This window comes from Lagopus leucura, unplaced genomic scaffold, assembly GCF_019238085.1.
Source record: "Lagopus leucura isolate 7727_CA_CO unplaced genomic scaffold, USGS_WTPT01 Super-Scaffold_100009, whole genome shotgun sequence".
NCBI classification, from domain to species: Eukaryota; Metazoa; Chordata; class Aves; order Galliformes; family Phasianidae; genus Lagopus; species Lagopus leucura.
In genome coordinates, this window is record NW_024962266.1 from 8424743 (window position 1) to 8568921 (window position 144179).

Here is a 144179-nt window from a genome sequence, read left to right on the forward strand (position 1 = left end):
TGCCAGGTTCAGTCGTGCGGCTGATGCCAGTGCAGGCATGCCTGCTTGCACCTGGGGCTGCCCTTACATCTCGGCAGTGAATAAAAGGCGCTCCAAGATTAAAATCTTGTTCTGTGTACATTTGGAGAACTTCACGGCTCCTGCAGTGAGATAATATGCAACAAGCACGTGTGATGAATTCTGCTTTGCAACCTGGCATCTAAAAACCTTTTGATTTTGTTAATTTTTGTGCACCTAAGTCTCAGAATGTTAAATAATTGCCTGCTTTTGCATTGTCCATGGCAGCATGAAGTGTTTTAGTTTGTCAAAGCAGTCATACCTAGAATCCCATGTTTGTTGACTATTTAATCTAAAAAAAGCAAGCTACTCAAGGAATTGCATTAACAAAGTTCCAAATTCCACTTTGTGTGTCTGCTCACATTTTGTGCTTTTTATGTCTTTGACTGCTTTGTGCTTTTGTCATCTTCTGTACAGACTTCAGTTCTATGTTCCCACACTCTACCATTTGAGGGTTTCCATACAAAAAACAGGCAGAATATTAGATTGGATATTACGCATCAGGGAAAAAAACATTTTGCAGAAGCACTGATAAAAGAAGTACTACTAATCTCATTTCAGTTTCTATTTTTAGAGGAAGTGTAACATCTCTGGAATGAGACTGAATAGGATATTTTCATCCTTACAATGGGAAGAAAGCAGAGCATCCTGCCATGCTTTCAGTGTCTGAGAAATTACCTGGGTGGAACAAAGCAAATAGTGGGTCCTCTGAGCTAGAAGAATGGCTTATTTATCTGCAAATGATGCTTGTTAGTCTGTAATCGCTGCTCTATTACTTGGATTTTTCAATGGTGCCTGAGTTAGGAGTTAAAAGTGAGCATGTGATTTACGTAATTAAAACGTTCGTTTAAAAGCTAGTTGAACAAACTACTGGCAAGTCTTCCGTCTTGTGTTGATTACTGTGGTAGTTGAAATTATCTTGGAAAACGTTCCTCGATTTTTGTTTTTATTTTTTCCCCATCCTTTGTTATCATACCACTTGATTTCATTCTTTATCTGAAACTTTAAATGTGGAGTAGGTCTGTGGCTGTCTGCAGGTAGCCCTGTCAGGCACGTTTCCTTGCTGCTTCATGTCACTGATGGAAGCCTAGGTCACTCTTACAACAGCCTTTGAGATTGTGACTTTTTAAAACTAGCAAATATAGAAACCAAGTTAATTTTGGCCAAGCTGCCCTCACAGCCTTGAACTGTATTCAAAGTAAACTAAACTGAAGGAATTAAAAATGCTGCTCTGAATCACCTTGTGCTGTGCTGCTTCCCCTCCCCAGTCAGAATGCACACTAAGCTGGTGCTGCATGGCTTCCAACTGCTGCCTCAGATTTTGAAGAAAGATTTCTACAGGAAGAGATTGGAAATTTCTAGAAGAGAAAGTGGAAGAGTTCTTATGTCTTTCTGTTTTGGTTGGATCAGATGCAATAGTTTTTGCTACACAATGCTTAATTTCTCTGAAGGAAAACAGTTCTGCATTTTAATGTGGGTGTTGATTCTTGTGTATCCGGAGATCCTGCGTTTCTCTGTAGGAGGAAAGAGGCTGCTTTGGTCCTTGGATCTTCATGGTGACAGGAAGAGCCCTGCCTGACAGCAGCAGTAAGGACAGCTGAAGCAGGGATGTAAAGGGAGCAAGAAAGTAACTCAGCTTGCTCTAAATTTATTGTCCAGCAATAAAGTGGCAGTTTGTCTACTGCCAAATTTTCTTTTATTGGTGCCCAGAGAAAATTAATGTGGTTTCCGTTGCCATGCAATCAGTTTGGTGAATGGCCCCAGTGACATCTAATAAAAACAGAACAAATTTCAAAAAGTTCTTTGCAATATAATTAAATACTGCTCAGCATAAGGCTTTGCAATCTTCCAGTTATATATGTGCATCAAAGCACAGATGTCAAATAAAGCTGGATTTTTCAGCTCACTGATTGAATTAAAGCATTTGAAATGAGCAGGGAGAAAATGGTTTCAGGACAAACCAAACCAGATGGGTGAAGGTGGGGTTAGCTTTCCCATCAGCTTCTTTTGGGTAAATGTAAGTTCCTGGTCTGATGTAAATGTTTTAACTTAAACATTACTTTATACTGGTTTCATCAATATTAAAATGTAAACTTTTCTTTTGAGAGGAAAGGCAGTCAGTGTTTTTACTTGAAAATACTGAAACAAATGGCCAAACTTCCTTTTTTTCCCCTCAGTGTTTTGGTTCAAATTGATCATGCAGCTTGACAGCAAATCACAAGTCTTGGCATTCTGCAAAAACATTTATGATTAAAAACACTTATAGGTGGTTATTCATTATTTTATTAAGGGGACAGAGAATGAAGTTTGGTTGCTATACTAAATGCTTTAACTTGCTTATCGCATGTTTGACTTCTCTCATACATTCATCAAGACTGATCTGAGACAAATGTGATTTCTAAGTTTGTGAGTTGCTCTAAATGTCAGGTCTGTCCACATCAAATGATACAAAAAATGAACCGGTCATACGTCTCTATTTTAATTTTTGCTAATGTTTCATTGGTGGGAATTGAGATTTTTGCCTCAATATCTTTTAAAAGATTTATTGAGCTACCAAATCACTGTCTCTTCCTTATATTGTGTACAGCACAGTTAGATTTGGAAGTATTCATTTTTTATCTCAAATAGAATTTTTGATGAGAAGGGCTGCGTTCAATCTTTCAGATCAGCAGAAATAGCCACTGTAATTCTAATTATGGAGTCTCTTGGTTAGATGAGAAAGGCAGTATTCATGGAGCTATTTTGATCCCAGTCATAAGGCTTCACAGCCTGATGCTATATATTCTCCATTTACCTAGAGGATGATGTGTGTGGACACTTGGAAAGTTACTGCTGTGGTTACCGTACTGAATTTTGTAAGGGGCTCTGCAAATGGAGATGATGAAATGGTGAAAGAGCCACGCAGATTGTTTCTAACAGTGGTGAATGCTGTGGTTTTGGTGCACTGTGGAACACATTTTTGCCTTTCTAGATGAAAGTAGAACGTAAGATTGCTGGAAGGCAGAAGTTGTTTTTTATGAACTCTAACAGTTGGGAGCGGGGCTCAGCTGGGCAATTGGACAGGACAGTTGGCTCAAGAAATGAAAATTGAGATGGAAAAACATGAAATCCTCTGGAGAGCGTCTTTTGCCACTTGCAAGAATTAAGTGCTGTCATTGTTTGTGTTTTCATGCTCTTGTGAAGCTTTCATGTAGAAAGTAGTAGCATCCTGACTTATGGTGTCATCAGACAGGTAACTTTGACATAATACTTGAAGAGGCTGAAAGAATGTATCCAGGTACTGCTATAACCTGCTGTCTAAAGCCTGTGGGGTTTCACAGAGTATAATTTCTGAATGGGGATAAACCTTTAGTGCGCATAGAAACATGACAAAACAGAGAGTTGCTGTAAGAGGTCTAATTTGAAAACGTCAATAACAACTTAAAATATACTGACTTCTTAAAATTAGAGGAACAAAACCAGTAAGCAAAACTTTTTGGGTTATCTTGATGCAACAGTGTAGAAAACCTCACTCTGAGACTGGATGAATAGCTGTGTGTGGACATAGCTTTCTGAGCATGTTCCGATGCAGTGGGATGCTGGTCTTCACAAAATCCACACGGAAACAAAGCATTTCAATAAATAAGAGTGATGAAATGTGTAAAGATTTTATCCAGAGTTTGGCTACAAAATGACTAGTTGTTGTTTGCCAGGATTCACAATGCGTTTGAAACAATATTTTTCTTCAAAACAGCTAAACCCTTCAACTTGAAAAAGACCCACAAAGAGATGAAAACAGCAGTTACACAAGCAAGCTCTAATTGTGTTTTTGACACTTCTTAACAGTCAGCTCCCATTGCAGAATTAGAAATAAAACTCATTTTCAAAATGAGGTAGAAAAGATTATTTGTGCTACATAACCAAATATCTTGTCCAGGGGGTAGCGGGCTAGAAAGGCTTGTTTCCCTGTTTGTAAAGGTGTAAGTGCAGGGACAGGCAAGTTGGTGATAATGCGTAAGCTTCACAGTGGTTTAAAGAAAAGTGTAAAAGGTAGATACCTGGTTTCATAAAACTATCCATGCAGAGATGAGCCCAGCTGGATGTATTTAGTTTTTTAACTCTCACCTCTTCTTCCTGCATAATAGTTTGCTTTGTACTTCTGTCTTTTTTAATATTTCATTTTGCAGAGCCTTTCTACATTGTTCCTCACAGGAATTTGTCTAGCAAGCGCTCTTCTTTCTGAGCTGTCAATCTTCAGTGTGATATGCCGCCTTCTATCATTGCTACCTGATCTAATCCCCACTGTCATCCTCTCGTGTCAAGTCAGTGTCCACAATGCCCAACATACTTGATCAGCTCTATGTTGTCTCCATACAAGGCTGTCTAAGACCTAGCAACAATATCTTTCTCCAAACTTACACCATATTAAATGTCACTTATTCCATTTTACTATTGGCCTGCACTGAGAAACTGGGTCATATATTTTTGCCTACAAGATTTTCTTCATTTCTGTTATATTGCTGCTCAAGTAATTTGTCTCCTTTACTGCCAAGTATCCTGTGCTTACAGTGTCAATCATCTCTAAAACACTCAGGTTTTTCTCTCAAAATTCTTTCAAAAAATAAAAAATAAAAATAAAAAAAAAAAAAGCAGGAAATCTGTTCTTCCAAGGAAAGATGTACAAGTTGCAGCTTTGAGAAGAACAGATGATGGCTACAGATGAAAATAATCTTTCCCACCTTTAAGAACTATGAACACAGTGAGAGAAGTCACAGAAGTATAGGTTCTGGAGTTAAACTCCTTGAATATTGGAATGAAGAGCCCAAAGTTTTTTCTAAGCTCTTGAGGCATGAAAAGAGGAGGAGTCACCATGGACTTCTAAGGAGGAATCTGTCAAATTAATTTCCTTTACAGTGATATTCCCTAGGACTTATGGGAAGTAGAGAAGCAATAACTGCTATCCCAATATTAGTTAGCTTCAAGGTAGTTGCCAATTATTAATTGTCCAAATGGAAAGCTACTGAATGGTAGTCCGTGTGGTTTTGTCACAGGTTTGTCATCTTTTAACTTCAGTTAGAGTCTGCTCAAGCATCTTCACTTGCTTTACAAATAACAGTTGCATCAGGAAGGGATATTGGGAAGACCTATGAAGATCACAGAATGGTTTGGGTTGGAAGGGGCCTTTAAGATCACCTAGTTCCAACCCCCTGCTATAGGCAGGACACCTCCATGTAGACCAGGTTGCTCAAAGCCCCATCCAGCCTGGCCTCGAGTGTTGCCAGGGAGGGGGCAAGATAATGGGGAAGTTGTGGAAAGTATCTGAAAGATTCTATTGTAGTCAGCATTCCTAAAGCATCATCTGAATTATAAAATCTGAGATGTGGCACTTCCAGAAATGTGGTTCCATGCTATGTAAAGCCTAAAAAGGTTACTGAAAATCACCAGGGGTGTACATTGAAAGAATCAAAGTGCTTTGGCATAGCACAAGTAGGAAGGGGAAAACTTGTTTCCTCTGCTGGAGTGGACAAAAAATGTAATGGAATTACAGCATGAGAAATTGAGACATTGGGAGGGATAGATTGCCATAGATGTCTGTGTATGTTCAGCTCTGTAAGCTTTTAGGAAAAACATGGACAAATATCTGCCAGGCATAACTCGTGTATAGGTGCTTCTGTGTTGGCTTAGGTGGGCAGACTTGATGCAATGTTTCAAATTGCCTTATGATTTCAAAATTCTATATGCTGTTAAAATGTAGGTTAATGTAGAATTATTTCAGCTGAAAACAGTTATATACATTATACATGTGCAAAGGTAGAGGGGAAAAATATTATTAGCTCTTCTGTGGGCATGGCTTGTTTACTATATTATATTATCCCAAACTAATATTATTTGAGTAGTATTTTTCTCATCCAAACATAACACAAAAGAATCCTAAAGAATAGTGATGTAATAATTAAAGAGATAGTATAAGAAGAATTGATACTAGAGGCTGTCTCAATAGAAGTACATTTCACATCTGTTATTTATGATGTGGAGTGCCACTGGGGACAGATCCTGTAACTGTGTACATAGTAATACCTTTAATTAGAGTAATTGAATAAATATTGCACGCAGGCTTTAGGAATCTCATAAAAGTTTTACCCCCTGTTGAAGAGGAAATTGGTGCAACTAGAGAATGATAATTCCAACAGGAACCGTAAACTGGGAAGATACCTCCTAACTTCTTGTGCATTGATTCTTGCCATACTTATAGATAGAGTTATGACTGTTCTGTGAACTTTCTGAAAAAGTATTCCTGTGAACTTACGTATAAAAATTGCTAATCAAATGACAAATGTCAGATGACCTTCTGCTACTGCCATGCGTGTGCCAAGTGGATTTTTTGCTTTCTACATCTCAGTTCTTTCGTAAGCACCACAGAGACTAGGTTATTGGAGCAGAAAATATCTTTACCTGAGCCTATGCTGCCTGACTTCTGGACTGCACTGCCTGAGGTACAGAGCTGAAGCTTGGTAGTATGAAGGCTTTGAAGTTAAAGCATAACAGCCTCTTTGTTTTCTCTGTTTTCCTTGCCATAAAGAGTGCATAACTGCAGTGACAGAGTTCAGTGAATAGTTGCTTTACATGGCTGCCCATTGCAACACCTGCTGGCAGCTGAGGGTGACACTGCTGCAAATATCTACCCATGGCACGGGAGTGGACACAGACACCCTTTGTTCAGCCTCTCGCCTTACAATAGTCAGAAATACACATGTGGTAGGTTGCATTTTCCTCTTTCTTGAAGCCAGTTTTTCCACGCATTTCAGCCAAAGCAATACTTGCTGATGTTAAGACTGACTTTCCAGTTCAGTAGTTCAGAAGGGGGTATGTAAATGCATTACTGTGGTCTGTAGGCACAGTTAGGTGGACAGCGTATTTCAATAATCTACAGCAGTTGATTGTGCCTTGCAGCTTGTCTAGCTTAATGCCAACACATCAGGCTCCTAAAGATGAGACAAAATGAGATTTTAATGTTGGAGGGACATTTTGGTGTGGTTGTTGCCAATTAAGGACTTCCTCTTAAATGTTGAATTTGGGCAGGGTGATAGAAGTGTTAAAATGACCAAAAAAAAAAAAAAAAAACAAACAAACAAAAAAAAAAAAAAACAGACCAAACAACAAAGGCACCCTAAGTCTTAGTGTTGCTGGTGGGCAAAAGAAAGTATATCTTAAATAGTGGAACCTTGGGAAGCTCTGCTGTGAAACCACTTGCATGCCTCACACACTATGGCTCTATGAAATAGGATTAAGTTCTTCCTGTGCCTTGTTGTTTGCGTATCAGTTCATCACTATAATTCCTCAGATACACAAAAATGAAAACCAGGTGCTTCTTTAGAACACCTTTAAATTGCTGAGTCTTTTTTAACCTTTTTCTCCCTTGAAGAACCCATTACTCACCAGATTTTTTTAACACTAATTTCCAAATTGTAGACTTGGAGGAAAAAAACCTAAAACCTACTACATTGCTTACACTGCAGATGCCCTCTGAGTCATAATCTGAAACAAAATGCTAATTTAAAAATATTCTGTCTTATCTTAACACTTAATATTTTTGTTCATCCACAATATAAAGTGAAAATCTGTCTCCATTTTGCTCTTGAAAGCTTAATCTGAAGCAATACTAGTGTCTATTTACATGAAACGTAGGCCAAAATATCATTGAAAATAGAAGCTTAGCATTCGTTGCAGTATTTCGTTGTCTATTGTTTGGTTTTATTAATAGTTGTGGTAACTTTCTTGGTAAGAGAAGTTATTTTGGTAACAATAAGGAAAAAAAAATCTATACATGTATAAATAAAACTTGTAAATCGGGAAGAAGGGATGAAAAGTAGGTCAGTCCTTCCAACTGACTTTTAGGTACGTCTGAAAGATTTTCCTCTGCAGTGATTTGCTGTGATCCACTTATTCTTAATGTCATCATCCTTAAATTTATAATCCTCAATGATAGCTAATGATTGCTAACGTGTGTAATTTTTCTTCATCCAGTGTTTGCAGCACTGGTGATACACTTGGTCACGTGTTTGTAAATGGCTGTCTGTTTCAGAAATATTTAAAGTGTATCTAATTTAATTATCAAGCAGCAAATACACTGTGTGCAGAAGTCAGTGACCTAGAATATTGCCTCTAAGCTTTTGAGCATGGCTGGTAGTGCAGTGATGTAAAATGACATGAAAGCTGAAGACATAATTGCTCATTGCAAATCTTTTTTTCAGTAGCTAGCGTTCATCTGAAGATGAAAAGTGACAGTTATGTATTTTTGGCAATGTTTCCCTGTAGGAAAGGAACATGCAACCTACTTATTTTTGCTACTGTTAGGACTGACTCAAAATCATAGTCATAAAAAGTTTATTTACTAACATTATGGACTGAATTGGTGAAGTAGTCTCTACTTGACTAAGCAGAGACCCAAATCAGTACCCTAAGTATATAGCTATGCAGAATGAGCTGTTAGAGGTTTATCCACAAAATATCACAGGAGATATTCCCAGGAGCAGATGTTGATTTAGAATATCCACAATAAATCTTAAAACAAACAAACAAACAAAAAAAAACCCACAAAAACAACAGTGTAGCATCCAAAATTCAGATGCTGCTTTTGATTATGTGGCTGCACAAAACTCAGAAAGGCCATCTGGTGACAGCTTTACCTTCTATGCAGATTCCATCAGACAGTGCCTGTGCTCATGTTCCCATTGCTTGCAAATTTACACTTGTAGCTGATGGAAATCATACATATGTGAAAACTTGGAAAGCAGCTAGTGAGCAACCTTTAAAAAGAGATGACAAAATGTAGCAGCCAACAATTTAGAAGTGAGCATAAACCCTCTGTGCTTCTGAGCACATATTGTGGTGCTTTGTGCTTGGAAGTTACAGGCTCTGAGTTCACTTCTACATTGTTGGCTGTTCTATCTTCTGACAAGAATAAAGCTGTACAACCTGCCATCCGCCTAGCAACCTAGTGGTTTCTTTTGTTCACAATGCAGAGGTTCCAACTATATTGCTCAACAAATTAGGTGAGCCTGTAAAAACTGCATCTTGTTTGGAGAATAGTGAGCACCAATGCTCTGTGGGCTCCGGTGTGACAAGCTATTAATGTAGTCTTTTGATTTGGGGATCCGAGTCCCGCTTTAAGCTGGGACAGTGTTTATTTTCCTCATCTAAGTAGAGAAGAGCCACTAGTGCTAGATGGTAATGCAACTCGAATTCAGTTGCAAAGGTACGCACCTAGAATCTAGCTAAAAATACCCTTGTGGGTATGCATGCCACAGGCTTGGATTATTAGCAGTAGATGCATTAGCACTCCCCCAGAATCTCAGTGCAAGGTTTAAAGAAGTGAGGTTTCCACACAGATGAGTCTCTTTAAGGAGAAAGGAAACCTAATGTGTGTTTTTTTTTTTTTGTTTTAAGATATGGGGTGTCTTGGGTACCTATCTGCATCCACAAAGATGTTGTTAGGATGGGTGGTGTAGGGTCTAGTTGGAATAGCAGTACAGAGGAAGCAGAGAAAGGTTCATTATTTTTTTAAATTGACTCTTAACAGTCAGTTTGTGGTATTCATTTGAAACAGACCTGTGGTTTGCTTATCTTACTCTTGTGCCTTCTGGTTCTAGAAGGCACATCCAGACAGCAGATAAAAGACTTTGTACGCATACCTGCAGTGTCTGAAACTTCTGAAAATCTCTTGTGAAGGCTAAATCTGAAGTCAAAGCTTAGTTCTTAGTTCTAGGCCAGAGGAAGGTGCCTGAGAAGATGGTTCAGGATATTGTGACAGAAAATAATTTGAAGACTCAGGTGATTTATTTATTTATTTATTTATTTATTTATTTATTTATTTATTTTTGCTTTGGCTTTTTTCCCCTCTCCTCAGTGAATGATTTAGTTTTACTAGCTTGTATAGAAATAAAAAAACCTCAAGTTAAGAGCACAGTGTTAAGGGAGGAAGGGAACAAACTGCCGTTGCTTCCAGTATGTACACTTGCGCTGTGGGAGCCATCGTCAGACAAAAATATGCTGTCAGCTCTTTGCCACCCACGTACCTCAAGATTCATGAAGAGAAGGAGACTGTCATGTGGTGGCAAAGGCCAAATTATCATAATGTGGGTGTTAAATTTCTGCCCCAAAATACTCTATTCACGTTGTGTTTTGAAGTTCTGTATTTGTACCTGCAAAGCCGTAACCTGCAAGAATGGAGGAGTTAGGTGTCCGAGTGCTGCGTGTCCCTGACCACCCACAGTTTGTGGGCGGAAATGCTCTTTCTGTAGGTGGGGGGGGGGGGTGAGGTGTGTGCTTTTCAAGTATGTGTTCTTTTGTTTCCCGCTCTTCCTTCAAAGAGTGACATTTACCTCTGACTGCATTTCTAGTGTAGAATGTTCAGGACCGTGCTACATTTACATCTCTTGCATGTTGGTTTGCCAAACCCTCAGACTGTATGAAGTGGTTTAATTCCACTGAAATCAAAAGTATGCTGACCGGTGGGGAATCTGAATTCACTAGTTAGCAAACCACAATCCGTGTGAATTTCTGGAATATTCTAGAATTGTTCTGGAGATGTAAGGATATCTTCCTGCAGGGACTGTGCTTCGCTTACGATGTTCTGTAGACCACAGCTGGCTACTATCTTTGCAGCACTGCTTTTCCCCGTTGTCTACCACAATAACATCCTGAAGGTCTGTCTGAAAGTTCTTTTAGTTCTAGTATCTGTTTAGCTGTTTGTGCTTCCCTAGTCTGCAGGGCAGTAGAGGCAGAAATTTCATTTTTTGTCAGGGTGTTAACCAGGGGCATATTGATACAGGATGGTGAACTGCATGGCATCTAAATGTAAATAGATCATCTTGAACTCTAGGCTTGTTATGGCTCATTATTTGGAGGTGAACACAGTAATTAGTACAGGGTGTACTTCATGTTAATTAGGAATGTTTTACATATCAGATGGTGATGTTGACTTTAGAGGGCAACCACCTGGACTCAGCTCCTGCTAGCTAAAATTAATATTTGTGTATCTTTTTTTCTTCACTGTTTCAAAAAGCCTATGATAAAATATTTTAACTGTTTAATTACTAAATAGCATTTCCAGGCAAGCAAATTGCTTAATATTATGTGATTATTGGGATAGCTTGCCATTAACTACAGGTGATATCACAATTCAGATAGTGTATGCATATTGCAGTTTATTTTGAGTCCAAATGCCCCTATCTTAGTGTCCAAGAAAATGCTGTTTTCCAGGTACCTTGTCTTTTTGCCAGGCCTATTCTGAACTCTGGTATCATACAATTCTGGTATCTGGTCCGTTTTGGACTTGTCTTTCGTTGTCAAGATGTAGAGTGGCATTTCTAATAGAGATTAACAAAAACAAATGAACAATCACTGCATGATAAGTTACACTTTCAGGTCCCATTTTAACCTATTTGCAAACTGGAATGGTAATTCTTTTGTTAAAAGAAAGTAAAAAATAATAATAAAAAAAAAAAAAAAAAAAAAAAAAAAAGAGGGCTAACTTGGGTGCAACTGTATCTCCTGAAACAAAGCCAGGAAAGGTCAGTATATGCATTGTACATGCTTGTTCTGGCTGCAGAGCTAGGGGATTCAGTTCTGTTTTACTCGTCAAGTAGAGAATAAAATTTCTGTTGTAATTCATGGCTTCTGTGGATTGGAGCTCCTACCCCTGGATCTTTCCCTATATTTTTTCAGATGTAAACCTACAAGAAGTCTCTATTTAATTCTTGTGGAATTATGACCACAATGCTGTAATCCATGGATGTTGCAGAAATTACATAATTGATTAAAAAAAATAAAGGCAATTGTTGCATTTTGGGGGATGAAAGAACCTCCTTCAAATTAGGAAAAAACTTGTGGACACTAATGTATCTGTGGAATAAAGTTAGATAAATTTAAATGTGCTAACTGTGTGGTGCCATTACAAATGCTATTTTTGGCTGAAAATGATCAGCAGTTCCTTGTAAAATAGGGAGACATCAGACTATTTCAGCTAGCTTTGGCTGGGCTGTTTGGAACGCAGTCTGCATTTCTGGCACTTGTGCTGAAAGAGGAAGCTCAGGAAGACTAATTTTTTTTAAAGAAGTTGGGAGAAAATGATGCAGAGCTAAGTAGAAGAAAGAGGGGGAGATACAGATATTAATCTGGAGTGGATGATAGCCTTAGAAAAAATAAATATCGTTTATTTAGGAAAAGGGAGTGATCAGCAAGAAGGAAAATATGGTTTTCATGTCAAAATTACAGTATTGCTTCTTCCAGTGAAAGACACATGACTAGAATGTAAGATCAAGATACAACTTCCAGTTCAGATATAGATTATTTCTATATTTAACTTCTACTGTATTTCTTCACTTTACTATCTGTATAGCAAGAAACATTATTGTGATGGTTTTAGGCTGTGCTGGACAGTGTAATGTTTTCATTTTGCTGCTGTCCTGAATCACCTGTGGTTTTCATGGGTATTCATTGCGGTGTAATTTGAAAGGTGATATTGAGTGTCTTTCTGTGCTTGGTAAACAGGAGCTAGAGGCTTGATGCAGAGACTTGGATTAGATGCTTTCACTCATTTTGCTCCAGATGTTAGGAAAAATAGAAGAATGTCTGGAGTTAGCTAAAACCTCAGTGACCCAAACTTAACAGCAACCACTTGGTACTGCCTCTCCTGTTTCAAGCACAGTGCTGTGGACACTGGGAAATTGTGATTTATCTCTTATATGAAAAGTATGTTCCTTCTCCTCCTCCTTTGCTGCTTTGAAACTAGTGCTCCTATTATGTCAAGGTCCATTGCGTTTGCTGTAACTTTGATATGCTTGACCTAAAAATATTGCTGTGAGTGAGTTATTTACAGTGACATCAAGAAGCAATTTTCTAGAAGGTCTCTATAGCCTGCAGATACTGTACTGAGTATGGATGTATGATATTAATAAAAAAAAAAAAAAAAAAAACCAACAACCTTGCAAATGACCAAGGAACTTCCCACAGTATTTCACAGCTACTGTTGCTGAATGGGGATCACTTCTGCTTCATTATGTAAAGGAAGCATGTGAAAAGCAGTGTCTCTTGTCAGAGAGGTGTGGTACCAGGTGTGGTATTGCTTTGCCCATGAGCATCCTGTAAAGTAATGGAGTTACTAAATTATTGAATTGTACAAAATAATGTATATCTGTACACTAGGGAGGGTCTCGATATGTAAACATGATTAAAATCACTGACACAACTTACACAAGGCAACAATATTACTGTAGATATCTTGTAACAGGTAAAACATCTGTGCATTTTGAGAGAGTGCCGTCAACCACTCGCCTCCCCGGCTACCCTGTAACTAACCTTCTTTCTTTTGCACTGGATCCTGTGTCCCTGTAACAATTGTATTGTTCAACAATTCTCAGTTGCATAGGATTTATTTTTGTATTTTCTTCTTTTGTGCTTGAAGGTGATTATGTGCCAGGATGCTGGCTCCTTCCGCTGCTGTGAAATTCCACAAACTGCAATAACACCTTCACTGTTTATAAATGCATAACACAACTATTAGTCACACTAGTAAAAGTAATAAATGCAGAAATAAGACAAGAATGAAGTAGCTGCAACTTGACTTGAAATTTTGTTCTTCTAGATATAATATATAACTTGCTTTTAATGTGATATATATAATATATATGTAATTTGATAGTTATTCAAGTTCTCATTGCTGTGTAGAAATGAGTGAACTTCAAGATAGAACCTGGGGTTCTCTATGCAGTGTTGCTGAGAAGTCATGTATCCACAGACACCCCTTCTATTAGTACTTAACTGCTGCCCCTCACCTCAGGAGACTGGATTCTTTGCGAATAAATATCAGAATGAAAAAAATACTTTTCCCAACCATTGATTTTTAAGTACTGTCTTAACAATTCCAGGATTTTTTTTAAATTCATTTGTGTGCCTCTCTTTGAATAACAGAGTTTTTAAATAAAAATGGAGTCTTGCGTGTGATTTGAGGGCTGATCTCTTTCATTATTTAAGTAGTTATTATTTAGCTAGACTGTTCGTATGCAGTTCATGAAGCAGGTAGAAATGTTTCCTCCCATGATAGCTCTGATGGGTGCACTCTATTCCAGTGCTGCGTGGTGAAAACTGCATGTGACAAGCAAGGACAGTGAGCTAGAGCACTGCATAACTGCAGTGCTGAAGTTAATGTGTAAATAATGAAACTGAGTATTGTTAATAGACCCCAGCTTTTTTAAGAAGAAAATAGGAACGTTATGTGATTGCCTAAATGCTAGAAGCAATTCTCTTTATTAAAATGGTGCTGTGTGAAGGCTTGCACTTACCTTGGATGACTTCTGAAAAGTAGAAATGCAGGCTGGGCTCTATTTTTCCAACTTGATTATACAAAAGTTTTAAGGAAATAAGGACAGAGCAGTGAGCTTTAATTATACTTTTATTTTTTCATTAGTGATAGCAATACTGAGTGTGACACAAGCACCCAGAGTTTAGAGTAATTTTGCAATTTAACTAGTGTTAAATACCAGGAATACATCTATTTCTGTAATCTGACCATTAGAAAAGGCAAATGTAGTAATGCTTACTGTCTGGTACCATTTATTTAGGTACGTAAGATCACTGTCATGTAAAACTACTGAATCCTTTATTTGATATATTTTGTCCATGCCTCTGAATTCTGACTCCTGTTTCTGGTTTTGTCTTGACAATTATAGAAGAGACTTCTGTAAACTATTCCATAATACCTAGTTAAGATAAGATTTAAATACCCTTTCCTCTTATGCTCAGTCCTGAAGAATACATATATACAACTCTCTGTGTTATTACTCGTTTCCACATACAGACTGAACAAGATAGTTTGTTTTCAATGATGCCAAACCCTGTGGGGGTGATATTCCAGAAATGTGCAGTGGTTTTGTTTTTTAGTCAACATAGTTAAATACCCTTAAAAACAAACAAGTGAAAATAGAATATCCTCATTTATTTTTTGACCAGAAAAAATGTAACCTATAAGAAATGTCTGCTTCTCACTATTCCTTTCAGAGCTGACGTTCCTCCCAATTGCACCTGTAAAATGTGGGGCCACAGTTGCATTCATTGTTCAGTGAGCTTGTCCACATAGTTAAACCCACCGACAGCAATGAATGTTGATTGTGACCTTTTTTGTAAAGCATGGCAGAGTAGGGGAGAAACCTCATGTGCTGGTTAGGTTTCTATCTTCGGTGTGAAGGCCTGAAAGCATGAAGTAAGGAGGAGGATGGTTAGCTGGAGGGTACAATCAACGGTCGATGGTTTTCACTTAAATTCCAAACTCACCGACAGCGTTGAATGTTCACTGAAGCAACCACTACAAGAGAACTCCATTGACTTGACAGCATCCTTAAATGTCTGAAAGGAGGGGGGGAAATCAAAATTGACACAATTATTTTCATCAAACAGATGATGTAATTTCAGTCATTGTTCTCTTACCAATACCAGCACCCTTCTCTCTTTCCCATTTCCTTCTTCGTGCATGGAGCTGGCAGCTTCCCAGATGTCTTCCTATGAGAAGAAAAGGTATTTCATTTATTCAAGCTTTATGTAAGTAGTTGGTCATCCAGGCAGAAGTGGATTGGTTAATGTCCATGTTACAAAACTGAACTTCATAGCAAACCGAAACATAAGGTTTCACCTGTGTATTAACAGATCCTGCCAAGAATATTGTGAAGCAGTGTTACAGTTTATACTGTGCCCAATAGAGTAAAAATATAAAGTAAGCAGAGTAAAATCTGCCAATATTCACCTCTTGATGAGTTTACATCAAGGTTTGGTGACCTAAATTTCTTTTTATGTTTTTTTTATGTGGCTACACACTGTTTATGTCCAGAAGTTGCTCATTACAAATTGAAGTGCATAACAATTTCCACAGTAGCAGAAGCTTTTTTTTCCAGCATCTGAGCTTTCCGACTAAATTTTCCTCATATTTTTTTAACACTCTATATACACATATATATTTTTTACACACACAATATGTATAGATTACAATTTTAATGTTTTACAGGAAGAATTTCTGAGGCTATAGCAGAAGGCACAAAATGGTAACACAGGGATTTTACCTTCCTCATGCTTGTTAGCAGTTCTCCTGCAGAAGGTTGTTCTCTTGCAGCTTTGTTGGTCTGAGTTCCTTTAGTTGGGGCTGCTCTTAGATTACTGCACTGAAACTGTGAGTGATTCATTGGCTTCTAGGAGCTACTTGTTAAATCTTTTACCAGAGGACAAGCTAATCTTGTACTCTCTCATTGCTTTCTGCACTTAAAGAATATTTTATAAAGATTTTTATTTGTTAATTTTGTTTATAGTATCATAAAGAGAGGTAGGACCAAAAGACTTCCGGTCGTAAATATGATGCCTTGCATATTTTATTTTTTAAACAAATGCTGTGATAAGAATTTGGTTGCATCTGTTTTTTTTTTTTTCCAACAAATTGCTCTTGTACAGATAACTGTATTTCTGTCAAATACATCTGAAGTATCTCAAGAACAGAGGCATTAATATATTCTGCTGGAGAACTACAGAAGAATGGAATGTAAAGAATTTCTCCTTTCTGTAGATTTTTTTTATTTAGGAATTTCAATGTGATCATGAGTATCTGTGAGTTCTAGTTCCAACCAACTGTGGCAGAGAAGCCCTTTCCTCCCTTTTTTTGGAGCTGATTCAGCAAAAGATGTTTGCTCTTGATATTTTAGGTCTGAAGCTTGATTTTATATTTTTTTTTCCCCATTTATTTGTACTGTCCATATCACAATTCAACCCCATGGATGTAGAGAGAAAGGGAGTTCTTTATGACAGATCTTTATAAACTCTTCAACTGAACAGTCTTTTGCACATCTGCATCTGTTCAATGTTGTTCTAGCAAAAAATATATATATGGTCACTTGTGTTTCACATATTCCCTGTTATAAGCTTTCTTCCTCTATGCCATTTCTTTCAGTATTTATTCCTATGGTCTTGTTCCCTGCTTCCTTCTGTCACATCATATTTCAATATGAGGTCTGGCCAGACTGATACCTGGCAGTTAGGATGGGGTGTAAGGAAAAGAGAGGAGCTGTGTAGAGCTCGTGGCTGGATGGATTGCATCTTAAAAGGAATTGCTTTCATGGGTTGTTATTATTCCCTCCCAACCCTGTAATGGGAAAACCTCAGTATTTCCTTGGTTACCTAGCTGCTGTTGAAGTGGGCTGAAACTTGTAAGTACAAAAACACAAAAAAGTATTCCTGAGCTCCAGCCATCATTCATGATGTGTGCAGGTTATGCAGGGTAAAAATGCTTTCATCTTCTCTCATCTGGTTTTAATTTTAATTTTTTTCTAAATCCCTTACTGGGCTTAGCTAGCTATTACAAATGCCAGCTTTATTTTAAGTTTTATTTCAGATCTGCAGGCTTATGTGAACATTCAGATTGGATGTATGGTTTTTTTATTTAAGGTTAGTAGGTCATAAATAAACCAAAGCACTTTCCTTGCTGTGAGCAATAGGGTCATGGTGTACATGAAATATCGCTTTAAAAAAAATAGGAACCTAACGTGAGTTGACAGAGGTACATGAGGAAGTAGTTCGTTGTGTTGCTGTAAAGGCCATAGGGATTTGGACTGCGAGAGCTGCCTGTTTTAGGAATAGATTAGATATCCTGTCTGATGACCTGTACTTAATTTAAGTGACTGCCTTTGCCAGCCCTTCCAGAGGGCAACTGTGTGAAGTAGAGCATCTCATCTTCAGTTCTTTTCCTTTTCCTCTTCTTGATGGCCTGACCTAAATTGGAGATATGGGTGTTGTGCTGTACAAACAATTACTTCAGTTGGTACGTGAGCTGCATCTTCATTTTTCTTAGTTAGCTTTTCCATTTTGATCTTGTTATCTTGAATCAAAAGACAAATAATCATTGTACCAGTTAATAATGGTAATGAGATTTTTTTATGCAGTATCTTCATGTTTAACAGCTAGCTGCTTTATCTAAATTTATTATTTAGCTCCCACTCCCTACTAAGATGGCTGGAGCTATGAAGTACTGCTCTGCCTTGCTTATTGCTCCACCTCTTCCTTTCTGGTTTCTCCCTCCCTCACATTAACTGCTTGATGAAGTAGAGCTTCCAACAGCTGTTTCAGTATTTTTAACAATTTTACTGCTTGTCCAGCAATGCAGTCCCTTGGAACAAATGTTTAGTTGAACAAACAGATCCCAGTTTGGGAGTTTTCTTACAATTCTAGTTGATGACACCAGTTTTTTTTTTTTTTTTTTTTTTTTTTTTTTTTAAAACTTAGACACTTTATGTGGTCTTACAGCATGGTGGGTTTTTTTGTTTTTCCTTTGCAAGCATTGAATTACGACTGGAAGGTGGAGAGCCGAGACTTTTTCCATAGGCAAAGAGTCACAGTAAAAAAAAACAAAAAACAAAAAAAAGCTGAAATTCAGGGTTAATACTCATCTTAAAAAGTTATCTCATGGATATAATTCTTGGCTACTTCTACTTGCCCTCTCCCACAGCCCGTCAACAGGCTTCCAGTCATACACTTGGGAACAGGATGTAATGTGATGTATTTTTAATTGTCACTGAAGGGAGTTCCAATGCAAGTGCCTAAAAATAACTCTAATGCACATGGGGTCAGGCTCTCAGTTAATGTAAACTGGTGCAAGTCCATTGAAATCAGTGGCATCTGCCTTTCCACCAGCTGGCACCTGGATGCTCCTCTGGAAAAAAAAATGAAGTAGAATGATCACTCATCAGTTTCTATCATCTTTTCCTTTTTTATTTTTCCTGTTTATCTTAAGCTATTTTTAGATGCTAGATCCTCATGTTGCACCTACGTTTTACCTGCAGTAAATGAACAGTGGTACTAAATCTCACTGTGCATTGACAGTGCTGTGCTTCCATCAAGAGGAGAAGTTGAATCCAGCTGACTATTGTTATTAGAGATTCAATTTATTCGTGGATGTCTGAGTTTTATACCTTGGAAATAAAGACTGTACAGCCATCAAAAGGAAGGCCTTTACCTGACAGAATGAAAAGTGTTCATTTCTTCTTTGATCTTAAAACATGCGAGAAGAGAACTCAATAACCTTTCCTGTAATATAAGACTCTAATTGTATTATACAAACACTAACTGCAGTTGTTTCTGCAGTTGGTTGAAGCACGGCTCCTAATTATTTCTGCAGTAATGCTAAAGGCCAGCGTTTTTCAGCTAGATGATCAGATGGTTTTGTGTTGTGTCAACCTATGGAAACGTGGTAACATCTTTGTAAACCTCTGGGCAAAGATGTTTCAGGGAGCATTTACTGGAGTATAGCTGCTTCTGGAGGAGACGAGCAGCTGTATAATATTTCAAAGTACTCATGCTTGCCGCCCCAGTCAGGAGAGAATGCTGCAGTTGTACATAATGGTATGGAGAAATCTAAAGTTACGCAGAACTAGCCATATTCTTGACTAAAGGAAAAGAAGGGGAAAATCACGTGGCACGCAGGAAATGCTTTTCAGAGATCCAAAACTAATACCGAGGCGGCTCTTAAACCAAACCAAAACTTCTGCGATACGCATACGTGTCACAGGGTAGTATGCAAACTTTTGGGTTCTTCTGTAGTTCTGCTGGCCCAGAAACCAGTACATCTCTAAGCCTGCAAGCTCACGTGCTTGTAGCCTTTAACTAGGCTGCTGTCAAAAAAACTGACTGCTTTTGAGGTAAAAACTGTCAAGTAATACTGTGTGTACAGGACAGTTTGAGGTGAGATGCTCATTAGCCAGGCTAGTTTAGGAACAGAGCAAATGTGAGGAGCAGTCATAATATTTGTTCAAATACTTAACTGTACTTCCAAAAATAATGTATTTAGGGTTTGAAATTATTCTTTGCTCACCAAAATTTTTCCTGATTACTGTTTCATTAAACTTTGATTTTAAAACCCCCTCAAAATCAGAATTTAATGTGAAAATACTCAATGCAATATGATTTTGGTTGTTTTTGCTTACTGCATTATATAACTGAATGAAAATTAATTGCTATTTTTATTTATTAGATCACAATTGCATTCTTATGTTCTAAATGTACTTTTACATCTGAGCAATTGAACCAGACTGCAATTTGAGTGAGTATTCCTTCATGTTAGTCTTATTTGAGGACATTTTTCCAGCATGGAGGATTGCTGTGCTGGACCTGTTAACTTTGCTTTGTATCTAAAGCCAAGAAATTGGTGAATATATTCTAATACTGCATGCCGTTTTCCAGTCCTTTTGGACAACGGTTCTCCATTTTTTTGTTACTGGGACATGTTACTATTTATGGAAGATATACACATATTTCTATGCTCATAAATCATATGTAAGCATCTGTTCTTTAGATCAGTAGATGGAGATTTGAACTGCTTTTTACATTAATATCCATGAAGCAATGCTCACTGACATTGTGCTTAAATTTTAATATTTTAAAAAATATCTCAGTGATGTAACTTTGGATTTTTTGATATAGCAAACAGTCTTACATAGAGTTCCGAGTTGCCTGTACCCAAGAATGTCTAATAGAGTGGCAGGATAGATGGGGCAAACATTACAAACAACATGATCAACTTGGCTAAAACACAACAGTTCTGTTAGTACAACTCTGTACAATGTACTGCTTTTGAAGGGAATTTCTTACCCTCCTCTGTTTAAACAGGAACCCTTCCCTTATTTCTTGAATCTGTGTTGTGTGTAGAGACATACGCTTCTGTATAAGTACTGTATATTTTGCACATGATCCTGCAGACAAGATTTGAAGGGCAGTAACTGCAAAGCTGTGTTCTGAAAAAATACAGTATGTATGGAAACAAAAGGCTGTGTGCAAGTTAAAATGTAAGATGTGGGAAAGAAAACTGTGTACAATAGGATGTGCTGGATGTGAATTTAAAAAAAGTTTTCATTTTCCTATTTTGGAATCTCAATATTTGTATTTTTTGCATGAAGATTTTTACAGCTATAAGTACAAAAATCTTCAGTATCAATTCCGTTCAGCCTTTATTAGAATCCTAGAACTGCTCAGGTTGGAAAAGACTCTAAAGACCATCGAGTCCCACCGCAACCGAACCATACTACCTGAACTCTAACAACTCTCTGCTAAATCATGTCCCCGAGCACAACATTCCTTATTTCAAGGAAGGATTTATTTCTAGGTAGCAAAAGCTGATTGGCTGCTTTTCACCATCTGCTCCATTGGGTTTCCTTCATGGGAAGGGAGACTTGATATTTTGACTCTGAGTTAATAAGTATCAGCAATGGCAACTGGGTTTTCATAGGATGAAATTCTGTCTAAAAACAGGAATATATTTTGTATTACTAAAAGGTATTAAGTCTTATTGCAAGTTGCCTTGGTCTTTGCTTCTCCTCCTGATTTCTACAGGAAGAGGAAAAAATCAAAACCCAACCTTTATCAAAACAGCAACAGCAAAGAAGGAAAACCTGCTTCAGTGCAGATGATGTGATTTACATCTTGAGTTTTCTGGTCTATTTCTGTACAGCATTACCTTTTAGGTTCTTCACAGTGATTATGACAGACGTATATACTCAGAAAAACGTGACTGAGGTTTTGAAAACAGTTTTTGTATTCATGCTTTTAAAATAGAAAAATTTCATCAGCGTTTTCATTTTCTTTGGAGGCGGGTGCTGCTTTTGTGAGAGTTAGCTTTGGGATCCTCCATATGCCTGTACTTAACACAGCCAGAACAGAGTGCAGTTGCAACTGGCTTTAAATATCCCATCCCCCTCTTTTTTTTTTTTGTTTGAGTCACTATAGGAATGGACTGTCAGAATTACCGAATTCAAATAATTATGGTCCTGCTGCACAAAGTTTCTTTTGATCAAGAGCAAGTCATTTGAGCCTTAACATTTAGTGGGTAATACTTAGAGCCTCATAAAAGTGTAGTGATGGCTGATATCTCATAGTGCTTTGAACATGTGAAGTGCTATATAAACAGTATAGGGCTATTGCACACAACTCGAGCTATTAGCATTTGAGGCACACTTCCCCAGGCCCTTAGAGCAGGAATTGTGTCCTCACTGGAAGAGAGGCACCTTTTAAGGTTCTGTGTCTCTGCTTTGTTTAAACATCAGGAACTTCTTACGTAGCACGTAGATATGGAAAATATATATGTGTACACGTTTTCAAATGCTGTGTTTATCACACAGTACTAGCAAAAGGCAGAAGATATCCAGCTAGAACTGTTATTGTGCAAATGTAAGGATGGCAAATCGCTGCCTGATGACAGTATCTGCTTTGCTGTAATTATGTTTTGGGGTTTTTGTGGGTTTTTTCCTTTGCAAAATTTCTATATGCCAAAATACTTATTGCTGACAAACTCAGTATTTTCCACATATACTTTAAAATGAGATTGTGCTTCAAATTCATCCTTGAAAATACCAGCATGCTTCACAAACGTTAAACCACAGATTCAAGACTATGTTGAGAACTTCATGGATGACTATGTATAAATGCTGGTGAAATAAAATTAAGGTATGAACTGAAGAAAATAGAGGGGCATTTGCTAGACAGGCAATGTAATGTCCATCTATGAGTGGGACGTACTGCTCAGTTTGGAACAAAGTTTTCTTAGGGTAGTTAGAATTGCTGGTTTTGCTTTGTTTTGACTGTCCGTTGCATGGTCTGTGTGCTTTGATAAATAAAGGCTGCTGTTTAGGATGCAAAAGATACGCCTGTCTTGCAGTCACTTCACTGTGCATCCTGGGGCAGTAGAAAGACTCGTGGCTTCTTCTGGGAGAAGAGGAAATGCCTTGAAGTCTTTTTATGCAAGTCATTGCTGCGGTTTAAAAGAGCACAACAGTTTCTGGCCCATAGTTAGCGTAATATGCTTTTTGCCTTCTGGTAGTGCAGCAGCAGAGACCCTTCTAAAGAAGTGCTTTTTCTACTTTTATTTTTCTTATTTTTTACAGTCTTGGGCTTAGGCTTTTAGGCATGTTAAATGATCTAAACAAGCTTTGGATTTTTGTTACACAAGTTATGGATTTGTGTTACTGTTATCTAGGAAAAACCATTCAAATCAAACATGCTATTGACTAAACCCTACAAAGCTCTGAGTACAGCATAAGCTCAGACTTGGAAGGACTGGGCACACAGCTGAAATGGTTAGCATAGCAAAACCCATTGCAGTACAATTACTTGTACTAGATCCAATGATTTACAGCATGGGTGAAGCATAATCCTCATGTTCATGAAGTTAATGCCTAGTTCATTTACTGTTGTTTCCCTATATATAAAGACCAACGCACAAAACACTTGTTTTCTACTCTGGAAATTGTGTTTTTAAGTATTGTCTAAACAAAGCCCACAGCAAAAGTTACAGGATTGCAGGAACTCTTATAAAAGCTTATCTATTTTGTTGAAAATTGGTACGCTCATAGTGTTTTCCATTTGCCTGTACTATTGTGGCTGTCCCAGCATCCTCATCCTTGTCCCTGTTCAGTTCAGCTGCCTTTTGAAAATCACTTTGTGCTCCAGTGACCACTTTAAACTTTCTATTGATAAAATTAAACTGGACTCTTAATTTATTTTTCCAACAGAAAGTGCGAGTTGAAAGTGGTCATTAGCCCAAAAACCTACGGTGAGAGCAAAGATGATTTTATTAGGAAGGGAGAGTGATGTTTAATCTCTTTTCTGTCTTTCAGACCCTTTTTTGTGCTAATTTCTTATCTTTTTTTGCTTTCTCCCCTTTCCCAGTCTCCCAGGAAATGCAGTTTCTACACACTTTCCTGAAGTTCCCCTCTTCCAGCCCCACAGCAGTGAGGTTTCCCTCTTTGTAGTTATCTGCTGCAGGAAGAGAGAGTAAACCAGGAGGAGGGGGAGGAAAAAAAGCCAAGTTTTTGGGAACTTGGCTGAAACTGATTCATGAATCCAAATTCTGTCTACAAAAACTGTGGGAGATACACTAGAAGCTTGGCAATAAAGTAAATGACAGAATCAGATGAGGGAAAATATGTATAGCCAAAGGATGTGGGGATTATTAAAATATTCCCTTTGCTTCACATGCGCTTGTGTGTGTTTTAACAATGCACATAAACACACAACACAAGCAGTAGAATGTGATGGGAGGAAAGAGGATTTCTCTTTCTTTTGGAGACCCAGGGCTATCAGTTATAGCAGTCTAGGGCTATAGTTATACATCTGTTACATCTAAAAGTCCCAAACATAATAGAAATGTATTTCCACACAACCGACTCTTGCTCTTTTCCAGTTCTGAGTATATTTAAACAGCTGGTCTGTACTGGTTAATAGTATGTCAAAAAAGATTCCAATGCAGGCAGCACCTTTAGTGAAAGCACTAGGTTTAGAGATCAGCCACTAATAAAACCATTGTCAGTACAACCATAGGTGATGCTGGCTGTTCTGAAAGAGTGTGGGGGTTTCTGTTGTGAATTATATTTTGATTTTGTTTGTTGTGGTTTTTTTGTTGTTTTTAACATCTTTACCTCATGCTATTTCCAAAACCCTTCTAAAGGCATCTGGGGAGTTTGATTCAAATTACTATGCAGCGTAAAGGTGTTCTATTTGTATTTTTCTTCAGAAAACTCAGGATAAAATTCCATTCAGTGGGAGGGCTCTATTGCTTAAATCCTATATAAACTCTGTCTGAACACCTAATGCAGAGATATTAAGCTGGCTTTTAGCAGATACAGTGAATTTCATTCTTAGTGAATGACCCAGGTGCTAAAAGCTATGGCTGAAAGTGCTAGGTTAAAAGCACAAGTCAGCTAGGTACATAAATATTACATGGCTACATCTTTAATGGGTTCCTGTCGTAGACATGCTTTGTTTTAAAGATTTCCATAACCCTGCTGATTTATTGCGTCTTCTCTAGAAGTATGCCGTTAGCAGGAAACTCGGTTGAAGCGCTTTCAATCATGTTGGAGGATCATTATACTTTCACTTGAATAACTAATTAGTTGCAAGAAATTAACCACTGCTGTTTAGCACAAAAACACTTCCAAAAAGGATTTATTTTTGTTTGGGAAAATGACCTTAGGCGCTTGAGGAGGGGGGCAGAAAGGAGAAATAATGATCTGGCTGTCTTTTAATATAACTTTTGTTTTCAATTCAACCTGACAACAAGCAGGCAGCATAACATGGTGCCTTATTCAGAAAGCTTAGACTTGGGGCAAGCACATTTTAATCTTGCCTGCCACACGAATCTCAAGGCTGACCTCATCCCATTGATTGAAACTGGTTTAAGATTCCACATACCATCCCTTTAGGCTATGTAAGAGAGGATACAAGAAATGAATTACTGAATGGGATGAAAGAAAGAATATAATATGACCAAAGAAAGCATATAACCAGTCTGTTCATGTCACTGGATCTCATTTATCTTGTGAAATGTGGATCATGCTTAACTGTCATATGAAGGTCTAGGATGTATCTTGCATAAGAGTTCAGTATTATTGTCACGTGCTGTTTGCTGTTCGTAGCATCACTAATGTCAGATATAGTGAAGGCAGGAATTAGAACTAACAGCAGTTAAAATACTTAGTGATTTGTCCCACTTTGGGGGCAAAAACTGCAAGGGAATTTAGGAAAAATGGCTTCTGAGATCTAATTTCTTCCCAAAGGTATGAAAACACTTCCACAAGAGAATAAATAAGCTGACTTTATCATGTTTTTTTTTTTTCTCCCTGGAGCTTGGATTTCATTCAAACTATTTGAGAAAGACATATGTATACAAAAATTTGTGAACTATCAAATAGAAACTGAAATTATTGTGCTTGTACAAGTCAGTTCTGTTCTTTCAGTCTTTTCCTTCCTCTGTGCAGAGGCGTTGAATTTCTCAGGTATTTAGAGAGGGAGAAGTATCCTTCAGTAATGTAAGGGCCAAGGTGAGTTGAGGCTTATTGGTCTTTCTCGCTCTCCTCTTCTATATACCTATGCTTGCAAGATTAGAAAATTGTCTTTGGTATGTGTACCTGAGATGTAATTGTACAGAAATGCTGGAAATTATTCAGTGTAAAAGGAGTCACTGTGCTACTGCTGTTATGCCAAACTCCTGCTGAATTAAAAAAAAAAAAAAAAAAAAAAAAAGGGGTAGCACTACCACATTCCTATAATAGCTTTGTTGCTTTTTCCCTCTCCTGTTCTTCCAGTGCTTACTCTCAAACCAGTATCTTAGATGGTGTATCTGAAAGTTAGGAACAGAATCTTATTAAGGTGTTTACAATTCTATTAGGTTGCCTACATAGTATAAGAGTTTTCTGAAAATATTTATTTGAACCTATTTCTTGTTGCGTGGATGATTGTTCTTTTTTCCTCCTCCCTAGATGAGATTTGGATTTTATTGGCACGTGGTAAGACATTAGAAACAGGAAGGTCATGGCTGAGTATTTCTGGGGAAGGTCTGCATATGTGCTTACTGGGGAAACTAAGTTCATGTGGAATAAAACAACAGAGCTCTCCTCTAAAAAGAGGACATAAGCAATGCCATCACATCCTCAGTCAAATGCATGACAGCGATTTCTTTTTGAGAAGTTACAGTGCAAACAATTTCAAGTTGGACAAGCTGCCCCCAAAACAGGTCAGCAGAAACATAGGAGGCCAAGAGTTTGTGTGCGTTTGCACACGTACAAGCTGCTTTGCTTTAGGATACTTATATGAGAGCTCACTGAGGGGGAAAAAAGAGAGAAGGGTTTCACTTTCACTAATAGTTGCTGTCTTGAACAGTTTCAAACTCTGATTTTTACTTCTGCTTGCTGTTCAGATTGGGATCTTGAAACTCATTTCCCTTTGGGTTCTCTCCTTCACGTCACACACTCTGTGGCATCAGGTGTCCCTATGCAGAGAAAATATATTGTCCTTCATAGCCTTGTATAATCAAAAGAGGTGGAGAGTAAGTAGTCTAGAAAGAATTAAATATCTAGCAAATATGACAAAGGAAAACATTGAAACAGAGTTAAAACACGTAGGCAGCAATGCTTCCCTAGCATTCCAACTTCAGTTACTGGATGAAATCACAACATATGAAATCCATCATGAATGAAGGAAGCAACAGCAGAAAATGATTCAGTACAGACTGAGTATGCCATGCCAATATCCTGGGGAATAAGCAGAGAAATAATCCACCTCAAGCAACGTGGATTGTAACTGTAATGGTTGTTCCTATTTATTCCATTAGGAAACTTGTTTGTATTAGTTTTGGGTAACTAATTTCCTGTAGCTGTGTGTACACATGATTGAAAAGATGAAGAAAATGAGAAAGTGGGTTGGGTTGGTCACAAGTCTGAGAAATGTCACCTAGGTTTGGGCCTATGCTGCTGGATTAGTAACAGAAGTGCATTTCAGGTGCTCGGTTAGGACAGACAAATGGGAAGAATTTCTCTGCATTGACTAAAAAATCTCAGTTGCGGATAGTGTGCTTCTGATGGACCATTCGGTACGGTCCAGTATGGTGTATTTATTTTTTTTACAAGCCTCTTCCCTTTAAGGACTGATTTAGTTTGTCGTCTTTCATGGTCTCTCAAAGTGCAAGTCTGTAAACACATCCTTGTGTGTGCATAAATATATTACTGCCAAACTTTAGAGTGCAAGAGTAATCAGAGTATGCATCTCACCACTTAGTTCCATTTTGACATTTGGCAGTAAAACAAGTCTGCTTTTCTCAAATGATCAGCAGATTTCTACACAGACTTGGTGGGTGATTAGTTGTGGTTTCTGTAGTTCAAAATTCCTGAGTATAGTGAAAGGCTACAAATGTGCTATCTTTACGGTTATGGACTTGCTAGAGCTTTATAATTCTGAAAGAAAATAGGGATAATTCTACTGATTAAAAAAAAATCCTGTACCTTGCAGATTATGCTGTCTTGGGAAAATTAAGAACTAACCATTTACGTTGCATTACGGCTTTCTTGTGCCTAAAAAATTTGATATATATTTTATAAAGGTTTTTTCACAGATGTATAGTCAGAAGATGAACTATGCCCTTTGTCTGCATTCTTTTGGCTTTGGCATTCTGCCCAGTATTTAAACCCCACTCCCACCGTTTTCTGTGTATATACATATACATGTATTTTATATAGAGATGAAAGTAAGTTGGGGGCTTAGGTCCTGGTCGTTCTCATTCATTTTTTGTCCTCGTTTAGAGCCTGTGTATAACACTGATATTAACTATTCAATCAGCATCTTTGAAAAGAGGCTGCCAGGTTCCTGATGCAGAAAAGCTAAATGGTGCCAGGAATCATTCACTCTGTGCTAAATATTGCTGCTGGCTCCTCTCTCTGTCTCTCAATCTGTGGATATCTAATCCTCTGCTCTTCACTGTAAAGATGGCAGGATTTAAAAAAGAAAAAAAAGCCATCTGAATTTGCTGTTATGTAACAAACATCTTGCCATCCTGCGTGGTTAAAGAGTTGAACTGGACTGAAATGGTATCAAGGTCTTATTTAATTTCCTTTGGTATTTTATACTGTATGTAATGTCTTCATGCTCACCTACCGTGGTACTCGACATTCAGTTCTTCCCCCTTGCCAAGACTTGTGTTTAGTGAATTTGGAAATTCTATTTTAATCAAGAAGCGTTTTGCTGCCAATCAAGTCTAAATAGCAACACCAAACTGCTTTGCACATGTAACACACCACCAACCAGCAGAATATCTATGAAGCCGTTCAGCTGCACCCTGCTTCTACCACAGAGATGATATCTATGCACAGTTGGCATACTGAAAACTGAAATGGTGGGATACTAAAAACGAAGCTCAGAACAAGTAATGCTAATGTGCCAACAAATCTCTACAACCATGAATGTCTCTTTATTGCATTTCTAGTTTCTAGAAGATCTTTGGATCCTTAAAAGAAATATGGATAAATATGATTGTATAAAAAAAAGAATAAGTTTTCCAGTCACACTTACAAGTAAGCAAATTATTTATAGTGGTCACTTAAAACCACCATAAAAAGATGAGCATGATGAAACCTTATCAAGCTGCATTATATTCTTAAAATATATGCCGCAGCTAGCTTAAGTGCTAGCCCAGTCTAGCTAAATTAATCACCTGTCCTCAAAAGCCTTATTCAGAGTTTATTTCACAAGGGAGTTGCCCAAAGGCCTTGGTTGCCAGAACATCTGTCAAATGAGTTTCCCAGTGCCTGGGTCAGATTGGTGCTGGCCTCCCTTGAGTACTGGTTGCAGTCACCTGCAGCTCCCTGCCTGGCACTTCTCCTGCTGCAAGCAGCCAGGTATTGGAGCAAATGCCCAAGACAAGGGAGGCTGGTGGCTCAGTTACTGTGCTGTAGCTGGACATACTCTTTGCCTCCAACTGAATATTCAATTGCTCTTTGCAAAGTGCTGAAACCAATGGAGAAAGCATTTGAGAGCATTCCTTGCACTGACATACCAAGTAGTGGATAGGGAGTAGATTTGTTTTCAAAATCTCATTGGTGCAGTTGGAATTTGAATTCAGGTCCTCCATGCCTTGGCTGTGAAAGCTATTTCTTCAAAGGAAAGCAGCAAAAACTGCTTATTCCTTTGCCAGTTGAGAGAAAAGTTAGTGAGTTCTTCCTAACGGTAGAAGGCAGCAACACTAAATCCAGGCCTTTGTGGCTGCAGTTCTATACCTCTTGACTCTCATTTCCCTGGTGAATTTAGGAGCTCTTTCAAATCTGCTGGTTTCTGGCAGTCCTCTTATGTGCGCAGTTCTCTATGCAATATACGTTGCTGCCTAGATATAAATCTCAATGGGTATGTGGCATATAGATGCTTGGAAGGTAATTGCGGTGTTTGGTAGCTTTTGTAACTTCAGTCTTCGTTGCACTAATATGTGTTCAGGACTTCATTTTGTCTTCTCTTTATAATGAAAAAGATGTAATGATTATGAGTTTGATTAAGCTGACTCGTCTTATTCTTTGCTGGCTGTTCTGCTTTCCTCTTAGGCATAATTTGATGTTCCTTTATGCTGAAGTGACAGCTCCTGGTGATGCGTGACAGTACAGCCAAGAAATCTGTACATAGGATGCGTCTTCTCCTGCTGGATAGTTCTCCAGGAAGGGATTTAGCAGGTAAATCAGAATTTAAAAGTCTGTTTCCATTATTTAAAGAATTTAGCTTCATCTGCAAATTCTAGGCACCTAATTTAGAAAAATAGATTAATGCAAGTGACTTCACTGGCTGAAAATGTTAATATCTGAGTTTGAGGGTTTAAGAAGGGTTTTCAGTATGTAAATTAGATTTTAGCTAAGCTACACCAAAAGCAAACTGGAGAAGTTAAAAGATTTTTTATATGGAACTTTTGGTTTTTATTTCTGCTTATCATTCTGCCAGCAAGTAGTTGGCCTGGATGAAGAGAGCATGCTGTCTTACAAGATCTTCATCCTAGTAAGAGTGATGGGAAACAGCTCTGGGATAAATTACTTGTTTTAAAATGATTAATATGGAGAATTACTAGTGTAGGACTGGTTTTCTCTTACACCTTGCTGATTTAGAAAGTTGAACCTTAAGTATTTTGCAGTTTTCTTCTACTCTGAGTATGTCAAATATAGTCTACCTTAAAAAGAGTTTTTCCTTTTTACCAAAGAACTCTTAATAGACTTCAAAAGGAATTAACTGTGTTTTGAGCTTCCTTATCTTTGTTCACCTCCTTGAATATGTTGTAAATCTATTACTGAAATTTTATGCTAATATTTCTTGGTCTTGTTTGCTCCTTCATAAGGTCAGGTAATCAAAAACAGTCCACATCTCTCTTGATGCCCTTGGGGATTCTTGGAAAAACTGGTTAGAAAAAAGTGCAATGGTGTGATCTTGCTGACTTGTTTGATTTCTCATTCATTATATTGAGACAGTGAGGGTGAATAAATTCTGGGTTATGTAAAATAAGACAAGCATGGAAACATGGAAAACATGCCTATTCTTGTGAGAGGTGTGCTGTGCAACAGCTTATGAGCTGCGGTTGGAGAGCTATTCTGAGTAAGATGGATGCTGCCTGTGCAGGCCTGGTAGGGCTACTGATTGCTGTGTTTTTTCATCCCTGCACCTTCCCTGCATCTTGTCCCATCACTGCAGCACTGTTGTATGTTATCTCCCATGGAATTAGTGGGATTTCTATTCAGTAGGGGCATATAGGTTGGAAACAAAAGCATGCCTCCAGTTGTACTTCAATGATAAAGCTCAAATACGTTGCAAATTTGTAGTGCAAGATGATAAAATGTGTCTGTATTTCTTTTATATCAGATGTAGAAACTTGATCATGAAACTTGATAATGTTTTAATTGCTAGGGATGTGATTTAAAACGTGTGTCAAAATCTGCAGTTTAAAAAGTGATCTCTGGACAAACAGCAAATCAGTTTGTGCATTATGCTAATTCATTTATACACTAGATAGTATCTGTGGCAAATCATCTGATTATAAAAGTAATTATTAAATTTATATGGAAACTCTAATATGTTATCTTAAATTTCGTTCTCATTTGTTTAATTTTCATAACATAAAATCTACAACAGCATTTTAAAATCATGAGGGTGGTATCCCTGCTACAAGCTTCTCTACTGTCCCATGAATTTGATTATTAGAAGTGAAAAGCCCAGAGAGGACTTCTTGTTTGTATTTCATTGTCCCATTCAGTTCCATCATGTGCAAGAATATAGCTGCTTGATACTTGAAAAGAAGCAATTAAAATAGGTATGGCTGGAGTTTTGAATATATGAGGGCTGCTCTGAAAGTGATGCCTCCTATCTTATTATGTTGGCCCATTATGTTGACAGCAGAGGTGGATGTTGATGGTAGTAAAGGAGAGGCTGAACCTTCCCATCAGTTATTCAGTTACATTTTGTTGCTGTGTGACAGACAGCAGCAGAGGGGCAGTCTGACAAAGGCATCTGACATAGAAGCGCATATGAAACTAAGGTGTTATTGAATTCCTACACGTGGGAAAAATTGCCTTCATTTACATTCATCAATGATTACTGAATGCTTATGGAGACAAAGCAGTGGATGTGAGCACAGTGAGGCCGTGGGTGGTGTTTTTCAGCAGTGGCAACAGCAGTGTGAAAGACAAGCCATGTTCTGGGTGATCATGCAAAGCTGTCACACCATGAAATGAAGAACATCTCGATTAGTTCATCTGGGCGAATCGGTGGATTAGGAGTGGGGGTCTGGGTATTGAGCTGAATATAAGCTTCAGTGTATTGGAAACAATAGTGACAATGTTGAAATATTGGAACATTTGTGCCAGATGGGCACCACGAATGTTCACACAACAGCAGAAAGAACACTGTATGCAAAATTTTCAGGACCTATTGAACCAAAGTGAGGCTGAAGATGACAGTTTTCTGGGTCACACCATTACCAGTGATGAGACTTGACATTAACTCTATGAGCTGAGGTCAAAATGGCAGTCCATGAAGTGGACACTGAAATTTCCCATTGAAGAAAATATGCAAGATATTATAAGCCCTCAGTGGGAAAAGTGATGTGCCTGCCTTCTGGGATAGGAAAGGGATGGTCATTCTGCATTTTCTGTAACCTGGCTAAACCGTCAGTGCTGACTGCTACATCATAATGAGGGCTTGAACTTCCTGAGTCAGGCTGGAGAAGAAGACAACCTTCCTCTTGCAATTCAATCCCACCAGGCCCTGTACCAGTTTGAAGACAGTGGAGCAATGGAGAGCATTGTCAATCTTGGCTGCACTGTCCTACCACATCCACAGTACAGTCTGAATGGATTTGTCACCTTCTGAATTCTGTCTGTTCAGGCCAGTGGAAGATGGGCTGTGTGGGTGTTTTCCTAGCAATAATGTCATAGCAGCTGTGCAACAGTGGGACACTTCTGCTGGTGCCAATTTTTACAACTGAAGCAGCCAGGCTCTTATTCATCACTGGCAAAAATGCAAAGCTAACGGTGGAGACTGTTCAAAAATGGTGTTTAGTAGCTGAGACTTTGCTCTATTGGATAGTTACTATGCTCTTTGTATCTCCTGTATTTTCCACAGACTTAAGTAGGAGGCATTAATTTTAGAATGAACTGTGTATGTAGTCTAACTTAAACGTCTTGCTAGTTTGTAAGAAGGGATACAGAGGGTGCAGATCATTCTCATTTGGTTTTGTTTTGTATTTAAATGCAGTCTTCTCCCTGTTTTTGTGCCACAGTTGTGAATGAGTTTCTTCAGACAATGAAAACAGAACACATCAGTAAGATAGAAAATGGACCAGATATTAGAGAGGATACAGGAGAAAATATTCTAGTATTCATTCAGTAACCTTTCTCTTCTTACACATGAAATGTAAATTACGGGAATGTAGTGGTCAAGTATGAATTGAATGTGTCATGCAATACCATGGCTTTCACAGCAGGTCAGATGTCTGAAGAGAATACCTTGTATTTTTACCATTAGTTGAATGTTAAATCCCTTTTGAACTAAAGGAGCTGAATGCCAAGCGAGAGATCTCTCCGCTCTTGACAATTTTTAAGATTTGGCTATATGAGATACCAGCACAGGATGATATCAGATTTTGCACTGGTTTAGGCAGGACACTGGACTAGCAGATTGACTGGGGTCCTTTCCAATCTCAATTCAGGAATGTCTAATCTCAGCCACGCTGAGTATGCTGCTGTACGGCTTCATGGAACTTAGTCAGAAGCACTTGTCAGTAAAAATATTTCAGACAGTCCAAGACTTTAAAAAGTAGATCTACTTCTGCGTTTTTCTGTCAGCTGTTTGAGAGCTTTTGTTTAAGGAAAAAAGAATGTGGGCTGACATCTTCACATGTCTGCATAACTTTTTGCAGCACCTGTAAAGCGTTTCATTTTGAGAAGGGCTTGGGTAGTTTTATTTTGCTTTTATATTCTTTGTGCAATTGTAATCTTTGGATGAAGTTTAAAACAGAATGCAAAGGAAGAATAGAAAACATAAAATTGTAGGGGAAAAATAGTAGAATAAAACTAGCAAGGTCAGTTGTAAAGCATCAAATACTGCTTTCCTTTGTAATGGAATGATTTCCAAACTGTGAGGGGGGGAAGTATGCTGCTCCCCCACTCCCCATGGGAAAAAATGTAAAAGCTCAACAGATCTGTGGAATATATTCAGTTGCTGTAGGTAATATTGGTAAGTTGGCTACATGCTCAAAAACCTGAATGGATTCCTGATACTTAGCCCCTTTGAGTTGAAACTATACATTCAATAAGCAAAAAATCATTTGCGTAATGATTTCTAATGATTAAGGCATTAGAAATATGTTAATAAAAATATTGTTCAGCTGTTTTTAATAACCTTTTTTTATTTCTTAGTGTAAATACTTCAAAGCACAACTTTGAGTTTTGAATGTTTGAACTGATGAATAGCACATATGTGGAATGGCAGAAAATAGGAAACATTATGAAATCTAGAAATTTCATAAATAATCTCTTCCGTGTTGAATGGAGCTGGCTGTTTTGAAGGCTACCAGCAGGAGATCCCCGGCCCTCCCCATACATATATATATATATATATATATATATATATATATATATATGTTTTGTGACATTGAAACTGCTTTCTTTTAGCTTTTGAGAAGAGAAAGCTCTAAACATAGGGCCAAAGCTGGATTCGGTATGTAGTTCTGTTAATGACTTCATATGAGCTATTTTACCTTTTCAGGATGGTTTAGGTAAAGCTCAAATTCTGTCACAGAACAGTTTAGAAATGAAATATTTGTGTTAAACCTGCTTTGAAAACGCTCTTGCACAACACTATTTGTTGCAGCAAATAACTACACGTGTGCAGGTCAGTACTTGCCTCTAGGAAATAGTGTTCTAGTAGATCTGGAATATAGATTGAAACCACACACTAAAAATACTTGATCAGGCATTTAGTTTAGAAGTTAGTGTAGTGTGCTTCAATTAAACTGACTCCCTAAAAATACCCTAGATATGCGGTTTAAATGCTCTACAAATGGTTTTTCATCTAGCCTGGAATTGTTTGCATCTCTAAAAATTTCGTGAGTGTAAATGGGAGTTTAGATTATGTGATGAACAAAGTATTGCAGTTGTCTGAGTACAAAATTTCTGTGGAGTCTAAAGATAAAATCGTCTCTTGTATCCATTTTTTGGCAGAGAGAGTGATTGATGAGAAGTACAGTATATGAAAGAACAGTTAAAACAGACACACTGACATTATAATAGTGTCTCATCAGATGATGTGGTGTTTTGACTACATGGCTACAGTGGGTCTATAATTTAAATGCCATGAATGGCACAAAAAGCAATAGCATAGAGACAGGAATACTGTAAAGTCTCCGGGTCTGTACTTAGAAGGCTGATAAAATAACCCTTTGAACTTGTGGTGCCAAATATTGTCCCAAGTTACCATTTTTCCATGGGGAAAGCAGTTTTTGTTGCTGTGGAGTTTTATTTCTTCCTTTCCTCTTAACAGACAGACATTCCTGTTTAGATTGCTTGGCTTGCATTGCTACGAAAATCCCAGGCAAGGGAAGGCTGCTTCGTTTTGCCTAATCCATGTCCAGTTCACACATTCAGTACAGAATTCTCTATTGTGAGTAGTCATGACTATGTTTTCTTTGTGCTGTTGGTTTTTGAATGTGCTTCTTTATACTTTCACTGAAGTAGCACACAGAACTAATTTCACCAGAAGCCATTGGTGTTGAGCTGTAACAGAGTTGCACAGAGTCCTGTGACTGCATCCCAGCTATAATATTCCATTTGTTTCCACTCTGCTGTTGTAAAGTCTGCAGTGTTTTAGACTTGTCCTTCCCCTCTCTCTTTTTTTTTTTTTTTCCTTATTCATTTCCATTTTAGATTATAACCAACTTTGTTTTGGTTATTGGACTCAATTGTGAGTAAGCACGTTTCTGTGCCTTTGCAGCAGCCAGACATTTAATGCACCTTAGTGTAATACATGGTGTAATTGTTTGGCAGATTGGACAGTCTTTCCAGATACAGTTCTTGATCTTTGAGGACCTTGCAAAATGTATACAATATGTTAATTGTGAAGTATTTTTAAGTATGTTTTTCAGAAGAGAAGAAATGCTCTGTAAGTGGAACTTGTTTTAAATACTCAATTTCTAGCAGGACACATTATTTCATTATACTGCTAGAATGCAAACAAAAGAATGAAGTCTTTGTAAATTGCATTTTTTCATTTAGACTGGTTCATTGTAGACAAGTGTGGTATTATACAAGGTATGTTAGCTGTTTCCAATTTAGACTAAGTGCATGGACTCTTAAAATATTCACACAGGGCTAACAAATTTAAAATCCACTTAGTTCTGTGAATAAATCAAAAGTAGTAATAATATTTGGTATATGGTAAAGACGTAAGTAAGTAGTTGTTTTTGTTGTTGTTTTTTTTTTTTTTTAAAAAGACTTCTGAAACAAGCTTCAAATTCCAAGTGTGGTAAATACGTGCACATATGTATGCCCTTTTCTTCTCGCTTAAAAAAAAATCATACCTAAAATTCAATGCCTATTTCTCTGCTAGAAAAATAATGAAATTTATCTATTTTACACAGAAGTAAATAAAAGTGAAAAAGATAAGGCTATTGCACTGATTTAGGAAGTTTGGGGTTTAGCAGAAGTTACTTATTGAAATCTGTCTTCATCTGGTATTTGTCATCTGAGATCTCCTCTTCTAACTATTAGAAATTTGCAATAATCAAAATGGTTTTCTCCTGATCCTGTACATCTATATAGCTGCTCAGAATCTTTCAAAATCCATTAATAGGTTTTGAAAGGAAGTCTGACAACTGTAAAAAATAAAGAAATAAAAAAAAAAAATAAACAAAGGTATAGCGGCCAAGTGAAAGCAGCTGTCTTGTGATTTTTCCCTTCTGAATAGGAGTGAAGAAATTTTTAAGTTAAACCACTCTGAATGAGTGCAATCAGTCCTTCTTAGTTTTGGTAGAAGGCAGAGGGAACTCTTCAAAGAAATGTTTAGTGACTTTAAATAAAATGTCTTTGTCCGGAAGTCCAAGAACTGTAACTAGAACTATGCCTGTAAGTAATAAATCATAGAATGGTCTGGGTTGGGAGGGACCTTTCAGATCAATCTAGTTTTAAACCCCCTGCTATACGCAGGGATGTCTCCCTCTAGAACAGGTTGCTCAAAATCTGTAAAGGTGAAGTTTTTTATAAACATCTAATAGAAATTGAAACTGGTGTAATCTTGTAGCATGCTCTAAGGCTTTCCATCTTCTTTCCTGTAAAGATCATTGTTTTATTTACTGTTGTTTTTCAGAAGTGTATAGAGTGAAAAAACTACGTTTTGGGTCTTGGGCCTACAGGTTTTGTGAAAACATGGCTTTTCTTTTTTTAATAGAAACACAGAATGTCTTGGGTTGAAAGGGAGGATCAACTTCCCTTCCCTTCCCCCACAGGCAGGGCTGCCAGCTGCTAGATCAAGCACTATATCAAGTTCCCAGGACCTCATCCAATCTGGCCTTAAACATCTCCAGGGATGGGGCATCTACAACCTATCTGGGCAACCTGTTTCAGCACCTCACCGCTCTCTCAGTGAAAAACTTCCCTCTGACATCTAAGCTAAATCTCCTCTCCTTTAGTTTAACACAATTCTCCCTTGTCCTCTCACTATCTGCCCTTGCGAAGAGTTGATTTCCCTCATATTTATGAACTCCCTTTAAATATTGGAAGGCAGCAATGAGGCTTCTCTGTAGCCTTTTCTTTTCCAGACTCAACAAGCCTGGTTCCCTCGGCCTGTCTTCATAGGGGAGGTGCTTCAGCTCTCTGATCATTTCCATAGCCCTCTCCAACAGCTTCACATCTTTCCTGTGTTGAGGACCCAGACTTGGATGCAGTATTCCAGATGGGGCACCACAAAGGCAGAGTAGAGGGGGACAATCGCGTCCCTTACCCTGCTGGCCACCCCTCTTCTGATGGAACCCAGGGTCCCATTGGTATTCTGGGCTGCAGGTGCCACTGCTGGTTCATGTTAAGTTTTTCATCAACCAGAACCCTTACGGTTCTTCTCAGCATGGCTACTCTCAAGGAGTTCTCCCACTTTGTTTGCATATCTGGGATTACCTCAACCGAAGTGCAAATTCCTCTTACATTTATTGCTAGTTTAATCCTTTATTATCCTGCCAATGTACTTAAGTCTCTTTTTTGTTCCATTTTTTTGCTTGATAGCACAACAGAAATAAACAGTAAAATAAGATTTCTTGAACTTCTAGTTCCTACCTTAGATTTTTTTCCTTGATATGTCACAGGTATCATTATCAAATCCTTTGTGATGAATGTGATTGCTTTTTGTCACTGTCTATTAATAGTCATTAAAACTGCCTAGTGACAAACTACTGACAAATCAAGCACATACAATATTGAGAGGTATGACTTCATGTGCTGAACTTCCCAAATTCTGATTGCAGACTTGTCTCTGCACATAGGTCACAGTTAATCACATTACTTACGTTGAGATGCAGTCCAGGCGTGTGAATATGAGGTCAACTTTTTCTTTTTCTTTTTTTTTTTTTTTTTGGTCTCTCTTTCCATGCAAGATGAAATGAGCTCATGTAACTGTGCTGACAGCATCGAATTTGTATTTGTGAAATGCCGAAAATATTGTTGGAAGTGACTGAGTACCAGAGTTCTGCTTGTGATTTTTGAAAAATGGTGGTTTATAGCACCCATATTGACAACAGTTCGGTTGATAGGCGAGGACTTTTGCCTCATTTTTGAACACCACAGAAAACCAGGATTTACCTAGAAATTAAGCACCTATGCTTAATGCACTCTTTCAAACTACTGGAAGTGTCTGTAAGAATAAGAGCCTTGGAAAGCTTAGGAATATCCTAACATCTTCTCACAAACCAAAGTGCTTGTACTTCTGAGGTGTTGCAGACATGGAGAGAAAAGTCTGGTGTTTTTATTTCGTGGATGTAATCTTTGCCTGTTAAAGTTCCTACTTGTTCTGAGGGGAAAACTCAGAGTAAATGGTGAAGAAAAATTTGCAGCGTATTTGCATCGACTTTCTCCGTATACTTGATCTTAATGGTCTTCCTAATGATCAGCTGGACTGAGCAGAATTATCAGATGATTTTAGGAAGTGAACAAACTTTGAAATGAAAAGTACTTCAGAAATGGTCATATCTTTGCCCATGTTAACAGATGTGAAATTCAGCTTCTGAACAGCATAGGAACTAATTTCTGTCAACGTCATTTATGTTATCAGGATCATAAAACAAGTACTGGACTCCTAACCATGGTGTTATCTATTACTGATATTACTTCAGAGACTCCAAATGGAAAATTTACAGTCTTTAAGGCAATACTGAATGTGCTCTTCAACTGTACTCTGAAAACTACTGTAACAGCATAATCATCAGAAAACAAAACAAAACCAGTTTCTTGTAAAGTGAGTAGTTAATACAAGAAACTAAAAAGCTGAAGGATTAAGTAACAATTTAGTTGAGAGCAGTTAGAAGTGCTAGGAAGATGTGCTGGTCGGAAAAAAATGACAGTAATACAATCTGGTGCCTATAGTCCTACAGGAATCAGCAGAGATGAATGAGTTTTTTTAGTAAGCCACAATCCTGTGACTTAACTGTATGGAAAAGAAACGTGTCTAATGGTGTGCTCGGGTTTTGGAAAAAGCTAGAAGAGGGTATGAGAACCATTATGGTAAAAACTTGATCTTGCCTGGCTGTATTTAGCTGGTGTGGATCAAGGTTGCAAGTAGTCACTTCCCTGTCATACAACACAATTCAGTCAAAAGGAAGTGAATAGATTTTCTTACCATTATTGCTGCAAAACCTCTCTAAGGGACAACATGAATACAAAAGACAACTTAAGAGAAGTAATGGTTAACGTTGTTGCAAACTTTAAGATCAGGGTATGAATTGATGAAAAATCTCTACTCACGAAAAAGGTTTGTCAAAAATAAAATAAATGGTTTAGGTATAGCACTAATTTCCTATTTAAGAGGTAACTTCTGAATAACCGGTGAAATGAAATCATTCTCCATGCTCAACTGAGTTTTAAATTCAGAATGAACGTACAGATTGTCTTCATGGCATGCAAGCATATGATACACTTAGACAACTTTTTTTCTAATAAGTGTTTTGAACTCCAGTTTCTTCAGGAAACCAACATAGCTGTTACTTTTCTGCTAAAAGCTGTGGGTATGTTCTTTAAACTATTAAAACTCTGAGGAGAGCTCAATTCCCTCCTTGATGTAGCAGTGCAGTCCCAGCTGCCATCATGAACTGGATTCCACAAATTCCTGTTCTGCTGTGTGGTGTGGTGCTGTAAGCTGTTGGACAGCAAGGAAATCATTTGGCACTTAGGCTCGAGGGTGTAATAATGACATCTTGAATCCCACAAAGGAAGAATTATCTAGTACCTAAAGCAACATAAGGGGTAACAAAACTAACGGTCCAAACCTTCTATTCACCAAATTTGTTTCTTTAACTATAGTCAAGATTTCAGTGTGTATATAGAGGAGAATTAAAAACCACCTACGGAAGCATTTTTAGGTGTTTAGCTCTGTTGTTTCTCCTGCTGTTCCATGGGACTGTTCTTACAGGGCAGTAAAAGCTTAATAAAACTTGAATTCAGTATAAACAATGATCATAGGAAACCTAGCATAAATTCATCACCCGAGAACTGAATTTATAGCTTGCATTGCAGTTCATGCTCCGCTGGTACCTGAAGGGCCTAGTTTAAAGGTTGGAATTGCATGTTGATGATACCAGCCTTAGATTTACTCTTTACTTTGTCCTTAAAGATGAATGATAGGACTTACACTCCATCTGCGTTGTTTTTAAAAAATATCTAGTAAAGAAAGCTTCAGAATAGCTGGGCTAGTGACATTTCCATCTACCTCAATCAGAACTGTCCAGTGTAAACCAAACGCTAATGTTTTTAGCCCTGCTAGCTTAAATAAAAGCAGGAGGATGAAAAAGCTGCATACTTATTCTCTCCAAACTCAGCTTTTGAAATTCACAGTGTTATCAATTCTTTCCTATGTCCTCTCAGCTGTGAGTGATATTCCGGTGTACAGGAATCACCGTGAGTTGCAGGAAATGTGCTTTAGGCTTCAATCCCTTTGGGAATCAAGGGACCATTTTTCTGTTTCCAAACTATTTGTGGCCATTACTTCTAATCTTCATAACCTACCTACTCTGAAATTCGTGTGTGTGTGTGTGTGTGTGTGTGTGTGCATAGTTGTATAAATGAGATCTAGTGAAATAAGGCCTAGATCTCACATGATGACGTATTATTGCAACACACATTTGTAGTCACTGTCAACAGTATACAGCTCAGCCTGTAGGATAGAAAAAAAAGATGATTCTCAAATTCCTAGAAGCACTTTGTTAGAGAAGATAATGTGGGCTTAATAATGCACAGAAAAGGATTTTTTTTAATGCCTTTTGAGTATTTAGATTTGAATATTAGCTTTGCTCTGTGATCTAGTTGTACTACTAAATGTTTGAGAAAGCCTGGAGGCATTTCCTAAATGAGGCTACAACTGTATAGCTTTAGATTAGCCACTTTCTAGTTTCTTCATACTGCACTAATTATAATGGACTTTAGTTGGCTATGTGAGGAAGGGAAGGTATAGAGGTCTCGCTAAGTGGTTGCCTTTCTCTTTTTTCTCCAGCTGCATTTTACATGGCCCTTACACAGCTGCAGCAGTCTCTCCAGAACTTTAAAATATAAACTGCATTGAAATGAAGGGTGCTAGGAAAAGTCATTCAACAGCAAAGAAAGTGAGTTAGTGTACTCTACCTGATGTGAGACCCGTTCTGAGCAGAAAGAATACCAAGCATCGCATTGTTTTGTGTACTATTGCCATGATAGATCTGCCCAGCATGTATTTCATCCACACAGCAATCTTCTGATGCTTGTGATCTTCTGTAAAATAGTTTGTTCTCAACTATTACCATCACAAGAAAGTGTGTCCTAAGAACTATTATGCACAGAAATAAGAAACAAGAGTGCGTTTCACAAAGCAGTAGAACTGATGTGACCACTTAAAAATAACAAAAAGGGAGACAAAACACCAACTGTCTTAGGGGGGAAGCCTTTTGTTGGGGTTCACACATTAAATAATACTTGGCATGTCTTAAGCAGTATTTTTATAACACACTTGTTGGATCACAGTCTTCTCTCTTCTCTTTTTGATCTTAAAGTCCAACTGTGTTAATTGAACAAATTAATGTAATGCATTAAGCTTGTTATATGATTAAAGGTATTACTAGAACTTTGTAGAGAGAATGTTTGTTTTTTTTTCTCATTAAGCTAGAGGTTTTTCCCTCTTGTTTACAGGCATAAACAAGACTGCAACTAACTGGTTGAAAATTTAATCTGTTTTTCCTCCTGTGGGGATCACTTAAGATATCTTGAAGTAACCTTTTTTCAATGGACGTTTTTCTGGGAAAGCCTTTTGCATGAAGAAAAGAAAAAAGACCCCTTGCTGTCCCAGAATGGTTGATAGCCTGGTGTTTTTGGTGTGCCTCTGGAATGTCCGAGTCCTGTTAGTTTTGGAGAAAGGCCTGGAAACCTGGGTTTTCAATATTCTGTGAAAGTCTTAACTATCAGACTACTATCTATCTGCAAAAAAGAAAAACAACTGCTGCCTAAGACTTTTCCTCCTCTTTCATTTGCCATGAACTCCTTCCCCAAAGGCAAATAAAAATAATGTGGACATACCTCTCTTTATAACACACAGTAAAAGCTTGCTGAAAGTTCTCTCTCTCTCTCTTTCTCTCTCTGAAATGCAGTAAGACACAGATCCCTTTTTTATGCAGTCTAGTAAAGAAGAAGACTATAGCAAAGATGTAGCAATTATTCTTTGCAATTAAGTGTCACAACTGTACATGTATGGACAGAAAGACGCTAGTTGTGGCTGGAGCAATGGAAAATTCTTGTATTTAATCCACTGAGCTTTGCACAGAACCATTTGGCTGTCTGTGCAGCCATACGTGTACCTGATGTTTTGCTCTATTTCTGTGTGGTGAAAACTAGAATTAATCCTCTCATGTGAGTGCTGCTGAAAAACAAACAAAACAAAACAAAAAAAACCCAAAAACTGACTCAAACTGGAGGAGAGAATTCTGTTAATAACGCTAAAGTGGCTCTTTATGGAAGAAAAATCAATCTCTGAATCCCTCCCTTCAGTTCATACAAAAACTTGTAAAACCTTGGTTTTATTGTAGCTATTACAGCATCTCTTTTGATGTACAACTTCTAAATGCAGTCAGTAAAATCTTCCAAAAGATTTAGTATGCATACTAAGATATTGATTTTTTTAAAGATGTACTTTGACACACGTCTGATTATTTTTTTAAAGTTTACATCACTGAGGAAAGAAAGGTGACGGTTGGATCATGTTCCCCTGAGATGTACTTCATTTTTAGTAATGTTTTTTTTTCTCAGTATTACCAAAATATTTTTGGTGCATTTCTGAATGACTATATTGCAAAAAAGAAACAGATACAGCTTTCCATCCAGGCGGATTTCCATAGTATTTAAAGTTTGGGGCTTTTCTTCTCTTTTCTTCAGTTCCTTTATTTTTAAAAATAGGTTCTGTCTAATTTCCAGAAAAGATGTTTTCCATTTCTAATTGGAGGGAACGAGGAGGTAACACCAAAGAGTATTTGATCTCTTTGAAACATTTCAGTTTTTCTTTAAACACCTCACAGCGCTGAAGCTTTCTCTTGAAAGGCTGCTGTGGCATTCAGATGTTTGTTGGCTGGAGCTGCAAGTGTGATTAGGATACTGTTTAGAAAAATTTAGTGCCCCATCAGTACAATAGACAATAAAAGTAATGTTCAAGACCCTCTTGTATGTGGTTTGAGGCAAACTGCTTTTCTCTTAATGCTTTCAGCTTGCTGACTTGGAGGAACGGTTGTTTTCCCATTCTTTTCTAGTTGCCTATATGAAATTCTTCATTTCAGGTCCTTGATTTTAGTTTGGCTTATTTCTATAGTTCTTAGCTTTGATTGTTTAACATGTGCAGTGAACAGCTGCACTACTGAGTTCTGTGGACGTTGAGCCAGTATGAGCTTTATAACTGACTGCACGATCTTCAATCCTGAGAGCTTTGATGTAGGGGTAGAAATCATACTTAGTCACGTATGTTTTCAAATGACCTAGACCTAGAAGAGAAACAGTGTTATTTTCTGACACTCTCTGTACTGAGCTGTCTGGGATGGTTTTCTTCTGTGGCTCTGAAGCAGATCAGATAAAGTTCGGAGCCATCCAGTAATTGCACGTTCCAAGTTCCTTCTCATATCTACAGCAGTCCTGTTAATATTGCCTCTTTAAAGTTCTGTTAGTAAATATCACCAGATAAAAGGCTACATACTCTGGTTTTCTGCTCTGTAGAAGACCATTAAATAAACATAGTATTTCTTGCTGGCTAACTTGTGAGGTTAATTTCCCACTGAAGGTTTCGGTAGGCTGTTAATGGCTACAGGTCACTTGTTTCAAATTCCTGATTTTGGGGGAATTTTCTTCATTAGATGACCTTCTTTTGTGTATGAACTTGCCTTTAAGAAGAGCCAGCTCTGTATTTTCAGTATGAATTCAAAACACCTATTTGTCTGAAAATAATTTTAGTGTGCTCTGTTATTGAAATAGCAGTTGTGACACCACTGTATTGTATCTTCACTTGGCTATGTGAACTTTGTGTATTTAAAATTCATAACGGTGGGGTTTTTTTTGCGATAAATTTCAGAAATGCAAAGCTTAGATCAGTATCTGTGTCTATTTTACAATTAAGTTGGACAGCCCGGTTGCAGTGCCGTTGCTTGCAGGATATGATGCCTTTTCAGCATAGGTTTTAGTTGGGTTAATGTTTTCCTCGCTCTAGAAATGCAATGTTTTCTGTGAGGTGTCTTAGAGCTCTTCCTCATTTCTGCCACCTTTGACATCAGTTGCTGAATCATGAGTATATATGCAGGAGTTTTTGGTTTTTATGGCATTTGCTAAGTACACTGCCAAGTTTGTCAAATCAATAACGTAATCGGTGTTCTACACTACATCCTTCAGTGACTGGGGCTGAGAAGGAAATAACATCAGTGCTGCTGATCAGGAGTTGCAATGAAGTGCTGTCCGTGGGACAGAATAGCAACAGTAAAGCCAGTACTGCTCAGTCGTCTGCTTTGGTGCAGCACTTCATCTTTTTGTCCCGCCTTATGCAACTAAACCTTGGTGGCAGGCCCCTCCACTGCAGGAGCATTAGAAAAGAAAAGATTTAATCTTCGCTCTTCAGAGTAAACTTTTAGCTCTTTTCCGTGCTACAATAGAACGAAAAGCATCAACTAATGGTAAATGTCAACTAACCGCTAGACTTGAAAAACCAACAGCTGGTTTCTGCTTATGAAGCAGGGAAGCAGTGTGGGAGGAGAGGCAGAGCACCTCCTGCGATACCCACTCTCACAACAGGGAGGGAACAAAAACAAAACGGTACCGAATATGACGTTTAACCTTCAGAATTATTTTGCTGTTCCCTCATTCTTTCACTTGAATGGAAATGCTAAATGACACTCTTATTTGTTTTCATGTGAAGACATCAGGAAAAGGCCCCATGCCACCTTTAAAGGTTAAATTTGTTTCATTTCTGATAAGAAACGGGGCATCTAATTTGCTTGTATAAGTTGTCAGTGTGCCTCAAATCCAGTGCAATGCTTCAATTCAGCAAAATGAAGTACTTTGTTAGAGAAGTGTTGAAATGGCAGCACTTAAATGCATCAGCTGCAGATCAGAATCGATGAGTTTACTTTGAGTCCAAGCAGACATGGAGGAAATAGATCACAGGATATTCATTCATTAGGTAAAATCTGAGCTCTAAAATAGTATGCAGATTTATGCTAATGTGAATTGAGAGTAATTGCAATTCACAACAACGCTGACCTTAAAGCTAAGCAAAATGTTTATTCTAACAGGAGGTCTATAGCCCAACCAGCTATAAGGAAAGATTAAGTTCCCTGGGTTTTATGTTTTGTTTTGTTTTGTTTTTTTTGTTTTTTTTTTTTAATGTATCTATATATTTGCAAAAATTCACTAAGCCTCCATCACTTTTCAGAGCTGGAAAACAGTATAGATCCACATTGTTTATAGCACAATCAGGTTCAACTGATTTTTAAAAAGAATGAGGGTAACCGAACTAGAAACAGGAAGTAATTTTTCTGATTTTGGATTTCAGAACTTTCTATGTCTAGACACTGATTTTACTGAGCAGTTGAAGCTGCCCTCTAAGAGTGATAATTACTGTTAAGTACTAGACGAATTCTTTTCGTTTTTGATGAACAACTCATGCACAAATAAATGCACAGAACAACAGTATCTCTTGTTATTTCACCTGTTCTTCCTTTAGAAGTATACTTTCTTGTTTGCTGACAACTCCCACTATGATGGAGCACATGTCGAAAGACCGAGGAATTATTAACTCCCCAAGACGGGGGTGGGAAATTAGAGCTGTTGAGCAAGGTTGGAAGGATACCAACTGGAGGATATTTGTGAGTGACGAGGATAACAGGAAGGGAGGGAGAAAAAGAAGTGGTCAGCACTTTTGGCTTTTTAAAAGTGGGGTGCATATGACTTGCTGTTATGTTTTTGCAACGTCTTGTTTCCAGACTTTTGGCTTTGTCAGCCACATCTTTAATTTGCTCAGCCTATAACAGCTGCTTCTGCTGCTACCACAGAAAGAAAAATTATAGTTTCCAAGCCTTCATTTCTTCCCTCTTACCTATAATACTCAAGTTCCAGTCTGTCTGACCACTTTACTAGGCTTTTTTAATTAGCAGGTCTTTTCGGGGCACTTAAGTATGTTTTGCATATATAGAAACACTAAACAGCCTTGGAAACTCCTGATGAGATGAAAAACATCCTGCTGGGAACATAAAATAGCACGTAAAACCTGGAAAAATGATTTCTATAATTGAGATTTTCACATGGCCTACTAGAAGGCATCATTTTAAGTTTAAATACTTGAAATCATTTGATTAATGCAGACTCTGCACTATTTTGTTGGTTTCCTTTTGTAAAGGTGTGTCTTGAAATACATAAAATGCCCATGATGAAAACCAGTGTTCAGATACTTCTGTGAATTTTGTAGCTCAGATGTTATTACTGGATTTACTGACGTGAGATGGGTAGAGTTTCATAATAGTCTCTTCCTTGTACCTAAGACCACTGTGCCGCTTGGTCAATTGCTGAGTTGACAAACCATTATGAAGTGCTAGTACACATCATTCTGAAAGGTATAGTCTACCATAAAGTGTAACAGCTCTCACTGCTGCAAGTACCTTAATATAATTGAAGAAAAAAGCTTGTTCTAATCATTTGCTAATTGTACAGCATGACTAAATAATCTCTGGGATGTACCTTGGAGACCCGATAGTATGCCTCATTGACTTCTGGGGAACTGACACAGAAGGCGGTAGTTAAATTGCCCTCAGCTCACTCCGTTTGCTTGTCTGCAGATCACTGATGATTTGTCTAGAAAACAAAGAAAGGAAAGATTTAGAGTGATAGCTAAGAATAAGCTCAATAGATCAGCTGATAGTTGTTCACATTATCCAAGGAAAAATACCTAGCTCTGCTGTAGAAGTCTGGCAGTGCTATTATACTTATAATTTTGGTTTTTGAGATGAAGTATGTTGTGCTACAAGTTTTTGCTCCGAATGAAAAGAGATTATTCAGAATATTAAACTGAAAAATAATTCTGTGGATCTTATACTTTCAATAATTTTAATATTACAAATAAGTAGCTCTATGGTATTTTCCTTCATGCTGTTTTTGTGAGATTATTCAGAAAGACCAAAACAAACAGAAAACAATCTGCAGGCTGTTTTTCAGTGCTGTAGGTGTTTATAAGATCCTTCTCTGGAAACTCAAATAATAAACCTGCGTTCATAGCTCTTCTGCCATAATGGAGCTTATGTTTCATTTTCTATTTTAAATAAATACATCCTACTTAAATACTCAGAAATGCAGGTCTAGGCAATAGTCTGACCTTTTTCGGTGCTAAGCATCAAGCCTGATGAAACCTTCAAAAAACTTATTTTTCAATAGCTCTGAATTTTGTTACATTCTTGGCCTGCAATATAATCAGTTTTCCCCTGTCCTTCAAGTGCTGTGAATTGGATGATGGGATTCTCAAAGCCTTCCAGTTCTTGGCATTTGGCATGTTTTGAAAATGCAAAGCATAAATAACAAATATTCAAGGTTTTGCTACAGCCACTTGCTTATTAAATTGGACTCATGTAAATGAGTCTAGTATCAAGTATTGTGTATTAAATGTAAAAGGAAATATTTTCAAATATATACTTCTCAATGGTCTAAGGATCCCCTTTTTGAAGAGTTTATAGTCTGAAAAATACTGTAATTATACATCATATGCTGAAGACTTGTTTGTTGTATTAAAGCTTTGTGCAGTTTCATAGAAGATGTTCTGAGAATTTCAGATCCATCTTGAGTGTAGCTACATCATCTGTATTGAGTTCAGAAACATGCAAAGTTGAAAGGTGTTTGGAGATTTCAAAAATCTCACATTTGTGGAACATGAGAGTGGGGGTGGGAGGGGAAGAAACAACAAAAAACCAACCCACACCACCCCTCAGGGTGTGCTTTAATTACAGAATGCCCATTATGATAATACATTTTATGCTGGAGATCTACATTGTACAAAAGGCACTAAGCCACAGTCTCCCTTTTCAAACCCTATGTCACCTATTGCCTGGACACGTAGTCATTAAAATAAACTCAGCTGCAATGACAAGTATAAGACAAAGATGTAAGATTTCATTTCAACTTCCAGTAGCTTTTATAGTTGAAATTATTCTGGAATTTAATCTTATTCAAGTAATCTTTAAAAGCATTCAAATAGAAATAGCTGAGGAAGAAGACCAGCACATTAAAACGAGTGATAATATTTTGCAACTGCTGCAGTGTTTCTAGAATTTGATATAAACTTTTTTTCTTTCAAGATTCTTTTTTAATGTTATACTCAAAAATGTTTACTAGTAGTATTAGAGGAAGTATTTTTGTAACTTTCCAGTCATAAATCTTGTCTTGATTCTAGTTTCATTCTTTCTTCTGTGTCTTTCCCCTAGACAATAACTGCATCAATAATAAGAGGGAGATACAGGCTTTCACATCTCTGCAGTGCATCAACATTAGGATCCCTTTGTACTAGATACTATGCAAACACAAAACACAGTAACCGCCCCTACCCAAACACTTGCAGTAGCTGGTATTTGATATAGGCACACAGGAAAGGATCAAGGCAGCCTGCTGGGCACTGGTTTCAGTCTGCCAGCTCCTCAACTGATACCAGCCTGGATTTTGCTGGCTTTGCTGGAGGTTTGAGTGGTTTTAATAGATGTTAGGGGTCATGATAGCTGTTCCTAAGCCTCTTCTCTTGAGATGAAGAGGAAAGTACCTGTTTGAGCAGACAACCATGGAAGTAAATGCTGCTAGACATAAGTGTGGACTTCTTGTTAGGGAAAACTGGATAACAAGGATGAGAAGCAGAAAGGGGCCACATCTGGTGGAGAATGGAGACCTAAGAAATGGAGGGCTCAGATGCTGCCCTTGCTGTGGAATTTTGTCTGAGCAGATGAGAGAATTTTGTAGGAACATGGGATGAAGAGGAGATCAGTCATGGCTGGATGGTAAACTGCAAAGAAAGAACAAAAAGCATGCAGATATTGTCTAGCTAGGAAGACTTAAAAATAAATGTCTGGACTTCGCAAATGGAAAAATGGTGGGATCAGTCTAAGTGATGTGAAAGTTTCATTAAAAAAAAGTATAAATTTATGATTCAACATGTAATGTTCGAAGTTTTCTTGTTCACTATTCACCTCAGTTGGAAGAAGGAGAACAGGGCTGTTTTTCGGAATGATCTTTGTGTTTTCTTACTACTCCTGATTTACTTGAAACCATGTATAATTATCAGCATTCGTAACTTCATTTGATTTGATTAGTTAGTGTGAAGATTATCAGCACTTTCCTTCACAAAGCCTATCAGCAGAGCAGTCTTCAGGAGTGGACAGAAGGGAATAGCAAGGTCTGTGGGGCAGCACTTGTAATAAGTGACAACTGTGCCACACCTCTATGGCCTGGGTATTAAGCGATCAGAGGAAACACCACTGCCTAAGACTGGGCTGAAGGAAGGTAAGTGGGGATAAGCAGAGGGCAGAGAGCTGGACTTGCTGCCTGCAGTGCTTTCTGCTGTGCCTTAGATGCAGGAGCAGGACTGGCCTATGGCCCAGGGGCAGCACAGCTGCATAACATATCCGGTAGAGGGGTTGCAGCAGCTGTATTCTGGCTCAATTGCAAACCTGTCAATGAAAGGCATTAATCACGTTTTTAGACTTTGCATTATGTAATGGTTTGGTTTTTATTTATATGCATAAATGTTCCTGATGGAAGACCTTAGTTTAATTTGGGCACCTCTGATACTGTCTATGTAGAAGAAGCCTCACATAAAAGAAGGGCTGCTTTAAGCAGAGATCTGTAGGAATGCTACATGCTGATGAATGGTAATTATCAGATCTGTGTGCATTCTGTAAACCTTACTAGTAGTGAAGCCTCCATTTTACACCTCCACTTTGTAAATTACCAGTCTGTTGGGACTTCATATTATCTTTAATAGCAGCTGGTACTGGATTGGGACCACACTTGAAATAATTGATAGATTTAATCTTACATGCCTCTACTGTAAACATCCTTTTCATTTTTAAATTAATGAGAAAGTTGAGTAGTTCTTCTTGAAGTTTTCCCACCCTCAGTTGCACTCTTTCCCAACTTCCTGACTCGTTTCAGAGAGAAGTCACGTTCTTTCGTTTTCTCTCTGCTCAGCTTGTCTCTGTTCCCACTGCTGCTGATCTCTGCTCACAGAAGCAGTTCCAGCCCAGTGATGAGTGCCAGTCACGATAGCAGAACAAGCCAGAAGTAGTAAACTTATGATTAAAAGCTTGCAAACTTGGAAGTGCTTAGGTGCCAGGGTTTTAAACTCATTGCAACTTTATTAATGACACCCTGGGGGAAGAATCTTTTAATAGTAAACACATCCAAACAGATTTGAGTTAAAAAAGCTGAGTTTACTTTATTTTGGTTGCATGTGTACTACAACTTTATCAAGAGATGATTTAGAGGAACAGCAGCAACGTCTTAGCTTGGATCTCGTTAAACTGAAAGTCCTCCACAACTGAAAATGATTTTTCAGCTTTATGGAAGCTTCCTCTCTCCCTCCCCTCATGGCATTCTGCAGTTTAAAAAGAGCTGTGCTTTAAACAGCGTTTGAGCGTACTGAATAAAGAACTCTAATTTTTTTCTCTCTTTTTTTTTTTTTTTTTTTTCTTGGAACACACATTCCTGCACTGTTTTTGGAATGATGCATGTGCCAATGTGTGTCTGTTCGTATTCTTCTCTCTGGTAGTTCTATGTAAAAACCCCTTTACCCAAGAAAATGGAATCTTTGTGTCTTTGTCTCCTCGCTAGCTTTCAGGCATGTTTTGGCAGGAGCTTCAGCTGTCGAGGCACTGGAGAGGAGGGGCCTTGCAGTCATTTGTCAGCTTTTCTTGCATCTGTAATTTTTTGTCCACTCAGCAGTACTGGAGGGGCTTAGAAAAGGGAGACAGCTTGTAGTTGTTGAAAGTTAAACTCTTTAAATAATTGTCAGACCATAATGGTTTGAGGAAGGTGTGCACAGGGGGAGAAACTACGAAAGTTTCAGCTTAATACAGCTGTAGGTTTAAAGGTCTAGAAAATTTTCTTTCTGCCACGGTTATGTGCCTTCTCCCTGTGTGTGTGTATGGGCAGTGTTACTGTGCTTCCAGGCTTGTTCACTCTACTGATAAACTGGCTTTTTTTAGTGGTGAAGAAAATGATTTCATGGCTGTTCAAGACTGGGTTCCTTCCGACCAGTGGCTTTTTAAAAATATTTTTTCTCTGACTTTTGTCCTAATCCTCTACTGCAGTATTCCTTCATAGCCCATGTACTTTCATCATCATGTGTAACATAATCAAATGAGAAATTAGTTATTTTTTTATTATTATTATTGGAAGATAGGCTCCTTCATATCAAATGAAGCATTTTTCACCCTTGGCTTTTTACGGAATATAAATGTTGATCTCTCCTCATTTCAGTAGGCTATTTAAGCTAAGGACTCATACTGTGAGCTGTTAATTAATCAGTGTGACAGATGAAGCAAGTATCCGACTATGAAAGAAAACCTTACTTCAGTGACTAACAATGAGAATGTGAGCCCAAGTGATTTAAAGGATTTTTTTGTGTGAAAGTGCGATAAGGAGCCTTAAGCTGTTAGAGGCAACGTTGTTTTTTCGCTCAGCTTGTGTCTCTGCACGAACATTAAAGGGCTCATCAATATTTTGTCTTGAAAAGTCTAGACAGCAGTTAAAAGAGCCTCTCCTACAGCTTGAAGAGATCCCATTTCCCATAATTAATAACAGGAAGCGAGTAAATAAGGCTTTGCTGACAAATGAAACAGCAATGGCAACATGGATCCAGAAACATTAGCTCCTAGCTGAGAAATGCAGCTGAGGTCTGTTGATATTAGAGGGAAAGATCACTGTGGAAGCCCAAGAGCTTTGCTCAAGCCTAATTCAGTTATGTGATAGCAAATCAAAGGCGCAAAAAGCACAATATGCATTTTCATTATTGAGGGTGATTCCTGACCTTTGATTACGTTTGTACAATTGTCCAGAAATGCTTCCCTCTGTCATTATTTGCACTCTTTGAAGGAGGTTTTCGTGTTTATTTAAAAGCTACCAGAAGGCATTTCAGACATTTCCGGGAACAAACTGTATATATGTATTTTAGAAAGATAACAAAAGAAAGGAAACTTAAGGAAAAGTTGCTGGTGTTTTTGTTTTATTTTTATTTTTCCTCTTTTAAGGACTGTATTTTCCCTTCTGATACACCTTTTCAGAAAGTAGTTGGAAACCCTTTCCTCTTCCCACTCCCCTTCCAGTTCCTCTCAGTTATGTCACTGAGCTGTTAAGGTCATTTTGGCAGCTGCACATTGCTCTGCCTGCCATGCTTATGACTGGCTTTGGTTTTGAGGTTACTTAGTGGAGAAGAGAGGGGAATGTGTTTTCCTAGAGGAGCAGTGATAAGTAAATGGCAATATTCAGGGGCAGTAGAAATGTTTCTGCCATGTTTAGGCCAGCCCTTAAGTCTGAGTGTGTTGAATTAAGGGTTAATCGTTCCTCATGTCCACAATGTGATGCAATTGTGTAATACAGTCGGTATGGCATCTTAATGCTGACCTTGAAAAGGGAAGAAAAGGCAATTTATTTCACTGATTTTTTTTTTTTAGACACTCTAGTAAGTAAATTCCTACTTTAGCTATTTAATTTTCAGTTAACTACTAGAATTATTTTTTCTCTCTGTGGTAAGCCCAACAGCTCATATACTAAAAATGACAAGGTAGACCCAAATAACCCTGTTTGTAGTGCTAATGTTTTTCCTTTTCTGTACATTTTATAAGATTAACCAGCCGTTGCTGTACAGGAGCATGGCAATGAATACTAAACAGTCCTTCCATAAGGCATTTTGGAAGGAATTCAGTAAATTCAAAGAAGATATCCCAACGCTGTGTCCTGTAATTTTCTTTATTTTTTCCACTGACTGTAGTTAATACTACAGCAGACTATATCCAAAAAGTAGTTGAAATATTTACATGGCTGCTTCCTTGGCATTGTCAATTTAAAATATTTACTGCAGATACTCTGTTTAGTGACTGATTAAATGAGTTATCTGAGTGTGTATTCCAAATTTTAAGTGTAAATTTTTTCCATTTGACTTTGAAATTATACAATTCCATAGTTTGCAACTGGATTTCTGATATTTTCTAAATGCATTTCCGTCCTGTCAAATACCGAGTGCTGAGTTCTGTCATCCTGAATCATGCATGCCTATATCTAGCTAGACTTACAGCTTTTCTTGAGACAGCTCAGGGGATGTGGTACTACTTGACTCAAGTGCTTGGCTTCTTAGTGCAAATAAATGTCTCAAATGACTAATATAATAAGAAAAAAATCAAAAGGCAGTAGTTGAATTCATTTTCAGAGTATACTGGTGTACTTCAGGTACAGTTATAAACTACTATGTTAAGCTCATGGGGTTTATTTCATTCTGGTGGTATTTTTTGTTTTTGTTTGTTTGTTTGTTTGTTTTCTAGAGCTGTAATATTTAATACAGTTCCAGGTCCTATGGGAATTTTCTTTGTAGACAAGAGTTCTTTACAACAAGAAAAGTTAGATTACAAAGAAAAACTTTGAAGAAAATAGTGAAAATTTATACAATTTTTTGACCTTCAAAAATGAGATGTTTACATGCTGCACATAATTGACTTAAGTTTAAAACTTCTATAATTACAGAGAAAATAATATAAAACCTGTTTAGTAAATAACTTGAATGTCTTCAATTGTACATCACAAAGAGCATTTTTACATTGAGCATAATCCTTGTATTCAGCTTTTGATGTGACTTTTGCATGCCTAAGGAGGGAACTTTAGCGTGTAGGATGAAGGAGGGAGCTGCAATGTGTAGGATGATTCTTTTAGAATGAAAGGTGATGTAACACTGACTATTCAAATATTTGAATCTTAAGATGATATTACAGTTCAGCAACAGAGCACTGCTGCTTAGTGCACCACTGCTTAGTGCAGACTGATCAAGTGCCTATTTCACAGATATTAACAAATATACTCGACTGTTGGGTAGCATAAAACATGGTTCCATAGGCTTGCTTTAAGAGATGATAATATGAAAAAGTATAGTCGTAGCAAGACTGGATGTTGGTAGCAGAATTCTGTTAAACTCATAGATATGTGGTTTCCAAGTGAAACTCTCCTGAGAACTGGCAGTTTCCAGGCTGCTCTATAGACTTCCTGTTTATCTTATATGATGCTGGGAATACCATCAGATGCTATAGTACTTGTTTCCTAAAAGGGTGAAGGCAGTTCTTTTTCTTTTTTTAATACCATATTATCCAAAGCCCATTCTGTTAAAGTAGAAAGTTTTAAAATAGCTGTAAGTGTTCTGATTATACCACAGCTTTTAACAGCTTTTTTTTTTCTTTGAAGATTCTTCTAAGATTTTAAAATCTTCTAAGATTTTAAAGAACTTTGAGTATATTCTTTGTGTGTGTGATCTGATCTGATGTGTCCCTTCTCTGGTCTTTTAAAGTATTTTCATGTGTCTTATTTACTGAAGAGTAAGAGAATTTTATTTGACCTGTTGGTAGGGTATTTGATGGTAGGGTCTCTATTTAAAAAGCAAACAAATGAAAAAAGCATTAGAATAAAAGTAAAGGAAAATACATTCACACTCAACTTTGAATCTCAGTTTCTAATCACATCCCTGACAATTTTTCAGCACTTCTATGGTTTATTCTTAAGTACTTCCTATTAGGATGTGAACTGTTTCACAAAATGTTTTAATTCACAGAAACTGGGTAGCCCCACTTGTTTTAATCAGTAACGTAATTCTGGCATGCAATTTAAAGATGATATTCTCATTAATCCTCCTTTTAAATAAAATAATGTTTATGTAGATGAGAATGCTGTAGAATTACAATGAAAGTAGATGCATACAGATGACTTAAAGAATTTTATTTTTATCATCCCTATTGTTGGTCAGTTTTTGGCTCTTCAGAAGCTCTCCAGGCTTCTGAAACCTTTCCCTCTGCCTTACGTCCTAGAAGGGAACAATTAGGAAGGGCAGGAGATCTCGCTCTCTATCTTGGCAGATGTAGCATTGACTAAGAGGTCGAGAGAGGGAAGAAGAAAGGTAAATGAAACACACAAGAACAGTACTTCTCATTCAAGCATACTCCAAGTGCTGATTTGCTTAACATACAAATTAGACGCAAATTTTCTTCTGACTTGTGTTTCAACCATATGAGACTCAAAATGATCTGCATTGCTGTCAATCAGAGGAAGGAATGATAAAGCAAAGTGAGAAATTGCATTTTTCCTTAGGCATCAGTTGAGTAAGGGAACACATTCTCAATTTATTATTTCTTGATTTAACTATTTAAACCCTGACTCATCAAATCAATGTGTATGATGATATCTTTAAAAAACTACTTTTGGAAAAGCCAGGAGATGGGAATATGCAACAATGAAACTGGGCTTTTGTTAGACTAAATCTTCTCTTTTAAGAAGATAAAACTTAAGCTTTTACAACTACTTTTGCTCCTTTCCAGAAACGTTATTTCACATTGGTAAAATGAATACAATATGACTAGCTAGTAAGTGATTTTTTTTTTTAGGTTTAACATCAAGGCATCTAAAGAGACAGAATAAAGATCAGGAGCACTTTCCTTTACTACTGTTTATTTGTTTGGGTTTTTTTTCCTCTCACAGCAAGTTCTATTCTCTTCTGTAAATAGGCAGTTTTTTGGGTTTGTTTTTTTTTCAACTTTCCATCCTTCATTAGCTTCTATACTTGATGCAGGTGTAGTAGAAGTCTTCGTTTATGATACAGGAGGTGAGTTTTATTAAATAAGAAAACTTCAGACTTTACAGTTTTCTTTTTTCTAAGCTCTGTGTTTTCCTTGAGTGTGGTTAGTATAGGGCCTGGTAGAGGGAACCGATACAGCCAAACCCGTTTCATGAGTACATAAATCATACTATTCAAGAAGCAGGTTTTTTGTAAATAATTTCCTTCACAGTCGGTCAAACAGTATTTTGGTGAATGCCGTGGGTCCTGCTTCTGAGCAGTATTGCATCTAATGCTTTCATTTTACTAATTAATTTAGCATATGTAGACATCACCATGTTAATGAAACATGTCTTCAAGTTAGAACTTGAAATACTTTTTTCTGTGATTTTTGTCCACTCTGTTTTGCTTCCAGAATGGCAATCTGCATTTCACCAGCAACGCCATAGTTGGCCCTCAAAAAAAGCAAAAAAAACAAACAAACCCAAAACCAAAAAAACCCACAAAAATAAACAAACCAAAAATGTACTGCAGGCATACACTGATTCTTAGTTGGCTGAGTTTGGTCTCTGGCCCTATTACTCCTCCATGAGTTGCTCTGACAATGGTGACATAACAGCACGTGCCCTGGCAAACATTACCAGTGCTGCAGGTACTGTAGCCTACAGTAATGACACGTTGGTTCACTGCAGAGGTCTTAACAGTTAATTTTAATTTGATTAATTTAAAAAAAAAAAAACCTTTTAAATCTGTTTCTAGTGAAAGCACTGCATGTCACATGACTTACTGAGATATAACATTGCAGAAGAGTACTCTGGCCCTCAGCATCTGCATCCTTCTGGTCAAAACTTCTCTCCAGAATTACAAATATTTCTTAGCTAAGTGAAACTGGCCTTGTGTTTCTGTTGTTACTTTGATTTCAATGACACTTCATAGCATTTTCCTTAAATCTATATTATCTTTTTAGAGATTTTCTCTGTGAAATCATTATACTGGTCATTTTGCTTTAAATTATATAGAAACCTTTCAATAAAAATCCATGCCACATAAGGGAATCTATACCTATCGACAATCTACATTTCCAGGATGATTTGACATATATATATATAATATTATATTATATATATATACATTATATATATAATATTATATTTCACTCTAGAGATGTCTAATGTTGATTAGATATGCCACAAATTATATTTGTGTCTATAAGTAACTTCAGTCAACCTTCAACTATTATGTCCAAGCACACTGCCATATTGTTGACTTGCACTCTGCGGAAGAATATGTATTTGTTGAGTATTTATATAGTTCTCTTTTCAAACATGGTGAATTTTCTGATTTTAAGTTTTTTTGTCTTAGTGAAGAAATAGCTATATGTTTTGTTGGACAATATTTTTTCACATTCTAATAACCAGTATTCCTTAATCTTCTGGGGCATTTGCTAGTGTCGAAGATCAATGGAAGCAAGTCCAGTACATGACTGACAGTGAGGAATTTTTTTTATGGAAACTGTCTTAAATTTTAAAATAGATCAAAATGTCCACATGGGATCTGTACTTATTAGAAATAGTATCTTCATTCCACACCTCAAATAGATCAATCTTTACAGTAGCTAAAGATTATTAATGATTATTTCAAATGTGTACTTAGCGTTCTTACAAAAGATCTAAACTGGAAGGTGAAGGTAACAGTGATGTCTAGGCTATTCTGCTTAATTCAGGAGGAACTTGGGGTTTTTCTTGAAGAGAAGTCCACTGAGATAGCTGACATCCAAACAGCACAGTTCCATGACTTGGGAAAGAGCAGCCTGCTATAATTTCTGTAATTTTTGAAGATATTTTTCATCAACAGTAGCCTCTCTTGAGTCTTCTCATCTCTAATGATGAATTTTCAAAAATCTAGGAATAGGTTATTAAGTAACTTTGTCAAATACTATTTTAGCTCTAATCATAATCCAGAAGCTGAGAAGATCTTTATCTTGTCTAGTTTGCTCCATGTGTCGCTTCTTTTGTGAAGGCGAAATCTTCTGTAGCAGCAGAATTGTTTTAAACACAGAGCTGACTCTCATTTCTTTTCTTCTCCCCCTAAAGCTCTACTAAATATCCCAAAAGTCATCCTTCCTCTCTCCTGAATAAATTTGCATACCCCTTTAATAATTGCAATTCTCTTCGCGTATAAAATATAAGGTGGGATGTGCTAGTTTTATTAATATAGTATGTATATGTATATGTAATCTCAAGGACTTGTTAGGCATTATTCTGTTTTTGTTCATTGGTTTTACTGGATCTTTAACTTGAAAAGTTGGCATAAGTAGTTGCACGTGCTCATAATGGACTAACAGCTTTTTATAAAAACTATGCATTAGGTACAGTTCTACACAAAATGTCTTGCACGAGTTTTCCACAAATTGACCATGGGTTTATTTTCTCCACAAATTATCCATTATGTTTGAAAATTTTGTTAAAAGCAGCTTTGAATTACTTCTGACCCATTAGATTAAACACTTAATAACTTAATGGGAGGTCACATTGTTGTGCCTGTATGAGAGTGAGAGAAAGTAACATGGCTCAATATGTTGAATAAATACGGCCTCCAAATGCTCGTTTCCCAGCTTATATAAATTCTTCGTATACAGAAATGAATCACTGTATACCATTCATTGCTATTTTTTAACTGGGAAACTGATAAATATTTTTACGACCACAGGTAAGCAGAAGGCTCATTTTTTCCACTCCACAAAACTTCTACAGTTCAAAACTTGTTCTGTTCCACATTAAATTTCAGTGAAACTTAAGAATGAAGAGATCTGTCTGAACTGTTGATTTACTACTGAATGGGAAAGAGCTATTCTGGAGTCAGTATATCTGTTTTTGATGAAAAATCTCCTTTTAATCCTTAGAAATGTTTTCCAGAGGAGTTTTCATAAAAAATGGTGTAACTTCATTTCAAGTGCAACTTCATGAACCACTATTTTCCAGCTTGACAGAGAAGTTGATATTCAAAGGCAGCACTACTTGTGAATTAGAAGTCAAACATGAAGTGAAATCTTTTTACGTTTCTGGTGAGAAGTGGCACTTGATCCTTGAGGCAAACAACTTCTCTTCAACCTACATGACACATTACATCACATTACTAACAAGTGCACTGGCAAGGCTAGAAGATGAAATGCCACTTTCTGTTAAGTTAAAAGTAGGGCACATTTTTCCATTTCTGAAAGCTCTATCATTTCATATAGTTGCTCCTGCAAATGAAAAATGGCAATGCTCCTGTACAAAAGTGATCTATGTATTAGAGGAAAGCAGCTTATGTTGAGCAGTGTGGCACAAGAAGATGCCAAGCTTTTCATGAGGAGAGCATGTAGCACAGTCATGCGGAGATTTACAGAGCCTCAAAAATTTAGTATGCTAAGTGTTTCATTTTGAACTAGACAGGAGGATGAATAAAATATAATTATGGTTGTATTTTTATTTTAGCAAGCTCAAAAAGCTCAAAAAATATAGTGATCTTGTAGATGGTAAAGATACTTTCGGTACCTAGATGGAAAGGAGAGAGAGGACATGCAGACATTTTTGGTTTTGTTTGTCAGTATTCTGATCAGAATAATACAGCCAGATTTTGAGATTGTTATATGGCTGTATGTCTATGATAAATCATATAGAGTTGCCTAGATTTCTTTATTATTGTATTGCAGTGTCTGAAATATTCTCAATTTCCTTTGTTTTATACTAAAATGAATAAAAGAAAGCAAGCTTAATACATCTTCCCACAGCGCAGCAGTCAGGGAATGAGCAGAAGGAGTTTCTCATCTCACACCACTCTGAATCTGTAACAGGAGCATGGGTTGCCCACTGGCTTCTCCAGTAACTTGTTTTTTGCTTCCTTAAGCTGGAGGAAGGAAGGCTTATAAAAATGTTTCAATCGATACTAATAGGTTTTCTTTTGTAGATATTTCACTGCAACTCTGATGTCTACATTGGAGTTTTTCTACATAGGACTGAAATATTCTTCCATAGAGGTAACAGAAAGAATGAAGAGAATTATTTTCTTTGTCCTATGCCTTTGTCCGAAGGCAAAAAAAGTTGCCTTTTTTTTCTTTCATTTTAATGTCTTTGACACAATTTTATTTTTAAGGTTTTGCATTGGGGACATAGAAAAACAGTAAAACTTAAATACAAGTAGTAAGATGTGGTAAAGAATGAAACTCTAGCTCACAAAGGCTTCCACTTACAATAATAATAAAGGCTGGAATTGTAATTAGCTTTTTTGGAATGTTTTTCACTCCAGCTGCACCAGACAATACTCTCACTTGTAGTTATACATACAGACATATCTACTTATTTTCCTTCACGTTGCAGCATGTGTACTTCCCTAATTGGCAGCTTGCCATGTATCTGGGGAAAACAAGATTGTATTAGCAAGAGGGAGAGACTCAGGTCTGCTCTGAACAAATATCTTAGTCATGTTAATGAAGAAGAGATTTAAATTATATTTAGTAATTTGTATCATAACACAATATTAGAGCCCACATATGGAGAGCAATGATTTGCAAATAATCAGAAGTCCAACTCAAAATTCAGGCTGCCCTTGCAGGACTTCATATTCAGACAAACTTCTAGTGTCAATCAGTGGCGGTTCTATGTAGATAACTAACAAGAGTGGATACATTTAATAAAGTCACTTATTTTTATCTTAATGTTGGAACTGAAATCAAACTACACCATAGATAGAAGCAAGATGAATGAATACAATGAACTAAAAAATAAACATTCCTTATTAAATTCTAGAACAACAACAACAAAAAGATTAACAGCCCACACATAGCACATATCAGAGAAGAGCTAATGAAGTAATGAGTTCTATCAGGTATGTATCACTGGACGCATTGTTATTGATCACTTGGCACCAAGTTTATGTGGCTTAGCTAGGCTAGTGTGGTATAACTTATTTCACTGCAAGTTCTTTGAATAAATTATACCTCCTGTGGAAACTCTTGGTACATATTGTATTTCTCTTTCAGCATCATGGCTTATTGTCAGAAGAACTAGGGAAGTGATTGTTGCCCTGTACTCAGCAATTGTGAGGTTGCACCATGAGTACTGTGTTCAGTTTTGGGCCTCTTGCTGCAAGAAAGACACTAAGGTGTTGGAGTGTGTCCAAAGAAGGGAAATGAGGCTGGAATGCAATGCTTATGAGGTGCATCAGGGGGAATTTGGATTGATTATTCTGGAGAGATGAGGCTCAGAGGAACCTTATCACTCTTTACAACCTCCCTGAATGGAGATTGTAGCAAGGTGGGCGCCAGTCTCTTCTAGGTGGTTAGAGACAGATGAGAAGTAATGGTTACAAGTTGCACCAGAGGAGGCTTAGGTTGGATATTAGGAAAATTTATTTTCCAAAAGAGTGGTTGAGTATTGGAACAGGGTGCCCAAGGAGTTGGTGGAGTCACTGTCTCTGGAGGTTTTCAAGAAACAGGTAGATGTGGTGCTTAGCAATATGGTTTACTGGGCATGGTGCTAATGGCTTGATGGTTGGACTTCATCTTAGAGATCTTTTCCAACCTTAATTATTCTATGGTCTTAAGCAAAACCTATCATGAATAGAACCAACTGTAACTCTAGATCTTGTGTGAGAAGTCAAAGATTTTGATGGCAAAAGAAGTCAAGTTGTGCCATATATGTATTATGTATGGAAGCAATAAGGTCTAACTAGCTCTCTAAGTTGTAGAAGTTGTTTTGCTTTTTCTTTTTGTAGCTCTTTTTAAGTGAGCATTTTCCTGTCTTAAAATATTACAGAAATCTAAGACTTCTTAAAAGTAATTTCAGGCAGGCTTGGTGTTGCACTTAAATTCTGCTGTCTCTTTTTTTGTTTGGTGCATGAAGAGTGCTTGTGGCAAGTCAGGTGCTACAGATGATTGACAGAATCATAGAATCATTTGAGTTGGAAGGGACTCTTCAAGACCATCTAGTCCAACTACTCTGCAACGAACAGGGGCGCCTACAGCTGGATCAGGCTGTTCAGAGACCCGTCCAGCCTGATCTTGAATGTCTCCAGGGATGGGGTATCCACCACCTCGGTGGGCAATGTATTCCAGCCGCGTCAACCATCTTTAGGGAGGTTCCTAACATTTACTGTTAATAATTACAGACAGCAAAGTACTGTTTATTATGGAGACTTTATACTTGCCAGCATAAGGAACTAAAAGAGTAACAGTAATTGAATTAGACTCCCAGGACTTTCTCACATGTACTATCTGCGATAGCTTGCCTAAGTCTGTACTGAGTGGGCACTCAATCAAAACTACTTGGAAAGAGTTGAAAGGAGTATTACAACATGAATCAAGCAGTTCTGTTTTAGTTCTGTAAAACCAAGATGGTCGTCAATTAACATTAATAAATTTATGATTCAATCGTTAGTGATGATAGGAAGAAACTATATTAAGAACAGCAAAATTGTATCATATTTATTCTTATGTTGCATTTTCTAGCTGATTTCTTGAATTAAGGAGTTTAGTAACCTCCCTGCTATATTCAGCTGTGGGAGGGGGAGGACACTTGAATACTTGTAATCTACTAATGTAACAGTTGATGTGATCACCAGGAGTTTGAAGAAAACTTGGAACTGATACAGCTGAACTTCAACCCAACTTTGCTATGAACTTATCCAGTGTCCTCCTAAAAGACATTAATGTCCATAAAGAAAACTGGATAATTTTTCTTCGTTTTCCTCATTTACCCCTTCAGTTTCCAAATACGGTAGATGGGTTTAGCTAACAAAACAAAAGCATGGAGTAAAAAATTTTCCCAGGATCTCCTAAGCATCCTCGCTATCCTCTTAAGTACTTCTTATTTAGGTGTTTTAGGTGTAAAAATCCTGCTATTACACGATCCATGTTGTATTTCTCATCCATTTTTATCTAGCTCACTTCAGTCTGTCTGCTGGCTGGTAGTTGTGGTAACACTAAAGAGAGGATACTTTTCAACACTGTTCACAAAATATAGTGTAACTATATCTTAATCTCCTTTATCATCCTCCACTGAATTCTCTTTGTCTTTTCTCATCACCCAAATCTCTCTTCTTACACTGCTATGATTCTGGTTTACAGTTTTGAGGATGAGCCCATCCGTCTTTTTAGTCCTTTTCCAGGGATTTCCAGTGAGAAATCATGTATCTTATAATCTTACCTCCAAAAATAAAATAAAATACGAGTTGTGATTCAGCATAGTGATTTAAAAATGACATGACCTAACATGTCATTTTAAGGCTGCTTACAGGATAGTTAATAAATACTTAAGTGCCTGCTTACATCTGAAGTTTCCATGAATCTCTCTCAGTTTGAAATTAGTTCTGTTAATTTTTCGTAGCAAGCCACTTACTGAATATTTGGTTTTAGTAAGGATCCTTTAATAAATACAGAAAATACCTGTTAGGATCAGGGTTGCAGGACCCGTGGGTAAATCATTCTTATGAAGAAATAAATGAAGTGTTTCACTAAGAAATATAAATTGAAATTTAATTTCTTATTCAAGAGAAGAGAGGAATGAGATGTTTATATCAATGTTGCTGGAACAGATTAATGCTGGTATGTTGAAGAAAATTTTGTAAAGATATATATGTTTTTGGTCTCTGTAGAAGGTAGACTAGCCAACTGTGGAAGGCAAGAGTGCCCAACTTCCATTTAAGTTGGTTCATAGCAAATTTTAAGATTTGATTTTAAGCAATATGGAAATAATTTGAGGAATAAGATAATTAATATTCTCACAAAATTATGTGCAAGTCTGTCATAATATCACTCGTTAATGCTGTGTTTAGGAATTGTGTTCTTGATTTATCAAGATAGAATGGGTGAGAATGGGAATGATGATGAGTGAGACATCTTTTCTTATTGATTTTAGAGTGGAATAATATTCATGACTTTTCTGAGGCTATGCGAAATATGTTTTCTGTACATAGATGTTGTATAGCATAGATGATCTGTAGATGTTCTGATTTTCAACTAAAAGGTTGAGTTCTACCATGCCACCATATTTTAAAGATTAAATCCATACAGTAATATACGGAATACAATATCCATTGTTCATACTTCTTGAATGACTTGGAATCATGTGTTAACATGATGAATCCAGATGGGATGTTCAAATACCAAACTCCATTTGGTAATAGCCAGATGCCTTTCCTGGAGAATGGGGAAGGGATTCTCCAAATAGCAATTTCATAGATGAATTGACCTTCAAATTTTGACAAACTGATTCAAGAGAATAGTGAGTAATTTACTGTCTGCATTCAGGCAAACTTGATCAAATCTCATTTCAGCTTTTGGCTTCAGATGTGGACTTTATCATCTGACCCCAAATGTTTGTGGTTTTCTTTTCTAGCTTAAATTAATAAATAAGTGAAGGTAAAATTTACCTGACAACTAAACAGGTTGTAGCGCTCCAACTAGTGTTCATACAGGAAAAAAAAAGGAAAGAGAGGGAGTAGAGAACGGGTAAGAAAAAAGCAAGATGCAAAATGTACCACTACCTTTAAAGAAAGTTACATTGCCAAATGATTAGCAGTCAATCAGAAAGGCTGTATCAATAAACAAGAGATACAGTTATGAGTGTTGCCATATTTGCAGAAAATGCATAGCTATCTTTTTTCTTTCAAAAAACAAACCCAAAACAAAACTCTTCAGTTAGGCTACCTTTGAGCCTTACACAAATGTCACTACAGTGGGCTTGCAGCAGTGCAGAGACTGTAAATATGTTTTGACAGCTGGTACAATCTGAGGGCTTCTTAACAAAATGGGAAAGAATACAGATTTTAATTCAGAAATATTCTCATGTAATAAGAAATGCCCAATATCTTCCAATGTAGAATGCTTTTTTTTTTTAATAAAGTGAATCTCATTGCTTGTCATAAAATAAAGTATGAGTTTTCAAACAGAAAAATTGAAAAGTAGGTCTTCTCCCCCATGTTTCTCTTCCATGCTGTGTTACTCTCACTTATTTTACTTTTGTGCAGTAAGGGAAATGCCAGCCAAATGAAGTTTCTAAATATATAATACTGTATGATATCTTTGGCAAGATGGGATATGCAGTTCAAGTCTTCTTTATACTCACCAGCTCTTTCTGTAGAAAGCTAAGAAAAGGAGCAGGAAGGCTCAGTGTGATCTTGCAGCCAAAGGCCACAACCTCCTCTCCCTTAAAAAAAATCTCAAATTTTCTTAACTGCTCACCCATCACAACACCCCCAAAGCACATGGTGAATCCAGAGGGTGTCCAGCAGGAAACGTGCTGTCTGTTCTGTGTAAATCCCAAAGAAGGCAAGAAAGGGAGAGAATGTAGGTACCACATAGTGCTTTACGCAGCAGAGGAGAAAAGAGGAAGCTCTTTTAACGCTATCAAGTTTAACTCACTGAATTTCCTATGGTGAATTTGAAGGCCTTTAGTTTTTCATAATCTACTTATGCAAGGTGGCAGTCTTTTTCCATCTTCATGTGAGCTGGAAATATGTGATGGAGTCCTAACCCACAGAAGCCTTAGGGGATTACCCTACTTTGGTTTAACCTTCACTAAACTAGTTGCCACAGGACAGACTGTGGGAACAGGTATGCTGCCATCTTGGAGAACCAATTCAGTTATATAACTAAGAAATATTTTCATGAATGGGATGTGCAGTTTCCCTTGACCTATTTCTTTCTTAAAATTCAGAATTCTTTGTCTAGTACAAAGTTAATTTGTTCTTCAGCAGAAACTTCTTGATCCCTCTAGCTTGGATCTGGAAACAAAATGCCAGATGAGTCTCACAGATTGAAGGTACCACTGTCCCATATTTTGAGTTATTGAAATTTCAGGAGTAAATGTTCTCTTTAGCATGATATTTTTGTGTTTCGAGGAAATCTGACTGTCATTTTGCAAGTGAGAAAACTATGAGAGACGGTTCAGATTGCAAGTTGGTGATTTTCTTGCTATTTCCACTGATAATGAAAATGCAGATTTGAAATCCTAATCTATCTTGTCTGAACTTAATAAAAATATTTGTCTATCTTTGAAAATGCTCCATACGAACACCATTTTAGTTGCATATGTACTTGGAAGTAAAACAACAACAAATCCGAACAACTAAAACAAGCCTTCACAAAATCCTCACAAATCTCATCCTGTCCTCAGTAGCATTTCCTATTTAGATCGACTAGATCCAACTTACATGTTGTGAGTCTATCCTTTGCAGGTGAATACTAAGAGGAGGGTTGGAGCTTGTGACCCTTGAGGTCCCTTCCAACCCAAGCCGTTCTATGATTTTAATGAAATGGCAGATCAGATTGATGAGGAGCAGCTCACCAAGTGAATTTCACAAGGAGAATGTGGATTGTTTGTTTGTTTTTGGTTGGTTGGTTTTCTGGTTTGTTTTTGCTCTGGAACACAGCCAAGATCTGACCCAAGTGCTCACTTATATTCTCTTTTCTTCACTTTCATGTCTATTGTATATTAGGAAGTAGTTTATTGGAAGAAACTTTCTCCCCCTTACACCCCCGGCACCCTCTTTCTCCCTTCCCCCCCCCCCACTCTAAGTGTTACATAAGACTAAAGTATTATATAAAAATTACAGAAGGAGACACCTCATTTTTCATTACATCTCAGTTCAACATGGAAAATAACTTTAAAGCAAATAGTGATTTGGGACTGCTTGTTTTAATTTCACTTGTTTGTGTAAAATTAATACTTAAGGCATTAAGAAGTGATCAGAAGTTGGAGGATGACTGAAATGTGTATTCACAGAAAAAGCAAGTTCAATGGTTAATTTCTTATATTTAGAATGGGCTTTTTAAAGCGTGTGTGAAGGCACTGATAGTTCGAAATAGCAAATGAATCTACAAGATGAGTGTCCTATTCCCATTATGTTTTGTTTTTTTTTTTTGCAGATTTACTATGGCGAGTAACAATTGCACCAAGTCAGTTTAGAATTTGCAGAGAATAAGCTTTATATGAATCTTCTCTGAAAGACGTTCTTTTAACATTCTAAATAGTAGACGGCATTAATTTCATGGAATAGTAGAATGGTCTCTAAGCTAAAGGAGACCTTAAAGATCATCTAGTTCCAGCCCCCCCTGCCATGGGCAGTTGCCAAATTTTTTTTTCTGTAGTTAAAATAGAAATGTGACTAATTTTGAAGTTTTATTAAATTTTATACTTGCTAGTCATTGTGAGATTAATCATATATAAACATACAAACTTCATCTCTAGTTACAGTCTTGAAAAGGATTCATAGCAGCCACATAAAGTAAGACAGTTGAAACCACTTTTTCCAGACAGTGAACTTCACAATTCTTTAACTGTTAGTACCTGAATGTCTGTTTCCACTGATACAGAGCAACCTCAGATCTAAGTGATCTTGATGAGATAGTAGGAGAAGAAAGTGTGAAAAATCATTTCATTCTGTTTATTTCAAGACCAGCTCTTCAGTGCTGTTTCCTTCATAGAGACAATGTCTGTTTTCAGTCTACAGAAGTAGTTGAATTCTCAGCTGTGCAAAAAACACAATTATGACAAGTACACTTGACCTTCAGTGAAATTAAGGAGAGTACCACCTGCACTAAATATGTGTCTTGTAAACAGTGTTAGAAGCAAAGAGATACAGTCTGGCTAGTAATCAAGTCCAGTTGCATAGCTTACTAGAATAATGACATTCCAGATTGCTTTAAAGTTTTGACTTCTAATTGTAGCCTGCGCCTGAACAAGCAGTGTTGAGTTGTTGGCATCTGCACTGTGAACAGGAGCAGTTTTTGTGCGAGATAAGGCTGTCCAGCTCTAGGAAGAGCCTGTCATACAATAAACAATTTTCATTTCTTTCTCCTGGTTCTCTTGTAGTAGAAATGTTAGAAATGAAATCAGGGAATGTAACAAAGCTGTTCTGGGACATTTTGCAGAATCCCAAGATTAGAACAGAATTAGGCTTGTGCCTAATCATAGAATAAATCAGTACAGTAAAATCATGAAGTAGAGGCTATTTTTGTGTTTGTTGTTTAAACAAAAAAAATACGCACAGGAAAAAAAACAACCTAGCAAACTCCAAAGCCAATCCCCTTAAGATTATATAGCAAATGAAGACACCTAAATTAACTCACATATAGAAGTCATAGGAGAATCAGCCTGCTCTTCATGTCTGGAATCCAAGTGCAATGTTCTAGTACGGACCCCACACACACCTCTCAAGGAAGTTCCATAAGTGTGAACCCTCGTCAGACCGCTTTTTGTGCAATTATCACCTCAAGGTAACGCTGTACCTAGAACACATGTCTAGCCCACATAAGCCATAACCACAGTTCTGATGAAGTAAGACTACTTCATTTTTTTACTTCATACTACTGCCATTCAACTCTTTTGTTTCCTTCTTTATTTTTCCTCCATCTTGATGAACATTTTGCAGCATAGCTCAGAGAGAAAGAATGCAAAGTTGGTTATTTAAAGCTTTAAATGTCTAAATCATAATATCACATTTTTTCCTAGGCATAGTTAGCTGGTATAGATCACAAAGTGCAGGACTCCTGTACTGGAGTTTTGTGTTTCCAGTAAACTTTATGCTGTAGTTACATGGAGTACATTTTAGTTAAGTGGTATCATAAGGTGAAGAAGCTAAGGATCTTAAAGTCAAAGTCCACGTTTCAGGAAGACACCAGTTCTACAAATGTGGAAAAAATATCTAACGGTCTTGAGGTGGTCGTATCTGGCTTGTGCTTTCCGCAGCAAAGTCCAATTACAAGTCCTCAGAAATCTTAGCAACCATCTACTAAATATACAATGTAGGTGAATAACACACATGGATGTGCTTTTACGTCATATGTATCGCTGACAACTGCAGAATATACTGCAGAATCTTCTATTCAATATACATGTTTTTGTAAATCAAAGTGTAAAATTATACAGAATTCATGTAATTTAGCTTTTTTATCATTAGACTCTAAGACTTGAGATTTTTCTTTAAAATCTCTGTTCAGACAAAATGGATATTTACACATAGACATTAATGTTACAATTTCTGTACAAGAAATCTTTATATTTTGGAGGAAAATCATCAGAAGTACCTTGTCTGTTTAATGGCAGTGGGTTCTGGTTGTCTCCTATTTCCATAGCAAAGAGAATTAATTTGAGAGATCAGTAGAGTTGCTAGCATACATTGCTTACTCCTACTCTATAATTCACAGTTCTGGGGAGCATGCAACAAAGCTTTATCTTAATCTTGCATCTTGTTAAACAGAATTATGCAAATGGTATACCCTTTCAAATAAGCTTTGTTTTTATTAATTTAGCGCAGTAGTAACTAATAGCAGAAAATGCATAAAATCACTGTGTGTACTTGGGATTAAAAAAAAAAAAAAAAAAAAAGCTAAGCCTTGATATTGCATATGTGCAATGAATGGTGTAGTGTAAAATACTGCACTTTGCAGCACGTGAAACCTGCACAAACTTCCCAATAATGCTAAAGCACTTGCAAAAATGTTGCACCTGGAGCAGGGAGGAGTGAAGAGGGCAAAGGTCAGCATTAGGCATTAAGGCACTGACTAAACAGACTTTACACTCGGTGAAAAGTCCAGACAACCCCTGCAGTGTCATCTTACAACTCTGGTTCTCTTCTTTTCAGGACGTAGTAATCCATAAATATACTCAAGTCACCAACAGCTTAGTTCTTCCCCCAGCCCCCTCCCCCTTTTTAACTCTCATTTTTAATTCTTACATAAAGATCTGAAATTTTAACTCTTTCTGTTTCTTTTAATAAACCTTGGGAACTGCCCTTGTCCTTCACTGTTGTGATTTGCTAGATTTCTCATCTTTTAAAATCATGTTTTGCAAATTATCTTCTTTTAAAATGGTCACAAATGAACTAAAAATTATCGATAACAGAAGCACAAACTCAATATAGGCATAGAGCATTCTCTGATTTTTTTAAGCCACTTCACAAGCTGCAAACAACTTAAATGTGTCCTTTATCTTCTGAAATAGTCTGTATGTAAAATATGTAGTATAATACTTGTTTTTGCAACTTCCTCTGACCTTAGTTATTTGGATAGACGAAACTAGTGTCAATTGAGATGTTGCGAGAAAATAATCATGTTGCTTGCTGTTGTTGCTTTTTTAATCCAACAAAAAAGTCCTCACAAAATATTTCTTAAAACTGGAAGAAACATAGAGGTAAAACACAAAGAAGTGCTTGTACTTTTATCATACAATAAAGTCTTTCAGTTTTGCATCTATTACGCTTACTAGCTGGAATCACGAGACCGAACTGATTTTAATCATTTCGTCCAATCCCATTATCCACATCCCAAGGCTTAAGGGGCTGGATGGACTGCTAATATAGTCAGGAGCCTGGACAGTACAAACAGGATGGTGAAAGAGCCCATCAATTGCACATAGCCACGCACATTTTACTGACTTCCCCCCACTATGCACAGTGCCAGGCTGTGCTTCCATACAGGATATTTCCTTCTCGCCCAGTCCGCCCTGCCCTCTCTCTGCAAACCACCCTGCAGACATGCCATGCTGCCATTTTGTTGAGTTCTTGCAGCTCTTGAACAGCAGTGACACAAGGCGATTGAAAGTCTATTTCTTTCATACTCCTCCGTATGAAAATGAATACAAACATTCAGCAGAAAATGGTATTTTCTTTTTTTGCATGGAGATCCATATTTGCTTGTGGAGAAAAGATTTTTCAATTCCATGTGTGTTACACTGTAATCTTAGTTAATCACAAAATGGTGGCTGGAGAAAATCTGTGAAACCTCATGACCAACTTCAGGCTCACTGATTTTTGCCCCTGTGTGGTGACTGTAGAATTACAGCCCAAGGATTTATAAAGTTGCCTGTTTAGTGCTGGCATTAGATTGTCAATACAAATAGAAAGCTGAAATTGGGAATATGATTTAACTACAACCAGCAAAGGGTATTTACTTTTCACTGTAAATGCAAACGGTGCTGTGGAAATTAAAGGCATATTTTAACACCATGTGTAAAGCATAGGTTTAACTTTGAGCACTGAAGTGGTTCACTACATGTCTTTTTTACTTTAATAATAAGAATATGCTCAACGCCATTATGTGATCAGGGCTTTGGTGTGTATGTACTGGCTGAAAATATTTGGGCCTCAGGTTTGGTACTGACCCACATGTGGTGCAGTGATTTGACCTGAATTTATAGCATCGCTGTCTCATGGATCTGTTTGTTAAACAAGCTGCTATTCTGCAGGAGTCAGCATTTTAAATTTAGGCCTTGTATGGCAGTGCTTTACAGTGAGCATAGAGCATCACTGCAGATGGATTAGTAAAGTCTGTTTGTCCTATATTCTGATCTTTTGTTGGCTATTGAAAAACTAAAATTCTATTTTTAAGCATGTGAAAACTAAGCTTGAACTTTGTGGACCTCTTGAGGCACACCTTTATCTGAAGCTATAGAAATAAGACAGCAAATTTACTTCATTTAACGCACGTGTACATGCATGCACGCAGAAAAACAGAAAGAGAAAAAAGACTATTGTTCTATCTAGAGTTTTACATGCTTTCCGAGCATCTGAGGTTGTCTTTGGGACACTTTGCTGTGATAACTCAATACCAGCCTCACAACGATATTCACGTATTCAAAATTTGAGTTCTAGTAATATGACGTAGATGAGAAACAAGGCAGTAGTTACATGATTTGCCCAAGGCTACAAAGCGTATTGCTGGAGAGCTGAAACCAGACCTTTTATCACATCTGCCTGGCCAATCCCAAAGTCTGTGCTTTGTTTTATGTTCTCAGACGTGTTTCTTCACGCACATGTTACTTGAACTGCATGCCTGACGTACACTAAAGGCCATGTTGCCCACTACTTTCTAATTTTTTTAAAATTTTTTAAATTTCATTTTATTTTATTTTTGCTACTTTACATTTGGAAATGGTTGGAACTTTAATAAAAAAAAATTTAACGGAAGAACATGAAGATACGTTACCTAAATTATTTTCCAGAACTGTTTGGTAGTTTTTTGGTTCAAGCTTCCAGTGATAATTTAAAACTATCAACTTCTCAAGAATAATATTAAACTATACTGGGAAGAGTTGAGTGACTTAGATATATCTAAGTTATAATAATAGTAATAGTAATAATAGTAATAATAAAACTATTCCCAAATTTTATTCTTGTGAGTATAAAGAAAACTTTGTTCTGTACTGCTTTCAACTGATACTCTTTTTCTTTCTTTCCTTCTAAAATATTCTTTCTACCCACTTACATTATCTGTGGATTACATAAACGTATATGTAGGATCTTGTGCATCTTTAGCATACTCTACTTATTAAAACTCAATGATCATGGCTATATTAGTCTCCAGATGATATCTCATTAAATCCCAATAAAACAGCAGGTTGTGATGCAATCTGTGTGCATGTTTCTATTGATAATGCTCATGCGTGATATGTACAGTATTTACAGTCTGTACTTTGCATGTAGCTCTCAGACACAAGAGAGACCATGATCTACAACCCACTCATTGTGGGTGAGGTGTGTGTACAAAATCCGCATAGGCAAGTTAGTAGCAATAGAAGATTTCAGATATTTTAAAGGTGGCACTTTGGATAGTGAAAAATATGTTTTCTATATTGTACTGTATTTTCTTTTTTATTTAACTACCATCTCCTTTACCTTTTCTGACCTTGTTAGAAAAGGGAAAGCAGCTCATCAAGCCTTAATTCACCCACACCTTTCCTTTTTTATTTGCTCTTTGCTTGAGGGCTTTTTTTTCTCTTGAATATTTCACAATGAAATGATGCTGAGTACCTGTTTGTCTGGTGTGTGATAGGCATTCCTTGTTGCACACATTCATAAGAGAAGAATTCGTAATGATTTTTGCCTGAATGCAACTAGATTTGCTGCTGTACAAATAATATAAATTAAATATTCTTAATTATTTTAGCTCATGCTAGAAAAGGTTCAAGACAAAGGGGAGATTGATGCAGTGTGCCTTACAATGGCTCTACTGATTTCTCTACTGGCCCTTCCTCTGCACATGGTCAATTAGAATTGAAAATCCTGTGCTGATTTCATTCACTGGAATTTTTAAGCAGGTCAGGAAGAAAGATGTTATTGAAAGGAAAAGTCTCATCTAAATAAGAAAAGAACACGTGGCCATCTGGTCTAACTGTACCATGCTGAAAGTCATTTTGGCTCAGCCATAGTTTGATCTTTACAACAGTTTGCCAAAATATCAAACAGAAATCTGTTTACATTAAACCACTCTGTGTTTTTTATCTATAAAAATGCAATGTGCCGTCCTCTTCCTATCTGTAATGCATGAGCTCATTTGACCCCATTACCTTGCTCAGACTGACTGTGTTTCTGGTAGACACTCAAGTTACTTCTGCTACGTAAAGGTATAAATGAAACAGTCCATCTTTTGAAAGTTTTAGAAGTAATCCTGAGTACTTTATTGTTACGATTAAAATTTGCACTTCTGCTAGAATAAGAAAAGGCTGTGACAAGCGGATGCAACAAGGGAAGCAGGAGGGGAAGAGAGGGGTTGGGAGGACTTGTATTAGAAATTAGAACTTGAAGTTTCTGTGAGTAGCACCATGGAGTCTGCACAACCACTTGAAGGCCATAAACTAAGGTATAAGCTGTAATAAACATCAAACTTTTAAGGAACAGAGTCATAAATATGCATGAGCTTCCTCAATTGCTTTGTTTTCAGCATCAGCAGCAATTTAAAAGTTTAAAGAAATCAGCAAAAAATTGAGGTCAGAATTTTCATATTTAAAAAAAAAAATAAACTCTTTGCGTAAAAACCTAAATCACATCTCTCCAAATCTCCGGTACTTGGGCAACAGCAGCTGGAGGCTAATGCCATATTTGACAAAAGTAGATAGGAGTAACCAATCCAACTCAGTTAGCAAGAGTTGTTGAACACCAAGCATTGACAAAAAGAAAACAAAACAAACAAAAAAAAAACCCCAACAGCAGGAAGCCTTATGGGGAGAAGAATGATGCACTAAATATGGATTCGAGGGTCCTGCATTCATAAGCTCAGGTTTAATGCTCAACTTTTATGTGATTAACCATTAGTTTTTGCATTGACATACAATACAAACATTGACAGTTGAAATACTCATTTGAATACAAAGTAGTATATAAATCTTCTGAAATTTCTAGGAATGGATTTGTGTTGGATTTCAGCCTTTAGGAAATGGATAAAAATATGATTGCTTATTGTCATTACCACTTAGGAAAATAAAAGTCAGCACTTCAAAATGCAGCTGCAGTCATTCTGAAATTCATTTGTAAAAAAATGACAAATTTTCCTTTTCAAGCATAACACGCCAGAAAAAATACAAAAAAAAAAAAAAAAAAAAAAAGTAGAAAGTAGCATATTAATCCTACCGAACTCATGTATATAGACATGCCTTTTATAAGCATGTACTTACATAACCATTGTGTTGAATCAGCTACTGATATTACATACAAGGTATGTAAAATGTTCCATCAAATAAGTGTTTAATTCCTTGTTTTAAAAAATACAGCAATGCAAATGTGACTGTAGCTCTCAATTCATTTTCTTTCTTTCTTTGAAATCTCTTTTCTGGAATCTTTACCTTGCCTGTAGAATAGTGCTGTCTCTAGATGCAAGCTTTTGTTTGTACACCTCTGCTGCTAAGTAAGTTTTTGTAAAGATTAAATATCTGGGCTATCAATATTGGGTCCCTTTGTTGTGTCTATTAGCAGCATTAAAGAAAATACCTAAAAAACCCCCGAGTCTTATCCTTCTAGCAAGATACTTGTTAGGGTGGCTAAACTGTAGTTTGAGACTTTCCAGGGAGTAAATTAGAAGCACACATGTACAAGGACATATCTTCAGTTCTGTTCACACAAAGTCCATGCTGAAATTTGTACCATACCATAATTTGTACCAGAAGGCGACACAAATCCAAAGAACTTGGAGAAAATAGGTCCACACAGCATATATTTAAAAACGAAATGGCAAAAACTGCTTTCAGTCTGCCTTGCCCCTGGGTGTCTGCTAACCCCACCCATAGCCACACCAGACAGAGGGCAACTATTTTGGGAGCACTGCGTGCCCAAGCCCAGCTCTTACGTGGTGGCTCTGGGCCAGCCGGCAGAAGGGCTGTGGCGGGGCTGGGCTGGCTGCGGGAATGACCAGAGCAGCCCCAGCCATGCTTCCCTCCCTCCATCTGCAGACAAGCCTGCCTGTAAAGCTTCTGACTGCTGCTGAGTAGAAAACTGCCACAAAATGGTCTTGGAGATCCTGCTAATCTCTCTGAAAGCAAATGCTAAAGTGTTTCAGTGTGACCGCCTTTCAGTTATAGGGCTGTACACTGTTTACCTTTATCCAGGGTATTGTATACGTACAGAAAATCTTAGTGTGATAGACAAGAGCTGCACGGTAATTGTGCAACTAATGCATAAACTTAGAGTAAAACACTGCAGTGACTGTAAAGCTGGAGTAGAAACCACCATAAAATCAGAAATAGTGGGGGCTGTAGCTATGCAGAGTGGAAAGTGTGTGCACATAAGCACGTGTTTTGTACAATAGCGTGCATATGTATTTATGGAGTTACTGCTTTTATTTGAGAATTACAGACAAGTCAAAACTGAAGGAGGTAGCGTAGGGAGAAAAGGGCTGTGTTTGCCTCAAATCTCCCTGCGGCCCGTCTCAGACTCCTCCTGACGTGCACATAGCAGAGCAGCAGGCTCGCCGTGCGTTGCGTGCAGGCTCCTTGATTGTAGAGGGGAAAAAAACCTGGCTGGGCTCCAGCGAGGCAGCGCAGCTCTGTTGATCATTATGTCTAGCCTTCAGGTGTCTGCGCGGTGGGCGGCGGTGGGGGAGGGGAGAAAGGAGGGCAGACAAAGAATAATATGGTGTATTTTTTAAAAAAATCGTATGTTAAAAATTCACCTCAAGATCCTCTTTTTTTTTTTTTTTTTTTTTTTTAAAAAAAAAAAAATGCTTCTTTTAACGTTCCTTTCCCCACAGTGGGAGCAAGCAAACATCTGTCCAGGAAGATTTATTTAAGCCATAATTAGTAGCGTCTGGAGTCTTTCAACAATTTCTCCTTATTGCACTTAAATTTTTTTAAAAAGAAGTCTGCTCCTCTTTCACTTAGTAACTGTTTTCACTGCATGCTTTACTGGAGATCCAACCCAGCCAGGACCGAGTCAGATTTCTATTGTCTTTGCTTTTTCCCCTTTGAATGTAGTTCTCAGGATCTAACTTTTGCAGGGGTCTGGGGGAAGCAAGCAGGGGAAAGATCTCATGAATGTTTGGAAAGAAATAGAAATCAGTGCTTCTTGTTCTGCAGTTATCGTTTGGGTTTGATTTCTTTCCCGGAGAAGGAAAAAGCTCTGCTTTGTCTGTTGCCTCTGTTTGAGAACTCTCATAAATCTTGCCCAGAAAGCAACTTGGGCTTAAGGAGATCTGGGAAGCGATTGCAATGCCTCTTACTAGGAATATTCTCTTCTTTCTGCCCCCTTCGGCCCCAGTGCCCCCTCCACCCGCCCTCCCAATGCTGTGCTGTGCGGAGCCCCACTCCCTTCCCCGCCTGCTGGGAACCCGCGCGACTGCCAGTTGCAATGGAGAGGCAGTTAAAGTTGCTTATCAAAAAGCCTCTCCTCAGGCTGAGCGAGTCCAGATATTGCACGGCAGTGTTTTCTCAGTACAGCCATAATCCGCCCTGCTCTCCCCCCAGCCGCCCGCTCTCCCCCTCCCCCCATGGAAGGGGTGGGATGGGAACCTTGCTCGACTTCATTGTTCCAAATGTAAGAGCTATTTGCCCCAAAGTGTCTTTGCTGTCTTTCATAGCTAATTATAATAACTGTCAGATGAATGCAAAGTCTGGGTTGCCCTTGCTGGCGGAGTTAAAGTTTGCTTTTATTTTTTCCCCTTGGGGACAGATCAGGCATGATTAGACACAGAGTACAAATAAAAGTGAACAACATACGTGTGTAGGGCTTTTTGTCTTTGTTTTTCTTTATGAACAAAGCAGCATGCTGACTATGTCAGGAAGCAGTGTGGCATGCAGCATGCATGCAGGCACTACCCTGGAGGAGAACTCTTTCTTTTTTTCTTTTATTGAAGCATGCAAGAAATATTTCTGAATTTGAATAACAGTTTTCATACTTGTTCATCTCATTCAAAAAAGTAACCCTCCATTTGGTGCACATAGCATTTTGACAGTTTTAAGGGATTTGCTTTTCAGGCTGAAAATAAAAAGAAATAGCCCCGTACTCACAGTTTTGTTGTGCTGTGCAGGTCGCTGTTTCCTTCCACAGACACCAGGAGAGTAGGAGGATGTCAAGGGTGCAGAATTCCAGTTTAATTCAGGAGAAATGTGCAAATATGTTTCTTGAAGTCGCCTGGAAGTCAACCACTTGTGCTCAGACATCCCATTGCTGCTCTGCATGCTATACTATCTGCAGTTCTGAATTGAACTAAATACTGCCCATGTGAAAGACAGGGGAAACACAGTCATGTGGGACACACAAATCCACTCTATTGGCTCTGAAGGCACAACTTCAGCGTTCTTGCATTTCCACCATTGGTTAACAGTTCAAGCTGAAAGAGTCTAGGTCCTCCTAGTGAGTCCGTTTTCCCTTTATGTGTGGAAGAATGACTGTAGGATTTTACAGTGACAGGATTAGTTAAGAAAGGGACTGAAGTCATCCCTTTGACTGAAGCTGGTGGGTGGGGATTGGAAGCTGTGCTTTTCTCAAGTCGACATTTTTCCTTTTTCTGCCCGTCTTCGGTATATCAGGAAATGCTTGTAGTTAACTTGGGCAGTGAGGGAAACTGAAGTGACTTTCTCCAGGTTAGGTTCAGGGATAGAGACTTTAGAGTGAGACAGATTGTGCAGTAATTTTATGGGAATTACTCTGGCTGGCTAAAAGGTAGTTATTTTCTCTTTTCTAGATTTTTAAGCATTGAAAGGTTTGTTTTAGAATCATCTAACTTGAGCATTTGCATCCCACGAGCTAGACAAATAAATCCAGCAGTCCCAAGAGCTATACTAGTAATTTGTGTGGCAATAGAAACTATTTTTTTTTTTAAGTTATTTAATCTTCTGGGAATATTATGATACAATAATATTTATTTATCATGTTACAATCAAAGTGTTCTGTATGAAGCAACAGAATTCGATAAGTATCTGTAATTGCTGATATTATGACATTTTGAGAATAACAAAACTATTAATATTAAATAAGAGGGTAGAAAATTGAGTATTCCTTATTTTGGTTAATGTCATGTGCCTGATTTAGTTATGCCAGCGTGAGCAGTAATTTGAAACGGTACTCAGTCATGTGTGACATACTTCTCCAATTAACCCTTATTAAAAAGACCTTTCTCAAATCCCACATGCATATTTCCCAGAGCCACAGAAGGCAGAGGTATGACAGATCTGTCAGGCTCAGTGTCCATTCTCTCTTTGCAGGTTTGTTTCTAGGGCTTTGACCAGTGCTGCTTAAATACCCTAAATGTGTGGCTCCTGTTGAGGGACTGCTGAACTTAGGGCGCTAATGTAGCAGCCCAAGGGTTTAAGTGGGCTTGGAAATTTTCCAGAATAACTGTTCTGTGGTAGTTAATTCATTATATGCCTCAAGAGTACACAGGGCCAAGTACCGACAAGCTACATCGTGGGTGCTCGTCTGTGTACGCCCTTATTCAGCAGCTTATGCCTAGCTCTTGGTGCCAGGAGTTCTTGTTTGTTCAGACCACCTTAAGACAATGTGCCTTTCTCTTTGGAGTTCACTCTCTTAAGCTATTTTTAGACTTTTATCATCACCTCGCTGACCAGCCTTGTCATCACTTTGTTGAACACCGTCTTCCAGGTGTAGCTGCAAAGGATATGGGAATGTTCCTCTGCAGCCTGCACCTGGTATTGCTGCAGAAATCGATATGAGCTTGCTCGATACCTAAGCACAAAAAAATACATATTTAAAAAAATCTATTCACAAACCTGACAAGAAGGACTTCAGAAAAAATGCTACATGTAGAACACTGCATGTTTTACTGCCAGCTAAGAAGGCCTATTGCAAGGCTTTCTGTGCTTGTAAGTGCTAAGAAGATGCAGAGCATTTATTCTTCTTTAGCAGGCTTACTTTAAAAAATGCTCAGTAGTAACGCATAAAAGATGGAATTAATATTTTCTTTAATTGTTGGGTTTGGGATTTGTTAATCTTCATGAAGAAAGGCAATTGTCTGGTTTGGATAAAAGGCTATAGCAGTAGCATCAAAACTTTCTCTCCTCCCTCCTAAAATGTTTTTGACTCCACTGGGCTTTCACATCTGGACTCCAGAACAGGGATGGGAGAGAACTGAGAGCCCTGGGAGACATTTTCTTTTTTTCACAGTGCTGGTGGTCTTCATAATTTGGTTACTTTTTTTGTTGTCATTTAATTCAATTAAAGTGGGAAGAAATAGTAACAAAATAAACCTTACTCCAGAGTGCAGTTAAATCTTTGTTTTCAAGACCAGTACACGGTCTTGTGTTAAATGCATCTTTTTCATCAATGTTGATTCCTGATTTTAAATGTTGGAAAGCTATTTAGAGGGAGCAAATAAACATATGAATTCATTTAATACTGTTCAGCTGTTTTCTCAAACAAGTCATGGGTGAATTTTGGGGAAATACAGGGAATCAGAAGCAAAGATTGCTCACCTGCACTTCTAAAGTCATGAGTCAAAGCCTTAGGTGATGCAAGTGGATGTGTTTGTGTATTAATACTTAGCATCAGTATTGTCTTTAGAGAGAGAAATGCCTCTGTATATTCAGTGGAGATTTTGTTCACCATATCATCTCCATTGAAAAGTAATCAAAGCTAAGACTAAAGCTACATCAGTTTAATTCTCCTTGATTAACAAACTGCTGCTTCCTCCATTATTGGATACTGGAAAGGATTTCATAACTATAGGAGTCAAAGGATGAAAGCATGATAAAATCATCACAATATGGTCAAGAACATTGATTTGTAAATACTCTTATTATGACCGTGATGCTTATGTATGTGAGACATGATGTTGCTATATAACAGAACTGTCGGTCTGGAGACCACACTGACACTGTTATGTGGTCCTCTGTGATTCCATCCACTGACAGAACGGACTTGATACTTAATTAAACTTGTGTTAAAATTCCATTGAATCAGTAAGATGTAAGCATAGGCTTAACTCCTGCCTAATAGAGGTCTTGTTCCTAAGAATTTTCACAGTTCCCTGCATGGGAACATTAGGAAAGAAAAGGCTGAAGTAAGTAAGAAATGGTCTTCACTGAAAGATCTCTTTTTTATTCACTGGAATTATTAGAGAGCATATGGTGTGAGGGGAGAAAATAGAATGGCCTTGATCCTCTTGTGTGGGGTGCATTCCCAAACTTCACAAAACAGCTCGTGATTTCTACTGTGTAACTCTGAGCACAGTGACCGTTGGTGGGAGGAAGCAATTTGCCCCTCAGCTGCTTTATCATGATGTGTGCCACATTTAGGCAAAAATCAAAACATCAGATAAATTTCTTTCAGAAATACTTTGAATAAAGGCACTTAGGCAGTGTGCTTGTTGATGTACTGTATTATATAAATAGATACTTCAGAAAGCATTTACTCTTTCCTCAGAAAATCAAACGCAATACCGTCACATGAGTAATGTAGACTTCATGTTGCCCAGTGTTTATAAGCAACACTTCTTGCTATGGAAAATGCCTACTCTTTATTGTATGGACTGTATATTTGCTTGCAACTTTGGCAGAGAATACTTGCTGTTCTGTACACCTTTGCTTTTTATAATTCAGCAGTAGGTGGTATCTGCTAAAGTTTAAATCTTGTATTAGTCACTGCTAGTAAAATCCCTCACTGTGATGACTGTTGGTAATGCATGAGAAAAGAATAAATCAGTTGGGGGGAAAAAAAAGAGAGAGATTGGGAAACTGGAAGAAGGGAAGAAGGTAGAGAAGAGGCAAAATTTCTGGTAGTGGCAAGTGGATAAGATACCAAAAGGCCATTCCACAGGGAGAAATTTCCAGAGCCTGGAAACATGAACACAACTTGTAGTGTGCGCATATATTCCAGAAATGGTTTTATACGCTAGTTAAGAGCAGCCTTACGGTAGCATGAGGAGATCTTCCAGTGCAGACGGTATAGGAGAGCTCTGAAGGAATGCTTGCTCTTGTCTCCTGCACCAAGAGGGGCGAAACTTTCTTAGAATGCTGTCTAAGGTGGTCATCTGTGCTGCATGTGAACCAGCTGGTCAGGCTGCAGTATCTCCTGCCTACAAAAAGGAAAAGAAACAGTAAAGCTGTTGGTATCATAACTGTTGGGGGAGGGGGGTTGTTGTCCTATTGTTTCGTTTCTTTGATGAACCATTGATGGATGGAAGGAATGATTTCTTTTTCATTCTGTTCTCTCCCCTTGGTATTTATGTAGATGCTATGTAGATAAGAAACAAAAGAGATACTGGGAAGATTTTCAGCAGAGTGGGAGCCAGTATCCCACTACTTCTGAAAGTCAGAGGAACTTATCCCTGTTTCCTTTATAGGCTTATAAACGTCCTCAGATTGAGTATGTTCTTGACCCATATGAAATATGAAATACTTCAAGCTTTTAGATATTTTGTGTTTACAAATCTGATTTTGGTTACAGGACTTTTGATCAGGAATTCAGATCTCATCAACATCTGATTCAGATGACCTGAGGGTGTTAGGAAAGATCCTGAATTTTCAGCTAATCTATTCTAAAATTTTTAGAAGCTTTATGCAGTGACAGTTAAAACAATCTCACAACAACTGTATTTGTAGGGCTAAAATTTGTAGCTTTTTCTGTAAACAGTGAGTTGATAGCTGCAATGTTGTTCCGATGAAATTGGGTGACAGAAATGTTTGAGAACTTGGCTATATTCAAAGTGCCGCAGAATTGTGATGTCCAACAAAATTTGATAACAGAGTTAGAACCAACAGTGCTTTTAAGCTGATATATGTCAAGTTTAAGATACACTAAATACATGGCAACCTTTAAGGTTCCACTGAAGTGAAAGATACTTGGACAATGTTTAGATCACATCTCCAGAATCCAGAAAGCCTGGTGATTTCTATTAAATAATGCTTTTTTTTTTTTTTTTTCTTCCAGAGAGCTTTTCTGAATTTTTTGTAAATCCATTTTTATAACTGTTTTCTAGTTGTTTTTGTCCATAAATCCCCTCAATAAACCAAATTCTCTTCTATATAATAATGTGAGCATGAAAGTCAGCTGGTCTGATTTTCACTAAGAACGAGGGGCTCAGATGGGGGCAGTCTGACTTGTTGACCGTGAGGGGTTTTTCTTTCCTCAGACTGTTCTGATGAGGTTATGTAATTCTTTCTGATTTCAGGTAAGTTCTTTGCTCTCCCATATAGCATATAAGCATATAAACTTCATAAATTATGTTTATAACTGCCACTTTCTCGTAGAGGGCTGCACTTGGCCCTTTATATTTTCATTTCCATCTGCTGTAAAGTATTCTACTGGCTTAAAAATCTGAAGTGTTTCAACATTTTGTGACAGAATTTAGTGAAGAATGATAGTACTTACCAGATCACATTTAAAATGGAGAAGTCTTTTAATATAAAAGTTGTATGTGGTCTAATTTTGTAATTTTTTATTTAATATATCCTTCCCCTGGGATAAATCATCTCTATTTTCACACAGGAAATAGATGAATGTTCAAGTATTTCACACTATATGTAACAAAATTAAATAGAGCAGCCACTCCCAGCACCTGCAGCACTGTCTGCAACAGAGGAACAGGATTGTTATGAAAATGAAGCATCACAGGGAAACAAGTCAGATGCAACTGCAACTTTTTCAGTAAAATATATATTAGTTAAAATATATTAAAATTTGATCCAAAATATTGATTATTATGGGAACAATATAATGAATCTTTGAGACTTTTTTTTTTAAACAATTTTGATTTAAATGGATCTCCCATTTGGAAATTTGTTATTGTTTTCTGACAATTTGTCTATTTCAGTCTTTTTGGGATAAAGATAGCAGGTAGTTTGCCCCATTTCTGTTCCACTTTTGGGTGGTCCTAAGGTGAGGTGGTTTCAAAGGAATTTCTCTTTAAACCATCTGTCTTCCACATTCTACTTTTTTTTTAACAATTTCTTTTAGTCTTTTCTTAAGAGAAATTAATGCTGTATAAAGGCAATGCTAATACTGTAGCTTTCCTTGCAAGAAGCCAGATCTGTTACTTTAAGGATATGCATTTTTTCCTCTGCTAGCTTATGAAAATTTAAATTAAAAGGATTTAATAATTTAAGCAACATAGTTTAGTGAGTGAATGTTGAAGAACAGAGGAGTTTGAAATTGCTAGTAAAACATGAGACGTTTCAGAGAATATAGCTTGATACTTTACTGCCTTAAGGCACTGATCCTTGCTAGGTGTGTGCAGGGTAGAGATGCTTTCAGAAATAGATCATAATTTTATAGAGTCAAATAGGACTGGTACTTAGCAATGACATTCTATCCTTAATTATATATTGGATTACGTATTCTATATTGATTAATGAATTTCTAATAGACTAAAGAGCAAAGAATTCTTTCAGCAAGAGGATTTTGATCTTCGGTAAAGAGCGAGATGGAGGCAGAGGGGAGGAAAGCAGGAGAGGGGGGGGGAAATCAATGCAAACTGCACTTGTTCAAATAATTGCAGTCATGAAAGTATGTTCACATATTCGTCTGATCCTTGTAGGGGAATAAAATCCTATCCTGTGCCCTACTAAATGTCCTCACGCTTTAAGTAATATCTTTCAGTGTTTGTTTTTTTTATATATAGTCATCAAGATAGTGTCTAAATATCCTAATACCACATCCTTTGCTCTGCTTCTCCTTTTTCTTCATGCTGTTTTTATGGACCTTGTTTGTGGTATATCACAATCTAGACTAGAGATTTCTTGCATGAGGGGCCTTGGCTGAGATCCTTAGTGAAATCAAGGAGGAGAGTGGGTTTCAGAGTCTCAAGTGGCATGAGGCTTTCACCCCTGCCTTTATTCAGCACACCTCTAGACAAAGGAAACAAGTACGAATGAAGTGCTTGAGTAATAAGCCAATTATTCCTTTTAATTAGGACATGTATAGGGAACTCTTAAACTAAAGAAAGGGTGGGATCTGCTGAATAAATTATTTGCAGTAAATAGTTTGCCCAGCTCTAGTTCTGACAGAGATAAAGCTGCAGTGGCATCAAAGTGTCTGCTCATACAGGGTGTTGCTCTGACACAGATGTCAGATGACAAATCAACATGAGGTGAACAGATGAGTCCAATTCCCTGCCTTGCTCAGCTGGGAAGATCGCCAAGGGTGGTCAGACGGGCTCCAAGGATGCTTTTAGAGCATCCTTTAGCTGTAAAAGATAAATAAAACTGGCCAGGAGGTAACTTCTGTAATACTTTAAATCTGCTTTGCAGAAATTACAAAGGAGACTACAAACAGCCTGGGAGCTATCTGTCACAGTGTGGTGGCGAGGTTCTGTGGCACCTTGTGGCCACCTTAAGACTGAGAAGAGACCTAAACATTCTAAACAGTTCTACTAGAAAAGTAGGTGTTGCTAAACAGAAGTTTAAAGTAGGTATGGCTGATTTTGTCAGTACTGAATTTACCTCTCTATACTTTGCTGATCTTTGAAAGTAAGTAACAGTATGAAAATCACTGAAGATGTCATGAATAGGCAGTGATTTGAAGCTCCAGTAGGGATGGTACTTTGACCAGTTTTTGGAAAGCACAGTTTCCTTTGGGCTCCCATTAACCATTTTAATTCCTGTACCACCTGCTGAGCACCTCTGTCTTCTTATCACACTTTCATAAAATCATTTATTTTCCATAAAATTGAGTGCTTACTTAGGAAAAACCAAACCTACCAGACTAAAGACCGTTTAAGTGCTTCCTTTGACAGGCAGCTAGGAAAGGACCTCATTCAGAATAGCCATCCTGCAGGCAGGACTTTGGTAGAACCATTTAAACATGTGCTGTGACAACAGCCATGCCGACATGCAGAGCCTGATGTGGCAGCTGGGGTTGGCCAGCTCCAGCTCCAATATGTATGTGGATACATGCAGGAAATTTCAGAATTCAGACTGCCTGCACCTCTAGCCAGCGATCTGTCATTCATGGGCTTGAAATGACATAACATTGATAAAGGCTAATTTTGGTTGAAATCATTTTCAGAGAACAAAATTTTACTTTGGGCAGTAGAACAGATTCATAAAAATCAAACACACACAAATACAAACAAACAAACAAAAATTGATTATTTCACCCGTTTCTTAAAACGAATATAAAATGAACATGAGTAGATTTTTTTTGCTCTCTGTTCCTGCTTCTGTCAGACTTCATTACCTTTATAGTATTTGTCCTCCATGTAATGTTTGAAGACATGTTTTAAAATCATGGTAATTTTGTATCATATTTTTGGCAAGCCCTTTTCATTTCTTTAAGAAATTCTGTAAAATGAAGTTATGATGCAGTTTGCAGTCCTTTACCATATTGAAAATCTTCATTTTGCATTGACACATTTTCAGGATAATAGCAATAGTTGAGATCTTGCTTAAATTTCTGTAGCTTTCTAATTCCAGCATTGTAAAATTTCTTTAAATTAGTATCTTCCACAAAAGCAGAATTATACTGAAGATTAATTTTATCATACTGTTAAAAACTGTACATCAGAGACAAACAATTCATGTAGAAATATGTGCTTGTTCCTTTGAGAGAGGTGAATAGATAAACTGTCCAAGGTACAGGGAAATAGAGCATGGATAATGCGGGTTTGAGATATTCTGTTGCTTAAGTGATGCATTAAATCAATATTCTGCAAAGCTTTTTCTTGTTAAGTTATTTACTTGGCTGCTGTCACAATTCACCATTTAGGTCATCGTCTTTTCTAAAAAATGTATTTTCTTGTGGCCTAATTTAACTTTATCTCAATACTTCAAATCCTCAAGTAATGAAACTTCTTCAAATGCTAAAATTGTAGCACTGTATTAATGCTAATATTTACACTGAAATTCCTGACTTGGTTAACAGGCTTGGAAAAAATAGACTTTCAAGTGAATGACTATTTTATCTGCATAAAAATCTATTGCTACAAATGAAAAACAGAAGGAATAAAAGGTAATGTTAATAATCTAATAAAAGGGAAAATGCTTTAATAGAATCCTAAAGAGAGAATACTGAAAAGGCAAGCATTATTCAACTATTTTGATTTTAAAGTATATCTGCATAAATGAAATCAAAGAGCTTCAGTACCCTGAAGGTATTCTGTTTGTCCAACAACATAGACACATCCTGGACCATGAATCACCTCTGTGATAAGATTTTACTGAATTTAAGATAACAAAATCATTTTAAACCAAGCAATTTATACAATTAATTTTTCCTTTAATAAAGGTTTAAAAGGGTAAGATCCTCCACTTCCTTTTAAAAACTGTCTTAATGGTCTATCATCTATACTGTACTGTTTGAGAAACACCGTTTACATAACATGTCATTAGTCACAGTGCCCACGTGTGTGCAGCTGATTCTGCACTTCTGTTTTAGATGGTTTTGTATTTTTTCAAAGAATTCTTGAAGGAATTATAATTACAAGTGACAGCCACAGTGCTATGTGTTTAGTCTCTGCTTTATTTTCTCTTTTGTTTTGCTTCTTTCTAAGCAATTTCTTGTAATTTTCATCTAGACCAAAAGCCAATGTTTCGAAAGAGAATTTCCTCATCCTTATTAGAATATTTTAGAAATATGGATTCTCAAATAGTGAAGAAATGGTGAAGCTAATGCATGGCACTTGGGTTAAGGAGACTGCAAAGATTAGGATTAATTATTTACAAAGGCGAAAGAATTAAAATGGGTCATGAGGAAAAAAAATGCAAAGTACTGAAGCTTATAGAGAGAGATTGGGATTGCCTGTCTTCCTTGTGTCGCACACAAGGGATGAGAGAGATCTTCAAACTAATCTGAAGATAGAAAAATGTTGGGTTTTTTTCTTTCTTCTCTGCGAAAGGACGTGCTTTTACGCACCATGTCTGATTAAAGTGTGGAATTCACTGGCAAGATAAAGCTAGACGAGTTTCTGAATGATCTGTATGGGCTGCTTTGCTGCCTCCCCATTATTTTCTTCGTTACATTGTTGCTTCATAATCACAATTTCATTCATCTTTTTTGTTTCTTTCTTTGTTTGTTTTTTTTTTTAAATCAATTTTCTTTGCATCTTTACCACTTTCTGGGAACTGAGTGCAAAACAAAACATTTACTGCTCTGCTATCTACTTTTCTTCAAGTTGCAGAAGCTTTTAAAGAATACAGATAGGGCAGTGTGATTTTTTTTCACCAGTAGTCTGATCTGATTGTCATGTGGTCACATAAGAGCAATTTGCTGAGGTATTACAGAAAAAAATAATCTATCTTGTTAATTTTGCTTAGATAAGAATGTTTTTAGTACAAATCATTTTCCTAAAGAAAACATCATTTTTTTTCCCTTAATATTAGGTGAAAGAGAAACAAAATAGTTCTTGAAACTTGATTAATCAAATTTCAACTATACAGTCATTGCGCTCAGCAGATGTAAAGGTGAAATAAATTAAATTTGTCTGTAGTTAATTAAGTCAGTTTGAAGATTAATAAGGTAATAAGAAATATTTATATATCTTACTGAATAATTAAAAATGTACAGGAGGCATAAATTCAAAAAAAAAAAAAAGATTCCAACAGAAAAGAAAAATACTGATTTTTTCACTTTTCTATCCTGTCCAGCTACCTGTGAATGATTCTGTATTTATACTGAGTAATAGTGCACATGATGAAAAGTAGTATGACTATCAAAAGTATTAAAGTCCATTCCCGAACTAGAAAAACACTGAGCATGCATGAAGCAATAGCCTTTGCAGTCAAAGTAATTGTAGGGTAGATAATCTGGATAATCTGGTTACTCAAATATTAGAGTAAACTCTATCCCATGTCAAACCAAAGGGAAGTTGCTTTTAGTATGTTCTTAGTGGGCTAAAAGCATAAGAGGATGCTCTCACAGAGGTAGAACAAGGTACATCAAGGAAAAAAATAATGGAATAGCCAACCTGATGAGAAAATGAAGTTCCAATGAACCAAAAATTCTCTAAATCCAAAAATGTAAAGTGCTGACCCCTTTTGACCTCAACAAGTTGTTAATTAGCAGAGGATTAACACCCTTTTCATGTGGTGGCAATCACTAGAAAATAATGTGCATGCATCAAAGAACTTGAGGGCCTAACAAAAGATTAAACACAAAGATTCCGTGGATTATAAAAGTGGAACCTGAAAGGGGCACTGCACTGTCCAGTTGTCAATTTTGAACAAATGAGCAATACATTATAAAATATTTGGGGAAAAAGCTGAACTGAACCAGAAATATTTTTAAAAGCTTAATACTTTGCATTCACTTCTGGATTCAGCATCATTAATTTTAGTAACTTACAGGATGAGTTAGTAGAGAAAAATCTGCACACATTTTAAAACACTGCAAGTTTTTTGAGAACTATTTTTCTTTCCTAAAAGTCCTTCAGCAAACTTTATTCCCGTTGTTAACGGATCAAAGTAGGTCTGGGCTCTACATAAAACCATGATCTTAATTCTATCTAAATCTGTAATAAAATTAATACTGTTAAAATCTAAACAGGCAAGAGAATCTCCTTGTTCTTTCCATTGCAAATCTGTTTTGGACTTGCAAAGCTTCACTGAACCTTGTGTCAGTGAACCCATAAGACGTGGAAGCGACCCGCAGTGCTGGGGGCTGCAGCAGGCCTTGGAGCAGGCTGTGCAGCGGCAGCAGGTCAGTAGCGCTTGAGGACCCTTACATGAGGGAAAGCTGACTGGGGGGCCAGTAGGGTAAGCTGGGCCACTGACTGGATCCCAGCAGTTGAAAGCTCAAGTCCAAAAGCGTGCCTGTTTTGGCTTACTAGGGTCAAAACCACACCGGCAGACACAAGCAGAAACAAAACAACTTTCAGACTTTTTCATTGACTGCAGCTTTGTAAATGTGTTTCTAATAGCTTTGAAAAGAATGCAGTTTCAATCAGAGATGTATTGCTTTCTCTAAAAGGGTTGTTTCTTAATTCTAGGAATGGGACTAATATTCTGAATGTACCTGCTGGAAAAAAATAACTGATTTACTTTCAGGAGGCACACGTTACCTTATAATTTACTTCTGGAATAGGGTCATAACTTTTCTTCTGATTGGACCCCAGAAGCCCAGGGGTGTTGCAGAGCAGCCCGTTGCGTGCTGCTGTGCAGTGACCAGTGCTGTGTCCCCCCAGGGTTGCTCTGTACCCCATCCTGTGCTAGCAGCGAGGTGTACGACCCAGCTTATTGGAGAAGGCGAGGGAACAGAAACTGAAAATGTTGCTAGGCAGTGTCAGCGTTTCCCTGCTTTAAAAATTACCAGAATCTTCTGCAGTAAGCTGGACATCAGGGAAATGTGTGCACAGCCCTGCCCTCTCCGCAGCAATGAGTTGAGGAGCATTTTTTTTCTTGCTGTAGAACCCTTCTTTCACTATCTAATTTTGCCATCCCAACAAATAAGAAGATAAATGACTATTTCTTATAGTCTCTGGAGCATTTCCTATTTGTTTTACTTTGCTCACGTTTAATGTTATCTTACTGAAGTTCTTTTTCTTTCGTTCTTTCTGCATTTTTAATTTGGCATATTTAAGGTCTTCACGATTGTGGAGCAATTTGTATCATGAAAGGGGAGTAATAGTGATTCCAACTGTGATTGTCAGTGCTGTATTCATAGCTGAAGGAGCACATCTTTTGGCTCTCGTGATTAAGGTCAGTTTGTAGGACTGACAACTCAGGAAAATATTTCTCAGATAAACTGAGTGAATCAGACCTGGAAGTTTCTGAAAGATAATAAAACAGGAAGTTTTGCAATTTTCAGACTCGTTTCTCAGCGGAGTCACAATTGAGGCATAAAGACATTGTTGTGTATATGATCTTCTAATACTTATGATGAGTTCTGTATTTTCGAAGAAATTTTACATCATTTTGCTCTGATGCAGACTAGCATGTGTGCTAATAGTGTGTTTGTTTTGCCTCTCGCCTGTTCAACTTCTGAATGAGCATTTGAAGCATCATGTAGATGCATAGGTCAGCAGAAATATCCAATTGCCAGGTCAATCTGTTGACTTTTGAAACATAATCTGATGCAGCTTCAGATCTTACATGTTACTAGATAGGCAAAATGAAAAGAATCTGTCTTCTTAAAAGCAGAAATTAACATAATGCACTGTCATCAATGTATCTGTATGTGAAGAAAACTATTGGTAACCCAAGTAACTAATAAACAAATGAATAGGCATTAATTTAACTCCTATTTTTTCAGATAGTGGGAAGATAATTCAAAATGTTTTGTATGTTGCATCTAAAATTCTGACTGTTTAATTCTCCCTTATGGTAGATCCAGTATTCTGATGAAATACTGACTGTCAGTTATCTTCCTTCTTAATTAGATGAATATTTTGACCAAAATTCTTGGAGGGTCAGATTTAAATTATGCTTCTACAAAGGCTCACGTGCAACTTTAACATTTGCTTTATGCAAAAGTTCATGCCAGCAGAGTTGATTATTTGGACTGTTGGAAAACGTGTAAGATGAGTATTATAAAATATATTATATAGATGAGTATTGGTAAAAGGTGTTGCTATTTCAGATCTAGGAAATGGACCTAGAAAGGTAGCTCCTCAACTATAACTGTTTCTATCTAAATCTGTACCACTGCATACCAGATTAAGCATTCCACATTATCTAAGACTGTGGTCTCATAAATACCTTAAACTATTCTAAATCGTGCCTCACTGAAAAGCAGGATTGTCCTGTCTAGTAAAAATATTTAGCGGGTAATAGGGGAGGTAGGGCTTTTCATTTTCCTAACATGGCTCCAAACTTGTGTAAACTGACCCTGAACTCCGCCCTAATACATGATAAAGAGGGAAGGTAAGAACACAGCCAAATAGATTCATTTTCAGACAGTTTCCTACCACTTAAACTCGTAAGATGATGTTTCATCAGTTCTCATTTTTATCTCAAGACTTGAAAAAAATAAGATTATTTTCACTCTTCATAAATACTTTTTGTTTACCAGAAGTGAAATTCAGAGGCACTTTCTGAAAATACTCCAGGCAAATGTATAAATTTAGAAAAGATTTGCATTCCTTGAACTAATTACCCATTTAATAATTTACTGTTTGTTGTTCATTCCTCTCTGTTAGCTAACTCATGTGAAGTTGGCTGCAGTGACTAAAATCCACAATCACTGAGGCAACTATTAGGATTACCTAAAGATGGTGGCAACAAACATCTCTATACATTCTCCTGGCTTTCCTTTTTTCTTGAGCATTAGATTAGATATGGAAACTATTTGAAATAACGTGTGCAGACAGGATGTGAAATGTTTTGCATATTCAATAAGGATAGAGAGTAAAAGAATGAATATGTTTGCAGTAAGTTTTTCTGTGATATCCTAAGCCTGTCTTGTAAAGCTGTTCCACAGAATTCAATCATGGAATCACTATGAAATTTAGATTCAGTTAAATTACAAGACTAAATAAGTGAAGGGCTTTTAGGGGCCCATTATTTTTCCCTATAAAGTCGTATGGAGCAAGCAAAGGACCTGACATCCTTGCTCTCCAGTAGTTGAGTTTAGCATGGAAAGCTCAGTGGATTAGCAGGATCTTGAACAGAAATAAAAGTATGGTGGATGTTTTGGCCTTGTTCTTATATTGCTCCTGTGAATTCCAAGTTTAGCCCCTGCTTAACGCGTGGTGGGAGCTATTCTAGTCATAATTTTCCTTAATGCTGTTCATATTCAAAGTCAGGTTAGCATTGTACATCCCATTTATCAGAAACTCAGTATGGAAAAGCCATATGGTGATCAAGGCTGGAATTATGCCCCAAGTTTCACACTAAATGCACTTATATGGTCTTACGGCTACTTACGCTTGGTGCCCATCTGTTAGGATGGCAGGGGGCCCACTGCTAAGTTAGCCAGACAATTGCCCTTGAGGATAGTTACCAGACAATTTTTGAGCTTCAGTGGGCAACATAGCATTGGAAAGCCATCATTTTTGCTAAAACTTGCTACTTAGACCAACTTATAAGCATGTGCTTATAAGTTCTCCTTCACATAGACAATATACGAAATAAAAATGTGATGATGGTGATTTATGTCCTTGTACTGGTGCAGGTTATATTGCAGTGAAGACGTGGAAAAATCAATAAAACTGTTTCACACCAGAATGCAATAGGTTGAAATTATGGAAGCTTATTATGCAGCACCTTTCATATCAAATAAGAAACTAGCAAGCAGTCTGATGTAAGGCCTCTGTAATGCATCTTTGCACAGATGCAAATTCTAAATGTACTTCAGGAATGTTCCTCAGAAGTGAGCTTCAGAAAGAAAAGATTGTAGGATTCAGGAGAGTATGCCCCATTCAGAAGATGAATAGCTTTCTTTGCTAATTTCAAACATGCAAAATATTTTGCTTCATTAAAAATCTGAGATATTAAAATATTACTTTGCAAACTAAGGATTTTTTTTTTTCAATCTAAAACAAATTTGGACATGGAAGACTGTGTATGAAAGTAAACCTAAGGAGAGAAAAAGAAGATAATAAGGATGAAAATGCATGAGCTTATGTTACATAGCAAATGAATTTTGTGACATATAAAAGTAAAGATTAAACTAAGAGAAAAGGCAATATGAATGGGCAGCGTAGAAGGAGGTATCAGAAGTAGAGAGAAGCAGAAAGTGAAGGTGGTTTGTTTATTTTCATTAGAACAATCCATTGTGCTAAAAGTCTTAGATATAGGCTAGGAACACTGAAGTTAAAAGCAAACAGTCCTGAGTCCAGGAAGAAGAAGGAAAACATAAGCAGGAACGAACGTTGTCTAAGAGATGAAGAAGTTTTCATGTGAAAGAGAGCTGGGAAAAGACAAGAAATTAAAAGCAGGTGGTTGCAATTGGAATTCAGCTCTTCCAATGAGTTGTGTGGATTAGGCCATAGTGGTTAATTTCTTAACACCATGACAAAAGAAAACAAATTCTGCTGCTCTCAAGTCCTTTCTGGGACTGGGCCTGCTCTCTTGTATCTAAAATGTCTGTTTTGTCAGAATATCATATTTCCCAACACAGACGATGGTTTATTTATTGCTTTAATAACATGCTTGTATAACCTAATAACATAGTAATAGCATAACTTTCTCTGCAAAAGACCTTAAACTTCCTTTTGTCGTTTCAAAATTCAACTCAATCAGAAATATTTGTTACTGAAAAATATCCAAAGGCTGATTTTAATTTTTTTCTAAGGATTATCAGAGTTTTTATGGAAACTGCATTGGAAATTATCTTTGAATCCAAAGAGACTGTATTAACAAAGAACACAGTTTGGAGATTAGAAAAAGAATCTCATTATGTAGAAGTTGAATACCACCTTTTGTACCTCCTCCATTACAGAAAAACCTGGTTTCCCATATGCCAGGTGAGTGCCTGTCCGGCTTTTCTGGAGGAAATGAACTTCTATTCCACTGTCTTGTTTTCATCTTGAATCACTAGAGTAAAAATACTTAAGAGTGTGAAAAATTCCAGTGGCAGGAAGTGAAGGGGCTGTTTTTTGTGAAGCTGTAACAAGGAATGAGAAACAAGGAATGAGAAACTACTGGCCCCAGGATGTGGTGTCCCGCTCCAGAAAGACCCGTTAGGTGAAAGCGGTGACAGTTGTGTAGGCAAACTATCAGGTAGCAAGGAAGAAACTCCAGTCTCTTCTGTGAAGATGTTAGTCACCAGCTTGAGCCTGTTCAATCTGAAAGGGGACATTATTTGTTACTGAACTAGTTCGCTAAGTAAATGTTTGAATTGCAATTGTCATTAGAAAATCTGATTTGTTTTTCTACTGTATTTCTATCATTTCATAAATAGATATTTTGTAAAAATAATGCAAGGCTCTCGCTCTTATGTAGTCTGGGAGATTAGGTCAAATATGCTGAATGATAACAAATCCTCTCATGTTAAATGGCAATTTCACTTGGCATTATATTTTTGCAAAGACACTTTATAAATAAGCTTGGTCATTTTGTGGCATTATGGCACTCTGTAGCAATCATAACAGGATTAATAAGTTAAAAATGAGATTTTATGTTCTTTAGTGTGTCTTCTGGCTGTGTAACATTCATGAAGAAAAGTAATATAAATCCATATTGACTTTGAAGGAGGCTTTTCAGAAGTGAGCAAAAAATTTTGAACTTAATTTCAGATTGGCCCAACATCTAAGATTCAACATGCAAGAACCCAGTTATGCAGTTCATTCTGGACCTGAACTCTAGCAAAAAAAAAAAAAGACTTTTAGGTTTCCCTGAAATAGTTGAAACACAGTACTTATTAGTAAACAGATGTAATTTAAGGAAAATAATTTCAGTTTTAACAGATGGGCCTTTCAAAACCAACTATGTGAATCCAGTTTATTTTGAATGTTTTGTTCCTAGATGGATGGCATTTTATTTAATCATCATAGTTTTTATTTGCATATTGTGTTTCATTTGTTAAATGACCACATTAATTAGAAGAAAAGGCTGTCTTGCTGTACATGACATTTCAGTTTCTGAATGAGGCAGGACATGAGCTTCAGGCAAGTCGCATTAATTTGGTCTATGCCAAAATTAATAACAAGTGCTCTTCAAACTTTCCCCTCAAAATTAATAATTTGAATATTTATGCATTAGTAAAAGCCACTCCTGACCCTTGGCCAAGAGTTTATTTTGTTGGCTCATTCACAGGAAAATATTTTATGTTGACAATAAACTACATCAGTGATTTCTGAAACATAAACGTAGCATTCTATTCTTACAAAGAACAGGTAAGAAAATTGTTTCTTTAATAATGCCGAATAATCATTACCTGAGAGGCTAATCTTGATCGTGTAACAGAAATGTTAAATATGGATGTCTAGAGAGTTCTAGATTTAAAAAAGTAATAAATTTAATCCAGTCTACTTCTACTGAAAATAATTCCAAAACTCTAGTTTAGAAAGATGGATAATCCTAAAGTGTAGATTTCATGAGGAAAAGGATCCACTTCACTTGTTGATTGTCTCAGTGATCAACTCATTCTGTCTTTTAGGAACAAGTGTTTATCTGAGCTACCCATCCTGAAAGCCCAGCCCAATTCAAAAGAATGGGGAAAGAAAGTGAATGGGAGTAGAAATTAATAATAAACTCCAGGCCATCAAGATGAGGTCATGTGAAGTCCCAAGTCACTTTAGAAAAACACAAATCTCAGGGAAATGTGCTCACACTTCAGTGCTGTAGTTGAGAAATTTCAGGTGTGTGGTAGACAAAAAAAAAAAAATCAGCTTGCAACTGAAAGGGAAATTTCATCACATCATTTCTAGGAGGTGGACTTCAAAACATTAGAAGTTTTATTAGGCATTCTTGATAAGCAAAACATACTCAGAGAGCATAGCTTCAACAAGAAGCTTCAAGTAGTATGTAAACCATGTTGACATAAAATATTTTTCTTTGAAGATATTGCAGTTTCATGGGTTCATTTGGAGAAGAAAATCCTTTCCCACTCTGCATTGCCTAGAGTGCTTTATGCTTGCAGACTGCATACCTTTTAAGATCAAGGAGAACTGATGTTGTCCTTTTACTAGTAGTTTTCTGATTGTTTGAATGAAGCTAGGACTAAGGATCCTGCCCTAAATTTTACAAAGACGTTAATTCCCAGGAAATATAGATTAAAAACCTCATCTTGAAAGTCAGTCAGATTAATGCATGAAATAAATTAAAAATATATATATTTTTAGGAGCTAATTTGTAGTCATAAGTTCTCATTTTTTTTCCATGGAGAAACTTCATGGCATCTGTCTTTCTATAATTTTATTTTATTTATATCTTCTTTCTGCTATTCACGTTTACACGTTTAGGAGATTTTCCTACATTGATGATGTCATTCATAGAAACACTTCAGAAAGCAATGACTTCATTTTCACTTTGACTTTCCATTTACAAGTTATTTTTTTATTGTATTTTTTTTTCCAACCTCATTTTCCTACCAGTTACCTACCATGATTCTGATCCTAATTCCTTTTGAACCTGATTGTTTTGATTTCCAAGGGAGGTAGTCTCATGGACACAGAGAGAATGAACTAAGATACCGCGGTAAAGGAATAATCACATTTTTACACTCTTCAGTGTACCTCCTTATCCTTAATCTGAAGACAAAATATCCAAAACCTTATAATAATAATAATAAAACCCAAAGCTATGCCTTCTTTCATGTTCAACAGTAACTTCTCAAAATAAAGCAGACTAGGAGTGAACCCCGAAGCATTAGGGATTATGTTTATTTGTCAGTAATAGTCCACCATGCATGCCTGATTCTACCTACACAAACAGCAGGCAGGGCATCAAGTTATGGTAACTCAAATGAGGACAAAATGTGAGCTGTGGCTTGAAATATTTCCTGGGCAGCCTGCAGAGAAGCCCCAGCCACTTACAGACATCTGCTTTAGCCCTGAAGCCAATGATGTTGTATCTACTTCTGACACTGTTGCATATACTCGATTAATTTCATTTTTATGCACTTTTAAAAAATTATTCTAAGATTCCCAATACTTTTCTTGCAGATAATTAAACAGCTTACAAATCTTGTCTAATAAAACACCTGTATCAGGTTTTGCACCTATTCTTTTTAAGTTCCTATTAATCTTAGAAAATGAAATATATTTCAATAGCCATTCTGTTGTTAATGCAAATAAATAATGTTTAAGGGAGCTGGGGCACCCCAGCAAATCTCCTTTTGTTCTTTTCTTGCTTGCATTTTGTTAATTTTTGAGTGCTGCTTGTGAAGCCTGGAAAGCAGAAAAGTCTTTTAAAAGCATGAAATAAATTCTGTTCAGTGAGTGGGTAATTGTTCAAGGTCATCTGTTCGTTGTCTTTGTCTTGATTGTTTGAATTAGTAGCTAATAATTGGGCGGAACTGTGAATGAATTATTATCCATAGGGCATATTTTGGGGAGTGTCAGGAAATATTACAGGGTAATTAAGGTTATCCAATAGCAAGGCTGTGCTACCAGCAGATGTCTAGTAATTACTATGTTTTAAAAGTGTGGGGATTAAACTAAGATTATAGCTTTTATACTGTCTGTCTTTACAAGTCATATTTGGAATTTATTCAGTTTATTCTGCTGCCCTTTTCCTTTTGTTCTGATTCTGTCACTTAAATTCCAACTTAAACACAGGCCTTTCCTGGTGAATTAAAATAAACATCAGCAGATGGTATGCAGTGCATGTGTACACAAAATAGCAGTGTGATTATTGAATACTGTAGGATAACTACAGTGATAACTACTTACTGCTTCTATTTGTTAACAAGTTCTGATTCTGTTCTAGGACTGTTTAGGTCCTGAAATTGTTATGAGATGTTGGAAATATTTTTTCAACAGCAAGCTAGCGTTTAACTGGAGAGCTCATTTGTTGGATTTAATCTAATATGTTGCGATGACCATCTTTAGGCTAAACCATAAGCGTCAAGTTCAAAGTTCTGCTGGTATTACTGACCCTAAGCTGGCTTAGTGCTACCAGAGGCCAGGGAAGGGGAAGCATTTGTTCAGTCCCTGGTCAAGCAAATTTGATTTTAGCAGATGGACAGAAGGGAGATAATGTAATGGACAAGTATCTGCGGCATCTGGAATGTCTGGATTTAGCACAGTTGGCTGGCAGTGGGTTGGGGGAATTGCACAGAAGCTGCCTGTGCAAAAAGTAAGCCTCAGAGGTAACGGGAAACCTCACGGTAGGAAAGGTAATGACTTGGGAGAAAGTGCCTGTATGTTGAGGTTTTACAGCAATAAAAGGGAAAAGGTTCCCACCTGAAAAATGGAGGAGAGGTACTAAACACTATTAACAGCAAATAGGAATATGGGCAGCAGTGAGTGAAGTGAAGGCTTTTGAGCAAGAGACCACATGCTTTCTGGTGCCTCTTGCTATCAGCTGTGTTTTTGTTGTTGTTTTTGTTGTTCTTGTTTCCCATTAGCAATCATTAAAAAAAAAAAAAAAAAAAAAAAAAAAGAAGTTTGCTTTGCAACCTGTAGATATTGTTCTTAAGTCAAACTTTGTTGTAAAGAATTTTGATCCTGCTTTTTCACTTCTTTGCACCCTTTTTCATCTGACTGACATTAAGCATAGTAAATTATTTATTCATTTATTTGCGTTGCAAACTGCTGGCAATGCAGGAGGTGATTATGCAGAAATACTGCAACTTTGAAAGTCTGGCTTCTGTGCGAGTGACTGTTACTGGCATGTGGCTGACTGGCTAGCAGCAGGTGAATTAGCCTATGGGAAGTGCTGCTAGTTATCATGGTTCAAGCCCCAGCTCACTCTAGCTGGCTTCTATAGCCATTTTATGCCAATCACTGTGACACCAATTAATGCACATTCTGTAATTTCAGAACTTTTTAGCCTAAGTAGGAGGAGTTCATTAACACTGCATCGGCAACTTCTTTGCCTTCAAAATAAGTGTGGTAGATGTTATGTGTTTACGATTAAAGTGCACTAGTTTTAAAATAATAATTATGTATTTGCATGCTTGAACAAAAAAGAGGGACTAACCTTCAGTAACCTCACACATCGACATGGGTAGTTGGCTTACTGTGGACATGTAGTACTAGGATGAAACTTTGTGATGTTACACCTCTATCAGACATAATATGTATGAATTGCCTTAATTGCATGTGAGATTTTATTCAAGTCAAAGTAATTCTGAATGATTTAAATTACAGACCACCTCAAGTTTTTTATTGACTAAAACCTCATGTAAATTTCATTTGAAGAATTCATATCAAACTTAAAGTATGCTCAGAATCAAAGTTAAAACTTTTTATATTGAAAAATTGATTGTAATAAAAAATATTTCTTCAATTTTCATACCAACAGATTTATGACTGTCAATGTGTTAGGCCATACTGGAATTAACTCTTTATTTCTGATGTAGAAGAAAAACTGACATCAAAGGCAAGAAATGGGGAGGGGCAAAAACAGTAGGCAAAACATTTGGATTTAGTGCAATTAATGATAAAGGTCAAATATGAGACATCTGTGAATGGGTCTGTTTGCAGTTACTCTGAATTTCAGTCTATATTCATGCATTTATGTTGCAACAGGGTTTTTCTGTTTAGATTTCCTGAGTTTTAAAAATGCAGGCCCCTCATTACATCAATTAAGAACTTCAATAGCTATTAGGCCCTCCAGTGAAATTCTGTAATGCCTTTCGTTTGTATTCCAAGTCATTGATTTCCATTCATTAACATGATAACTGGTAAAAGTTGATGTAAAATGCTCCTCGCTCTATAAAAGACATCAATCTTCCTTGGTTCTCCAGTTACTACCATACAAATGTCTGAGCTGGAGCCTGTTTAAACTTAATGAGAGTATTTTTACTGACCTCATTGTGCTTTGGATCAAATTGGAAAACTACTCAATTTCTCTTTTGGTGAGTTATGAGTTTTATTAAAAGAAGAAAGAAAGAAAAAAAAGAAAGAAAAAACGTAAGGTTGGCATTTTCTTTGATGAATTTAGTTATGAATACAGTAGTGAGGACAGAAAAAGTTCAAACACCTCATGTCACCTTTTGAACTGTAAATTATCAGCAATTGAATTAGGAAAAAACATTGTCGTTTTTTCATAGTTGGAAAAGATCTTAATGGAAAAGCTGCTATTTTACCCTAAAGCTTTTCTTTCACTTCACTTTGTAATGATGATCATGTTTTCCTATGCCAACTGAGTTTGACATTGCTGCAATAAAGCTTCCAATGAAGTCTCAATACTACCAGATATAACCAAAGGCAGTGAGCACACAGAGCACTGCGCTGCTCCCTTCTGTGCCACCTCAGTTACTCCAAAGAAAAGCAGCCTCAAGTTCAGGATCTTCTCCTATACATGACAGTGGATAAAATAAGAACACCGTGGTTACAGGATAAATAATAGAGCAGCTAACTTGTGAGACCTAGACAGTGTCAGTAAGGGTAGAAAACACAACCTCAGTCGTAGTCTCCTTTTAGGACTTTTGCAGATTTTCACAACTTTAATCAACATGTGGCAAAGCCACAGCTTTTCATGCTTTTGGAAAATTGTGTGCTTGTCTAAAACAGGGAACCTCCCACACTAAAGGTGATGTTCAGTAACCTTTAACAAATTTGAGAAATACGAAAGTCCTCCCTTGTGATGAGACATCTTGTTGACACTTCAGAAATTGACCAACAGGTTGAAACAGGCTCAGAAGTAAATTAGTGAGTAATTTGATATTAGAAGTTAGAAGATTAGAAATTAGAAAGAAGTTAGAAATTAGAATATTGAAATTAGAAGTAATTAGAGAGGTATGATAAGGACTGTGGAGAACATAACTGTTTTTATACGTGTGCATATATTTTATTGGCACAAGACATCTTGATTTTCATGTTAATGCTGCTATGCTGAGGAACTTTGAGGTTTTACTGCCCTTTTATCCACAAAAAAAAAAAAAAAAAAGAGCACTGAAAGGAGATATGCAGAATTCATTCTTTGTCTTATGATTTAAAGAATTGTAATGATTTGAGCCCCATCATAATGCTTGAGCCTCATTGCAGTGAATGGTCAATGTAAAACGGATGTAAAATATAAAGTTCAGAAATTAAGGGCTCTAGTAGACAAAAATTACTTGTGAATATTACTATTTTTGCAGCGTTTATCAGAATTAGAAAATGGGAGAACTTTGAACACTTTGTTTTACTCTTAATCCTTGGGAAAAAAATGTATTTTTAACCTACATTTTTGGGTTGATGATGACTAATTACTTTGATTTAAACCTTAAGTATTTCAAGAATCGTCTTGACGGACTTAAATTTTCTACGCAGGGTAATTAGTGAAATAGAATCTGTGCTTAGCTTTGGAAATAAATAGGATTGCTCACATAGTTGAAGCTAAATGTGTTGGTGTAGTTGTGTGATCAGAGATAGGAACACTGTGGTGAAGCCCTTAGCTTGGCAGGCTGTTCAGGACTGCATATGAAACCCTTCATGGTGAGCACATCTCCTAGATAAACACATGCAGGCGGGCCATCCCTTGGGAAGCCCAGCCCACTCCCTTGCTGGCATCCTAGGGGCCTGAGAACTGGTGAGAAGGCTGAGCAGAGGTATCCAGAGTTCACTGTATAGGAAAATGTGGTAGAACAGCTGATTTGCTGCAAGAAAATAGTGACCTATTTGGAAAAGTAGAAATGTTCTTTCTTCTGGCTTTCAAAAGGCATTCTTACTTTGACACTGACCCTAATCAACATACAGGCTAGCTAATTTGTAAATGGAATTAAGTATTTTGTTAATGTTTGCCCTAAGTCTGTCTTTATTTAAGTTTCTGATTACTCAGATGAGAAATCTGCTTTTCACACAATTCCATTCTGGATTTCAGTGTGGAATCTGAGGCTGTAATGACTTCTTTGTGATCACAATTGTGAAAACTGCACAGCATATGTGGCAATCCCTCATCTGACTCCAAAACCATGAGAACTCCAAGGCAAAACATCATGGTGTGAAAGCCTGTAACTTTAACTGCTTTTACTTTCAACACCTCTCAGTTTAGTAAATCTAAAATCTGAGGTATATTAAGCATTCTTGTGGACATTTGTTTTTTATCAATCAAGAATGCATGCTCCAACATAAAATCTTGAAAGTAGGGGAAATAGTTGACTGCAGTTTCTTCAAATCCCTTTCCTACTTTTCCATATATCTTTAAAAGCCTCCAGCATAAAGACTGCTTTCTTCTGTAATTGTTAGAGCTGAAGAAAGAAATAATTTGGCGTTTATTTTTGATCTTGCAATATCCTCATCTGACTCTGGTTTTAACAAGAAGGATGGCTGGTGTTTATTTTCAACATGTTAAATCAAAAAGGAAATACAAGTGGTCACTTCTTGAAACATGATTTGCTGAACTCTTAAAAGAAAAGGGTAATTTAAAAGGGTATCCTGTGACAGGAAATGACAAGGTACCTTCACTAGGGCAGAGGCTGGGCTGCGGTGCTTGGAGCAGTATACGGCTGTTGACTTAGGAAAGAGATGCTTGCACAGGAAAAACAATACTTTGTTTAAGTCACCAGACAGTCTGAGGATTTGGGGAGGAGTCTGGGAGGGTTTGAGGGCTTACACTAAAAAAGCCAGAGTCATCAGGCTTTAAAATAGCATGTGTGGCCTTGTTCAGTGAAAATAAGGAGCCGCGTCTATAAAAAGCCAAGTAAACTACTGGTTGACTGCCTCTTTTATGCTGTATGCATCTTTGAAGGTTAAATTTGTTATTTTAGAAAAGCGTATGGTAAGTTTGAGAAGAAAACTCCTGTTGTTTTTGCACTAGTTTTTTATTATGTGAAATGAAAAGCCTTCTTGCACTGAAGAAGTGAAAATCTTCACCTTTAATGTGTAGTTATATGAATGAACACAACTGTGCTACCTTTCAAAGTATCATTAATATTGAGAATTTAACATTTAATTGCATTTTGTAATGTGACAGTTACATTTGTGTGACTGTAAAAAGGAACTTCAACATGTGACAAAGGTGTAAAGATCTAATTTCTCCATTACAGATCTGTCTAGTAAAAATTTTTCATTCATATGTTGTTGGAAGCACATTTGATACTGTTTTTGCTCAGTCCGACTCTGCTAAGTTATTTAAGAGAGTATAGAATACATAAGAATATATAAGAGCTTTAGCTCTTTCAGACTTTCTTCTCTCACTGACCTGTCTGGAAACTGGTTGTCCTTGGGAGTACATCTCTTTAGATTCTTTGGACATTTCAGCTGTTCATTTAGACCTCTGATGAATTCTCACAACTAGGAGTATTGATCTTTGTTCCGTAAGCCATGCATTGTTTACTTTTGTCTTCTTTCAGAAAGGGCACCAAATTTTAGGGATAAAATCATTTTGTGCATATAAGATTATTTTGTGTTTAAAATCACTAATGATTATTGCAGGTCCAGGAAACGTGACATTCCTATGGGGTTTCCCCCTTTTCATACTTCTGTACCTTTCTCAAACATAGAAAACATGATAATGATGTGGGTTCCTGGGTTTTATGGTTTTCTTCCCTTCTCAGTACTGCTCACTTACTATCCTTCCTCCCTTTAAATGTTATCCTTGCTACTTTCTGATGGCTAGAAGATGATTTGCTAACCTAATATGGATTATTTTGGGAGCAACAGAGTTTTTTGGGAGCAGTATCTTGTCTGTCTGAATCTAATCATAAGAAGTTCTGTGCAAGTAGTTAGTGTGTGCTGTTGAAATTAGAATGGTCAGCTATGGTACATGAGGATGTTTCTGTTCTTCCAGTGGATAAGTACTCCTATTGCAAATGTCAGTGCCTGAATACTTTCTCTGAATAGTTCCACGTGTGCCTTTGAACTTGCTTTCCATGATCATTTGCAGTCACAGAGCTTGTAGGCATTTTCGTGGAATGAGTGCCAAGGGGACAGTCTAGGAAGATTAAAAAGAAGAAACCCACACCCAAGCATACAATTATTGAGAACATTCAACTCAACTCTTAAGCATTCACATCTAAAGTGAATATTTGAAAAGAGTGATGAAAATTAATTTCTGGAGTTAGCACTCTTATATGTACTATTTGTTTCTCTTTTCACCTACATAATTTTATAGCCACAACATAAGGCATTCAGGTGGCCTAGCTTTTCCAGCTTCTTTGTGAAGTTTAGTACTTTAGTTCTTTCACAAATTGGAAGTTTTACTCATTTATCTTTTCTTTTCTGCTAAAATATTTTAAATCATAGTATGGTCATAGTATATTCTTATTATATTACTTTGCATTTATACTTTAAAGAAAAGCAACATTTTTTAAAATCTTGTTGAAATGAATATAAAATAATTTTTAAAACATGCTCACCTGAAGAATGTAGTTGGAAGAGGAAGAGGATGGTATAAAAATGAAATGAGAGACACTTTTGGAGGTTGAGGTGCTGGGAATTTCCACACTACTGAGTTTGCTTCATGCGATTGTGTTTGGTTGGTACAGTGTGTTAACCTGAGCAGTTCTCATCTCAAGGAAATGTATGTCTGGTGATCGTGGCCCTGACCCTGCGCGGGCAGAAGTCCCAGAGCTGGGGAGGCAGAGCAGGAGCTGCCCCAAAGAAGAGAAAAATGTCCTAACGCATTCCTTACGAGGGTAGGTTAGAAAACTGCTGAGAAATGCTGAATTGCAGTAGTTTGTGCTTTGTATTTGGGTACCAGGACATAAAATGACTATGCACTGCTGAATGCATCAGGCCAATAGGAGAACATAATCCAGAATTTAATAGAAGCAGCAGATGATCTGGGCCATCTGTCTCTGTACAGTTTCTCAAGAATAAAATGGAATATTTTATTTTCTCTTCCAAATGATCTGTAATAGCCTTTTTCTGCCTTTTCCTCCTGGTATTAAAGAAGGAAAGAAGATTTTAGAGATCAATGAGCTAATAAGCCTTCAATTATTGGAAGCTAGCATCTTAATAGCCACTGCTGGAGACAGGCCTGATACCACAACGCTTTGGCTTCTTCCAGTACAGTCATTTTACCTGCTTAAAAACAGACAGGCCCACACAGAAGTGAGATGTCAGGAAAGTTGTTTTCCCAGTGTAAGGCTGGAAGGGATCTTCCAGTTTGTAACATTTAGCCAGACACTGCTCCATATGTAAAAGGCTGTGAGAAGTCAAATTCTGTAATAGCTGAATATCAGTGCAAGTTATCTCTGGGGGGTTTCTCACAGTGGGACAGAAAGCTGAAGATGAGAGGAAAAGGTGATGACTTCACCAAGTTGTCAGTGGAGATTTCTACTGCAGGGCAGAGCACACAGAGTGAATGAGAGAAACAGCCAAAACCCTACCACCAAAACCCAGAAAACCCTCTAGATTTCAGTAAAAGATGCAGAAAGCTTTCTACCCTCCTAGAAGTCATTCCCCAGCACTGAAAATGCTGAAGCAGGGCAGTATGTATTACATTGGCTCTTTTGGCCAGCGTCTTTTGTTTCAGAAGGCTGGGTGAGGCCTGCCAGTCCCTCTGCTTGTATGGTTCCACACATTTTATGGCTCTGTGCACTAAACCAGTCAGCCCATACAGCTGGAGCACAAGAACTGCTGCTTCTTGCCTGCTGAGGTGGGGAAGTCCCACAAGGTGAGAAGTGACAGACTTTGCTCTGAGAGCACACCAGAGAGAAAAAAAACAGGCTGCTACCCAACTGTGCCAAGGCAAGGTCTAGAGGATGTGATGTGTCAGCCAGGAGGATTAAGGTGACAGGAAGGTACCCAGATGTGGCAGACAAGTGGGGAGTTCTCTGTTAGGACTGGGTAATATGAGAAAACAGCCTGGTATGTGTTAGACAAGGTGGAATCCATGGTTCACCAAATGTGATTTAAAAACGGTGAATCATAGGTAGTGTGTGCATTTTGACATTTTAGCACTTACAAATATTATTCTTACCTTGCAAGACACAAACTTTGTTTTATTGTAACACCAGAGGGTCCTTTCTGGCTTTATGATCTGCCTTACAGACTCGATAAGCTCTCCCTCAAGACCATGTAAGATGATATTAGCCAACAGTGATAACATCAAAGGTGCTTTATTGAGTATGATCAAGGAACCTCTAATGTCAATACAAGGGGCGTTCATTTTGCAGCTGGTTGGCAGCCAGCCAGTTGCCGTGCCGGTATGGAGCTCCTTAATGTTGAAGTGGCTTTAAAAGGGTGGTGAAAAAGATTGATGGAAGGCCTACAGCTCTTGACTGCAGGAAAGGGATTGCTTGTATAGTAAAAAGGTAATATTTTCGGTTTATGTTTAAAAGAAGAGGGGGAAAGGTAAGAAAAAGGAAGGGAAGAAAAGCGACTATGTATTTTGTCAGCTGTGTGTGCCAACCTGGTGACCAGTGAGAATTAGTGAAATGTTACCGGAAGCCTCTTGTCTGCCAAAGTTGAATAAACTGAAGTACCAAAGCTGATGTAAAATATGCAGCAAAATAGCAGAAACTCTTGTGACCCTCCTTTATGCCATCTGAATCCTTCTTGCGGCAGGCAGCAATGCGAGACATTTCAGTCCTGACTTGATTCATGCAGTGTGTCCTGAAAGTAGCAGCTGCCAGCACCAATGATTAAAGGTTGAATTCCTCAACTGTAAATCACGCACCTTTAATTATGAGTTGTTTTGTAATTTTACACATATATCCTAGCAGAGACAACACTTGTGACACCTATGAGCCACTGTACCTTGGGCAGCTGCACACTGTGCAGCCTGGTCCCATTTGGACAAATCACCTTAAAAGCACAGTGCTGGTGTCAGGCATCTTCTAGTGGTGTTGGAGGTATGGAGCTGTCTGCCCTGTTTTAGTGAAACAACTGCAAGACAAGCAGTAAAGTTTTCTCTCTGCCATGAGATTTTGGAAAAGTGCTACATCCGGCAGGCTATCAGCCATCGTCAGGCAGATCAGAAACAGATGCAGGCATAAAACATTTACAGTATGGACAGATTAGTTCTACTTTTGTGTGAATTGGTGCTATTCATGTTACTGTATTTTCTCCTTGGATTATGCATGTTAATTTTTTACTTTCAAAAAATGTCTGCATCTCAGTCTCTGCTAATGCTTTCTCACCTATACAGAGGAAAGCATGTGAACTGCAAAATGCAGCCTTCCCTGTACCCCACTTTCTCAGTCCAAAACCAGAAAAAAAAAAAAAGTTAAGACTTTAAGCTACCCCTAAGTGAATAAAATAAGACTCCATTGGTTTGGCATATTTTCAGCTGATGCTATTGTTAGCCGTGAAAGCAGGGATAAATTGTGCATAACAGTGCAAGGAAACAGTGAATGAGGCCTGAAAGAAGAATGGGTGAAAGCTCCTCGTTTGTTCACGGTTGCTGGCACAGAAGTGGGAAAAGTTTCATTTACATTCCCGTAATCTTAATGGTTTTGTACAAATATTAGTTACAAAATCTACACTCTATCTTAGTGTTGCAGAATGAGTTTATACAAAGTCTGGAAATGCAGAACGAAAGTTTACAGAGCACCTTGTGGCACATCACTAGAGAGCTGGAGTGAGGAAAGGGTGTTTGTTTCCATGTACGTTCATGGAAGGAAGGACAAAACATAGTGGTTGATGCACTGGTTTTCACACGGACAAATTTATGTATATCTGTGCACGAGAAATTTCCAGACAGCCCCTTGGCCCTGCATATAAACAAGTGATCAAATACTTCAGATCTGATACAGGCACGTATTTACTTGCAGTATGGAATAGGCATGCTGGAGCCTGATTTTTGTTTCATTACAACTGTATGAATTCTTCAGTGAAAATACACCTTGTTTCTAATTTTAGTGCTCTACAGGTACATTGTTTTAAAAATGAAACTAAAATGTATAAACTGGCTGTTACTTTGCAAGTCTAGTTTCGTGCAGTTTAATTAAAATTGTGGTAATTTCTAGAGTTTTGCAAGAAACAGCATCTACTTTTTTTTTCAAATCAGAAAATGTCCTCAGTAACTGAAAAAAAAAAAAAAAAGTTTTAAAATAAAATTTCTTATTAAAGCAAAACATTTAAATAAATTCCTAGAGTCTAAAATTTAAACTTAAAATTGAATTTTAACTTAGATTGTAGCTTTCACTTTATGTAGAAGTGTGAAACTGGCAAATATCAAAGAGGAAATTATTGTGTAGGGGGTTCTTGCTTGTTTTTGTTAAGTAGTAAATGCAGAAAATCAGTTTCTTGCTTTAGAAAGATTCTGTATAAATTCTTCTAAACATCTCATTTTAAACATAAATGCATAAAAACAATAAAATATTTTGTGAGTTAGAAAACAGAATAAATAGTTTTCTGATGCTTTAACAATTTGCAGTAACACAAATATGAGACTAGATCCTTATCATCCTATGAAGTGCTAATTACATATTGGAAATACATAGTAAAGCTATTTTTTCCTAAATTGGAAATGAGTAGTAAAGCTATTTTTCTAATAGATATAAGATGCATTTCTGATTATCACCTTCAGATTTTTTGCATTAAAATTTATAATGAAAGAAGTATTAGCTTGGCATTTCAGAATTTTACTTTGAAATACCCTCCTAAATAAATAAATAGGGGAATTAAATACTGGCAGTGAGCTACTCCTGTACTGTCTGTTGCATCTTTTGTGCAGGAGATTCTGGGTACTATTCTTTGTCTCCTCCTGCTGTAAGTTCTTCAGTCCTTTCTTACCAACTCCTTTACATTGGTATCCAGCACATCTTCCTTAAAACACTTTCTAAGATTTAAATTGTAAAGTTCCACTGGATTTGAACTGGTCGCCTAGCTTTCTATTTCTTTATAAATGTCATTCTCTACTTTTTCTGTACTCTAATAATAAGAAAGCTCTCACAGGAGTGGGGATTAATGAATTTGAATTCATGTCTCCGGGAGACAAACTGAATTTGTTGCTGATACATCACTTTGAAAGTTTTGCTGCATTTGGCATACAAAAGAAATCTCAAAATAACAAAGTAATGTTTGTAACATAACAATGGCATTATTAATGTTATCATTCTGTTATTAACGTTATCATTAATGCATTTATATTTTTTTTATTGGAGGGAGAGGAGATGCTGACTGCACTGCTGAAGTGGTGGCACAAACATTTCACAATTGGTGATGGCGATAAACCTGAGCTGCCATACTGATTAAAGAAGCATTTTTTCCTCTTGAGCTTGTAAGAGCTTGGAGATCTACCTTGGTAGTGCTTCTGGCTGACATGTTCCCTGTCGCTGAGATGTGGGGTGCACACATGATTTAGGTTGGGAGCACCAAGCTGTTTGGATGTAGATTTGAGGCTCAGATGATTCCATGCAAACCCCTTTCATTCATTTTGCTGCTTTCCTCACTAGTGCCTCAGCACTGACCCTTCTGATAAGAATTTCTTTTTAATCTAAATTTAATTGACCTCTGTGTGATTAATTTGACTGAGTAGAAAACTCTAGTTGTGAGCAGCCTTCTGCTTTCCACTAGAAAAAAAGTTATATTAAAGAAAGTATTTTGATGTTTCTTTTTTTAATTTTTTTCCCTTGGGTTGCAGACAGGATTCCTACTACCCAGTAAGGACTTCTTTAGAACTTTTTGATATAGAAGTCCTTACAGCCTACCTAACATTCTCTTAGTGCTGGCAACACTCTGTGCTTTATCAGACCAGAGAATGCTGGCAATGGTTGTGCATCATATTCCTTTTTTTGAATTAACTATTGAGTGATTGTACAAATAAGGACATTTGTGTGATGTTTTGTCACCACTCTCAGGCTGTATGTTTTGATTTAAATAGAACCATTTACTTCTCATTTGGGACAGGGGCAATATTTAGCATTCTTACAGAAATGTGTAGGTTTTGTTAGCAGCAGACCTAAAAACAGGTGATAGTTTTGAATTATATAATCACCTTTTTTTTTTTTGAAAGTAATTTGGGGATTGGTGAAACAGTGGTGCGTATGAGCAGTTACCTGTCTTCTGCTGCACCTGCTCTTTTCTTTACAACAAATAAGTAAACTAGCTGTGAATGACAGCAAGTCTAAAGTTTTTGTAGTAATTTAGATTATGTCAATATTAAAATACACTAGTTGCTGGTCTGATAAAATATCTTGCTACTCCCTAAGGAAACACCACGTAGTTAAAAATTTTACTGTGTTTTTTAATAAATGTGTGGGCATAGACGTGTATCCCAGTAAGATTAAAACATACCCTTGTTTATGCAGTGTGAGTTAAATTGGAATCCTCTGCAAAATGAAGCCAACCTTAAAGTTCCCAGAAGTGTCAGCATATATCTATCAATATGCAGTGGCTCTTGAAAAACATAGTGTGCTTTTTTTCTTTTAAGAATGTTTTACATTTTCATTGAAAGAAAGACGGTATAATTCATAACAGTGTGCTCTGCATATTAACTATTAATGTTCTAACAGTTTGATTGAGCAGAGGAAGGCCAGTTATTTTTTCCTGTAATGAAGTTTTCAGTAATGACCATCTCAGACTTGAATGGGAAAGAGCTTATACTGGTCGATTTGGTCATGTTTAGGAGTATTTTGGCCTCCTTTCTGAAGACAAGAATTATGCACCTAATTTTAAGTTCTTTAAGATATTATCTCATTTAACAGCCTGGTGTGCAGATACTTGTAAACCTTCTCCCAAACGAATCTTTTTTTTTTTTCGGAAAGGTGGAAGTGGTGAGGAACCGTTAAACCAGTGGTTAAGAAGGTAGGTGTCTGTGGGTATTGATGAGAAATTGTCGTTAGAGGAAAGCTGCATCACCACACAGGAAGAAGCATAAAGCTCTTGAAAGCATTTTCTCCAGCTGTTGCGGAAGAACAATTTACACAGTAGAACCTGAAAGCCACAGATCTTCTACCTCATTTCTAGCTGAGAGAGTCCTTCCAGAAAAAGGACTGATTAGCTGCACTCATTTAACAGCTTTCAAAAAGGCTCTGAGTTTTCACAGAATGGATGAGTTTAACTGTGGGGAAACCATAAATTGTGAATGTGTAATCAAATTTATACAGAATGGTTTTTAGACTTTGCAATGAAAATCACAAAATGTGAAAGAAATTTAAACAGTGGATCTGTGATTTTTGAACCAAATACAGCTTCATAATTTATTATCAACCTGTTTGCCATTGAGTAACAGCCTGCAAAACTTCTACAAAAATGACATGTAAAGTCATTTATGACTGTAAGTAACTTCCCTTCACCCAGTCATATGATTTCTTTACTCTCACAGCTATTACATTTTGACTTAAAGACTGGGCAAAATTTCCTTCTGACTTATCAAAGTCATTCAGTTATCTTCAAGGGCTGTGAGCTGATAGCTCCAAGTTCCTCTTTCCTTCCTTTGCTCCCCCAAGTCTGTCTCAGAAACTAGAAAGAATACTTTTCCCATAAAACTGTCCAGTGTTCTGCCTTTAAGTTAACGTTAACAGTTATTTTACATGACACATAGCTATTCTGCTACTAAAGATTGCCCACTAGCACCCTTAGAGTAAATATTTGCAACTTGTCTGTTTTGTCTCCAAATACATACATCAAAGAAAAGTATTTTCCACTTTTTTCCTTTCAGAGAAGGTTTGAGGGAAGCAATATGATAGTTTGTAAGATTAGTACATGGCTCACTTAAATGATGCTCCATTTATAGTCCTATTTCTGTTTCTGACCTGTTACATCATCAGAAGCAAGATTTTTCATCCCTGCTTGTGCGCTTTCTGAGATGAGTGGTCTTTTTTTTTTTCTCTATAGATTTTGAAGCAGCATTTAGTAAATTGTGTGTTATGCAGTGAACACTCGTTTGTGTACTTGTGATGGTGTAGCCTAGCAGGCCTGTCCTTTTTCAGTATTTAAAACATTGGATTTTTTTTTCCATTGGCAACTTAGAATGATGTTATTCTACAAAGATCAGGCTGATTGCCTCTCACCCCCACATAGAAGCCTTGTCCGTACTTTATGGAGAGACTTAGATGATGTTGTCTCTCAGGCATGGTGAGACCACCTCCTCTGTGATGCCACCAGAACACTGCTGCTCTTGACGTGACAAATTTGTCGAGACATTCTGAAGCAACCATACAGTGCAACCTCCCCCCAGAAGCTGGTTAACTATACTTTAAGATTGATAGCAGACTGAATTTTTTTTTTCATGCTTATTTTACTGACAAACTTCAAATTTCTCTATGCATTGTGTATTTCCATAACTTAATACTTTCACTCACTAGTTTATAATATTTGGCACTGAGATTATTGTAGCATCCTGTATTTATGCAAGCTTCTAATTTCCTAGGTATAGAGTTACCTGGGCGTACTGTACAAAATTTGTGTACTAGGTGTAACCTGAATAATTTGAAATGCTAAATGATGACAAGGTAGAGAGAGAGAGAGACATGCATATCGAAAGGTGCCAAGTCACAGGCTGAACCACAGTCAGATGTGGAGCCTAACTGAGAAAGGGAAATCTAAGTATGCTAGACATGATCATTTTGACTATCCATGGTACTAGCTATAATCAGGATCTGAAGACAATTATCAGTGGGAGCCTTAAGAGAAATTTGCTTTGCAAATAATCTATAATTTAACTATTGATTACTTTGCTTGTTCCAAACTGTGGCTTGGAATGCACATGCAGCTTGTATACAGTATTGCTGTTCCAGTGATATTACTCTAGGAGGAAAGAAAAAGAATGATGCAATGATTCAGAAAAAAATCTCCTGTAGGCTGATAGTGATTAAAAAAAAAAAAATAAAACCAACAAAAAACCTATTTCTATTGTTCTGATCCTCTTGGGATCAGAGTATTTCAACTCTAAAAATTTGTAGCCTCATTGAAAACCATGAGGATTTGAATTTTGTTTTTTTTTTTTTAATTTTTTATTTTTGTTATTTCACTAATTACTGCAGAACAATGTATTTAAAAAATAAAAATAAAAATAATTTACACTTCTGGTAGAAGTCCAGAAGATATATGGTCTGAAACATGGGAAACAAGCCACAACTCTCTTCTGTGCCATGGAAACCTGTGTCATTTTGAGCAAATTGTTTAGTATTTCTGTTCCTCACGTCTACACTATTAAAAGGAAAATTGTAGAATTTCCCCAGCTGGAAGTAACACCTTATGAAGGTTGCCTTGTTTGCCAGACACCCTCTCTCCCCTTATTGTATCAGTATTATAACTTTGGACTAGGGAGCCTTGACAAGAGGGTACATCAAGTGTTACTTCTGTTCCAGAAGGGCTGTTTGGGCAGTGCTTTGGTGGCAATGAGCTGCTGTGATGTTAGCATTTCCAATCCTGTAAGACAACCATTAAAAGAAAACAAGGACAAAGATTTTCCCCGCTTACTTTCACAGTGAGCTAATGATGTTACCCTTCTGTGTCTGTGTACCTCATACATGACTGCAATTATACACTAGGAATGTACATTCTTATAAGAGCGGATAGTATCTGTCCATAATTCATCCAGCCTATGAAAACCAAAAAACTTCTGACACTCTTCCAAGAATAATGAACTGTTCACCAATAAAAACTTATTCAGGATGCAGTTACCAGACAGAATTCAACATTTTTTGTTAAGAGAAGCTATTTGAGCAAGGGCAGCTACTACATGCTATAATATTTTGAAAACAAATTGATGGATTCTTCTCACATCTGAAGCAGACACTAATGGAAACTCTTCTGAATGTGCTGAAACCATTTGAACAAGTCGCTAGAGAGCTAAGTGCTGAAACAGCACTCTTAAGCCAAATTATACCACCAGTTCTTATTTTGTGATTATTGATGCATGTCTTTTTCTTACCCACCACCCCCACGGCCATCCAAAGAGAAATCTTATTTGCCAAAATATTTAGGGAAGAGAAATGCTACAGCAAATACTGTTTAAACCATTTTTCAGATTTAGAAAAAAGTCACCCACTTTTATGGAATCTTGCTTCTAAATTCCTTTATTTGAAAAGGATCGTGGAAAGTTTTCTTCAGAAAGGTAACAAGACTGTTAAATGACCAAAGACATCTGAGGACTCGTGGAATATTTGTATTCCTTTAGCTATCACTGTTTTTATAAGCTTTTTGAAACACTGTTCAGGGGAGATGTACAAAAAAAAAGTACTTGTTAAAGCAAGCAAGAAGAGTTACAGACTGTTACTGTCCTTTGCCTTTGCTGACTTATTGATCCCAACTTAAAGAAAAAATCTGATACTCTCGTCTGCTGAGATTTCAAATAACTATCTGGCTAACTAATATGATAATTGTCTTGAATTCCATCCCACTAATTTGTCATTTAAAACAAGGACATCACATTGGAGTCGAAGGCATTTTTTGTTCTTTAATTTTATTTTTTTAATTCCATGCGACTCCTGTTTAAATTCCAAAGTCTGAGTATCTAGGCCATCAGGAAGATTACTGAAATTGAAGTGTTAATATTCATTTGTTAAAGACACTTCAGATAGCATTAAGAAGCTGGCTAGTTAGTCACTAAACCGAAAAAGTAACGTAATGCCTGCTTCAGAAAAGAGCATATTTTCTAATTCACTGAATAGATGGGATGGATCTTTTTTTTCATAGATTGTTGGAAACAGTTCTTAAACTGCTTGCATGGTACGATTTGTAATGAGACTGATCCCTGCTCACACTTGGGTCAGTTGGGAATGGGGAAGAATAATGGGTGTTGAGTACTGGAAAGTACATACCCCTCTCTAAACTTTGGAGCATTTCAGTACGAAGAGTGATGTTTTGAAGGTCTGAATTAATTTTACTGAATAATGGTGAACATGTAATTACTGGGGACCAAAAGTTCAGCTTTGTGTTCTCGTAAGCCTGCAACACGAGGCTGAGGCCTGTTTCACCAGTGTTGATTCTCTTACACAAATCTCTTTGACCACATTATGAATTGTTCCTTATGGTACTCCAGTGAAGCATCTGCACAGCCAGTAGGCAACTAAGAAGTGCTGGAGTTCACCAATAATTCTAATTTTGATGTAACTTAAAATGGAAATAAGAGAGAGAAAGAACAGAGGAACCCAGAAAAATCAGGTATTTGGTTTAATTTCATGCATGGTGACATGGATTTTCAAGCTCTGATTTGCAGAAAATGTGAACCGCTTCTCTTAATCTTCTTGTATTTTCAATTGATTGTGAAAGGTCTATTTTATTTATATGTCTAAGGAAAACAAGTTAAGGAGCATCAAAAAAAGCTCTAAGTCTGTTAATTCCTGGTTTCTTGCCAGCCGTAATCAATTGGACCTATGGAGGGAAAAAAAGATGCTGTATGTAGTTCTCTTGTTTCCTTTTCTTTCTTGACTAGAATACATAATTGCTTAATGATATCTGTTTCAAATTGACATTCTAATTAGGAATGTCTATTATTTACTTCAGCCTGTTGTGGATTTTTGTTTGTTTTTGTTTTGGTGTTGTTTTTAAGAAGTATGTATCAACTGTTTTATGACTATTTTGGAAAGAATTGTATTTTATTCAGAGCTGCACTGAGGGAGAAGTGGTCCAAAGATAAACCCAGTTTGCGGTCTGAAAGAAAAATATAGAAAGCTATCAGTACAGATTCATTAATAAAGGTAAATATTTTTTCATGTGGATGGAAATCCATATAGTAAGAAAAGGCATGAAAATCTCATATAGTACAACAGAGGAGTAGATAGGGTAAAATAAAGTTAAAAATTGTCAATGGAAGAGTCAAATATTTAACCTTCTACATAATAATTGAAGGCCCAAATGAAAGGTATCTAAAGAGTCAACTACTTATGCAGCCCAATAAATAGTTAAGGTCAAAAGAAGCGAGGATCTCACTGCTTGACTCTCAACAAATGAGAACAGTGGTCTCACTTGGCAGTGGATAAAAAGAGCAAGAAGCATGCCACCAGAAAAATAGCTGCACTTTTTACCAGTGCAGTGAGCATGCATCTCCGAATAAATGTCAACTCTGCAGTGTCTCTCAGAAGACGGAACAAAATTAGGATACATTATCTGGGAGAAACACTATATTATAATTTATGTTGTAGTCCTAAACTGGATAATTGTCATTGAGGTCTTAATGGCCATTTTACTCTCTTGTGCAGCAGGTCTGGCATTTAACATCTTGAGATCTGCTCAATCTGTAATGTATGTGTTTTTCTTTTATTTCACTTGTGTGTATTGCATTTCCCTTTTTTGCAAGAGCTAGTACCAGCATGGTGATGTACTGTGATTAGACAAATGCAGAGTGATATAGCAACAGAAACAAAGTGGGACCTACAATAAAAAAAAGAATGTATTGTTTTTATTTTCTGGTCCAAAATAGTGTTTCTCTTACAACTACAGAGTAGAAATTTCCCTAATGGGCAAGTTGAGTTTTTCCTAAAATAAGCTTTAGTAATTTAACTGATTTTTTAGAAAAATTTGTAGCAAAATTTGAAGTGATCTGACATGACAAACCTTCAGTATGTGTCTGTCTTCTGCCATGGGAATGCTGGGGAGGAAGGATTTCTCACAAAGTTTGGGATCGCTTAATTGTTTGTGGCTCTTTGTGTCTGGATCTATTTAAATATAGCATTTTAAAGAAAAGGACTGAAGGACTCTTTCAAATAAAAGTATAATTTATTACATTCATTTATCAAAGTGGAATCAATATATATAATATATATAACTTGAAAAGCATTTCATGTAGAGATTTCATTTCCTTTTATTACTAGAGTATAAATATATCCCATAATATTTTCTTTTGTTACATGGAGTTAAACTACAGCAGAGTACAAAATAAATTGAAGTCCCTGTCATAACAATACGGTATAGACAAATCTAGCAGAATTGTTTGTCCAACACAATTTTCTTTCTAGTCAGAAACCCCCAACTGCTGTTATGAAACTGTCTTTTCTGGCAAAAGAAGTTCCCTTAATCAGGGCTACATCCCCACAAGGGATTTTCTTTCATCTTCTGTGGTCATAAGGTTGTCTTACTGTGTAAAACTAGTTCAGTATGTTAAATTAAGACTCAGCTGAAAACTGATTGTGTAGCACAATGCCTCCTCCTAATGTGTTGTTTCCTTTTGCTAGAGACCCTGTTTTGAAATTAGTGAATATGGAAAGTACATTTGAATTGCATATAACTTGAAAAGAAAAATACAAAAAAAAAGAGACTGTCTTTTCTAACAAACATCAAATTTTGTTTACATGGTTTAAACATTGCATTTGCATGAAGAATTGTGTATACCTCAGTGAGAATTTAAGGAAATCTGTTGTACGTATTAAAGCACGCTTACTGAAGGTGGGAAGCAATTACAGAAGTTATCTAAAACAAACCTTCTACTTGACCTAATCTACAGCATTCTTCAAGACTGTAAACACAAAATTCTCTTTTATGATAAGTCACGTATCAGATCTGAGAAGGGTGTTAAATTCTACTGTGTAATTAATATCAAATATATAGTTTCCATGCTGCTATTCTAAGTGGAACAGTAAGGAGATGAAGGTGGAGAGGGAAGAAGAAAAAAGGAATATCTTGATATCATACTGCATAAACTGAGTGAATGGTAAAGTTCATTTTCCAGTTTGACCAGAGTAACAAATGGTGTGGGGGCATGCTGGATGCTCCCCTGCAGCACTGCTTGAGAGAATGCACCTTGTCCATTGCTTGATGCCAATGAAACGTACAGGGAGGCAGAGAGGCAGCACCATCTTTGGAAGAAGGTGAAATATTTAAGAGGAGAAATCTGTAACACTGACACATCTTCTCTCATCCTTTGCTTTTCAGGATTTACAAGTATCGAGGCAGGGTGTTGATTTTAGGCTTGTAGCGTTGATTTTAGCTTGGACAGATTAAGCTAGGCAACTAGATCAAACTTTCATTTTCCCTGTATGGAAAATGAAGGGATGACCTGATTTGGCATGTCATGAAAAGGTCCAAATACAAGAGCTTTTGCTCAACCCTTTGCATAGATTCATCCAAAACCCATCCCTTTAGCTATGCACCAAGATAAAGATCATGTAGATGACGCTTATACATTGCTCAGGATCTCTCGCCTACCAGATACTAAAATTTTATGAGGCTTCTAAGATTTTAAAGGATGGAGTAACCTTTTCATTCTTTCCCTGAAAAAATGTGGTTTTTTTCTATAAATTAAATGAAGATGGGCAGCGTGAACATTATTTTCTGCAAACTTTCTGCATCTAAATCGGAATTCCACAGCAGCCTATACTGTTATATAACACAGGTGACCTCTGCTGAAAGAATGAGACATAAACTGTATGTTGTCTATACATATAGGGATTAATTTTGTCTACATAAGAATGGACTGCTAAGTGATATTTGCCAAATAAAAATGATTTATTCTTTATGCGTAGAACATTAGTTGTTAACCTAAGAAATGGATGCTCCACAGCACAATTTCAAAGTCTCTGTAACCTTTCAGAAGCTTTCTTATTACAAAATTCCAGACAAGTAGCAAAAGAGTGAACTCATCTTTTGTATTGGCACTACAGAATTGAATTTGCTTGACAGTAATAGACAGGGTGTGACTAGATACTTTTCTCTAGATAACTGAATTTTATTAAAAATAATATTTCCAATACAGAAATAGACATTATGAAGATGGAGAAAAAGTTATGGATGTATGGGCAAAGGTTGCAGGTAGCAATTTGTTTATTTATTTATTGCAATTATGATGTCACATGGCTTGAAAACCTTCACTAGTAGAATCATAAGATCATCTAATCCAGTTGTGAACCCATTGCAACCACGCCCACTAAACCATATCCCTAATTGCCACATCTGCATGGCTCTTGGAAACATCCAGGGCCCTCCCTGGGCAGCCTGTTCCAATGCAGTAAGACTTTCTGAGAGGAAATTTTTCCTAATATTCAACCTGAACCTCATCTGATGCAACTTAAAGCCATTACCTCTCCTCCAGAAGATGTCTAACACTGCATAATTATATAGAAAATACGCTTATCAACCTCTTTGTTTTCTAAAAAGAAAGAAAAAGGAAGCTGTGCATCTGGTCTGGCAATTACGTATGTCTTTTATCACGAATAGGAAAGTTTGCAATCTAGTTTGTATTTTTTCCATCTCCTGTAATGAGCTTGAATGTCCAAAATACCCATTCTTTTAGAAGGCAGCCTAAATCTATCCTGTACAATTTCATTTATACAGTCATGAGAAAAGCAAAAAAAATTAACTTTAGTTATTCTGAGTAAATACTGTGTTTTAGCAAAAGAAAACAGCCCAAGATAGAAACGTAAACAAGGAGAATAGAATAGTGCTTTATTATACTTGTGGTTTATCTTGCTGAGAAGCTAGAGAAAACCATATTTCTGTCATCCATTTACTAGTAGTTAAAACCTTTCTTACTTCTAAACTTTTCTAACTTTTTGAACCTTTTTAACTTTCAAACTCTTTGAAACTTACAGAGAACTGCTTTGGCAGAGAGTGAATAATTTATGTGATGGGACTCCATCTCCAGTTTCTGTGTTCCTGTAAGATTCAGGGATAGAATTATGATCTAGCTGTTCCTTTTAAAACTTTTGTCTTACATCTTTTAATAAGCCATTTTAAGCCATTGTTTTTAAGCCATCTGTTTAAATTGAATGAATTATTTGAATTTTTTTTTTCTTGTAACATGTCTCTAAGGTAAAATAGCCTTAAAACTACTATGCAGGAGATTTAAAAAAAAAAAAAAGGTGGATCTATAGAAGGTACTTCCAAGTCCAAACGAAACTAAATAAGGAAACAGTAAAACCTGAGAACACTTTCTTTCTTGTAACTAGGGTGGATTCATGATTTGCAGGTTAGAAACCCAGGCATGAGAAGGCCCAACTGGGCTTGTCGGACTGACAACTCTGTGAGAAGCAGCTAATCCCAGTGTGTCCATAGGACATCTGCTGTTCCTCCTCCCAAAGGATGCACTGCACTTCTAATACCCTGTAACAAGCTTAAGCCCATGATAAAAGATCTATAGTCACAATTGTAACGTGCCACAGAAAGAAGGCAGAGACCTCATCAGCTTTATTAGTATCACAGGACACCCCAGGAGCAGGGAGCTTGCTGTGCGGAATTCCCAGGTGCGCCTCAGCTGCAAGGCAAGAGAGAGCTGCAGCCCAGACACTCGGCCAGGCAGCCCAGCGGGGAAATGCCTGCCTGGCTGCAATCTGGCAGAGGCTGGAAGTGCTTGAGCCAAGCGTCACAGAGATTTTTTATCAGCAAAGCATCCTGTTTCTATTTTTAGCTATAGCTACGTTGCCTCAGAAAAATGCTCCTGGCGTTAGCTAATATGTCACCTTGGGGAAAGTGTGGGGGAGAGAATGTTGATGGAAAGAATAGCTGCTGTAACCTGCTGTGATCAGTGGGACTGCTGAAGAAAGAGGGAACACAAGTCTAACGCAAGCATCCTTTTGAGCCATCTTGTCACTACCTTCACAGGCTGTACTAAAATACTGAGTGACTTAAATATCTATCTCTAGTATCATGCTCTACCCTTCCATTCAGTCCCTCATCAGAAGATTATCAAGCTGTCCTAAAACAAGTCTGCTTCTTGGTATTGCTAGTTTCTTTCTAAGGCTAAACCTCCGATGTTCAAACCTGGATGCAGACCTGACTAATTTCTTTATCCATTTGACTTTCTGTCAAGATCTGGTACCCCCAGCAATGATATTTCTATACAAGCAAAAGCATTTCTACATTACGTGAAGAGTAATTGTATCACATCTCATTTACTTCCAGCAGGCTAAACAAGTCAGTTGCTTCCCACAAGTAAAATTTTATCTAATCATTCATTCACTTTTTGCCCACATGTATTGCCTTTCAAATTGTTCTTTTCAATGTAAAGAATCAAAGAGCATATGTATTCTAAATGGTACTTCCTGTAAGTCTTGTTTAAAGAAGAAAATACTTACTAATCATACTGAAAAAATACCTCCCGTTATGCACTGAAAATTTCTCACCTTCGTGTTCTTAGGTCTCATTTCTTTAGAATTTTGCTCAATTTTAGACTGTGATATAGGGGTAAGATGAGTAAATACCCAAACTGGAATCACCTTCAGGCCAGGACTCCAAGGCATCTGGGTTCTACAGCAGGTGCTCAGTGCACTCAAGTTGTGCAAGTGAGCCATAGTTTTGTAGTGGTGAGCGGAGGGCTGGCCTGCGTTCAGCCTTGTGCAGTGTTTCTGTGTGTTAAGACACAGGCACAGGGATGTGCCAAGGGAGGAAAGTGAAGCTTTGGTTGCTGAGATGTGACACATTTTAGAGAAATGCTCCCTGCCTGCAGCAAGTTGCTTTTGGTGTGTTCTGTCCTCTTTCCCACCCTGCGGGTGGGTTGGACATGAGGCGTTTTGGGTTGTGGGCATTATAACCATGAGATGTGAGACTACAGAAAAATGGAGGAAGAGTGCTTCTCCTGTATGTTGATGAAGGTCAAAGCCAATCCACGTCTAACATCAGCAGCTATCTCCTTTTATGGTGAAATGAAAGAAAGAAAGAAAAGAATGCAAGATCTTTTACATCCTTAGGACAGTCTCCTCGTTAAACATTTTTCCACAGTAGTCTTGGTATAAAAAGCTAAAACGAAATGTCTTCTGCAAATTTGAGATATTTAAGCATTTGCCTTTCTGAATATATTTGAGATAAGCCTGTTACTAAATAATGCTTGACCTAAATAAGTTACTGAGGTGGTTATTAATCATGCATATGTTAATAATCTTTGCATGTTTTAATTGATACTTTTCTTCTTTGAGAGTATTATTAGCCTGGTTTCAGTCATTCTAAGCTACTCATAACTTCAATAAAAAATATGGTAAGGATACATATTCGGCCTTTATTTAACAATACCTTTGTAGAGTTAACGCTGAAGTTGAGCAAATTTTTCTAGCTGATGCTTTTCATTACTCTCTGTGATGCTTCAACATGCAGTGATGAGAATCCAGTGGGGCTTGGCAGCACAGGGCTCTGTGAAAAGCCTCTCTTCTTACTTGTACCTGTGCAGACTAGAACAAAACAAAAGCAGATTGTTTGAATACTTCTAATTCTGGTAATCTGAACACATCCATAAGAAGTTTGTTGCACCTTTGGTCATCAAAACCTGTTTATTATGTGATGTATGTCTCCTGTTATCTAGTTCTCATTACTTCAGATATTCAACTTGAGTGATCTGTGAATTCCCATAAATGATTTAAAGAATTTGATATAAGCTGAAAGAAGTTAAATGGCTAATTTTAAGCATAGATAATTGAGTGACCCACTTCCTTTTTGCTTATGATGCTCAAAGAGGCTTAATTTCAGTTTCTGATGGATGTGTTGCTTTTTTATTCAGCTGTCCTAATCCCAGCCTTATATAAACCTCAGCTTTGGTGCATTTTTAAGCAAAAGACTGAGACAGGAATTTCTGTCTCTGTGTTCTCAGAGTGAATGTGGTTAGGTAGCCTGAAAATAATGAACCAGGCTTAGTGATGTTCTTCAGGCCTGAAGAAGATAAAGCATCCTGCAAAAGTGTGAAGGGGAAGTATTCCTACCACACTGTGGCAGAAGGCGGTGGAGTTGCCAGTTAATAAAGTTACTTTTTTACTCAAATCACTTCAGACTTGCATTTTGATGTTATAGTTCCCAGACTTTAATCCTATCAGCTCTAATACAAATTACAATATAACTCAATGGTTTTACATTCAGACAGGTATTTTCTTTATCATGATCTTAAACAATTAGCCTCTTAATGATAGTGAAAAGAACAGTAGTACCATTCTGTCATCCTTGCCTTAAATAATATTATGTCTGCTCCATGCCCGCTCGGAAACTTGGTAAACCCAAGAGCCTAAAAAGTCAGCTCTAAATTCAGATTTCTGCATTGTGAGATACACTCTCCATCTTGGATTTCTGCTCACCACTCTAGAAACAAAGGCCAAATGCTAAGATTTGAATGGGATTTGACTCAGACATAGTTCAGCTCTATTTACATGCTACGCTGTGACTGCTTTCCAGTTCCAAGAACAATGATTCTTGAGTTTTGACAGAAATAGTTTTGAAGCACAGTTGTAGGTAGTATAGATTTACTGTGGTTGAGTGAATTTTATAGGATTTCTACACGTCGCCTCATTTGAAGTTATGCCATCCAAAATGTGTTTCACCCAAACAAGATCTTCAGTGAGCAACAGTCAGTTTTATGGATCCTGTGAATCCTGTGGATTAATATCCCATATCATTAAATTCCTTTTACCCTTTTCTCCTCCTCTTTTCCTCCAATTTTCTTGCTGTTTTGTTGTTATCCTTGGCCACTTTGCTATGCTGCCAGGTGACCCCATGAGTCTTAATCTCACTGAGCTGGAAATAATTCTGCAGAATTATTAATGTGCTTGATAACAACAGGCATTATGTAAGTGATAGCAAAAGTTTACATCTTAAGAGTTTTTCACATATATAAATACCAACAAACCTGAAATACTCATTTACTTGTTTGTTTGTTTATTTATTTACTTAATTACTTCTTACCCCCTTCAACTCCCCCCCAATCTTTGGACATTAATTCAGTAGCTCTAGATAGGAAATTATTGTTGTTCTGAGCAAACAAATTAGAATACTGAAAACTGAAAACATTGGAAAACTACATAGCATTTAGCTCAGTACAGCACCTACAAGTAATGACTGCTTAAAAAAATGTCTGTTTGCTGGGTATGGCATTGAGGTAGATAACATATTCCTTTACTGAAAGGAAGAGGAAAAGCTTTAAGAGAAAAACACTGACTCTTTTTCAGCCTCAGTACACTTCTACAATGCTTTCTCCTGCTTTAATGTAGCCACAAAACAATGGGATTTTATCCTGTATCTCAATCTTGCTCTCAGGTTGGAGAGATGTCCTGGAAATCTTAAAGCTTTCTTCAGAAAGTTGACCTAGGATTCTTATGCATGAACACTTTTCCAGGCTGCCTTACAGCGCACTTTTTGATTGCTGATTTTTTTTTTCCATTGGTTAAATTCAGATAGTTTTTTTTCTCCTTCTTCCCTAAGTTGATTCAGTTCATATATGAATTGAGATATCTAATTCACCCCCCCAAGGTGATAAGTTTTAATAATGTCAGGTAACAGCAGAAGAGTGGCAAAAACCACAGACCTTTGAGGAAAAACAAACAAAAACGTTGTCTTCAGTGGAAAGATTCTTCACTATCACCACATTATAAAAACAATTGCATTATTCTAGTATGTATTCTCTCTTTTTCCCCTGGGGCTTTGTGATTATATATACATTTTTTTTCTCTGATACTTAAATTTAGCTCTGAATGAAGCACAGTAGCTCAGTAGAACACCACACATTAAAATCCACACTGAATTTCACATGACAAGCTTTACATTTGGAGAGGGCTTGGGGGCTATAGTTTTAGCAGTCATCTCACTCGCATTTAGGTTGAACATAGTTTGATGCATGTCTAGGAAATTTGTGTTTTGCTTGCACAGGGGATGATTCAAGTCTACAGCTGTCGCAAACAGTATGCAGGGCCTAGTTCATGAATGAGCTGTCAGTTACTACATTCCCACAATAAGAGCAAATTAGAATCACAAAAAGGAATTGGCATGAACCATAACATGAGAATTTTAAGTTCTATCTTCTTTTTTTTTTTTTTAATTTAATTAGTATTAAATTTGGATGAGGCTTCTCCTTTAACATTAGGACGCATACTGCAGTCTCAACTTGTTTTACTTCAGCTGAATCTCTGTAAAGCACACCTCATCTATGAATATTGTATCCAACATATGAAGAGTAATACTTACTCTTAAAAATATTATAAGTCATCTACAGTGCTGTGAAAATAACTGTAATGAGAAAAACTCATTATGCTCTCGCCTAATCATGCTGTTCTCCCAGCATTTATGTCATCAATCTACCATGTAAGGGAAGTACCAAGAAATACCATGTAAGGAAATTACCCCTTCATAGCTAAAATGAGAATTCCTCAAGAATGTAGGAAAAAAAACAACAGACCTTTATGAAAGCATCTGATGTTATCTCCTAAGGCAAGGATAATAATGCCAAACACGGAGTGAATTTGTTGCAGATTTGGTTGCTTCATTCTTCTGTGTGCAGGACTTTTTGCACATTTGATCACAATACAATATTATACATTTATTTCCAGAATTTTCCTGTTATAGTACTTTGGATGGCCAAGTGACATTTCTAGTCTTTTTCCAAGCATGAAAATAAGCACAGAGTGCTCAGTGGTATGGAAGTGCTGATGCACTGAATTTTTTTAAAAGCAAATATCTAATCCAACTGTATGTATTATTATCCAGACAGTAGATTTTTATGTGTATTATTCAGATAAATATGAACCAGAGATAAATAGATATACATAACATAAAACTAATTAAGTAAATATTTGCTGAAATGTCAGAATTGATAATTATTTGATACAAGAAAGTATTGTACTGGATTAGATGCCTATTATTTATACAGAAGTGAATGGACTATAGGGAATAGCAGAAGCAGTGTATTTAATATTAGTGTTCCTGACACCTTTTGAAGTCCTCTTATTGGAGAGCCATTACCCCAAAAGTAAATTATTCTTAAGAGAGAGATCTGAATTATAGAAAAACTCCACGTCAGAAGGTTAGGTCAGCTGAACACCATCACAGGAAATGTGAATATATTTGTGCAAATAAGCTAAAGGTCACAGGTATGTGGAAGTCCTGAGAAGCATGTGATAGCAAGATCTCTGATAGTTTCAAATGAGCATCTGATTTTATGAGTTTCATTGTAGTATTGCTAGTGTGGTCCCTGATCTATTTTCCATCTTAAGTATGATTTAAATCCCTGATCTATTTTCCATCTTAAGTATGATTTAAATTCTACAGTTACTTGCAGTTTCAGTTTCCAAGTACAAAGAAAAATGAAACATTCTTTAGATTTACAAACAAGAATAAGAGCTTTTTATTTAGATACACTTCTTTCCAAGCACCCTTCTGTGCTTTTTCTGCTGGTTCCCCTACACTAACACTTTAAAGTGAACAGAACTTGCCACAACAGCCAAAATAAATGTTAATCAACGCTTGGTGTGCTTTTCAGCTGCTACTTTTTATTTCCTGATGTTACCTCCTGTGGCTTGCAGAAACTCAGAGGAAATCTGTATTTTCAGTTGTCATTTATGCAAATACGAATGTTCCATCAATTCTGTCATAAACATTAAACCTAGAGCCACAGTGTACCTCCGTTGATTATCTTTTACAGTAAGGATGAGACAAGGAAACCTTTTAATTTTAAAAGAATGAGATTTTTCATTCCTACAGTTCATTTCTACGTGCTCTTTCAGTATTGCTGTGTGTGAAGTATGTTCATTACCACTTACACTTATCTGAGATAGTACTGTTAGATGGCCATGTCATTATGCTTTATTACTAAATCCTAATTTCTAATCTGGATTCACAGCATCAGCATGAATCCAGTTCCCCCATTTCCTTCCTTTTTCTGTCACTTGAATAAAAATCTCCACCCTTAGCTTGAACTTCAAGCAGGGATCAATTTCCCTGACAGCCTCTTCAGGAAGGCTCTGAAGCCTGCCAGGGCTTCAGAGGTACAGCGGTAGCTCCTCATTTTATGAACACACCTTTTTCTTTCATGCTCAAATGTTATTCGACATCCCTGTGAGACTACAGGCACGCATGCTGTACCACACGTGCTTGGGTTGTTGCTGGGTCAGATCTCAAGGGATGCACATGCTCTAGTTTATACTAACTTGGGTAAGAACAGTTAAACACTGGTCTGATAATTATCAGTGCAACATAAGAACTACAATGCAATTCTTAATAATCTGTTGTTGTTTTTTTTTTTTTTTTTTTTCTGCAAGAAAGTGCCATCTGTAGCCATTCCTAAATATGGTATGTTGTATGGGGATTATTATATGGCATAGATATTTAAAATCACAAATTACCGTACTGAAATAAATTAATCTGCATTGTAATGAGCTTGCGTATTTCAGAAATGAGTTTTTTCATACCGTATGTGAAGTACATGTCATCACACATTGCCCAGCATAGTATTTGCTAAAGACCACTAGGAGCTGTATGCCCTGAAACATCCATAAAAAAAAACTTCTGGTAAACGAGGTATCACTGCTACAAACAAGCCCAAGGAATTGTTTGAGACAATTAAAGCTGCACCACAATAGCTCGTTCGTGTATGTAACTTCACTTCCAGTTCAGTAGTCTCTGTGTGCAGATCACTCAAGTGCTCTTATCTAGTTTTCTCCAAGCTTGTTCTGACAAGTTGGAATAGTGGTGGTTTGTTCTGAGGCAGTCAGTCTTCCTAACAATGCGAAGAATTAGGCTTTTGTCAGTGCATACCGAGCGCAACAAAGGCGCTGTTCTGCACAGCGACCTTCGGTGGCTGTTTTTCTGCAGAACTGATGACTACATTTCCAAATTGTGAAAACTTAACACTGCTAGCATGGCTGCAGCTTGGTTTTTTTCTCATGCAGTCAGTGCCAAGAAAGCTCACAGTTTAAGTCAGTGCTGTTTTAGAAGAGATCATTTTATTGATATGTTTGTTGTTGGTTTCTAAATGCTACCGATCTTGCTTTCTGGGTTTATGCAGTCATACTTAGTTTTATTTGCTACTTAGGAAACTGACATATCATTTCACGAAACTTTGTAAGATATTTAACAAATGCTTCTCATCATGGTTCATTCTTAATTTTAAAACCTCCATAATTTATATTTTAGAATTCAGAGATAACTACAGTGAAATTATAGTTGATCATAGTAATAGTTACTGAGATTTGACTCGTTTCATTCATCTTTAATGTAATATTTAATTTTTTAAATTACATAGATACATTTTTGCTATCAAAATAAAATATACATATATATTTAAATTTTCTAGATTGCTATTATTGCACAAATATATGTGCTTATATCAGAAAGTGATACTAGTCCATTTATAATGGAAAATTTGAGTGATTTTATTGAAAGATGTAGGAAATTCTCTGTTCCTGGAAGTTTTTTACCTCTCTAACAGACCTACAATGGCTCAAGGAGGACTGTTAGGTGTAACGTTCATATTATGTGGATTAACTGTTTATGGAGTAATATGTGCATGAAAAAAATTTTTTGAATAGTCGCAACATAGTCTTCAAGTCAATAGTTCATTATATATTGAAGATGTATAATGTGTAAATATTATGCAGGAAGATGGAAAGACAGTGTAGTTGTATGGAAAAGAAGGATAAATCTGTTTTGATGGTACAAATTTCAGTTAGAAAATGCATTTTAACATTGAGTCAGTATTTTTATTTCATCTTTGTTAGCATTTCTTTTTACTTGCATTGTATTCACATTAGAAATTCTTACTTCTTAAGCTTTGTCTTCAGTGTGAATTACCTTTAAGCTTTTTAGTTGATGCCTACTCCTTGCTAGAAAACACCATTCACAGTGTCTACGCATACAATATGTAGCTCTTAAAACGTACTGTAGATACCCTAGTACATCTTCCAATACGCAAGCACTTCAGCAGTTAAAACATCACCTTCACTGTGTTACCCTGGCTGTTGTCCCAAAATAGCTTATTTGAGCCCAGTCCTCAATGCTGAACGTATATTGTTTGTATCTTATATCTAAACTGCACAAAAAGAGGCTTCTTCAAATTCTCTTTGGTATATCAGGAGATAACAACAACAAAAATATATACAAATTGGCAACATTTCTTCATTGCTTTTAGTTTATTATCATTATTTGAGTTGATCACATGGATTTGAAGTTTTGAATTCTTCCATCTGGGGAACACACATAATCCCTATCAGTCCTAATGCTCCTGCTGTCTCTTGACTAAAGCACTAACCTGAATGTAACGTTGACTTAGAAACTTTCTATCTTTAACTCAATTTGGATTTTGGCTCAGCAAAACCTTTTCTATGAGCTAGCTCAATTTGATATTTAATTTGTCAAGATTTAGAAGTTAAATCTAGATTTAGAGTAGATTATACTATGCCAGAGGGAGTACTTAAATTCTCCAAGAGTTATTATAGTCTCCCTTCTTCCACCTCTTCTGTGGAGGCTTAAACTTAGTGCTGAGTTAGACAGAGAAATGTTCCCCTCTGAAGAAGAGTAATCTTTTTCTAAGAACTGAATGGAGAATTTCATTAGAAAATGAAAAACAACATTGCATCATTCTGTTCCTCTCCTGTAACACTTCTTCCTAGGGCTGGTTTCTCCCACGGTTTTCATACTCTATCTCCCATGGAGTGGGATGCACAGTTAAGAAGGACTTGTGAGCTTAGTGACTTCTGTGTGAGTCCAGATGTAATGCAAAGGCGATCAGGCAGCTACTCAGAGGTATCTGTTGCAGCAGCATCTGATTTTTCAGTGTGAAGACATTGCTGTAACCTAGAGCCAGTGTCTGGGTAGATGTTTGGGAGCAAAAAGCACAGTGACTGATGTAAGGGCTTCTAGAGGTTGCAGCGCAGAGCAGTTTGAGATGAACAAGAGGAACATGGGTTGCCCATAGATTTGCCAGAGCTTGATTTTATGTGTGTACAAGCTTTCCTCCTAATGACAAGGTGTTGAAGGAGGGGGGTTTTAGTAGTGCTTTAGTATCTTTTGCCCAGGCATATGGTGAGTAACCTCCAAATGGATGTAAATGATCTGTTCTTTCCTTTGATGTGACTCCACTGAACACATAGCACAGATTAAAAGCTCTCTACAGTTTATAATAAAATTACTAGGCAAAATTAGAAACCCTCTGGACATACTCAGATCCTTCAAAACTTGCCAAGTGTGTTTAACTGTTCCTGTCTTCATTTACTACAGTGTAAGCTGCAAGCAAACCCAGGGCCTCCCTTCTGTTGTATGACAAACTGTCTCTCTGAGTATCGTATGACTGCAAGACAAGAGGATTATATCTTCTGTTTTGTTGCTTTTATGTACGCACAAAACATGTTCCTTCTTGTTACTTCCCATTTTCTATCTCTAGTGCCTGCTTTAGTGAGCTATTTCAAGTCAATACAGAGTTTACTGGCTGGTCGGTCATCAGTGGAAATGGCATTTGAAATGTGGTTTCAGAGGTAAATTTATTATCAAACACCAGCTCCTTTCTATCCCAAGTAAGAATGTGATCATTGGCATGTGCTTATTTAATTTAATCTGTATTCACATGGTGAATATAATGGCTCTTTCTGAAAGATGGTGTATCATTAACATACCACGGTTTGCAAACAGGTTGTATTGTGTGGAATATCAAAGACAGAAACATGTTTTCTATCAGTCATATTGGTCCATTTCATGATGGCACAGGCTCAGGTCGCGCTACTGGATATGTGTTGGCAGGGTGCTAGCCTTGAGGTAGCTGTATACCAACACAAGGCTCCCTATCTCTGATTTGTAACTGATGAAAACATAGTGTAATAGGTAGAGAGAGTTCTGAGATAAAACCAAAAGTGTAGTCTTTTCATTCTTCAGACATGGTAATGGGTAGGTGTAGCACTACTAATGGGAAAGTGAAATTTGAGGGAGTAGTGGAATTACCGAGCCTATTTAAAAGCTGTTCGTCATAATGGTTACAAGGCTTTATTTTAAGGATGTATTTTATTAGATGTAGTGTTTGTATGCAGTCTGACAAAGTATAAAAACTGTGAATGCAAACATTTATCTAAATATCTGTTTTGTAATCCTCTTGTGCAATATAAACGCATAATATGTCCATGTTTTTAATTAAAGTGACCATACTAATTCCTCCATGCTATATATATCCTTCCTCACTTAAAAATACGACTGTCCATATGTGGTGATCAGTTAAGGAACAACATGTGGCAGGGTGCATGATGTTTCAATTAGATAGTGCAAGCATATTAATTATCTACAAGAAAAGCTAAAATCTGAAAGGGCGGTATGTCTGCTAACATTTCATCTTTCTGCTTTTATTTTCTTTTTTTTGTTAAAAGTTAATTATTACATTTTTCTTTACTAAAACAACTTAGTGAAATTTGGTTGCTGAAAATGAATTAGTTTTTATATGGAAAATACACTTTTTAAATGGAATAGGAATTTTCTTAAGAAAATCCAGATTCTTACTTGATGGCTGTGGTTAAGACATTTTATTTTAATGAGCCAAACTTCATAGTTATTTTTCAAATGCAGACTCATAAGACCATTCCTGGTCCTTCTTTTTATTTTCTTTCATTGTTTCTAGTAGATAATTTATGTTAACTGCTTTGTTTTGTTCCTCCCTTTGGAATTACAATATAACCATAGATTCCTGATAGAATTCTCTGGTCAAGCATAAGATTAGATCATTGCCATTTAGCACTTTGATTAAATGCTGAAGTTTTTAACCAAGTCTTCCTGAGATGGCTAACACCTAAAGAAATAGGTCTCTGAACATGTTCTTCGTGATATTTGGGGCCTCAGTGAGATACAAGGAAACCTCTCATTGTCATGCCTCTATGCAGTGTTGTGGAGAGTCGTCCTGTTTTTCTGCAACATCCATGACCATTTGGTCAGCTCTGTTGCCCAAGGGGAAAGGCAGCGGCTGTTTGTTCCCAGCAGGATAGCTGTTGGATGAGGATCAGATTAACAACCTGAGCTAGTTTTATTGGAACAAAATTAGTAGGGAAACACCCTGAGAGATAGATGTGAGGATTATATGGAGCAAAAGCAAAATTAAAAAAAGCCAGGTGCTCCTCAAGTCCTAAGAGCTTAACTAACCATCTGCTGAGAAATGTAATGTCAGTACTTCCAGGCTAGCAATTGGATCGTGCCAACAACCACATGTGCTGTGTTTTGTGCAGATGTGGGACATTTTAACTTCTCTGGAAATGCACGACAAAAGATTTGTCATATGTGCACCTGGAAAATTTTTAATTTACTGCTTAATTGGTGTGGAATTTGCCTGAGAAATAATACTAAGGCACATCTATGTAGGCACAGACACAGGACCTATCTCCAAGTTCTTAACAGGGCACTGCATAGTGCAGTGCTTGTAAAAACGCTTGAGAATTTTACCTCTTCCAGGGGCTGCAAAAAGCACTCACTGTCACCACGCTGTCTTCCAGAAGTGAAGTCTCAGTGTGTTCACACTACAGTTTGTATTCTCCTGTTTCTTTGCCTTTTTTTTTTTTACTTCTGTGTGGCCACTGTACCAACCTGACATCTGGGTTTCCAGCTGAGAGCAGCTCCGGGGATGACATGCTCCCCCAGGTGCCGCCGCTGACAGCAAGCGGCAGCTCTGGCACAGGGCGAGGGCTCCAGCTGGCTGCAGCCATGCACCTTCCCTCTGCCTTATGGTGAGACAACAGCAGATGAACCTCTCCATGCACCAGCTCGTGTTTTGTCTGATTTTGTTCCTACACCCTCTGATATACATATTTTTTTTATCAGCCCAATGAATTCTTTCTGTATTAACTTACTGAAAGCTTCGGTCCTCATGCTGTTTTGACGGTAAAAAACGGACTGTTGACTCTGATCCTTGAGGGATAAGAGAGGTGCTTTAGCACTGATTGAATGGTACCTGCTTGCACTGGAGCTACAGGTGACCTTTTTGTTCAGCTTCTGACTCAAAAAGATACTGGCTCTTAATAACCTGGCTTCAATTTTGACTTATAAAGAGAAAGAGGAAAAAATGTGCCAAAGCTCACCTTTTTTCTTCTGAATGCGAGGTCAGAAAGTGCCTTTGCTGCCATGACTGCTTTTGGAGAATTCTTTTCAGTCCATGGCTGACTACTCAAGGCCAAGGGACAGAAGAGATAGCTTTCACTAGTTTATCTGCTGTGATTTTAGTGATTTTGCATATACTGTAATAAAACTTGTCTTTCCTCAATTCAGTTTGAGGTGATAAAAATAAAGATTTTTTAACAGATAATTACATTTCTGAAACCTGTAGAAAATTGTGCTGGAATTTTTACTTGGGTAGATTACTTAGCTGTGTTTGTTTGGTTAAAAATTATCCATCATAGGAAATGAGAGTGTTGGTATTTGTGGGAATGGGATTGACAATAACACAATAAAATGATATCTAGAGGCTTTGTCCATGTTTTGGAAATATCAGTTCCTTGAATAGACTTCTGCTTTGTTCTATCTGTTTTTCCTATTACCTGCTGTCAACACAAAATACTGTACTGCTGCATATTGATCAGACTTCAGAGCAACAGCAGCTTTGCAGCTTGGCCTTTGTTTTCGGTATGTTTTCATTCTAATCCGTAGCTTTAGGAACAGAATTTTACAAGAAACGTGACTGTCAGTGTGATTTTGTAGCCCATTTCTGAAAGCAACTAATTATATCTGAAGGTCCTGAGAATGAATGCAATGTACTAAATCCAAACGCACTGAAGGCCTGATTAGCTAATGCTGATTGTAGAAAGTTCACACTGGTATTCAAAGTATAGGAGTTATTCTAAAGTGTGATATGGGACTGCACGCTGTCTGGTTGATGGTTAATGGCATTTATTTGCAGGAGGATAAATAAAAGTCAAACTTCAGATACATTCTTAATTTCTGTGTATTTTATATACACATGGTGTCAGTTACATATTGGATCTGTCTGATAACTCATGAGATGACTAAAAATAAGTCGTAAAATATCTGCAATTACAGTATTTAACAGGAGTTTGAAATATTGTTAGCACTAGAGAGGTGGTATTTCTAGAAGATGCAGTGGTGTAATGCTTGTCTTCAAAAAGCTTCTCACTGAGCATCAGCTGGAATCTGTTTCTTCCAATGAAATTACTTTCTTATTAATCATAATTGTTTTCTTTGTCAGATGAGTTTATTTGGTTTGCACTGAACTGTATTTGGAATATTACTGTTCAGTTATATTCAGGGCAATAGGCAATAATTAGGCAATAGCAGCTTTAGATGAAAAAAAGTGTTAATTTGAATCTGTTAATTATGAGGTATCTCATATATTAGACATGGTAACAACATTTTCCAGATTCATCTTTCTTTTTTTTTTCACCTTTTATCTCTCCCTTTAATGCTAAGTCTACTTAATAGTTTTTCTTATTATTCTTACAGCCCCTCAAGCATATCAAGCTAGGATTCTGTCTGATGTGCATTTGTTTGTATTTAAGACATTAACCTGTCTGAGAAGTGAATATGGTGGAGGATTGTATTTCAAAAATATGAACGTATTCCAGCTTTATGAATCAAAGACTTTCTGACAGAGCCTTTACTTGTCAAAATAAAATATGTATTTTAACATTTCTATCTGCATACCCTGACGTATATCCTCTTCCAACCCATATTTAAAATGTCAATTGCCTAACACAAATTGAGAACATCCGTATAAAAAAAAAGACTTTATCTGTGTGTTTGGAATTATTATGTGGTTTTCACTTTAAAAATGCATACATTAAAAAGACTGCTTAACAGTTACTTTAATGATGGTATTAATAATCACAAATTTTTCTTGAACATTGAAAACTTCACGAGTTCTTTTATTTTAACTGCAGCAAACACTACTACTGTGTTAACAAGTTCACGTTTAATCAGCTGTACACTTCTCTATTGTTTAGGGGTCTGTGTGATTCTGTTGCACAAAAGATAAATACAATGGCTTGCTCACAGGTCATAGATAGCCACCCAGCTCTGTCACAATGCATTATATTCCAAAGACTTTATGAAACGGTATGATGTTTGCAAATGTTCTCAGTTGCGTAGGATTGTTTTATCTGTCTGCTGCTGTATTGAGTTAACATATCTCAGGCTCTCATGAGTCTCTTGTCTTCAACTCCAGGCTTTTGAGGAGATTGATTCCTTCTAAAGAAAGATTCTGATGTCTCTTTCTTCAAAGGCCCATGGACATGTGCAGAACAAATGAGCAGAAAGGCATGGGAGAAAACTAAGAGCATTTTGAATTAAATACCAATTGAGTATTAGTATTCATTTTAGCCAATCTGCACGTCTCACTGATTTGGTAGAAAGAACAATGTAGATGAATCTAGGAGCAATAGCACTGGAAAAGATCCTTTCAGATAAAGAAAGAAGTGCTTAAAATCCTAAAACACATAGCAGTGCTTGAAGAGAGGGAAAGCAGATCGTTAACTCTGCCTAAAACTTACCTTTTAACCAGTCTGGGAACGTATTTTTTGTTTGTCAAAATGACAGCAGTCAGGTCAGCTCTCTGTAACATTAAAAACAACATAAAGGGAAATAAAGCTTCACTTAGAACAGGCAGCCCTGGACAAGAACTCAAGTGTTCCCTGGCACAGGGGAGACATGAGCTGAGAGGTCCCCTTCTCCCCCATCCTGCAGGCGACAGGCCTGCTACAGGGCGCTGCCTAGAAAGCCTTGCTGCCAGTGCTCCAGAGAAAATGTGTTGTCAGAATAACATGTTGTGTTTATTTGCCAAAGAATACACTTGATCAAAGATCTCTGGGCTTATCTGTCTCCATATTTTTGTCATCAACTATGTGATGTCTGTATTTTCTAGGTCAGTTAGATATTACGCTTATATATGAGCATGTCAAAGGCATGCTTTCACTAATGCATGTTTAATGTGAATGCATCTGAGCTGTTATTCAAATAATGAATATTTCTTACTCTTTAATACATTCTACTTGAATCAGTTTGAAAATTAACATCTCTTATTTTGAAATTATTCATAATCCTGAACATTATCCACAGATATAATAGGTTTAAAAACATAACATTTACGGTTGAGCCTTATACGCTGATGCATGTTTTTCACTAATTAACCCATTTTAGTTTCTTTGTATCACAAGATGCTTTGTATTCATCATTTATATGCTCTATTTAACTCTTTTCAGGCAGGAGACAATATGAATATATACAAGCGTGCTCCTGCATATGTTACCCTAGTGAACTGCTCATTGTTTGATGAATGTGGTAGCTGGAAAGCAATTATTGTAACTGAATAGAAAATTCTTATTCTCCTGTTAAAATTATTTTTAAAAATTGCATATTTTCCAGAGCACGTTGCTCCTAAAATTGACAGACTGGCTCTATATGAAATAAAAAAATATATACCAAAACTACCAATTCTTAAATAAAAAACTTTCAAAATCATTATTGGGGTAGTATTTATGATACACTGTGGAAGAGTATAAAGGCCTTAAACAACAGACTGCAGAATCATTGACATCGCTGCTCTATTGTCTCCACAGAACCTCTAAAAGCATGTGTATTCTTGGAAACCTGTTTCACCAATAACATTTGAACCTGAAATGCCAGATTCATATCCCAACAAACTGATTTGGTAAGTAGTTGGTTCTTTCGCATTCAGTAAGATTAATTGAATATTTTTAATTGGGATTCTCTGAGCGCTTCAAATAAAATCAAGTATTCCAATAGGAATTTTCCCTCATCACCTTGAAAACAAGATGTTCCTGACATTCAGAACTGCAAATATTTCAGTAATGCTAACTAGTACCTCTGGCAACCAAAATTTGCTCTAATTATTCATAAAGTGAGTAACAATTTTAATGCTCAAGAGGTTTGAATGCCCTGTTCTCAAGTATTCAGTGTACATGTCCTTCGTATAGATTTGGTAATCTCAGCCTACCTAGAGAATAACATAACTTTTCCCTGGATGAAACACATAATTGAGTATGATGTGATCTCCAAGAGACTGGAGATTATTGAGGTGATTGTCTCTGTGATTGTTTCTTCTATCATGGACTGAGTGAATAAACTTGTAATTCTCTGAGTACTTAAATTTAATTCTTGACCACTAGAAAAGGGTCAGGAAGGTGGTAAAGGAAACCATGAGGTTGTCTGTTACAATGATTTGAGAAATATAGGTAAAAAATAGAAAGTCATGTAGGAATAAATTCTCTTCAGTAATGCATCAGAAACATCTGTACCATATACTGTGAGTATAGAACATATACTGGCTTTTCTTTTGTTCGGTAGCACAAAATGTTCCATAGTGCTTAAGGTACCATGGTGACTTTTAGCATGACAGATGTTTACTGAAGTTTTTGGTGTTAAATGATAGTACAGCAAATACTGTGGTTCAAGTAATATACTCAAGTGCAGAAATCCTTGGAAGTTTCAAAAATATATTGTTCTATGTGATTCCAAAGTTATGTTTGAAAGTTTCTGTGTGCTCCACAAATTTGGAGTCAATACACCTGCAGAATAATTGGTTTCAGTATTGAAAATCATATGCTGAGAATAAATAAGTAGAATATTTATGTGTGGTTTGTCATTTTCTTTTAGAACTACAGGCTGGTTTAGGCTGTGCAAAACTATTCTCACTCTTATTTCCTTATATTGTATGAGGTAAAAACAGTATTATTATATAGTTCATTGTACTAAAAAGGAAAGTTTTAATTTCATTTCTGCTTCTAGCAAAGCCTGTTCTAAAGATTCTGGTAGAAACAAGTAGGAATTTATTTGCTTAGAAACAGCATTGCAAGTAGAAAAACAAGTAAAATGTGAATCAATGCCTATGAACAAGTGGGTGAGACTCATAAAAACCCCAAACCTTTATTCCAAAATATTTATTGAGAATGGATATTTAGAAGGCTTAACTCTGCGGCTGGAACAGAAGTTAAAATAATTCCTAAAGCAAGCACAGACTTGACACTTAAAAAAAAAAAATTGAGAAAATGGAGCAAAGACACTTTGTGTTTAGAACAAGTAATTATTGTTTAGGATTTCACCACAAATTTTATTAATGCCCTGTCACCAAATTTAGCTTGGGGCACGAGCCCATCATTTATTACTAAGCTTTCTGTTTCTGTACATGAATTAAATACTCTGAGAAAATATCATGCAGTGGCAGTTTTGAATATATTGTGTTTTGCAACTTCAAAACCATTTTCTAAATTTGGTAATCATCAAGGAAACTATATCCATGCCTGATTTCTCTATTTTAAAGGGAATTATCTCTGCAACATAGTCAATAAGATTAGAGTAATCTACAGCCTGAAGTTTGTGATGCAGATCTGGAAGGATGGTATTTCTTGGGAGGAATTCAGCTTTAACCTAGAAATAGGTCATTTACTAACTGAGTCACAGAAGTAACAGATATCCTTTCCTTTTCTGGCATTTCTCCCTGTTTCCTCCATTAACTTTATCTTACCAAAATGCATTTATTTCTAGCACTTGAAGTATGCCAGTATGTTACAATGCATTTGTCTGGCCGAGGCTTATTACATACTCAAGTTTTATTGTAATTGACAGTTCAGGGTAACACTGTCCCTTGCATTTTGCATTGTATTTTCTGTAGAAATTACATTACATTATGCTGGTAATCTTTAACTGTGCAAACAGAACAAAAAAAGGAGTGGTATTGTCCTTGATTCAGAAACAGTGCAAGGAGACCAAAGACCAAAGAACAGGCTTTGGAGTAAGAACTATTCAGAGCAGACATGTGGGCAAATGCAAGAGCAGCTTGTCTTCCTGATGATGCTGGCCATTAAGTGTAGGAAAGCTATATTGTCCATCTGCCTGAGAGAACACAAAAGGAACCACAATTCACAGATAAGATTTGCAGAGATCGATAGCTTGCATGAATTTTGACTGTTAACATCATAGCACAGCATTTCAGACTTGATGACCGCAAGAGTTCAGCATTTATGAGCAGTCAAGTTTAAAACTTTGGGATTTGTATTATATATTGTATATATTGTATATATTGTATTATATACTGCTTTATTTTATACAACTTGCATGACTTTTGTGATGTTTTAAATGATGCAAAAGGGAAATAGGTGTTCCTTATATACAGGGAAAGATAAATAATTTTCCGTGGAGATGCACAATGATGTGGGTTTTTTTTTGAGAGTTGCAGTAAGTAAGGAACAGTAAGTGGAAGTGGGAGTAGGCTGGGGGAGCCTGGCTGTTCCCAGGTGCACCCAGTGAGGTTTCCTTTCCTGTCCTTTTCCCCGATACTTGAAAGATTTGAGAACTGTGTAAGATTTAGCTTCATGAAAGGGCTTTAATTCTTTAGTGTTGATGGAAAGTCACTGCAGAAGGCCACAGGTATTCCTGTACTTTTAAAAATTCTTATTCAAAATATTTAGAGCCTAATAACTGAATTTTAGAGAAGCAGCAACTAATTAAAGCATCCTTATTTCGTTGGGAGAATTCAATATCTTTAAGAACTAATGCTTTATTGGGTGGATTTGGCATTGTCAGCTCACTTTGGCTGTTGTTTTCTGACTGCTTCATCTACATTTTTCCTCTAGTTGTCATTGGTGTCAAAAGAGAAATAAGACAACTGATTCAAAGGTCAGAGACATCATTTCAGATTTGATGAGTCAGTGACAATATTGCTCAGAGAAGTAGCCCTTGGCAAGTTTAAAAGTACGGACAATTTTGTTGGAGAAATGGTTGCAGGCAGCTATGAAGGAGGCTTCTTTCTACATATGGATAAGTAATGAACTAAAACTTATAGTGATCCATGCAAAAGATGTAATCTGGGATGAGATTTGTCCTTAGTTTTCATATGCTGAGTAGTGATGAAGGACAGAATATTACAGCTGTTACTGTTAAGTGGTCATGCTCACCAGCAGGCCATAGGGAGAGGGCCTAGGCCTGGGTCCAAATCCCACTCCTCACAAAATTAGCTCTTCTGCTGCCCTGCTCAAACATAGCCCCGTGCAAAAGGGGCCAGCAAGGCAGAAACCAGAAAATGACACTGAAATTTAAACCTACGTTAATAAGGACACAACACCTAAGTAATACCGCTATCAATTATCTTCCTCCTCAGAATGGAGATACATCTTAAAATGAAAGTAATGAGCAGCATAATGTTTCAGACACTGTGGGTCCCCCGCTGGCTAAAGTTATGTGCACTGCTCCACACCATGGCCCCTCCATTCATCCTTTAAACATTGGAAACTCTAGATGAGAAATTGCCATAAAAATGCATTTCTTACATGGGAAATCACTAACTGCGTTACCTACTTTGATTTGCGAGAGTTTCACCAAAAATGTCCACATCAAAATTTCCTGTTCATTGTAGAGTCTAAAACAGAGAAGGGAATCTTTGATAATATTAATAAAAACTTCCCTGATATGCTTTGATTCTTGCCTAGAGTAAGAAGCTGCTCATGTAAAAAGTAGGTCACTGAAATAATTGCTGTACTGAAAATAATATAGCCTGACAGTTGTGGGGTTGAGGTACTGTATGTCCATTGGACTGTAGCAGGTTGGGAGCCTGAATTAACATAAAGATGGAAGTCTTTAGGATTTAACACTAGTTGTGTGCTTCTGTCTTTCCTCCTATAAAAGGTGCTTCCTTGTCAGCTAGGTGAGATTTATTTTCTCAAGCCGTCTATATTACATGATAATAATTTCCAATGTTTTTTGCAAGTATTGCTTTTTTTTTGTTTTACCAGACTCTGTGCATATATATTTTTCCTGATTGCTCCTCTTGTCCAATTAACTAGCACTTAATTGCTCTAATTTGTGCACAAACTTTTAAGAATATAGGTTTTTTTCCTTTTAATAACATTTGAATTTGCTTATATAATGTGTTCATGTTGAATAAAAAAAAGACAAAAGGGGTATTGGAAGAGTAAAAGGGGGGTGCAAAGGCCAAACGAAGGTCAGACTGGAAAGTCTTTGTTGCAATAATTTGTTATATAATAATAATAATAATAATAATAATAATAATAATAATAATAATAATAATAATATAATTTGTTGCAACCATTGCTTTGTATAATAAATACCTGGTGATATACCAGTGAAACAAAGATTTGACTATGAAATACTTTTTACCTAAATTTGTTATCTCATGTCAGTTGTGCCACATTTAAAAATCAGTCAATCCGTCAAAGGACTGTTTTAAACCTACTAGTAAACATGCTACTTTCTAACTCATTTACATGGAGCTATGCCTTTCTGTAAGGATATGTAAATCAACAAGAGAAGAAATCTCTACAAAATACAGGGCTGAGCTCCAAACTGTAGGTTTTACTGAGGATATTAGACAAACAAAACATGATTGTGGCTTTAGAGGCAAATACTACTGCTTCTTATGTTTCACTATTTTTTTTAGAGAGACAAAATCTCCAGTGTGTTAAAGCACCATTCTCCATGAATTATACATTTCTTCTTTTTTATTTGGCTACAGTGCTTTTGTCATATTGAGTCCTCAAGATACTGGAGATGTATGTACAATATGCTGAGATTTTTTGTTGGCTGCATGCACAGTTGTCAGTTCAAGCTTTTTGACTTGTTTTATACATTTATATGTTGACTAGACTATATGCTTTTTTAATGACACTATTGATTTTTTTAATTATTCTAGTATTTGCGGATAGCTCTGGTGCATTGCTCCTGCCTAGACTTTTTTAAATTATGAATTTGGTGAATTAAAAAAAATTACTGATTTAAATCTGTAAGGAGTGGTAGCACAAATGTGTCCTTCAGTTAGCTTCCTGGCTTCTCTTGCAGGGAGATACATGAATGTGCTTGTTTTGATGTCACTGTTGGATTAAACATTCTAGACTCCTCTTCACTGGGCCATGCCTTCATGACATAAAGATGCATACTTGTAACCCTCAGCTGTCCATCAGTAAGTCTGTACTCTCCTCAGTTGCAACTCCCACTAAACTCTCTGCATGCTAATGAGGTGTTTGGTAACTTTAAAAAAACAAAGGAAAAGACAGAGCCAGATAACCTCCAAAGCTGCATGTGCAATCTAGTTCTCATTATGGTGTTATTTAATTAGTGACATAATTTCAGCTTGAAGGGACAGCCCTGCAGTGGTTAGCAGCAGAGTCTCTGCATGGGCTCCATGTTGTGTTTTGCCAGGGACTTCTTGTCTCACATGCTCTTTATCTGAGCTTCTCTGTCTTCTCCACCTGTAAGATGAGCACAAATGCTCTATTTCACTGAAATGTTGTGAAGCTAAGTAGTCTTTTGTGCAGCATTCAGACACCCTTCTCATGGCAATCAGATAAGAATCAGAGATCATCAAATGGCAGAAAATGGACTTTCTCTGCTACTGAGAGGACAACTGAACATAAAAATATTTTCTTATCATTCTCACAAGAATATTTGCTTTAGCCTGTAAGGAAAGGCACGGTCTTACTCAAAAAGTGCTTCTCTGACCTCTGCTTCCTTTTGTCCTAAGCAATTTCCGTCATCTCAGATATCGAACATTCTTTTGCATAGCTCTTCACAATCACTCATCATCTGTTACCCTGAGTGTTTTGCCTGTGCTTTTCTCTGCCCTGGAAAAACTACAGATTACAAAAGAAGTATTTTTTTCTGCTTTCCAAAAGCTTAACTCATGCTCAGTTGTTCTATCCTAGCAAGTCAAAAGAGGCGAAACTCTTCTACTTTATTAGCTGCAGCACTGAACTTTATGGTTCACCACCGTGTGAGTTGTTTCCAGGTCCAGCTCTGCAGTACTTTTTCAAATTGCATACCTACTGAAAATAATAATTACCTTGATTAGAACTGTGCATTCTACTTTTGTGTATTTAATGTATTTTATTTTATTTTATTTTATTTTTTTTTTACTATCATCTTCTGCAGTATGACATAAGTTTAAATCATGGGAGTTTGCTATTAGCATAAGTAATATAGAATTAAGTGAGTTAATGCAAGTTAGGTATCATAGCTCGTGTCAGGATTTTACCTTGTTACAGTACTTCAGCTTTTCTTCTGTCAAAATACGTAGCTGTGATTCAGAGCAATTATGAACACTCAGAAGCTGTAAATTACTATTATTTTGACACGTTTGTCATTGCTCCCTTCTTTTTAATTCCATGGTTATTTTAACTTTCTAGTCTTCTTTTCTGAACCACACTTTTTGTTTGTATTCATTCTCCCTGTATTGCTAAAATCTGGAGTAGAAAACTTTGGATCTAGCCTGAGCTTCAGAAGGGGACCTAGCTGCTGGGGAGGGCAGCTCTGGGGCAAGCAGCAGAGCCAGGCTTAGAATCATGCACAGGACATGCTGCCTTCCTCTTCCTGGGCCTGTATGCCATGGGGGCTGCTTCACAACCTGAGCTAGAATTGCATTAAAGCTCTGTATTGCAAAGTACAGCTGCTACCTGCATGGGGAGGCCAGTGCTCCAATGTGTGGATCATGAGAGAAGAGTTCTCCCCAGCCTCAGGGATCCCTAAGGATCGCTAAAATGATATCAATGCAGCTATTAACAGAACATGTATGCAGACTGGGAGAATAAGTGTAAACATGCAAAGAAATCAAGATCAGCTGAACTTCTTGCTACCACTTATATTACTGAAGAGTTTACATATAACATTAGGAACCTGCAACCCTGATCTGTCTATATTTTCTTTGTAATAAACCAGGGATAATTTTAAAATGTGTTCAGTTGCTCAGAGCAGTTTTCTTTTTAAAATGACACAAGTTCTTTAATTACAAAGGTGATACTGAGCACAGTGTAATGGTATTTTAGAATGTACTCATGGCATGGTAGGAAACAGCAGACCTAAACATACAAACCAATACAGGAAGCTTCCATGCTCTATTCAGTTGACACTAGTAAGTTGCAGAGAGTTCTTAAAAATACATCACATTTTTACCACTTTAAATCATCAGTAGAACTGGTTTGTGTTCATACCACATAGTTCCGAGTTTTAACCTCTTGTTCTGTGTTTTAAAGCATGCTTTCTTTATTGATTTCTATAGATATGCTCAGATAGTAGAACTTCCCATAGAATGAAATTTAGTGATAACTATTGTGCACAAGTACCAAGTCTCAGTTTTTGCTTGATATTCTAGTCTCCTGTGTATGAAAAAATGTCCTGTGTATGTCTAAAATGGGGGGAGTGGAGAGGAGAAGAATAAGAAATACAAAACTAGATTTGAATTGGTATTTTTCTTTGGGAAACTGACTTGCAAAACTTCCCAATCTGTTGCAGGGTTGTGTTACTGTAAAACTATTTTCTTCCTGATAAACACGGAGGGTCTGTGTCCTCGTGAGGATATTCCAAAATGCTGCAGTCATCTGCACCATGAAGGACTGTGATAGTGAAGGCACACACAGAGGCACACTGCGGGAATGCTAGCTATTCCCAGGATGGCACAAAAGATGCGCAATGAACTGTAGCAGCTGAGGCTGACTGACAGTATTACAAGGTGCTGCTGCTCTGGCAAATTGTACTCAGTATTACAGAAGCTGCAAAGATTGCAACTGATCTTTGCTGATTAGCTGTAGATATCTTGCAGTTGGTTATAGTTCAACTTAGCAGCTTGCACGGATTCTAGCAGTAGTTGCTCGCAGGAGTGAACCAAATCCTG

General features: G+C 37.0%; 1 long non-coding RNA gene across 3 annotated transcripts; it reads right to left on the bottom strand.

Moving 5' to 3' along the window:
- Nucleotides 1-14507: 14507 nt before the first annotated feature.
- Nucleotides 14508-77914, bottom strand: LOC122181556. Of its 3 annotated transcripts, XR_006179476.1 has the most exons (6): nucleotides 77715-77914; nucleotides 47370-47483; nucleotides 16146-16250; nucleotides 15520-15591; nucleotides 15367-15438; nucleotides 14508-15282 (listed from the first exon to the last, which is right to left on the bottom strand). It is a non-coding gene; the product is annotated as an uncharacterized LOC122181556 (long non-coding RNA). The 3 variants fall into 3 exon arrangements; XR_006179478.1 differs by lacking the exon at nucleotides 16146-16250; XR_006179477.1 differs by lacking the exons at nucleotides 47370-47483; nucleotides 77715-77914 and adding an exon at nucleotides 41766-41884 and having other exon boundaries at nucleotides 16146-18775.
- Between the last annotated feature and the right edge of the window lie 66265 nt (nucleotides 77915-144179).